Raw genomic sequence first — 138,792 nt, 5'->3', positions numbered from 1 at the left:
TGAGTCCCCCGCAACTGTTAGCCAAGCAGTAACTTGTGAAGCACTTCTGTCAATTAGTTCCATTCCTTCATCACCGTTATTTCCCCCCCTCAAAGAGACTCAACTCCAAGGGTTCTCTTTCTCAGAAATATTTTCACGTGGTCTTACATCACCTTGGTAATTTTAGCTCGGACTGCCACACACGCAAAGCATTGTAACTGTGGATGTTTTCTGTCATGTCTACTTTTAAATACATTTTCTTGGAATTTACCAAAAAAGTAAATAAATAAGTGAACTAAATGAACAAGCAAGTAGTCACAAATTTTATAATATGTACAATTTAGCATTAAAATGCTGCAAGAAAAAAACTTATCTGGACAAAACTACAAATATTGTTCTTTGACTTCGAGTAAAATGCTTCTAAGCACAGATAATGTCCGTTTGATTCCAAAAACATTTTTCCCCACTCCCATTACAATATTAACTTCATAGCCTTCTGGGGGTATCCCCCCCCCAAAAAAAAAAAAATCTAATGAAAATATGTAGAAATAATCTTGACATCATGACGACTTTTTCAAGCATTTTGCATATGCGATGAACTTGTGAGTAAATGTTGCGGAGGTTGAGACTTTTCAACAGAGACCCATGTTATTCATTTTGGTCAACATGACATAAGTATGAATATGTAGGAAAAAGCAGATAAATGTTCACAGTCACGTGCACGGCTGCACCGACGCATTCGACACATGTTCAGAAAAACGAGAAACAGCTTTTTTTTTGTTTTTGTTTTTGTTGTTTTGATGTGCACAATGTTTTGAAGACCCGAATGAGCAGTTTTGATAATTTCAATTCTGTTCTGAGAAGAAAAGCTGCAATATTAAAATAAAACTCATAAAAATCACACCATAAAACAAAACATGTGGAATAATGATATTCTACTCTAATTACTGAGCAATCGGAATTGTGTTTGTGATTGAGCAGCACAGGCAGAAATGTTCTACATGCACTTCACTTGCTTAGTTTTAATATTGTTGCCATGGTGAGGATTAGCCATAAATTTAGTCTTCTGCTTCCTGTTGAGGGGGAGGAATAGATGGAGTAGGTGTCGTGGTAGCGGAGAGCAGAGATTACATCTTTATTTAATCCAGAACCTTTCAAGTATTATGTGACACATCTGTTGTGCTACCAGATGTGTATCTGTGGCTGAGCACTTATGCAGTAATCACTGAGAACAGGTATTTGCAGAGTGGATTTAGTGTTATGTCACACTAAAGACGAGGTGAATGGGCTGAAGAGGCATTTTTAATATGAAGTAGATTCTCAGCACTGATCAACCAATGCATTCGTGACTTTGAAAAGGAATTTCAGCATCCCTATTCGAGCAACATAGGACACCTAACATGAGGGAAGAATAAACCATATGTCTGCATGAAAATTTGCAAGGAACCTATTTCAGATTTTATATTTTAGAACTTTGTTGACAGCAACATTTGCAAATTCATAATTGGTTCCCGTTTCTTTGGTTTCGTTAACTGGACGTAAAATATTTGTGCGTCTGAAAAATCTAGATGGGGATTTTTTATTTTTATTTTTGTATGCATGAAGGATTCATAATTGTGTCGTGAATTTGTTAAAAACGCCTGCAAGTAAAAATGTCAGTCAGTGTTAGAAAAACCAGCTTTCAAAGCCTTCTTGTTAATTTACCTGTTTTTTTTTCTTCACTTGCATCAAAGGATTTTCTTTGATTCTTAAAATCTGCTCCGCATTGTTGAAAATGGACACGTCAATTTCTTCATAACATTGTTCTCTAGCATATTCTGAAATTCTTAAGGTTATAATAAACATTTTATTTGAAAAACAATATATTTTCTGTGATGCAACCAATTTTTCTTTAAATAAATCTACGGTTGACTGGCTTGTGTTTTGGGAGTTCGGTGTAGATAGCAGATCAGAAATGACTGCTTCACTAACATTTTCTGAACTGGCTTTGACTGCAGGAATGGTTTGTTAAATGCATTAAGCATTAACGATCATACTTCCCGTGTTAGGCAAATCTCAGCATAGAACTACAAGTTTTCACTAGTGGGTTTATTCAAATGATCTGATGCTCCTCATAGTGCTTAAAAATAGAACTAGCGGTGCAACATGAAAACAAGGCCATCTTAAAGGAGGCATCATTTGTTTTTGTCTGATGTTGCCAGCAGCGCGAGAGAATATTTGTAGTGCTACTGAAGAATAATTTAATATAAACAAAGAACATAAGCATATACACATATGTAGGTCTCAAAGCTTTAGATTACAGAATTAAAAACTCATCAGCAAACAAAGGGGAATGCTGGACAGGAACAAATGTCAGAGGAGCCTATCGGGCTGTGAACACTCCAGCGTTGATGAGTCATGATTTATAAAAAAACGCTGCTTCCAATCTGCAGTAAACAAGCCTGTTATGAAATACCGGATATATTGAGTGGAACAATGCCTGCAAATTTTTCTGTAATGATTTCAGTCAAATTCTTAAATTTCATCCCCATTTGCTCCCTGGCTAAACTTTCGTTATTGAGTATCTCTGTCGCGGTTGAAACCTTGCAAAAGGCGTCAAGTCCTCTGAAGGTGAAGTGAGGCCACAGCTTGCTGAGGTCCAGGGTGCTTGAAAGTGACACATCCAGCACAGAGGGAGGGGGAAACACTTTACGTCAACTCACACATATTGCAGCTATGGAAAAACAACAATTAAGCAGTGAGTGTGGGGGGACTGCTGAAAGAGATAAAGCAGGCTCTTCAGATGAAGTAGAATAAGCTGACCCAGTGCTTCCAGGGCTTGCAGGATTCTCTCTGTTCTTTGTGATAAACACACAACAAGCTGTTTCACAGGCGCTTCTGATATTTCCTTCATTTATCATGGTGTTGTTGAGGCCTAGAACAAATGTTGCCTGAACATCGACGTTCAAGCTTTGGAAATAAAAGAAGCGTCAGAATGCAGTTTTGAAAACGCTGCACTTTCTATTCTGTGTTTCTTAAGAGATGTGTTTTATTTTACCAAGTCAGTCATGGGTCGTGTAGGTCATGAAATGTTTAGCGCATATCAGTGTGAAATATTGTGTTTTTTTTTCCCCAGACAGGAATGTATGTTAAATGCTTCCAGATGCTACATATCCCTGCTTCGTTTCTGCAATATGAAGTGCATTTGTAATGCCCTGAGGGCGGATTGTTTTCTTGCCCTATTGTGCTTCTTTTTGATGTAACATGCATGTTAAGCTGCATAGATTTACTTTTATTAGTTGGCGTAGTTTACTATAATACATTTACACGACCAAAATCAAGAAACATGTCAAAAAAAAAAAGAAAAAAGTGAAGGAAAATAGCAAGATCAAAACATGAGAGAAAGAAGCTGAGAAACCAAAGTCCAAACTTAGTAATCAGTGCACAATACAATGTCTGCAGTTAATAAGACAAAGCTTTACAATTATATTAAAATATTTAACATGTTTCAGATTACTGTCACGCCCATCACACACCTTCATTGTATTCATTCAGTATGTCAGCTCTGACATTTTTCCTCGACAACTGTCATCAGCATTGTCTATATTATATTAAAAGCTCATGCAGAGGTCTGTTTCACCAGTAAGCACACATATCAATCCATCATATTGTTGTCATGAAATAATTTTTTGTTGTTTTTTGTTGTTTTTTGTTTTTTTTTGTAATAATCCATTTTCAGTTTTTACTTTTGGACAATGTTAGGCTTTCATATGGTGCAGTAGCAAATATCCATCCATATATTAATACACAATGTATAGCATAAGTATTTTTACTTATTTTATTTAAGTAAAAATACTTATATAAGCTTTAAACTTTAAACAAAATAATGTAAAGACTAATAAGCCCCCCGCCCCCATCCTCCCCCTGTTTTCTGACCTCCAGCTCATAGTGTGGGAATGGGACATGATGGAGGATAAAGGGCCCCGTGTAGCCGACTACTTTGTGGTTGCTGGCCTCACTGATTCATTCAAGCCCCTGGAGGAGGACCTGCACTTTGATGATGCCGGCACCAAGTCTGTTAAACCCAAAGCCCCTATTACCGACGTTGCTGTGGTGATACGGTCCCTCGGCGAAGAGGTGCCCCCGGGCTTCACCTGTGTGGAGAGCACCCCCTCAGGCCTCTCAGCAGAGCTCAATGGAGCCAGCCTTCGGGGCCCGCAGATCTTCTTGTGCTACAAGAGAGGCAGAGATAAGCCTCCGCTGACAGATCTTGGGTAAGGAGCGATCCTCGCTCGCTGACTCTTCACTCTCTCAGCACCTCTATTCGCTTCTCTTCCTTGGGACGTATTAATCTGCCTTAAAACACTGCTTAAATATTCGCACACTTCGTTGTGTTTCAGTGTTCTGTATGAGTGGAAAGAGAAGCTGAAGCCTGGATGCCACATCGTTCAGACCACGCCCTCGGGGCGCCCCGCCAACATCAGCAGCTCGTCCTCCCAGCGCATCTACATCACGTACCGGCGCGCGCCGAAGAGCCAGCCTCACACCTCCCTGGCTGTCACCGACATCTGCGTCATTGTGCCTGGCAAGGGAGAGACGCCTCCTCACACCTTCTGCAAGGTGGACAAGAACCTCAACAGCAGCATGGTGAGACGGAACCGCAAATTATCCGGATATACGGAGCCTTGCAAAAGTATTTCTCTCCAACTTGCTCACGTTTTGTCGTGTTACAACCATAAGCTTCATTGTGGTTTATCTGGATTACATGGCAACAATCCCCTGTCAAAATAAAATTCAATCTGAAAATGTGCCCTGCATTTCTATTCACCCCCTTTGAGTCAATAATCTCTGGATCCAAGTGTTGCTGCAGTTGCTGCTTTAGGTCTTTTGACCTCTGTCCCTTTGCATATTTTTCTCTTCACTGCTGGAAAACATTAGGTCAGGATGTTGAATGTCCGTTGACATCAACTGTCAAGTTATTCTACAGATTCTCACTTTCAGTGTTAGTTGGACTAGACCAGGGGTCACCAACTCCAGTCCTCCAGGGTCCATCCTGCAACTTTTAGATTCACCTCTGCTCCAAAATGTCTGAATTCCCTCACCAGCATTCATTCCTCTCTGCAATAGGGTGGAAACGAGCAGTTTATTTGATCCAGGTGTGTTTGAGCAGAGACGCATCTAAAAGTTACAGGATGGTAGCCCTCGAGGACTGGAGTTGGTGACCCCTGGACTAGACCATTCTAATACACCTGGGACAAATCCTTACATTAGACTTTATTAGGAGTCTGAAATGCACAGCAAAAACGATCTCCTTTTTTTTTTTTTGTAAACTATTACTTGCCTTATTGTTAACAGTTGTGTGCTGTGGTCAAACATCACAGTTTGTGGTTATAATGTGACAAAACGTGTAAAATGTTTGCACGGCACTGCACGTCAAGTTTCTCCTCCGGGAGTATAGAACTATTGCAGCTTTTCATTTATCTGTGATGTTTTTGTTTTTACTCATCAGTGGGGATCTTCGGTCTACCTTTGCTATAAGAAGTCTCTTGCTAAAGCTAACACAATCGCATACAAAGCAGGTAAAGAGAGACGTTTATATGTTCCTGTGTGTCAGTAATGAATGGTAAAAACACAGCAGCTTTAAACCCACTTTGTCTCTCCGTGTTGTGCTCAGGTTTGTTGTGCAGGTATCCTGAAGAGGACTATGAGTCTTTCCCGCTGCCTGAGTCGGTCCCGATGTTCTGCCTGCCCATGGGGGCGATGATTGAGTGTTGGCCAGCTCACACCAAACACTCACTGCCCGTTTTCTCCACATTCGTACTGACGGGTGCTTCTGGAGAGAAGGTATAACCACCAACCTGCCAAGGTCTTGTAAAAAAAAAACCGTGTCAGGTTTTTCTGCTGAAGTTGTGTGGGCTCTCAGACAATCACAGACTTTCACACCAGTATTGTTAAGGAAACCACTTTTCTCTTTAGCTTAAGTTTAATTTACATCAACACTAGTTAGGGAGTTCCCATGCAGTTTGTGTCCGTTTTTTTCACGCACTCAGCCTTAATTGCCTCGTTAAAGTTAGCTTCTCCATATCTATTTCCCTGTCTGCCCTTTTCACTGCGTCAGGTTCTCTAATGCATTTGCTTGCTCAAGAGCCACAGCAGTATTTCCAAGAATGGCAGACAATATTAATCAATTTTCTGGGTCTGACTGGAATCAAAAGTGTTCTAAGAGCTGTTTTAGGAATACTAAAAGGCTGTTAGCTTTTGTAAGCAATGCAGCGTAAAAGATTTTTGTGTAGCCCGTCTTTTGAATAATGAATGTCTTCTGCAGCAGTGTGGCTGGTGCGCAAGTCTGAATGCCTGAGTGCTCATTTATTTTTGCCTGCAACGTCTTGTCTGCAGGGTAATGTCACGACGCCTCGTGCACACACTGATTTGTTCATTTACTTAGGGTAGAAATCTTTAACGTAGCGAGGATGATAATACATCATGCTGAATATTTCTATAATGAAACTGTAAAAAGAACTGGGAATTATTGAATTTTTTTTTTTTTTCAATGGTCCACTGACTTCATTCATTAGCCATTTTTATGAGTGTGCATACTTTAAGCAGGTCATTTTGCTCACATTGTGATTGCTTGTGTTGTGTGCAGGTGTACGGAGCAGCTATCCAGTTCTATGAGCCTTACCCAGAAGAGAACCTTTCGGAGCGTCAGCGCTCACAACTCGGCCTGCCGAGCTGTCATCTCAGACCTGACAGCAGCAGAAATGTTTACAACAACAAGAGCATCTGCTTACTCTCACACTGGCCCTTCTTCCAGTCCTTCAAGAGCTTTCTCACCTTCCTCTACAGATATTCCATCTCTGGACCACATGCACTGCCAATTGAAAAGTTAGCGGATACAATTAGCTTTTTTTTTTTTAACTTGTGTTTTTGATTTTCTTTTCTTTTTTTTTATAACCAAGATAATTTACTGTTATTCAGTTTAGCAACTTTATTATGTTTTACTCTGTCTCTCACAGGCACATATCTCACTTCATGAAAAATGTTCCATTTCCCTCCATCCAAAGACCAAGAATCCTTGTCCAGGTGCAGTAAGAACATAATTTTTTTATGTTATTTATCAATCCTGCATGTTCTTTATTCATTCTAAATCTTAAGAAGCTTGTTATCTTGTGCAAACTCATTAGTCATTTAACTTGTTTTTCCTTCATAGTTGTCGCCACACGACAGCCTGATTCTGAGCCAACCAGTGTCCTCTCCACTGCCTCTTAGGTAGAGAATTAAAAATTAATTACAATACCATGTAATGACAACATACCAGGTACTTCTTTTGTCTCAATAAATAAATCTTTTTATGTTTTTTTTTTGTTGTTTTTTTCCTGCAGTGGCGGGAGTCTCTCCACACTTCTGCTGAATCTGGGGCCTAAAAATGCAGCCACTCTTCTCGTGCTGGCCGTCACTGAGCACAAGATCCTGGTTCATTCCTTACGTCCAGCTGTTCTCACCAGCGTCACTGAGGCTCTTGTGTCTGTAAGCATTTGGTTCTTTGTATCCTAATTTTTTAATGTTAAAGACACAAAAGCGAATGATTGTTAATGTGAATGAGTGTAGTCATAAAAAAGTTGAGATGGAGCCGGTGTATCTTTGAAGAATCAATATACATTTAGTCACTGTGACCAAAAATTGGTCCTCTAAAAATTTTCCTCTAAAATTTATGTGTATGTATGAGATGAAAATAACTGCAGAAGAATAAATTATTATGCAGATTAACTCTTGTTTTATGCATTAGATGTTTTTACAGCTCTGCTAAGAAATTTACATCTAATCGAGTTGTTGATTTTTCATTAATGCATTTGAACTGGGTTTTTTTTCTATGGAGGGGAAATACTACTATAAACAGCTGTAATTATAAAAGAAAAAAAAAATGTGTGCACAATATTAAATTTATTGTGAATGTTTTTGAATCCACATTGGTCAGCAAGCTTTTACCACAAATCAGGCTGGATATTTAGTCGCTTTTGCGAACTTTTGACTGGAACTGCATGTGTGATTTTTACAGACCTGTTTGCTCTCTTGTCAGATGATCTTTCCTTTCCACTGGCCTTGCCCCTACATCCCTCTGTGTCCGCTGGCCCTGGCAGATGTTCTCAGCGCTCCCTGCCCTTTTATCGTGGGTTTGGATTCCCGATACTTTGACCTTTATGTGCCTCCCGCTGATATCAGCTGTGTTGATTTGGACACCAACACCATCTCCCAGTAAGTGACCTCTGACTGCAGACAGCATGTCATAGATCAACTTTAATCTCCCCTGCCAAAGCTCATTCATCCTTGCTTAATGCGATTCTGAAAGTTATCCACAAGGTTATCAGAGTCTGTCAGTAGGAGCCTCTCTTACATAATGAGTGCGGCTGGAATGTGAAGCATTTTACTCGACAGAGCACACATGCCTCCCACATCAGCTCGCACACTTTAAGATGTCAGTTCTAATGTCGGTGAACCTGTTCTATCTTTCCCCCAATATTTCTCCACTGTCCTCCTCCCCCCTGCAATGAAAACCATCTGGTGTGCTTTCAGAAAAGACGAAAAGAAGGCTCTGACATGGAAAATCTTGCCCAGGAGAGCCTGTAAACATCTCCTGAACAGCCTGAATAAGCTCTATCAGCAGCTCACAGAGGGTGAGTCCAGTCCTCCAGTCCAACGCTGTGTCATTTTCCAAAGTGGTTTCATGCATAATTTAGATCTCCACATGAGTCTGTTGAGTCAGCTTGGATGGTTGAGTTTACAGGAAGCTGAGCTCACTATGACATGAAAACAACTTGTGATCTTCATCCCAGAACATCTTGCTAATGGTGTGGTATTAGTTGCCTTTTCGCCACACTGAGTGGCTACTTATGCTGTTTTTCATTTATACTATAAGTCAGAATTAGGGTCTCTGCATGACATCAACCTGTAACTGTGTTCCACTTAAATGCTCAGAAACCAGTGGGATTTCTGAGCGATTTGACCAGGCTAACTGTCATTAGCAACACAAGCTAATAGTAATGTTTTTTTCTGTGCTCTTTTGCACTTTTAAATGTTGCACCTTCATCCTAGCTTAGTGTGTGCTAAAATTGTAATTGACATGTGCAAATAGAAGGTTTTTACTGCATCTACCACTACATTATGTAGGCATGGAAGCCATCATTTTAAAGCCTTGCTTTGTGGAAATGATTAAAATAAATAACAAGATTTACCCAGGGTGTGTAAGAAGCTCGTTAGTTTGTATCAAGTGATCATGAGACGTAATATTTTAGCCTCATGCACAGTTTTGGGTTGGAATTCAGCAGTAAAACTACTTTCTTCACCAAGCTGCACTAACTGTGCCTCTGCTTTGTTGATAATAGCGTCATTTGGGCATGTGGATCTCTCCACCACTTTGATTCACATTGAACTCTTCCAAACTATTGACTGGATGTCTGCAAAAACCCTGCAGAAACTGAAGGTTCTGAACTCTTTGGTGGCTTAAAACGTGTAATCTGCGGTGCCTTTCATCCACATGCGACACAATATCGCAAAAGTGCTAACCCTGAAATTACACTGAATGTGTATTTTTGTTATTGTGATGTTTTGGGATGTTACTTTACTATCAGAGGCTTTGTAGTTTGCTGGTGTAATGCCATCCAATCTTTATTTAAGACTTACACCGTTTTCAGAAAGTCATGCTTAAGCATTGACTAGATTTTAAATCATTTTCTGCTCGGCTCTTTCTTTAAGGGTGCCAGTTAAACCGTGACGATGTGCAGATGAACCACACCATGACTGACAGGGAGCTTTACGGCGGAAAGAGCCTCCACACTCTTGAGCTGGAGATCCAAGAAGCTTTCCTCCGCTTCATGGCAGCCATCCTTCGAGGCTACCGCTCCTACCTGCAGCCCATCACCCAAGCTCCCTCCGAGAAAACCACGGATGTCACCTCCCTGTTTGACCTCCAAGGTACATTTCAGTCTCGCCTTTTATTAAAGTAGTGAAAAAAATGATCCAGCATGGTTCAACAAAAGATTACAAAAGATAGGAATGTTTTAGCAATTTTAATAGGTGCTGTGTCCGAGCAGAAATCACATTTGCAGCCATTCTAATTAAGTAATAATCAGTCTCGTCTTAGCAGCTGTGGCTTTCTTGCCCCCAAGATTTATTGCTGTACAAGTTGGGTTCTAATAACTGCAGTTCTTGCATAAACATTTCCCTTAAATGGATGCAGGCTATCTAACTTGAGCTTCAGTGGAAATTAGGCCTGGATGATAAGTCGGAGAAGCAGCATGATTAATAGCCCAATGTCCACGCACATCTTTCTGCTCTTATGCAATCAGAGCCAATGAACAGCCTGTTTCAAACCAGTCTGTTAATTTCCTAAGATATTGGTTTAGAACATCGCGACCTCTTTGTTTCAGATTTAAAGGTCTGATATTTACATTCGCGATGCCGCTTTTAGGTTTATCATGAAATAATGTGTTTACTTGCACAGGCTTCCTGAAGAGCAGAGACCGCTCCCATCAGAGGTTTTATTCCCTCATGACGAAGACTCAGATGTTCAGTCGCTTCATTGAAGAGTGCTCCTTTGTCAGTGATAAAGATGCCAGCCTGGCTTTCTTTGATGAGTGTGTTGATAAGGTGAGGGGTCTCAGCTAATCCTCGCTATCTTTTTCTCAAAACTGAGATTTTTTTTTTTACTGCTTTTGCAGCCCTAATTTTGATATTATCTGGAATCTTGGTGAAACAAATTGTTAAAATCTGAATGGCAGAGGTCTGTTTGAGTGTGCACTTACACCCACTGTCAGTGGAAGAAACCGTATTAAATAAAACATTTTTGTGGGTTTTTCATATTTCTATTCTCTTTCCTGATTCTGTTTTCTTTAAAGCTTGGAAAATGTAACACTTTCCTCCACAATTTGTGACTGTGTTTTTCTGCTTTTTACTCCTATTTTACTCTTTGTGTGTTCCCTGCTGCTCATTCACTACCTTTTTTCTCCTCTTTTTTGTCATTGTGCTTCCTGTCTGGTAGTTATTCACCTCTGGTAGCAAGGTAAGCCAAATGAACTCGTGCTGTGTTGTGTGAGTAAATGTTTTGTCACTCTTTAGGCTCTATCTAAGACATCCTGTGTCATGCTTAAATCTTCATTTTTTGTTTTTTTCTTTCCCTTTTTAACAAAAAAATCCTGTGGGACGATAGCGAATTGTTGTCATTATTTGCCGATTTGACAGTTTATATGAATAAAGACTGTCAAAAGGCTTTGTTGCACATCCGAAAAAAAAAAAGACAAAACATCCTGAACCCTTTTATAAGAAAAAAAAACATCCTCTTTATGCATGCAAAATTGTGCAATCAGGATGTCACATTCAAATCCAGCAAGAACATGTTAGAGATGTTGATGTTCATTTCTCCCAGTTATTATTGAGAAGTGGAAGCATTGATTCATTCATAGTTGCTGCTGACACTGACAACAAATGCATGATTGAGTAAGAGCTTTTGGGTGTGAGAGGAAGGACACCAGTTCGAGAAGCGCAGAGGAGCAGAATCGAAGCGAAGACAAATAGGTCAGTCAGAGTCGGTCGACTGAATCATCCTCTCAGCTGAGCGGAATAAACCCTCTAGTTCGTTTCTACTGGGGGGACTGTTTAGCTCCTGTTATAATATTGATGTTTTGTGTGCAGAATAGCTGTGAGAAACATATGAGGCAAATAGTTTTAGATCATCATAGCAAGCATTTTCAGTGTACTTGAATGCCTTTTTTTTTTACTCTTTTGAGTCTGAAAATGATGAGCATGTTTGCTGCTTCGGGCTGGAGCTTTTCTCTGACACGCCAGCCGAGTTGCTTTGTGTAGCTCTCTCCAAACAGCAGATCAGTCAAGTTTTATGTGAAGCTAATGTGGCTACTTAGTATCCAGTAGTGTTGCCAAAGTATCTCAGTCAAAAGGTTTAATGTCTCTGGGGCAACACGGCATCAATTTCGCTCAGGTCCCTGCAGCCTACTTTCATTTAGTCTTGGAGGATTTATGGGCTCAAGCCGCTGCCTTTGGCAGTGCCTCTCTTCAGATCCAGCGCCATAATTCTAATGCAGATGGAGTCATCAGTGACATCTGCTCGTTCTTATGGACCCCCATATGTGGCCGGATCTGAGGGCTCGTACTATATCACTTATTTTTGAGGCAGCATGCATAAATGTAATGGGTGGAATTTGAATTAATGGTAACTAAAGATGAAGAATGATGACAAGTATGTACTTCTCTTGTAAACCAGATGGATAGCGAGCGGCCAGAGGACACCAGGCTGATCGAGCTGGATGAATCCCACCGCAGTGAGCACACGGTTTATATCAACCCTCCAGAACTTCCTCCTCTGCCTCAAGGAGAAGAACATCCTCTGTGCTACAGGTATAATTCACTTCTTTACTTTACTTAATTTTACTTGAACAGATGGCAAAAGAAGAAAGACAAAGCTTAGAATTTGGTGACTTCTGCTGAGTCCTGTGGTCGTTTTGAACTGCAACACATTGGCATTGGAGTCCATATCATATTGCACCAGACTTTACTGCCAGCATTCCTTTTATTGCTGTCTGCTGCAGATGATTTCATTATTTCTGTGTCCCTGCAGCTACTCCGGGTTCCCGGTGCTGAGATCTGATCTTTTGGAGACCATGGAGGGACCAAATTCTAACTCCACAGGCATCGCTCCACGCCACAGCACCCCAGCCAGTCCCACGGCCATCTTTAGACGTTCAAAACAGGTCACACATAGAAACAGAGAAGTCTGCTTTCTATTTTTTAAACCCAGAAATGTTAAAGAGGAGTGACTGCCATGGCATTTGGGTGATAAAGAACCACAAATTTCTCATTTTGCAGGAGATCAAATCCGCTCAGAAGATGGCCAAAACGCATTCATCTATGCCTCAGATGTGGTCAAAGTGTTTGCTTCGGCACTGCTACGGCTTGTGGTTCATTTGCCTGCCAGGGTTTGTGGGAAACTGTCACTCCAAGGTGCGAGCATTGCGGACCGCTTACGATGTCTTAAGAAAGATGCAAGACAAGAAGCTGCAGGCTCCGGATGAGGTCTGAAAATACTTCATACAAAACAACTGATGCATTTTTGTGACAAGGTATGTTTTTAGCAAAACTCTTTTTCCTTTTGTGTTTCAGGTGTGTTACCGTGTGCTGCTGCAGTTGTGCGGTCAGTACAGCCAGCCAGTGTTGGCCGTCAGAGTGCTGTTTGAGATGAAGAAGGCAGGAGTTCAGCCCAATGCTATAACTTACGGATACTACAACAAGGTGTGTGCTGTCGCTGTGAGCACCATCCGAGCAACAAAGTCATTTGACAATAAATGTGGCTGTTTGGCAATGGTTCTAGACTTTTATGGTGTTGTATTGTTTTCCAAGGCGGTGTTGGAGAGCACCTGGCCCTCCACCACCAGAGGAGGATATTTCTTGTGGGGGAAGCTGAGGAACGTGATACTCGGCGTGCTTCAGTTCAAGCAAGCGGGAAAAAAGCAGCAGACTCCACACAAAGACCCCCAGCTTTCAGGTGGGAACTTTGAACAAACTGATTTAGCAACCTATTTTTAACACGACTTTAAGCAAGTCAGAAAAATGAACAGCCCTAATCCCCTAAATAGTGTCAGACAGTAGCCAAATGACCATTTTTAATTGTGCATATTTTAATTGTGCACAGCTAACCATGTACGGACAAAAGTTACAGGTTATTCTCCTGCTTTTTACCTTTTCGCTTTGCATGATGTCGTAACACTCAATGACTTGAGTTTGAACGCAGCGAGCGAAGCAGGTTTCATGACAGAGGAGAAAGCAGCACCAGTCTAAATATTCTCTCTTTCACTGTGAATTTTAGCATAAAGAATAATAAAAAAAAGAATTATTTGGGGGGAAAAACAGATTAATTAGTTATGCAAACGGATGTATCTAAATACAGTTTTGCAAGTTATGCACAAAATATAGGAAGTGATTTTAAACAAAAAGGAATTTTGATCGTGGAACTTGTCGGGGCTGCAGCTGCCAAAATAATGACTGCACATCTGCCAAACTCCTCTGAAGTTTATGTATTTAAATGTAATGCTTGTACATGTAATGCATCTGAAATCAAAGTCAGCTTCTTAGTCTGTCCACACAGAGTTAGCCAACAAAGCAGAATTTGATTCCGCTAATGGTGTTATGATGGGAATCCATGTCGATACTTGGGGCCGTATTTGCAAATCCCAAGTTATTTATATGACACTCTGTAATGTGTACCCCAAATTCAGTTCAAATAGAAATGTGACATAAACTAATTGTTGTTACTAACAATAATACAGATGCATTAAGATCTTATGTATTTTTTTGGCCTGAGTTGCTGTTGCTCCGCTTGTTTTCCAGCTCTCTCAACATTTATCCCCAGCCACAGCCTCCATCGGCACATAATGTTCCCCATCTGCCTTCCCTTAATGACACTGTAATGTACTTATAATTAAACAGCGTAAAAGGTTTTTCTTTCGAGCTCTGTCAGTACACGGGTTTCTCATGCTGACATGTTCTCTAATTCCCCAAACCATAGACCACCTTATTACTGTAATGAATGTTGTGTGGGGGCACTAATGAAAACACCACACGTTACTCTGAAAACGGTGTCGTCGCTGCTGTGGATGTCATGTTGATGTTGCTTTGACTCTGTTAGCATAATGGACTCATTTTTATGCTAATCTACGATATTCAAAATATTCCTCGTCAAATTTACAGTCAGAGAAACGCAAAACATCGACTCACGTTTCAGTACGTCATTCTTTTGAGCTAAATCCAGACCATACAGAGATCTGCTTGGTCTCATTCAGGCATGAGGAGATTTGTGTGGCTTTCGGCTGATAATAGTTTTTCCTCGGTTCAGTGATTGTTCATTCATGGCTCTTATGTGAGCAGGGCTATTGGTTATCTGTCATGTTTTTAAGCGTCTCGCTCCCCTTCCTCCCTGTCGTTTCCTTTGTAGATGGCAGTGATCTCGACACAGTCAGCCATGGCAGCTTAGACAGCACTAATGACTCTGCGGAACGCACCTCCATCGATACTGACTTCACAAAAATGGACTCCAGTGATGATGGATTGAGTACAGGTAAGGCGACGCAGCGCCACTCCGCCTTACTGTTTCCCACTCAATCTGAAATGCTTCTCTCTCAAACCCTCTGAGATCTGGATGTGATTCGTTTGTCACCTTAAAAGTGGATCAGTCATTTGATCTGGAAACCTTTGACCTGCTCAGATCACAGTATGCATAGATAACGCGTCGTTATGTTTGTGATAAATTGCGCCATTATATTCCAAGCAAGGTGCTTTCTGTTGATTATTTGATTTTCAGAAAAAATACAATGCCACAAACATTGTTTTATTATTACTCATATGGTGAAATTTTCCAATTTAAATTCCTATAGCATCTACAGTGATGGATGAAAATGTAAATTTACTACAAGAGCTATCCATCTTGGCATTTTTCTATATTTTCACATTTTACTCCAGTATGACTTGCCTCTTCAATGTTTACATCAAACTAAGCTATTAAAAAGTAAAAAAAAAAAAAAAGTCTGTAAACTTTTTATTCTACATGCTGACCTTGCAAGCATGATTCAAGTTTTAGAAAGATTTTTATTCCTTTTCTGCCTTTCTTGCTTTTCTATTCTGGGAATGCTTGCTGTAAGCTCGGGGCAATGTCAGAGCTCTCGTTTGAAGAAAACTTCTGTGATCAGATGCCTCTTGAAAAGTTTCCTTAAAAACTGGCGTGATAATTTCAACGTGCTGAGCTCTTTCTGAAGGAGGAAAAGTAAAATGAAAGGAAAAATGTAAGGCATTTTAATAACACTGTCGGGATTAAAGCATATTCTTCTCTCCAGGTGGGCAGTCTGATCAAGGTTACGATTCCTTGTCAAAGGAGGAGGAGAGGCTGTGCAACAGAGAAAGCGATAACTCGGCACCGGTGGAGGAAAAAGGGCTGAGGCAGCCCAGTGAGTATTGGAGAGCTTTATTCCTCGGGTCTTTCCCTCTTTGTGAGCAGTTCTGCAGAAATGAGTCACAGTAAACAGGAAAATGAGTATTCTGTCTTTAAAAGCTGGGGAACAAACTCACAGTGTGGGTGTAATGTTCTCTCATCCACTCATTTGCTCTTATATTTGGGTGTTTTTTTTCTTCTTTCTTTTAGAGGATATGCTCACTGTTACGTAAGCCGGCGCTTTGTGTAAGAGTTAGTCTCTGTCGCAGTATTGGCTGTCCTCATTAAAAGGCCAGAATTTTTTATCAGAGGCACTTTTAATTTGCCATAGAAAACAAGATGACTATTCTAAGACCAAACAAATGTACAACACTGGGATTTTTTCTCCCCCCCACTCACTAAAATAACCATAATTAGAAAAGAGAAAATAGATGAAAGCAATTCTGAAAACATTATTAAATGTCTTGGAGAACAGAATACATGAATTAAAATTTGAACTAGAGCAAATGGCTGCTAGAGGGTTCTCATCTATTGCATGCTTATGGTAGACAGAAATATACGTAAATATTGGGTAACCTTTTATGGGGTTATGTAGTCTGTGCAAAGTTATGTCAATAAGGTGCCTAAATGTATTTTAAATTTTGATTTAAGCAGATAATATTAAAATTACTATTGTAATTACTTTACGGGATGGCTTCTGTTTTTATTGATGTGCATTGAAAAGGCTCTATAAATAAAGACTAACGGGAAATTAAAGAAAAACTAAAAGGAAATATTTTTTTTTTTGTTCTGCAAGGAATGTTTTGAGCACTTCTCAGAAAAATGATGGTTATATTTAGAACAATGTCATTATGTCAGTCTGGACTGTTAAATACCACAGGATTATGACAACCAGCATATACAGAGATTTAACCAGTGCCGCACAAGCCAGCTCTTGTGCTTGATTGCACACAGGAGGTGATGGTTTTCTGAGTCAACAGAAATCGCTGTTATTATAGATATTTTGCATTTTAAGCCATGGCATGATTAAATGTTACCAAAACATTAGGACCTACATTTAAGGAAAGAAAACATGGTACATTGACACAAGTAATTAAAATTAATCTATAAACCTAAAATCACAAAGAGCTGTACAATGTTAAATTGTACAAAGAATAAAATGGGCATAAGAAGCACAATAAGCACAAATCATCACATAAAAGTTTGGGAAATTAAAGCATTTTCAAGTGGGTTTTAAAATGGGAACAGTTATACAAATTCTTCTGCATATGCCAGAGAAAATGTTTTTGCCTGTGCACTTGTCCACAATTTTGCCCTGGATACAATAATACAATGTTATGCTCTGCAGCATAATAAACTGATATGGGTGTGAGAAAAACACAACCTCATCTGGCACTTCTAAAATGTGATTATTAAACAGTCCAACACTCAATAGTTGATGAACAAGACATATTTTGGTATGTTTTTTTTAATTCATATGTCAAATATACTCCTTCTCTCTTTCCTTAGAAAGTTACAAATGAACAAAAGGCATTGAAATGTGTCTTAAAAGATGTCTAAATGTCATTTCAAACATACTTAAATATCTGACTTCTGATTGACCTAAATGTTTTGGCTCGTGTGTTTTTATCCCAGACTGCAGCACCAGGGTTGCTTCCAGCCCTAATGAGACTCTGCTTTCCCCGGCGCTGCCAAAGACAGAGAGACCCAAATCTTTGGACTTGTCTGGTGGACAGGGATTAGTGATGCTCACTGTCCCCCTAGTTGGATCTACCAAGCAGCAGCATCTTACTGCTGACAGACTGCATGGTGTGGAAGAAGAGGATACAGAGACTGACAAGCAAAAATCAGTCGGGGGGAGACAGAGAGATGGAGAAACAGGGTATGATCCCATGTCACAAATGGGGTCCGCAGGAGCAGGACAGCAGGGTGACCTGGGTAAGGGTAGCCCAACTCCTGCCGAAGAGACTGAAATGTTCATAAATAACAGCAGCAGCCCATTGAACAGCCGCTCACCCAGTATGGAGCTGCAGAGTTCCTCTAGTCCACTGTTTCGCTCCAGCTCGTCAGCTCACACATCCCCGCAGTCCTCCACGCTCACCCGCTCCAACACGCACCTCTCACTCCCCTTGAAATCCAAGGAGAGGTTGAAGCCTTCGCCATCTCTTCCGATGGGCATGTGTAACAAAGACAGGGAGAGACCTTCGTCCTTGGCTTTGCCTTCCTCGCCCAGTCCCTCCACCTCGTCGTTCTCCATGGACTCACTGCTGACTCCGACGCTGGATATCTTCAAGAGCAGTGTCATATCCGCAGGAAAGGGTGTGGCGGAGAAGGCCAGTCGCCTCTACTCCCGTTTGTCATCGCAGACATCATTGACGCAGGTAAGACGGGAGTTTTAATCAGACATGTCTGAGATGAAGTCAGTTGACCCAAGCTGACTGGGTTGTGTTCTGTATTTTCTGGCAGGATGGGAACAGTGATCGTATGAGTGTTTCTTCTCTGACCTCGGCCGAGGTAGAATGCTCCTCGCTGCTGGATGGCGACGCCTGCCTGGATCCTCATGGCTTCACTTCACCTCAGCATGGGAGCATGTCCCGGGTCAGGAGGAGCCCTGCCGCAGCTCACCAAACCAACCTGAGCAGCCCCAGCAGCCCCACAAGAGTGTTCAGACATAACTCCTTCTCTGGTTGGTTGAACAGTGTCTCATCATTCTGTACAGGCAGCAGTGTTGCAGTGAATATCTTCGGCTATGTTCACACATCAATTCTAATTTTATTCTAAAATCTAATCCTTCATGTTCGTTCATACTGCAAATTAAATGCAACCACAATTAAATTTCTGTGTAAGCAATTTACGACCCCAAAACAATCCGCATGCGTAGAAGAAGAACTTTGACGTCACACAGCAATGCATCGTTTACAGAAGTATTAATGGATGCCACTGATTATGGATCGCTTTGTTGTCTGTTCAACAAAGGGAGCCAACAGTATTGTCACATTAAAGAAGCTAACAAAAAGGAAGCATAACTAATAGCAACAACTTTTTGTGAAGCATTTACTGCAACTTCTGCAGAGAAATCTGTTTGGATGTGTGGTCAGAGCCAGGTGTGGTGGGATTGTGATTTGGTTCAGTGACACAAACTGCTTTCATAAGTTCATAATTATAATTTTTAGGCTTTTTTTTTTTTTTACATTTGTATTTACCACGTCTGACTTTTTCTGGTACAGAATTATAACGCGTGTCTCACATCAATGACATAAAAGTCACATAAAATACGACATGGCTGCTCTCACTGCAAACACTTTGAAAACAATCAGATATGTATCTGTTTTAGCATCATGTATAGAAGTGGCACAAGTTGGATCTTTTGGGGGTCAAAAGATCAGAATTCGGCCATTTAGTCTGGCATGAAAAAGTCTGATACGGCTTGCATGCGGATAAAATAAAAAGCGGCTTCAGGTCGCATTTGCCTACTATGTACACGTAGCCTTAGATATGATGAAAATACATTCTGCAGCCTTGTTCTTTTGTTTGAAAAAAATTAAAAAAACAATCTGAATCTAAGCTGGGAGAACGACTCAATGTTGGAAAGATTTGGGTGCTGTTCTGTGGAAAACTAGGCCAGCAGGCATGAGGGTGGATTCAGTGCGGAGGCTTTTGTGCAGCTAGCTGCAGGTGCCTATGCTGGACACGTGTTTATACATTCACATGAGCACACCCAACTGAGACAGAGATTTACTAAACCTGACCCCAAAAGACAAAACATTGAGCGATTCTGGACTTTAATGGAAAAGCTGATGCCTCAGTAAATGTAGCACGTTTGTCCGCCTCAAATGTGAACTATCTCATTTCAAGCTGCTCAAATACTGGGAGAAGTAGCTTCTCCCAGTATTTAGATTAAAGGAATAACCGAGCAGATTTAGGAGTGCATGGTGGGACCTTAAAGCAAGGTTTGCCTTCTACTAATAACTGTCTTATTCTTCTTTGTGTTCAGGTGGGTTAGCTCTTCACTCTAAAGGCCCACGCACTCCAGATTCTTCTCCTGATGTCAGCCGCTTCCAGCCCAGTCCTAATTACACCATAGAGGTAAGATATTTACAGGCCATAAACTGTTTCCATGAGGTTGCTCAGGCTGTTTCATTGGCAATTTTGCCTTCTCCTTATGCTAACTCTCCTAGGTGATGATGTCAAGCTGCTCACTTTGTAAAACATGTGACTGTCTGGTGTACGATGAAGAGATCATGGCCGGTTGGACAGCAGATGACTCAAACCTCAACAGCACCTGTCCTTTCTGTGGAACTGCCTTCCTGCCTTTCCTCAATGTGGAAATCAAAGACCTGAGACCACAGAATAGGTAATGTATTGCTATTGTGGTATTATTTTTGTGAGAAGCTCATTATTTTTTCACAGACACATGAGATCTAAATAGCTATTTAACCTCATGACCTCTTTAAATAGATCCATTCTGTCTCCCCCCCCAGGCCATCTAAGTGGAGTAATCCTGTTAAAGAGGAGGACACGTCTGCACCGCTCAGCCCCGAAGCCAAATTGTCTGAGGCAGCTCAGCCATCTGCGGCTCCTGCTCTGGAGCAGGAGAGCAGCTGGAGTGTTCGCAGTGACGGCCCAATCTTGGCACAAGCATCATCTCCTGATCCGGTGACAGTGCCGTACCTGAGCCCCCTGGTTCTGTGGAAGGAGCTGGAGAGCCTGCTGGTGAACGAGGGAGACCAGGCCATCTCCTCCCCGAGCGTCGTTGACCAACATCCCATCGTTTTCTGGAACCTTGTATGGTACTTCAGAAGATTGGAGCTGCCCAGTAACCTGCCTGCTCTTATCCTGGCTTCCCAACATTGTAGCCATGGTGACCAGGTAGTTATCAGTAGTACATGTACATCTGTAGGCAACGCTTATATTTTTAACTTAATATCACTATAACGTGTATAGGAGGGGGCGGAGATTATGAAAAGAATAGTTTCTCTTTGTTGAATTCAACTGTGGTGTTTGGCGCCTCCTAGTGTTAAGTAGAGGGAAAATAACTACTATGAAGCACCAGCTCTGGAACAACCATTTCACATCCATGTTAAGATAATTGCTATTGCTTTATTTTTCTATACATTTAAATTTTTGTAATGAATTAGGTAGCTCTCACACATAATTTAACTTAATTATTATTTTCTGATTTATATCAATCTATAATAAATGCTCTGTTAAAAAGTTAGTTGATGGTAAACTATAGAAAATTCCTATACATAATTGACTTCCAAAGATGGTACGAAACACACCCCTTTTAAAAAAAATTGCCCCATGGTTGATTTAAAATCTCCTGTGGTATAAAATCTGGGTTGGAAAGGACTAAAACAGCAAATGTGCAAAATGATGAAGTGTTAAATAACCATCGCTCTCAAGCAAGCATACAGACTTTGCAATATTAAAATTACCCCCAAAAGACCCAACACCAAAAAGGAGTAAGCTCACATATTTTATTCCCTCCAGATTCCCCAGTCTGCTTCATCTGAGGACAGCAAGCAGGTGCTGGTGAGGATTATGTGGGACAACCTGAAGCTGCACAAAGATAAAGTTCAACCCTGCTATGTCCTGTGGAACACACACTGTAAGTTGATTCTGCATTTTCTTTAATACACTGTGGTAAAATGTAGAGGTCTATATTTTCACCAAAGTGTTCTTGCTGTTAAGAGGGCGCATTTACTTTAAAAAGTTAGTCTATGGTAAACCTGGAGCATCGTACATAATTTATCTCAGGATTCGTCGTGGCTCTGCTGTCTTGGTCGACTTTGAGCGTCGGAGATGAATGATCCTTTGATCAGGCTGACGTTGACTTTGCTCTGTTTTTACAGGTGCCAACTCTTTGATTCGCTCTGGGTTGTGCGAAGAAGGGCAGCTCTTCACTGTGGAGCTGCTGCAGGGCTTTGTGAGGAGCATCAAGAAGAGCGACGTCTATCAGCCCATGAGCCAGATCATCCAGCTGCTGGGGCCCGAGTTGGGTTTCAAGAGACAGAGGTGGGAATGAAAGATGTCTGTGCTGTTCTAAACTGCCTGGGGAAGATGATATGGATGGAAAGTCTAAAGTGTTTTTTTTCTCTCCCTCTCTCTATCTCTTCTACCCTAAAAGGAGCCTCTACAGAGATTTACTGTTTCTAACTCTTGTGGCTTTGGGGAAGAACAACATTAATATCAGTAAGTTCACTCCTTTTATCCTTGCTAGCAGCAGAAAAAAAAAAATAAAATTGCTTGATAAACAGCGACAGGCTGAGATCTGCAGTTCCCCAGAAAACTATTCACGGCACCCTAAGTTTTCACATTTATCCCATTAAAACTACTAACTTCAATGAATTTACTGGATTCTTTTTTTTTTTGTGAGACACCCCAAAGAAGTAATGCATAACCATAAAGTGTAACAAAAATTGATTCATAACTTTACCTCTTTTTTTTTTTTCAAATACAAATTAGAAATGTGTGGTGCACATTTGTTCTCATCCTCTCTTTGAGTCAGTACTTTGTGCAACTGTCTATTACTTAAATGACAGTTGCACGTGTTTTGGGGTTTCTCCATCTCTCAATCTGGAGACTGTATTTTACCAGGCTATTATGTCAGTCACTTAATATCCCAATAAAATACATTGAAATATATGATTGTAACAATATTACAGGAAATTGCAAGGCACTGTGTATACCTTTATAAAGTCATCTTGAGCTATTGAATGGTCAGATTAAACTATTGTGTTCTCTCTGTGCAGATGCCTTTGATCGGGAGTACAGGTTGGCCTATGATCGCCTCTCCCCCAACCAAGTTAAACTGACACACAACTGTGACAGGCCTCCGGGCGCTGGGGTCATGGAGTGCCGGAGGACGTTTGGAGAGCCCAGTTTGTGAACGTCATATTTTTTTTAAAAATGTGTATATAAACTTCAACCACAGTCACTGCTGCTGTCATGTTGGACTGCTCTTCACACTCAGGACCAGCTCACCTGACTTGGGCATGGAGCTTTTAGTAAGCACAATGGTAAAAAAAATAAAATCAAATAAAAAATTCCCCCTTAATGCAAAGCAACTGCCATGAGTTTCTTGTACTGTTAGAGCTGAGAGGTATGAAGGCCTTGTGTTTATATATATATTGGAGAAAAATGACCATATTTTGAATATCCCTGCAGTAACATGTTTGTACAGTTGTAATACAGTCTATTTTATGACTCTGTGTTTGTTGAAGCTGTGAATAAGTGGGCAAATGTGGGCATACGATCACATTATTAAAAGGTTCTCAGTGGTCCCGGTGACCTTGTTTAGACTGTTGTTGCTGTTAGATGTTTGTGATTTTACAAAGCACTTTGACAGGATGAGCTGCACGTCCTCTGTTAGATAACTCAGTGGCCCTGCAACCAAAGCTACAAAGTCACGCTTCATTTAGCATTTGCAGGAGTTGCTGTACTGTACTGACATTTGAGTTGGATTCATTCAATAAAGCTGAATCTACTTGTTCTAACATGAACTCTGTAAAACTATAGCATGTTCATTTACCTGGATACATTAAACCGTGTGGTAATAACAACACTGGTTTGGAAGCAATGAGGTAAAAACGAATTAACACATATCTCCTGCCTTGAATCATTCATCCTTTTTTAACAATGAGCTTAAAGAGACCCAGTAGGGAATATTATTTATATTATTTACAGGTTCCCAAGCTTTTTTTAAAGAGGTAATTAAAAAAAATATGTATAATATTCAGCCATAAAAGGATATCTAAAACAGTGTAATCAAATTTTATTACATTTTTTTTTTTTTGCTTTAATAAAGCTTTTTTTGTTTGTTTGTTTGTTTTTTACAAATAATAATTGTCATAGGTCCTGTAAATGTACAGAATGTTTGTATTTTGTAAGTTTTGTTTTTGGTGTAGGTTTTGAATACTTGTTCAACTGTGCACTGTTTGTTGTGACTAACAGGTCAAAAAGAGATTTGAACCCACTACTACTTTGAATAGCTGCCAGAGTTTATTTGCACTGCAATCATCACCCAAAAGTTACACGATTAAGCTCTGACCTGCCCAAATTAAATCTCACTTTAAAATTGAGTGTGAAACTTCAGCATCTTAATACATCTTAGCAACAAAACAACAACAACAACAACTGAGATTCCATTTATATTGAGCTTCACAATCACTTCTGATGATATAATGCTGGATAAGTCAAGGTTGTGTGCTTGGCTCAAACACCAACCTCAAAACATGTAAATCTGCATTATCACCACCTGATAAGTGTCTGAAAACCACTGATGACCAAAATGTAATGTTATGTCTTATGTGATGTTTACACTAACTGTCGACTTTAACAATGTTTCTGAAGTGTTATTTATTGTTTGTAACACAGATACTAATTTGTATGATTTTTACATAAAAGAAGAAAACAAATTTCTTCCCTGAGCGGATCAATACTTTGCCTTCATTTATGAATAAACACATTTACCAAGTGGATTTCAGGCTTTGTCATTCCTCAAACTAAGCTGATTACCTTAAAAAAAAAAGCTGGAATTTACTCCAACACAGTTATGGAAATAATGTTGCAAGATTTACATTTAAGACACATTCACACTATCAAAGCTGCCCTGTCCACACTGTGTGCACATTTTAGATTCATACTTTCACATTGCAAACGTATTAAAATGTGTTTGGGGTCATAGTTACAACATGCTTCACACTAACTGTCAACCCTGATGAGTAAAAATGTATTAAAAGCCTTATAATATAAATAGTCTGTTATTTTTACATAATCTCACAATAATGCACTATTTAATGTTATTTATTGTTAAACTATAACGGTTGTTTTTTTGGGTTTTTTTTTACAAAATTACCAGCCCTTTGAATGTTGGTTGCAAATAAATCAATCGTCTCATCTGATCAAAAATCTGATTTCTCGTTACTGCAGTAGCTTTATTGATATGATTACATTCATGTAATGGATAGATGACAGATAACATTTAGTTTGCTTGTTGCTTTGTGTGATTAACTGATGTTTTATGAAACCTTCATGTTTCATGAGTTTTATATTTTATTGCAAAGCACTTTGAAATAAAAGTTGCATAAATCTGTTAAAAAATACTTAATAGAGTTTTTTTACTTTGTGATTTTTCTTCGCTTCAACACACAAAATTCCCTCATCCACTCGGATGAGGGAATCATCCGAGTGGATGATTCCCACTGGGACTCGCCCCGGATTTGAACAGCAACTGAGGGGGATGCAAACAGCAAAATAACTGTAACAACTTTATTAAAAAGCAGATCATTAACTTGCAATGTAAATACAATCATGTGTTTATTACACCACATAATCCAAACATGTTAAAACATGGGCTCCAGACTGTGTGCCATTTATAAAACCTGGATGTTTCTGTGCCTTTGCAATGTTATCATCTAAAGAGCTCTCTATGCAATTTAGAAAAACAAGGTCAAAGATAGATAACATCTAATGGATTTTAAAGTCCTCAAAGAAAATACAAATTCATTTTGAGTAAACTAATTTAAAGCTCTGATTAAACTTGAAGTTTCACCAAAGGAAAGTTCTGTTTGAACCTTGAGAACCTTGAGATGAAATTACAGGTTTTGTACTTTTAAACATACTCCAAGCCCAAGTCAAAAACTATGGACATGGAAGAAATTATAAAAACTTCAGTAAACAGATATATTTCACTCTGAACACAGTTGCATAGGTACTTTTACAACTAAAGATTGTGCGGTGCTACTATTGGTGTTAAGAGTATATCAAATTTACTTGCAATTATTGTTTCAAATGGTCCAACAAAAAAGGTTTTCATGAGAATTACTTTTTTTTAAAAAGCGATATTAAGTTCCACCTCCATGGGAAAGTGTCTACTGTGGAAAAAAGGCTTGTGTTTGCAGTCTCAGATGGAAACAGGGCAGACAATGACGCGATCCTCCAGCATGACGCTGAGCACCAGGAAGATAAAGTAGAGGAGAAACATAGTGAAGCCCAGCACCTTGTTCATTTTCCATTTACAGGCTGCGATGGAGATGATGACGAAGAGGAGCATGAGGAAGAGCAGCACGATGGCACAGAAAAGGCCGTTGCTGCTGACAGCGACCGGAGCCAAACCGTGGATGAAAGAGTACAGGAGCCATGGGATGGGCAGGCTGGCAGAGACAAATGAAAGATGCAGGAATCACTTGTGGGGGCAATCAGTTGATTATTTTCTAATACTGGCAGGTCAAACTGTGAGAACTCACCCCATTGTGATGTCAAAGATGTTACTGCCCACAGAGCTGGACACCGCCATGTCTCCCAGGCCCTTGCGAGCCACAATCACGCTGGTGATGAGGTCAGGGATGGAGGTCCCTGCCGCCAGGATAGTCAGGCCCATAATTTCCTCTGAGATGCCGATGGTCTCTCCCACCTCACAACAACAACAACAACAAAAAATCAGAGAAAGAAATAACATGTGGAAAATTTAATTAGGGATTCAAAATAAATTGGACGTTGATTTCTCGCTTCTTGTATTGAAGGACTGCATGAACTGACCTGATGAGCCCACCATACCATGAGGTAGGAGAAGATAGCAATCCACATAATGGAGCCCAGGAAGGTGAGCACAAAAAATTTCCTGGATTTCTGTTGAGTAAAGTCAAAGTATAAAGGCAGACCTGTAGAGGAATTCAGAATATCACAGCGGCACCTTGAAACGTCTCCTAAATGTCTCCAACCTGGTTCCGAACATCAGGAACTGTGAGCCACAGAGGGAAGACTATGGGCAGCAGGAAGAGGTAGGTGACTTGTTTGCGTGGTGTGTCAGGCCACTGTAAAGACAGTGGGTCGTCTTCTTTTTCCTCCTCCTCCTCATATTCATCTTCATCCTCATCTTCATCCTCATCTTCACTGGACTCCTCAGTCTCTTCATTGCTGTCGTCTTCGTCGCTGTCGGAATCGTCTGAACCTTCCGAGTCACCTTGTTCTGCCGGAACGTCGTCCTTCAGAAGGAAGAAAGGAGATGGAGTCCAAATATAACACGAGGAAAGATTTTTTTTTATTTTTTTTTAGTCAAAATAAAACCTGATATAAATAGTGAAATCCCTGTGCTTTGATTCTTACATAGACTGGTATCAAAGACTGACTTCTGGGCTTTTTGAAAGTCAGCAGGTCATGGGTAGCGAGTACCTTCTTTGCTTCTGGCTCTTCCTTCTTTTCTGCATCTTTGGCTGGGGTGGCCTCTGGCTCTTTGGACTCCTCAGTTTTTCCACTTTTGCCTGTGGAGGAAATCATAAACATTTTAGTCAGAAATTTGTCTGAGGTGGTTTTGGACCAAAAACGGTCATATGGAGTATTAAAGTATGTAAACAAGTACACATTTTAAAAAAAATTTTTGCATCAGTGTGAGCCACAAAGTACTTTAGAAAACTTTACTCTGAGAGCCAATGAGGGCTTCTTTTGACAAGAAATATTGGGAGCATTTAGTAGCTTTAAAATATCTGTATCATACTCCTACATTTCATTAATACGACCTCTGATCTACTATTCTGTTCAAATATCAGTGCTTGATCATCAGATCCTTCCTGTTACCTTCACTTTTCTCTCGGGACTTGGAAACTGACTTCCGTCTGGCCACACTGTTCAAGGTCTCAGCCTTTTCCTTAAACTTTCCTTCAAAATAAACGCAAATAATCACGTTGAATGCATTAATAAGTCAGAAAGTGTGAAATGTTAAATATTTACTGCTTTTGAAAACACAGATTCAATATTGTGTGAGTCCACAAAAGAGCCAAAGCAGGCAGCAACAATGATAAAAACACAGCAGCTAAGCTACCTTAATAAACATGTAAAATTCAAAGACAGCAATAGTTTTTCAAAAAAGAAAAAAGAAATCACAGAATAACTCTTGTAAAATTTTAAGCATAGAAAGAGAAATTATTTCACTACCAGTTTTGGCACTAGAATAATGTTTTTTCTTTTTTATGACACAACCTGGATCCACAACTGGATCCTTCTGCATACTGAGGGAGTATTTATCTGCTTAGTATCAATCTGGACTTAGAGATGACTGCATACGGGACACCTAGCTAATCCATTTTACACTGGGCAGAACATACCACACAGGAAGTCTGTGTAAAAGTTATTATCATGCAGTTATCCATCACAAAAGGCGTCAGAGGCATAAATGTGGTACTTACCATCTCCCAGAGGGTCTAACGTGTGAATCATGAGCTGAAAAATGGTGTTTCTCATGGTGCTGTTGTGTAAAGAAGCAGAACTCCCCCCTCGCTGAAGGGATGGCTTCAACTAGGGAAAAAGATGGCAGAGGTCACGGCAGCTTCTCGCAACACAGACACGACACGTCACTGCAAGTCATTTCCAAGTGGAGGTCAGGGTGTTTTTGCTCAATATGTTCATTATGATGAATCAGTATCTACAGTGAGGCTTGTTAGTGAGCAGGAACACAAACAGAAAAACTCAAAATATGCATGAAAACAGTAACAATCAGCACTGTGGTATCAGGGAGTTAGAAGTTTATCACTTCCTGGAGTTGGTTGATTAATTTTCTTATTTATTTATTTTTTACCTTTAACCGATTCTTGTCCTCTGGAGCAGGAGGGGCATTATCTTCTCCTTCCCCATTTGTCTGTGTGCAAGAATGTGTGTTTCAGTGATAATCATTCAAATGTATATTATTTTGCTATAATTTATGAAAGTTTCAACACTCTTGAGGTCTTACCAGTAAAAATGTACTGCATTATTAAACATGCATATCTTCATGCCTTGGACTACCTTAGCATTGTAAGTGAACCTGTCCTCACTTCAAAATGTACACTCACTGTACACTCTAGTGTTGTTATGCATGACTTCAAATATAAGTCAATAATTGCATCATTACTATGCCTAGCTTAAGCAGCACAACAAAAGATTTCCATTATAAGTAAGCAAAACAAATTTAAGTTTGTTATGGTCTCAATCTCTCAAACCAATGATAAGGAAATGAATGTTGATGCAACAATTTGTGCAGCTCTGCAGAACAAAAAAAAGATTTGTTTGATGTAGCAGATCAGCTTTGGTTTGCACAGGCCAATCTAACACTAGTTTCATTTCACATTTTCTTCAACCTTAATGAATCAATGAAATGTCACACGTGACAACAGATGCTGCTTCCTTCACATAAATGCTACTTTGCGTAACACTGACAAAAGAATATAACGCAGGCATACTGTGTGTATCAAAGGTCAAAAGAGCTACTATTGCAAAACGAATTAATAAGTTGTCAAATGTAATTTTATATATGTGATCATTTAAATAAATCTGAATAAATTTGTCTATATTTTTGGGATGTGTCATGGCAATGTTTTAAACACAAAATGTGAAGTAAAACTTGAATGCTTTAAATGTTAAAATATATATATCATTATTTCAATATTTATTAGTTGATTTCAACTTTATTTTACAAAAGTCCCTAATGAAATAATTCAAACTGTCATTATTGTCAAATACACAGATTCTGACATTTGATTGGTTAACATGCACACCAGATCACCTGCTGGCCAGTCACCTTCCTTATATCAGTGCTGGCCATGTCTAACTTTGACAGCTAGAGCTAAAACATAAAAATCAATTCAACAGACGGTGTAAAACAGCTCTAAAAAATAATTAAATGACAAGTAATACATATGTTTTAATATATAATAAATTAAACATTTTCTAATGGTGATTTCCACATTTAATCTCTTTATTATTATTTTATTGATTCTTGAAACATAATTATTTATTAAACATGTGTATTTTTATTTACAAAATTCTTTAAACTGTTAAACATATAAATGTTCATTCATTTAATAAACTGAGTACAAAGAAAAAAAAAAGAAAGAGTAGCTATTTTCACTCCTGATTCTCCTGGAACATTGTTTTAGTTGTCCAGCACCAAATGAAAATAATTTTAACTATAAAAGCCTTAACAGAGATTTATCAAGCTAAATAGGTAATCCAGGACATTAAGCATAAAGATGTTTTATTACATAGCTGCTTACCTTTTCAGGTTCTTCCACAGCAATAACCTTCACAATGCTCTTGTGTTTGTGGAGCTGGGTCTTGAACTCTCGCTCCAGTTGCACATTGAACTTCATAAAGACAACATAGAGACTGTAACAGGCCACCAGCATCATGCTCTCCCACCACATAATGACATTGTCCAAGAAGAAGATGATCAGTAAGATGAGGTCAAGTATGTAGAATGAAACATCTCTGAAAAGCGGCCACCAGGTCAGATGGAGAATCTCCCGAGAAAACAAAGCACACATCCCAATCACGAACAAAATGTTAAAAACTGCCGAGCCGACTATTGTGCCAATGCCCACGTTGCTGTGGGCGATGAAGACTCCTATAAGAGAGGTGAAGAGCTCAGGTGCAGAGCCTCCGGCCGCCATAAAGGTGGCGCCTGCTACATCATCAGAGATGGCCAGTTTGTCTGTGATAACTCCCAGTGCGGGCACAAAGAACTCGTCGCAGACAATCGCAAGAGAAACAAACATGTACATCATTCCCACAATGTGAAGAAGCACCCATCCTCGTCTGCGATCTTCGATGGAAAAGATATCTTCAGGGTATTCGCCTTTGACATGAGGAGCTTCACCAGGTGGAGCTGGGGAGACGGTTGTAACTGGTGGAGCTGGAACTGGGGTGGGTGTCACCAGAGGTGGTTCTGGGGCCACATAGATGCAATGCACCAAAGTCCGGTTTGTGGTTGGCAACAGTGTGGATTCAGTGGACGAGGCTTCTTTGAAATCACTAGTTATATCCGTGTGTGTGTTTGTATTTAAATCCTTATCAGTATGAGGATTCACATGTGTTGGTGTTGTTTGATCTGTGGGCTCTGAGTCGGGCGCAGTAGTGAGAGGTTCCTCTAGCTGGCCAGGTTCTGCTGTGGCATCCTCAACGCCCTCTGTTGACCCTTCTCCGAAATCCTCTCCAATCTGAGCCACTGGCATTGGTGCCTGCAGCCTGGCACTAATGGTGAGCTGGTAGAGGGTACAGAGAAAAACTCCGGAGAGAAGAAACAGAACCCGGCTCAGCTGGAGCCGTTTCCTTCTATGACAATGCATCATCCTCCAAAGCAGCGCTCTGGGTGGCTAGGTTGAATTAAGCAGCATAAATAAGCTTCGGTAGAGTCCAGCTCTGTCCCCAACAGACCATGGGGTAAAAGTAGAGTGATTCATGTCACATCATTGAGTTTGTGGAAAATTCAACCTATTGTAGATGGAAGAATACGCCAAAATTAGTCACAAGTCCAGCTCAATTTAAACATTCAGAAAAGCACTCATAAAAAATTGCAAGACATTTAGACAAAATGATGAAATTTATAAAGACTGGACAAGATTTTTGATGATAAAATTCAACTAACCTGTAAGGTAGGTTAGGTCATTATCTTTCTATGTTAATTAGAAAAGATAATGAAATAAAGGGGTAAAAAAAAACAAAGAAAGAAAAAAAACAAGTAATGATACAGACTTACCTTAAAATTAACGTGCAGTCAATGGCACAAAATCCCAATGCAGCTTTTCCAGGTTAAATGTACTTGCACGAACAAAAACTATTGCCCAACGACTAAAGGCTTATGTAGGGCACAGAACGAGTCTTCACAATGGATCAACATAATACCTAACACCTGAAGTCTTCTAAGAGGATTAGCTGCATTGTCTCACTCTCACTTTGCAAATGTAACCTCAGCAGTGATCCGTACGATGTAAAGTAAAAGTAAGCAAGGTGTCATAGTGCATAGATGTAGGACTGAAAATGAAGGAATTTACATTTTGAAACTCTTCCTCTATCATTTCTGAAATGTTTTCACCTGGGTGACTTTTCTTGAGAAACAGGATGTTCACATTCAACACTCCAATAGGTTCTTGTGTACGACCTGACATAAGTCAACCTCTGTGCCGTGAGTGTATGTCTGAGGACATCCTTTAGAGGAGGCTTGTGTAGGTTGTTAGCTAATTTATAATGACATACTTGACAAAAACATGAGTGAATTAAAATTAAAGTTTTCGTCACAACTTCTCTAGAAACATCCGTAAAAATCTAAGTTATGTTGCTTAGACTTGTTTGTGCAAGTATTTGTGCTTTGAATCTTGCAAAGAAAAATCAGAAAAATGAAAAGCAGATGTATACAAAACCTTAAATCCCTAAAGAGAAAACAGGTCACACGGCATTTTTATGGATATACTTTTTATATAATTTAATAAAAAGACAATGAATAACATACAAGTAAAAAGTGTTATGCTACCTTTATATATCAAGAAATTGTATATTAAAGACACAGAAACAAGACAGTAATTTTAATAAAGTACATTATGTCTTCTAGAGCTTAGCTTACCTGCTCTTTTAAATCTAAAAGTTTTTAAATCTAACTTTATGTGAACAAAACCACCGGATTTCAGCACATTGTTTTTTATTAAACAAAAAAATAGTGAAAAAGTACACACCAAAAACTATTTTATATTCTTATAAAGTATTTGCTTTAATATAGATTTCCTTTGTTTTTGCATTTTTAGTCACAATATAACGTTTCACATCATGATGTAAATTAGAAGATCTGACTGAGACAACTAGAGTGCAAGCGAAATGATTTTCCCTTTTACTAAGGGAAAAAGCTATCAAAGCTCGGCCTATGTAAAACAAAAAAGTAATCACTGCCTTTAGTTGAGTCATGAATTAACTGTTATTGATCCTATTTTTCGGTTGTTTAATTTTACAGTTTTACATGGAGGCCTGTAGAATCAACAAAGCACTTTAACAAAAACATGTCTGACAACAAAAAATAAGTTCTCCAAAAACAACACATCCATGTCTTGATCTAAAGAAAGAAAAGACTGGTTTGGACTGATGAGACAAAGGTAGATAGCATAAGTGAACTTAGGCTGTATACATAAGGCACAATGGTGCACTAGCAAGTCCACCTCTGAATGGTATGGAATGTTTTGAAGGTTTTGGAGTAGTCTAGTGAAAGTTTGAACCTAAATTGGATTGAGATGCAGCGGCATGACCATAACGAGGCTAATCGTGATCAATGCTTCTGTAATACTGCTGAATTAAAGCAACCATTTAAAGAAGAGTGGACCAAAATTTCTCATCAGCAATGAAAGACTCTCTGCCAGTTCCTGCAAACAACTGATGGCAGTTGCCTTCAATTAGGAAAAGTGACAATTACTTTTTCACTAGGGGCCAAGTTTGTTGTTAAAACGGCACCTATGTTATTATTTAACAGCTAAAATATATATTTATATTCATGAAATGTATTCAGCTGGTATATTGATAATAATTTGATTATCACGCTAACTCTTTTAAACTTCTTTCCTTAAACCCTGATAGATGTCAGGATGGATCCGTTTTATAGAGAAGAATCCAAGAAAATACATAAACATATTTAGAGTTTTTTTTTTTTTTTACACAGGGCATATAATGATTTGAAACACCATCAATATGCTAATGACAATAAAAATAAGGTAGAGAAGGACCAAGGTGAGGCCAAGCAGTTTCTTCATCCTCCACTTAAAAGATATAATGGAGATGACAGCAGCAAGGAGGATGACGAAGAGGAGGATACTGACACAGAAGAGGCCTTCAGTCGAGATAGCTACAGGGGAGAAACCATGGATGGCTGAGTAGAGGAACCATTCCACTGGAAGACTTTTGGATGAAATAACACAGAAATAACAGTGAGACCAACAAATCTTTGAACACCTGTTCTCTCATCTTATCTGAGCAATGACAATTCAGTCTATTTACTCACAATAGAGTCATAGTAAGGATGTTACTGCCCAAATTACCGGACACAACCATGTCTCCAAGGCCTTTACGAGCCACTATTAGGCTAGTTATAAAATCAGAGCTGGACATCAGTGCTCCCACGAATGTCATAGGACCCATCACACCAAACGTCTCATCCACCTTTAAAATACAAAAATACTGTTTAGTAGGATTAAGTCCAAAATCCAGGATGAAAACACACATACAGCCTAAGGAATTCAGTGCAAAATTAGACTCTTATTTAAGAACAACAGTGCTGTTTTTTTAGGAACACTGCACCTGATGAGCCCACCACCTCTCAAGGTAGGAGAAGATCCCAATCCACACAATGGAAACGAGGTAGGTCAGCACAAAGAATTTTCTGGCTTTCTGTGAATCAAACACCAAAATAAAATCATAGGTCAAGTAGTAAAAAACAATTACTCTGAAAGATCCAAAACATTAATCTGACCTTACCTGATTATGAACACTGGGAAGTGTGAGCCACAGAGGAAGGATGATTGGCAACAGGATAATGTAGGCGGCTCGTTCCTGCCATTTGTCAGGCCATCGTAAAGACAGAGATGTAGCTCCTTGTAGCAATTTGCTCTCAACAAACTTCTTCTCATTGCATCCGCCATTGTTTTCATTGCCACATTCCTCATCACAGTCTCCAGGGCCTTGTGCATCATTCTCACCTTCAGGTGTACACACCTGGGGGGGGGATTGTTTTAAATGTGACAAACAAAAGATAAATGGAGCACTTTAAACATCAGAGAAAGAAAAAGGATTAAAAAGTAACTTCCACAAAAAAGTTGTACTGAGATAAAAGAGAGCCACGATGCATTTAAGAATGTTTACATCAGGATATTTGTCCCTGATGGGCAATCCAAATAAATTATTAATAGGCATTTATTGATACCACGCCGCAGTGAGATGCTTCATGAAAGTAGAGGCTGTGTGCTATATGTTTCATCAACATTACACCTTCAAAATTAGCTTTGTGATTATGTCCCACTTAACTCACACACCAATGACTTGCCTGATGCTACAATCTCTCCTGCGTTTTTCTCAAAAGTGACATGCATTTGTCTCAACATACCACTCTAACATGGCTTTAAAAAGGTTACAACAAACTACAAAAAATTATTATTTGTAATAAGCACCATGATACAAGTATGGGACTGCTGTTCTGTTCTGTTCAGTTCAGTCTATGTTAATATTTGTCTGTCACTATAAAATAAACCTAATAAAAAAATGTGTCTCAATATCTGCTGGCGATATCTAGTACGAATACTTGTACAGTACTTGATTCGCACATCCTCGACATCTATCCAGGTTTTCATCGCCAGAGATGGTAAAATATGTGCATTTGAAATATCATGACAAAAACGTGACTTTTTTTCACTGATACACAATTATACACAATTGTATAATACACAACTATTATACACAATTAATTATAAAGTCAACACAGTCAATGTGTTGACTGTAAAAGTCAGTCACTAAACTTATCTTAATTATGTCTAATGTAGTGCTCTTTTCAGCAAATTAATTTTGGACTAACACAAATTATTTTTTTCTTCAGAGATCATTAACCCTTAGTTCCACAGGAAAAAAAAACAATCTATTTTAAATACTTTGCAAGGATTCAGATACAGCATTGGGGCAGTAAACGTTAAGTTGAGGTTTACATAAAATTCAGCACTCAAACTTGAACTCAAAAACCTAAAAATTGTGCATAGCGAAACAAAATTCTAAAAACACATTTTACTGTAATTCTGCAGTGAAATATTAAATATAGTCATATATACCATAAGTGCTTTACCTCTATCGGGAGCACTTTTTTGCATTTCTTCACAAATGAAGCTTTCATCACCCCTTTGATTTTCTGGAGTTGGGTCTTCATTATTTGTTCCACATTCTCATCATATATCAAAAAGGCGATGTAGAGTACAAAAACGGTTACCAGAATCACACTTTCACACCATGCGACAACACTATCCGACAAGAAAATGATCAGTTGAATGAAGCCAAGCATGTAGAATGATAAGTCTCTGAAAAATGACCAGCAACGTAGAGGGAGAACCTTTGCAGAAAACATGGCACATGTTCCAATCACAAACAACATTTTGAAAGCTGTAGTGCCAATAGTTGGGTTAATGTTCACAGTTAAATTGTCGTGATAGTAGAGGACTTTGATTAGCTTGGTAATGAACCATGGGACGGCTATTCCTGCAGCCATGAACGAGGCTCCAACAACATCATTTGAGATGGCCAGCTTTTCCATGATGACCCCCAGCGAAGGAACAAAGAATTGATTACACACAATTAAAAGTGCCACAAAAACATAGATCATCCCAAAAACATGCAGGGCCACCCATCCATGTCTCCGATCCTCAAGAGAAAAAAGATCACTAAAGTATATCGTGTTTATCCGTCGGACACGGGAGTTTGGATCAGATATGGATGTCTCCGGTGAAGGATGGTGATCATCTATTGGATCCAAAAATGAAGATTTATGTTCAGGTCCTTCTTTATATGGAGTTGAATATGTAGAATGTTGAACAGGAAATTCCTCCGTTGCGTGATCTGTAGTCTTTTCAAAATCGTCTACAATGTGAGGCAAAGTAAAAGTGGGTTCAGCACCAACGATCCAATTGTGAAGGGTACCAAGGAAGACAACAGCAAAAACAATCAGCTGCGGAGACCTACATCTTGTAGTCTCCATCTTGTGATTCACTTGCTTAGCTCAAAAAAAAAAAAAATAAAAAATAAAAAATGTCTTTAATAAAACCCCAAACCCCGGAGTTAAAAGATCCACAGTTCCTGCTGTCTTATTTGGGTATCGGTCTTTATGTGTTAGGGGCAAACCTGTTTGTAAAGAAAAAAAAGTCTCAATTCAATTAACAGTTTGGTAGCAAGTCAAGATGAAACTTAGTTTTTCTGCAAGCATTTAAAGTCAATAAAACAGTTTAAATCCCTCAAGCTTTTTCCCTTTAAAGGAAAATAGAGAACTCTGAAAAGTGTACTATTTATGTCGATTCATTGAAATCATGATGGTGGTTAAAGTCAGTCCAGCTTCTGCCCTTATGCGATTAAATAACATATGATCCTAAAATTACAGAGCAACGGTTCCCAATGTTAACAGGTGATATAAATTACAGTTTAAATGCACAACATTAATTATGATTACATTAAAGAACATATATAAAACATGGCAAAACTACAAATAAAACTAAAAACCTGTTTAATCAAATTTGTCTAAAATATACTAAAATATATTGCAAAGAAAATACGCTGACCCTAAGTCATGCTACAGTTACAGACGGCAACAGAAAAAGAGGACGGGCTGTTCTGGTGCTATGGTGACAAACTGTCAAGAGCAGCATAAAATATCAGGTGAAAATATCCATTTGGCTAAATAAAATGAGTTTGAAGAATAAGTAAACCAATTTGGACAAACTTCACGTCTATAGAAATGTTACATATAGGGATAATAATAATAACGAGACTTAAAATCCCAATATTCGAAAAGAAAGTGTGCACAGACTTACGTTTTTCCTCTATTCTTCAGATTACAAAATCAAGGATGACATTCAAGCAAGTTTTCAGATAATACAAACAAGGAAAAAAGCAACTTTAGGAGATGTCGCAGATAAAATAGTCTTTTACTAAATCGGCGCCATCTGCAGGACAAACAGTGAAACGTTTTTGAACAGTTCCAAATGTCGGTTCTTACCAACTTCACTAAACAGTCGCTGCCGAGTTGGTTGCCGAGTGGGTGCTGGCAGTTACGTTCCTTCGTACCTTTGCAAAATTTGTTGTCACACTAAAAAAGAACAAGATTCACTAACAGGAAGTCGATAAGATTTTTTTTCGGGGTTTTATCGGGCGTGGCGTTTTCGTGTATTTCGTGAGAGTGGTCCCAGAAGGGACAAACTTGGATCAGAACCAAATACAATACAAACAAGTTTTAAAGAGAAATAAAGTTCGCAAATATTACACAAATCTAAAAAAAAAAATAAAAGGTCGGATTTCAGCATTTTTGTGACAATTTATTTCCATGGGGCATCAAACACACCAAACTACCAAGAGTGGATATAAAATAGGAGTTAGAAAAGACAAAATTAGATTTTTTTCCCCCATTTTATATCTCAGATGTCTGTAGATATTAGTTCAGCTCTAAATATGTGCTTCATATTCAATCGTTGTAATTTCCGCAAAATTTTAGATTACATAGGAACTATATATTTACAAGTTGTTTGTCGGACGGAATTGTTGGTGCACTTATAATGCAACACAAGCTAAATAACAAGAACGACTAGAGTGTTAGTTGTTTTTATTTTTCATACATGATTTTTCCGCTGCGTTTTTACTCATGGATATATATCCTTTTATATTTGATGAATAATGTAGGGAATGTTTCTTTCTTTTAGTTGCTACATTGCAGAAGGCTAACAAACTAGCTTCCGTTAGCCTGTACTAACCTGTATAATTAAGTTTCAAACGCCATTAATGACGTTTTTTTTTTTTCTTTTTTTCTAATTGAAGCTTGGTAGTTTTCAGTGATTTTTGCTGTAAAGCCGTAAATCGGACGGTTGGAAGCAGTTTTAAATCTACTGTTTTATTGTGGATATCGGATCGGCGGTGAACAGCAATGCCCACAGTGGTTTTAATGGATGTGTCACTGTCCATGACACGACCAGTGTCCCTGGATGGCATCGAGGAGTTCCAGAGGAAGAACCTGGCTGTCCACGGACTCAACATGCTGTTTGAACACATGGCTTCCAACTATCGCTTGGAGTTCACCGCACTGATGGCCTTCTCCTCCCTCTGGGAGCTGCTGGTGCCTTTCACTAGGGATTACAATGCGTTACAGGTAACATCAGTTTATGCCTGTAAAGTCAAAACACAATATATCTTCAGTATTAAAATTGGTTGTCTATGTTTTTGTTTGCAGGAGGCACTTAGTAACTTGGAAGACTATGACAAAACATGTCTTGAGCTGGCTCTACAAGGAGTCAGTAGCGTTGTTCAGCAGGAGTGGGGCAATGGCTGTCCCTGTCAGGTATTCAGCAATTCTCTTAGTTTATTAGGTTGGTAGTTGTGTTCACACGGGAGGTTTTCTATGTCATTAATTTGGACATATTCGGTGCAAAGTAAAACTTTTGTTCAGTAAATTTGATCTGTCCAATAGGAAACATTTTCTGATTTTTTTTAATTGAAAAATGATGTTATTGGGGAAAATAATTTACCCATGTGATTGAAAGAAGACATCATTAGTCTTCTTTTGTTGGTTACTACGTGTGAAACTTTGATTCCAAGTTGCATCGTTGCAGTTGTGTGTACCTCCCACACACCCAAGAACCGCTAAAAAAAGAGAAACCCAAACAGCCCTTAAAGCTTAATTAGTCATTTTCAAAGTAACTGCTATTTCTTCCACTTTCAAATATCTGTGATCCCTTTACCTTTTCATGAAATTGCATTTCAAGTTTTTCAAACTAATCTTACTTCCAGTAACTATTACACTTGCACACTCTGTAATTTCATTATGTTCATAATAATTTTTCAGGTTGTGGGTTTGAAGCAGCCCTTTTAATTTTACTCTTTCACTTTGTTTTCCTGCTATTTCAGTAATACCTCATCCTTAGTTGCTCACGGTTATGCATTTCCTTCTTTTGTCCTGTAGGTGGTGCTGGTTACAGACGGATCTCTTGGGATTGGAAAGGGTTCCCTACGCCACTCTCTTCAAACCCTGAAACATCGTGGTGATGACAAAAAGTTTCCACTCCCTTACCCTTTCCCCACCAAAATGTTCATCCTGTGTATAGCCAATGCAGAGGAGGTACGGCAGTCCACATTTCTGTTGGCATTCTACCTTGATTTCAAATCAGTTACTCAGTCTAATTCTGTGGAGATAAATGGCCAAATGCAATAGAGCTGCAAGAATCATGTTGTAATTTAAGTCTAATTTCCCATAATCTATTACTGTTCTTTCTCCTTGCAAATAATTTTATTAATTTTAGAATTTTATACATAATTGTGTCAACCTGTTCGTTATACAACATGTTTGCAACTCAAGATTAACTTGTGTCATATTTAAGTATTCCATTTGATAGTTCCAATAATGAGCACTTGTTTTGTGCTATTTAAGTTGCAAATGACTGACGCCATGGAAAACCTGGAGGAGCTCCTTCGTCTCAGTGGAGGGGATGGACAGATCTTCACTGTGGATGGACCACTTTGCATGAAGAGTGTACAAGCAATGTTTGGGTAAGGTTGAGCTGATTATCAGAGTTGTTAATTTGTTCAGTTGTTTATTACTATTCTGAATGACGCATATTTTTTTGCCCTGTCATTTCCATTCCTCCAGCATGTTGATTGACCGGGCGTACTCCCCCTTCCACGCGGTCCTGCATTGCGGGAATCTGTCTTCAGATGTTCAGGTGTTCCCCCGTCCCGAGCCGGTGGTGGTGGACGAGGAGGTGGAGCCTATTCCCAAAGCTGTCAGCACAGGTACTTGTCAGGGATTGAAAATCATTTAAACTTTTTTTTTATTATTATTATGAAATAAATTCACATATTCACATGGGTTATGTATGTTTGTTTTTGTTTCAGATTTGGAAATTGTGGGCTTCATTGAAATTGCTGACATCTCCAGCCCCCCTGTAATATCCAGACACTTGGTTCTTCCCATTGCTGTTAACAAAGGTTTGTTTTTGTTTTGCTGAGAGTGATTTGTGGAGCAGCATAGCATCAACAATAAAAAAAAGTTGAATTCTTGATTTGTGTGTGTTGTAACAAATATTTGCACCTAATTTCAGAAGTGGATGAAGTTGGCACAGGAGCCACTGATGAACTTGAAGAGGAACCTTCAGCGAGCCAAATGGCTGGGAAAAGCCCAAATTTTTGTGTTCTTTTACATGGAAGTCTAAAGGTTGAGGGGATGGTGGCTCTGGTCCAACTAGGGTGAGCAATAACAGAGCTGATATACATGGGATGTCCTACATTCCATGACAGCAAGTTAATTTTTGTGAATGATCTCTAAATTCAGTAAATGTCCTGCTTTGATCCCAGGCCGGAGTGGTTTGGCATGTTGTACTCCCAAGCAGACAGCAAGAAGAAGTCAAACCTGATGATGTCTTTGTTTGAGCCTGGTTCCGATCCTCTACCTTGGCTAGGCAAGATCTCGCATCTGGGACCAGTTTCAGGTAACATCTTACTTCAAATACATCTGTTTGCTGTATAATATTTAGGGTTCTTGTGTCCTAAAGCTGTTTTTGAATTCTTGTGCAAATTTGAGTAAGCATACAACTCCCCCATGCTTGTATGGGTCACTGTTGTTGTGCAGATCAAAGGTCTTTTATTTGTGTACATCAGTTAATGATTACTCGGTGTTCTATTTCGATCACAATGATATGGATTGACCGACTTTCCTCTGATGCACAGCCATCTTTATTGTGTTACAGAGGCTGCTGAAAATCCGTACGGAGAGGATGACAGTAAAAGTCCGTTCCCTGTGCAGCCACAGGTCAAGCGAAGCTATGCTCAGAATGTCACTGTGTGGATAAAAGCCAGCGGACTGCAGGTACAGTAAAAACACGGCTAAAACAATCTGTTCACTGCTCACAACATCTGACAAATAGTGCATTATGGATTATAACCTAAAAGTCCAACAAAGTGGAAGCACCTAAACTAAAACTACAGTAGTTCTTTGTTAAAAACGATCCTCATGGGTAGTGAGGTGTAAAGTTCAAGATTTAATTATTTAAGAATTTTTTGAAAAGTCATGTTTTGTATATGTTAAATAGTTGTCAGTTTTTTAACAAGTTTTTCTTTGTCTTCGTACAGACTGATGTTCAGAAGATCTTGAGGAACGCAAGGAAATTACCTGATAAAACTCAGACCTTCTATAAGGTAGGTTTAGCACGAATGATTTAGAAAAACATGTAGAAACTTTTTTTTTTTTTCTAAATACAAGTAAAACATCCGATTTCTGTTTTTTAATTCCACCAGGAGCTAAATCGTCTGCGGAAAGCTGCCTTGGCTTTTGGTTTTTGGGAGCTCCTGAAGGGCGTGGCTGAGCTGCTGGAGAGGGAGTGCACTATGCTGCCCGACTCGGCCCATCCAGATGCTGCTTTCCAGCTCTCTCATGCCGCACACCAACTCAAACTAGCCAGTTCTGGTGATTCCCAGTATGCAGCTTTTGATCACAACATTGTCCCCATGCACACAGACTTCTCAAGCTGAGTCACAATGTACAAGCTGTGACTCGGCTTGTACTGAGCCAGAGTGAACTGCAGCCATACAAACTGGGCTTGTACAAAATGTCTGTTGGGAAACTGAAAGTGTTGTACATATTTTGATTTTTTTTTTTTTTTACATGTTTCTTTATAGAATGTATTTCCCAAATTGACCACTAATTAAATTACTCATCTTTCTAAAATGTTTATTCAGTGTCATAAGTTATCAAAATGACAATTCAAGGACATTTAGAATAATAAAAGGAAAGGATAATAAAATTCATGGTGGATCATTCAGTTGAACTGAAAGGTCACTACTTTTTCACAGATCTTTGAGAAAGAAAAGAAAATAAACAATGCATTTAGAGGATACCATTCCTTTTTCACTTAAAAAGCAATGATTGTACATCAGGTGAAGATAGTGAGGTCATATTTTCAGAACCTGATAGTGAGAAATAAGGTAATCGAGCAATCATAAACACCATTGAGAAAAAAAAACAAAAAAACACATCCAACATGATCTTGACAGCGGCTCAATAATCTAGAATGTTAGGTTTATGAGAACTTAATTACTAGTGAATGTGACTGCAATTTTATCATTGCACAATATGTAGAATGGTAAAAAGTAGAGGAAGTCTTAAAAGAGCAAAAGGGGTGAAAGAAAAGGAATTCACTTTAAAAAAAAATGTTCTGAACTAAAGCAGGGTCGGCTTTGAAAATGTGTGCAGGCAGTAGCGGCTTTGGAGGGTTACTGTTAGTGCTGAGAATTACTGTGCCTTCCTCTTTTTGGTCCGGAAGCGCCTTTTCCTCTGCTTGTAAAGGTGCCGAAAGTTGATAAAAAGCCCTGCGGAGCAGAAAAAAAACAAACAAAAAAAAACAGTCAGAACTACAAGAAACGCATTTGATACAGAACAGACCGCTTTTCTTCCCGTTTGTTGACTTTACCCAGAAACATGAGAACCAGATAGACATGCAAGACGTAAGAGAAGTTGATGGAAGTTCCAATGGCTTTTGGCAGAGGAATGCTGTAGAGCTTGGTTTGGTCAAATATGGGGATGGACTGTACCACTGCAACAGCTATATGGGATAAAAACGTCAGATATATATCAATTATGTTGATGTAAAAGAAATAATGTACTCGCACATGAACTAACTCACCTTCAGCTAAAACACCTAATGGATACAGCGGTATCCAGACACTGTAGCGCAACCAAGTGAGAGTTTTCCACTCTGTGTTAAAGCAGCCAAGGATGTAAAACGGATACCTGAAAGTAGAATGTAATGTTTGCTTGTAGGCTAACATTTGCATTTATTACAATACATCTTTGTAACCGTAGCTTAAATAGCCTGCGGATGATGATTATGAAAAATGAAAATATTCTGCATGCTTGGTAACAAAAATCAAAATATTACCTTTGCTTCTCTATATTTGGATCAATGTGGCATTAATAACAGGTGTATCTTAATAAATTAGAATATAATCAAATTATATTCTGTTAAATATGTCTGCACTATGTAGCCAAAAGTATTTACTTGTCAGCTTCACAAACAAATGAATGTGAAGCTGTAATCCCTATAGTTTAACTTGCCAACAGTAGCAGTTTCAGATCTTCTTGGAAGGCTTTTGACAAAATAAGTGTTTGTGGCAATTTTTGACCATTCTGCCAGAACAGTATTCATGCCAGAACAGTATTCACGTCCACCGTTCATGTCCCACTGATGTTGGACATGAACGTTCATGAGCTGCGAGCCCCAATCATAAACATTTTAAAAGTCTTAAAATATCTGTGTGTAAATAAGAATAAATATCCAAGCTTTAATTTTTACAGTGGAAATAAATAAACTTTTTAATAAATTTTCAACTTAATGAGACACACCTATACTTACCTAAAAATCTCAATGGCGCTCCACAGATAGAAAACAAAGAACACAACAGGTCGGTGGTGCATTTCTTCCAGACTACCAAAAATGATGAAGAGGACAAAATTCCTTCCAACTACCTACCAAAAAACAAAAAACAAAATGGTTTTTACACATTTCTACTCCATTTGTAATAACTGGCTTATAAAACTCACAAAGGACTGTGCTGTACCTGTATGAGAGTGGGAATAACACCAGTTCGAACCACACCGAAAGCAGCATTCAACACCTCAACTGATGCCAAGGTCTGGCAGAAGAACATCACATCTGATATGGTGTGAAACGTGTCATAGAGTGAATCTGAAATTAGTTTCAGAGGTTAAAGTTATTGATTAAAAAGGGCAAAAGAAAAAAAAACATGCAGAAAGAAAACTACGCTCCACTACTATTTCTGACCTTGCCCAAAGATGAAGAGGCGTACAGTCATGTTGACAAAGATCCATGAAAATCCAAGAAACTGGACGAGGTTGTAAACAAGCAAAAAGCTTGTTTTGAGGCTAAAAAACCCTGAAACATTAAATTATTAGACATTTTATCCATGTCGCCAAAAGGTAGGCAAAGGTAATATTTCAAGAAACGAGCTGAAAATCTCCAGATACAATAGTCATTGACCAGAATTCATAATTACCTTCTTCTGTATGCCTCACAGTCTTCAGTCTGTTCTTTTTATCCTCCTTAACAAAATTAGGAGAAATAAGAAGAATTATTGAAGAGGAATAAATACTTCAATTTTTGAAAAAGAAATTCCAACACACAATGTTGGCAAAAGAAACATTTTGTCATGTTGAAAACACCTGTAGAAATTAACATAGACTGCGTAAACAAAAACAGACTGGGTGATAGTAAAACAAAAGAAATCAAATCTTATATCACCTTTTCCTGGATCTCCATCTCAGCGTCTGACTCGTCCAGCCAGCGGTCAAAGTCTGGCACCAGGAAAACCGGTTTACGCTCCAGCACAGTCAGCCTTTCCCACCAGCCTCGCTGCTGTTTCCGCACTGTGATGTTTACCTGCCGCTGTGTGGACTTGTGGCTCACCTGAAAGCACAAATTACTGACAAATTATGTCACAAAAAAAAAAAAAAAAAAAAAAAAGACAGAAAGAAAGAAAGAAAAAGCGAAATAGAAAAACTGAACTTGAAAAAAACTGCATACCTCTGTTTTTACTGGTAAAAGAAACTCTAAGCTGAACTCATAATTGTGCTGTCCTTTAGCACCACGCCCCAGAGCTGCAGAAGCATCCCAAAGAAAGTTACGAATTGTGTGCTTTTTCAAAAGAAAAACGCTTTAAACATGCTGAAAAATCTTTAAAAAAAATGTATACTAAGGATACAAAGAAACAATTCTCACCTTGAAATTTAAGGACATTCTCATGCACTAGAACATCAATATTCTGCAGAAACAGACAGATAGTGAGCACTTCCTCTTACGGAATAAGAATATAAGTAACATTCTCTTCCTGTTTGCACAATAATGCAAAGTTAAAAAAAAAGAAAAAATTATAAAAAAGTGAATGACTTCAACGCAAAATAAACCTACCTTTTATAGTCCAAAACCAATACTGAGATTTAACTATGTTGTTATTCATAATGTTTGTTAGCAACTTCTGAAGAACCAGGGTTGTTTAACACCTTAATATTCTCCGCCCCGGACGCGCTCTATTTCAAGTCTATGTCATTAATAAACGGCAATAAAAGATGGAGTCTTTAGAAATGTTTTTAGTAAATCCAAAAGGGAAAATGTACCGGAGACTGCGGTAAACTGCTGTGAAGTTTAGGATGGTCATTGTGGACAACACCCTGATAAAGAAAAATCCGCCCCCGCGTTTCATAAGGCCCAGAGGCTTTTTTTCAGGGTTTATTACTCCGAGAACCACCCACACATTTTCTTAAAGCCCTGGCGGTCATCTCATTTCACAGAGTTATTAACGTGTTTGTGAGGAAGTAACAGAGAGCCTTGTATGTCCGATCACATAAGATAATCTGTATTTATATACCAGCATGCAAACCAACAGCCACCTTAATTTGCATTCATATATTTACGTCGGCGGTATTAAATAAAACTCAAAGAGCGCTGCCAACAAGACAGCAGGTGGGTTGAACTCACCTGGGCGTCTGTCAGTTCTACACGCAGGTAAATTTCCTCGTGACGTTGAGCCCAGTAAACAAGAGGTGTCAGCGTCATGTCAAAGTTCAGAAAATGCTTGTTTTAAACTGAATAACACTGAAGGAAATGAATGAAGTCCCTTTGCAGCATGCTAGCTTCCTCTGAGGTCTTCGCCAGAATATTCTGCTAATGCGCGGTCACAATTTGTCGCGTCAGAGACGTACTCGTGCACGTTCGCTTGGTCTCCTCCTGTGATTGGATGGAGAAGTGTATTTACGGAAGTGGTACAGGTCCTCTGCAGCTAACCAATCTCATTTTGGTGATTTTTCGGCTAATATGCAGTCAGACGATCTCGTCTCGTCTCTGAAGACTGATTTGTCGAAATCTTGCGGAACGGTTCGTGTTCTTGTGGGTGTAACAGGAAGCGTCGCAGCTTTGAAACTTCCAGTTTTGGTTTCCGAGCTTCTTCAACTCTCCGGGGTGAGCCGATTTGTTCGTATTAAAGCTTGGTTTACATTAAACACATCAAGCACACGTTTTTGTTAATCAAACTGCACGACCTTACCTTTGCCGCGAGGTGGAGACATTAGGCAGTAACAATTCAAGTGCATCACTGTTACATGTAATAAGATAAAAGTATAATATAAACCGTACATCATCTAAACCGTAATACTTTTGTGCATTATATAGATTAAATAAACTCAGTAATATAGTTCAAGCATTAATTTTGATGACGATTATCACTTGCAGCTAGTGGAACCCCAAAATTTAATTTCGAAGGAAGTTGAAATATTAGTACAATACAAAAATAAAATCCATAAATGTCAGCCTACTGAAAATCATATCCATGAACTCTACAGTACATGCTCTCATTATGTGGCTGCAGTGGTTTTGCATGAATTACTGCATCAAAGTAAATAATAATCATTACAATTAAAATGTTTAAAGTTTATCACATTATCATAGTGCATAAAGTATGATTTTCAATTTGAAGTTTGTGGATGATATTCCAGTTTACTGAGCCTGAAATAATATAGACTGGTGAGAGTTTACAATCATTTCCCCCCACAGGATATATCTGTCTCTCTTGTATATTTTCCTCAGGTGGATGTAAGAGTGATCACTACAGAGCATGCCAAACACTTCTACAATCCTTCAGATGTTTCAGTAAAGATCTATACTGACAAGGATGAGTGGGAGGTAATGATAAGTGGGAAGCATTAGAACATGTTATGGGTGAGATCAATTCTAGGCTATTGTTTTTAATAAACGCATGGAGTGAGATTCTTATGGTATAAGTGTGAGTCAAAATGCCATGATTTCACTGTGTCATGATATGTAAGCGGAATTGTTACGCCAAAATCGTATAACCTTATCTGTATAATCTTATCTGTTTTAAGTAGAGCAGCAGCTATATTGCTACTGCTTCTATTTCTTTTACAATAGCTTAACACATTTCACTTTTGAAGTAAAGTAAAAGGGTAATAAAAATGTTTGCTGTATAAGCTGTCAGACAAAGCCATAGTCAAAGCTATGGCTTTGACTATGGCTTTGTCTGAATATTTCTGGATATTCAGACACAAACATCTGGTTAGAGACCAGCAAGTAATTTTGGCCTTCTGGAGAAGAGGTTAAAAAATAAGAATAGCCAGACATTCTGTCTCTTGTTCAGCTGTGGACAGACAGATCTGACCCTGTGCTGCACATTGAGCTGAGGCGCTGGGCAGACCTGCTGATCATTGCCCCTCTCGATGCCAACACTCTTGGAAAGATTGCTAGTGGCATCTGTGACAACTTATTGGTAAGAATGTAAAATTATGTTCTTTCTGTTATATTCTGTTATGTTCTCTGTGGAAAATCTAATTGCCAACAACATCCTGTCATAAAGTTTCTCTTAAACAATTTTGTTTGACTGGAATCTCTTTGTTTCAGACATGTGTGGTAAGAGCCTGGGATACCAGTCGACCTCTCCTCTTCTGTCCTGCTATGAACACAGCTATGTGGATGCATCCTATTACGGCCCAGCAGGTATCCAGGCTAAAAGAGTTTGGATATGTGGAAATCCCCTGCATATCTAAAAAACTAGTTTGTGGGGATGAAGGTAGGTTTTTTATGCTTTTTTTGTTTTTGTAAAAGGTAAAAAATTGTCTGCGACTTACTAGATTAGAAAAAAAAAATAATAATAAAAGTTGTTGTTGAGCTAAAAGTCAAAAGTAGTTGGACATGGGACAGTAAAAGATAAAGAACAAAAAGCCACTGCAAACCTGCAACAAGTTGCAGAAAAAAGTTATCTTTAAACGGGTCTTGGTCGGTAAAAGTGATCCGTCTTCTCTCGGTGTAAAATCTGTCATATATGTTGATCTTGGATTTCTTCTTGAATGCATTTTGAAATATGTTGTTGAACTTTTCCTCTCACTTTGGTTAATTCCCAGTTAAATGTGGGATCAGGTACTTTCTGACTCGAGTTGAGTTTTCTTGACGTCAGGTAAATGGACCTTAACCTTTGTGGTTATGCAAAATGGCTGTAGCTTAAGAGACATCAAGCTGTCTTGAGAGATACCCGTTTATTTCTTTCAGCAGTCCCAGTTTTATCCACACAATATAGCATTCACAGCCTAGTCATCGCTTTTCTTTGCTTATCTTTGCTGACTCTCAGGGCTGAAGTGAATAGCATCGCATTGAATTTCATAATATTTTACCAGCTTATTACCACATTAATCATCCCTTTTCACCACGTTTCCTGAGAACACACGATTTGATCTGTTCCGATACCTTAACTTACATCTAGTCATCATTACATAAACAGCAGGGAAATGAATCATCGTCTTTTAGTACTGTTAACCCAGCAGTGGCTTGCACATTCTTGTCGGTGAAAGTATTTGTGCAAAGGATCATGGCAGCTTAGAAGAGTGAAATTAGGATGACTCAGATCTGAAGTATATTCCGTTGTGACAAATTTAGTTGTGATTTCGGACTATGTTAAACGTTCCCCAATATACCTACAGATTTTGCCACTTGGTCAGGTAAAGAGAAAGATGGGGGTCATAGTGAAACATGGCCTAAAAAATTTGATGAAAAGGTGGGAGGGTTTTTCTGCTTCATATCAAGGTTATTGGTATTCAGGCAATAAAAAAAGGAAAAAAAAGGTTTTGAAAAAAACAGCTTTTTTATTTTTTTTATTTTTACTGCTTTCTGAACCTTTATTACAGATAAAGCCCAGAAAATGATCAGAACACAGTGAAATGATAAACAGGAACTTTGTCTTCTTCAAAACAAAGTTGCAAAAATAACTGCATTTGGTCCATTTCAGGCACCGTATGATTGTCGCTTCTTTTAAAACACATACTGAAAAGTAAAAAAAAAATTGTTAGAGGCACACGGTGTTGAAATAAAAGCTTAAATTCTATATGATATTCTCCATGTTTTGATTAAAAAAATAAAATAAAAATAAAAAAAAAAACACTTCCTGAATAGGTGGCCCCACTGACGGAAAAAAATGTCACCGCAGAGTGAAAGACTGCTTGAACAAAAGGAAATGGTAAATGCCACCAGTGTGGGAGGCCATATCAACCTGCTGAGTGCGTTCAGGAGGTTTATGTCCTCAGATAGTTCCTGATGCAATGCGTTAGGTTACCTAATAGAGGCGCCTTTAATTTGACACAGGCCTGACGTGACCCAGTGCGGTTCCAAAGTGCTCGTCTGATTTAACTGTGACTAAGGTATCTTTGCCGCTAAATATACCTCTTTATCAAAATAGCTAAAATGTCAGATTCATGCACCGTTTAGTTTGATTCAACTTGTTTTCTGATGCCTTCATTTTTCGGGCCTTTCTTCACAGTAATGTGTTTGGTGCGCAAACTGTCTGGTATCTGTCATTGATCGCTTGTAAACTAGGCCTTGAAGCGGTCAGGCCACCGATACGTCTGTTTAAAGACTGCCTGGATGACACAGCAAAAGCAGTTGTTGGTGAACAACTGCTAATCATTAAGATACTGAAGAGGCAGAAGTAAATAAAAAAAGACTTACTGTGCAACGGTCATTAGAAACTGCTGGAAAAAAGTAGGCTTTTATTATCACTAATCATTGGACCACAGTCCTGTCTGCTTTATCAGATATTCTATATGGTATGTATAGATTACAAAGTACAATGTGTTACACTTTCTGTGCTTCACTCCATTCATCCATTTCTAATGTTGCTAAAGATTGCTTTGATTAATTACAGTTTGTATAGCTTTGGTAAATTTGTATCATAATGTTCCTTGTGATACGAGGAACATTGTATCCATTGTAAATAGCACTCCAAAAAATCGGAATGCTATTTATTTGAACTCCAAAAAAATAAAAAAGGTACATAATTGATCTAACCAGTAGAGGCATAGCTTCTTGGGGTGCCATTCGTTTTCCTTCTTGGTCATTTCATAGTTCTCTAGTTTTGATAGTTTGTTACAAATTCTGCTGCAGGACAGTTTGCCTCAAAATCACGTTTTGTGTTATTTTGGGTTGATTGTGGGTTATAATCTATCATGTTTCATACGTATCAACTGACTCAAAACAAGATCAGAGCCAAAAATAAATAGAAAAAAAAAAAATCATCCACAATATAATGTCAGAAGATTATCCTGAACAGTGTCTCTTGATTATCTAACATCGCTTGCACAACAAAGATGACATTTGTGTCAAAACATGGGAAGCCATTTTGAAATACATCGGACTGAACATTTTCGCAATCCTTGAAGAGCTTTGTACGATAATATTATCAATGTGTATAATCTAGAGCTGTTCAGTACTGACACTAAGTACTACCTCCTGTTGCTAACACCTGACTGGGACTCCTGAGCCCATAAATGTTTTTTTTTTTTGTTGTTTTTTTTGTTTGTGTTCTATATAACTTTTGAAAAGTTAAATAAATATATCTCAAAATAAGTAAATACAACAATTTAATAAAATTGTATAATTAAATCAAATCAAATATAATTTTGTGTTTTCATGATTATCTCTACAATTCATACAGACTTAATTACAATAATAAAAACTAACTCATAAGAAATGAAAGTAAAAGGGGTCAACAACACATGGCTAACTCCTACAAATAAATGTAATAACTTTAGGTTTGTTTGAGTGACTCATTTTTCAGATGTTCTTTTCTACATCTGAATAATGTAGAGAGCAGTTTTCCTGAATACGTACCAGGATTCGCAAGAATGTGTGTGTATCTTGATCATGGAGCTTGTGCCTAAAGGCTTGTTCTACACTTGAATATGTACTATACAAAGTCAGATTGATGATTTTTCTTTTCCTCATTGATGCAATCAATTACTTTTTCTTCTTTTGGTGTAGGTAAAGGCGCCATGGCTGAGGTATCGACTATCGTCAGTGCTGTCAGGCAGTATCTTCCAAAACCAGACGAGTCACAGAAAACATGAAGATTTCTTACACAAAACAACTGGTCGATACGAACTAATACTAATATACTAATACTTTAACTCTTTATAATCTGTCCCACATAGTTTCTTTATTGTTTGTTCGCTGGTGAAGAGAATGTTCTTGAGTCGTGTAACTTGTTAGAGCTGTTTTTCTGGTGAGAGCAGAAATCTAACCAGAAAATTACTTCTATGCTTATTTGCAACCAGTGTCAGTCAACCACAGTAAAAACTCAAAAAGAGAATGTGTGTATTTGAACTGCTCACTGTCACCTGGATTTAATGGAACCATATTACAGAGAGATAATTTCCATGCAGGGATCTTCTGACATCTCTACTCATCTTTTTTTTATTATTATTTTTGTTTCAGAAGTAAAATAATTTCAATAAAAAGCCATTGAATCAAACTTTTAAACATGTTCATTTGTTATGTTATTGTTGCTTCGCTGCAGAATTTCTAGCTAAATGCATTGATTTCTATTGTTTCAGTTTTTTTCAATTTTTTATGCAAATAAACTTTTATTAAAAAGCCACAGGGCAATCATCACTTCGTCAAACGTGGTTTTAAATCTGTAAAATCGGTCCTCACAGAGAGTCAAACTGAAAACTGTTGTGTGGATGTGATGGAACGCAACCATTTCTCATTGGGAAAGATTAAATATTACACTTTGTCTAAAGACTATGCTTGTTTAAATGGAATCCACCTTCATGATTTTAGTATAAATCCAGCTGTTCTATAAAGGATGATGAAGTTTGTTAAAGAACATGAGTGAACAAACTGCATCATGAAGACCAAGGACATGAAGAAAGCTGCGGAGAAGTTTAAAGCAGAGTTTGATTCTAAAATCTTGAGCTTTGCACATCTTACAGAGCTCTGCTCAGTCTGTCATGCAAAAGTAGAAAGCGCATGGCACAACGGCAAACTTAGCGAGACAATGCAGAGCAAGGAGCTCATTAGTCAGGGAAGCACCCAAGAGGCCTATGACAACTTTGAAGGCATCGCAGAAATTCACAGCAAAGGTAGGAAAATCCGCTGCCAGGACATCCATTACTCTTGCACTTCATAAATCTAGCCTTTAAGGAAAGATATTTAAAGAAAGCCACCAAATGTATTGCTTACATTTTCAGTTAAGCCCTGTTTGGGTCACCAGGAACATGTGGCGACCCAAACATTGTCAAATAAGGTCAAAATGTGTCATGAAAATCACATTATCAGCATGGTGAAACAGTGCTGAGGTGCCCTCAGCACAGGGAAGATGGATGGAGCAAAATACAAACCTGGAAGAAAACTTGAGAGTTCCAGAGGTTCACCGTACAGCAGGACAACAACCCTTAAGATGCAACCAAAGCTACAGTGGAATGGATCAAAGATATATATGTTATAATAGTTCAGTCCAATTCCAGACCAAAATCAAATTTAAGCGTCAGTGGAAAAAGACTTTGAATTGATACCAATGGTTTCAGTCTTTAGATGTCCATGTCACGCTTTTCAAATTTTAATGTTCATAAATTACTAGAATATCTTACAGGTTTCTAAAAGTGCACCAACAGATTTTAATTACTCTATGTTTCTAAGATCAACAGTGGAAGAAAATCAAAGATCATGTCAGTGGTGGACTTGTTCACTGTTATGAAAATCCTCCATCTCCCAGCAAACTGAGATGTACCAGTCTGGAGTTTGTCCAGAGGATTTAGTGGATAGAGGTGAACTGAGTCAGACAATGGCTTGCTTACATCCGTGTGGAGGAACAGTAACAATAACTGTCATTCTAGTAATCAACCAGAAAGACCCTCTTGCTGGAATGGGTAGTAACAAAGTCTATATGTCCACTTTTCACCAACATTACTAAATGCCATACAAGAGTGCCTTACAAGATCAGATTTAAATTATTTTAGCCACCAACTCCACACTGCTTGACCTCTTGTCTGAAACAAATGTCTTCTTAATCTCACGTGAGACAATGCTGCTTTTGCTTCGTGTTGTTTTTCTCCAGACAGTTTTTTTTTATCTTTGTTTATTAATCTTCTCGCCAAGTTGAGTGGGACTGGAGGGAATTTGCAAGGCAAATAACCAGGGGGCATTGTTACTGTTGAGCTTGTCAAGGTTGTTGCACATGGACCCATGTGAGTGGCTCCCTAAATGAGAAGCATCCTTCCCTGAGCCGTAACCTGTCCTGCTGCGATTGGCTGCTGCGCGGCTTTGTAATGAGGCCAGAAGAAAACGTGACGTCCATGACATACTAACGAGGGGAGGGTTTGAATTTACAGCCAGCAGGTGCACTATGTGAAAGAAATGAGTGTTGTCACAAGCGAAAACTTCAAACGGGTTCCTTTCAGAGCAGAATATTTTATCTGCGTGCAAACTTATTACAGGATGTCTCCCAAGTAAATGTTTACTCACCCTCTTCTATTTGTACAAAAATAAAATAATTTACCTTAGAAACATACATAATGCATTTGTTTAAAACTTAAACGAACATAGAGCAATACACTATGAACTTCCAGGAGTATTAGAAACTTAAAGTTAAGTTTTATCTACCATGTTTGCTTTTTTAAAACTAAAAATTATTTTAGTTTTAGAGATTTAGTTTAGTTAGTTTAGAGATTTGAAAGAAACAATTGTTTCTTTATAAAGAAAATTGCCATACATTAATACAAACAAGTATTTTGCTGCTTACAGTTTTGTTGTTTTTGTTGCATTTAAAAGTTTTCAATCATCAAACAAATTTTAAATTCAGACAACAATAACCCAAATAAATATAAAAAGTACTTCCAATGATGATTTTATTTAGTGAGCTGAGATCGCTATCCAAACCAACCTGGTCCCATGTGCAAAGTAATTGCACCTTTAACCTCATAACTTGTTTCCAGTGCAATAGGAAATAAACAATTTTGAGTTTCAAGTTCACACAAATGAATTCCAAAACTTTTTGTCTTTTTTTAAATTGCTATGAACAAAATGGATCTGACTTGTTTTGTGCTTTTGAGTCATTAGTGGTGAGTGTTATCATTCAGAGATGGAGCCCTTCAGCATTTAGTATGTGTCTTGTGGAAACTGAAACTTCTGTGGCTGCTGCAGGCCTTTTGCAGTAACTTGAGGTGTTTTCGCCCGCCTGGCTCCTCAGGAATTTGGTGTCAGTCTTTAATGGTTTCCTCCCTTTTCTGTCCCGTCTAGTTGGCCACTGCAAATTTATTTTTCAGCCCGAGATTAATGCTTCCAACTGTAATTCTAGAAACCTTTGGTGACTTTGCTATCTTTTTATATTATTATTGTCTTTGATTCTGTAAGGTAGGGATCTCTTTTCTGAAATGTTTTGGACAGTTCTCTGCTCACACTATGCAGCTAATAAAGCTCTTAATAGGTAGCATTAGGTGTGCCTGGAAACAAATGTCTGCTCCTATAATGAGATTGAACACTTTTTAAGATGGATTAGACACTCAAAGCAGGCGAATTCAACAGTTTCATAAAATACTTAAATAATACAACTTAAACAGTTTTTGTTTAATTTGTTTATTGAATAATTAAGTGTTGACCTAATAAACATGATTCTTCTAAAATGAAGAACTAAAGAGGTAACCATAGGATTTTACTTCTGATAGGTGAAGTGAGGTCAACAGTGATAAATGAAAACTACAGTCATTTATCACTGCTAAATAAAACCGTTAGCTAAGGCAGAATCCTGATTTTTTTTTTTTTTTTTGAAGGTGAGATGGTGTCCAATTTCAGACATGCTGGGGTTTTATAGTTTCTCCATGTGCTTTACGGAATGTCTTCTGTATTTACAGCAGGTTGTTCTAACCAACTTTTTTTCTTTTTTTTCTTTTACAACTGACACAAACACCAAAGGTCAACAATGAAGAATCCCAGTGATTGCAGTTGGTTTAGACATGTTTATGACTGTGAAAACCCTCATCCTCCTCTAACAAAGTGCATGAACCTGTCTGGAGTTTGTCTAGAGAAGACAGACAAAACATCGACTCATGAAACGAAACCGCACCATATAAAGCTTAGACTCTGTATATTGCCACCAAATCTGAAATGAAGCAAAAATGTCGCTGTTAAATAAATACATTTTCTTTATTTACTCAAGAGCTTAGTGGTTATTTGTGTTCTATACAGTTGCAACCTCATAGCGTTAGCTTGTGCTGCAAACAAAGCTGTCTCTCAATACATTTTGATGGCAGCAACCATTCCTCTGTTTTATCTCTTTAATCTTAACACACAGTTGCTTAATGCCACCACATGTTTATTTTAGCTGACTTAAAAATTGGCATTTGTTTTTTTTTTTTTTCTTCAAGAGGGTAGGCTTGAAGGAATTTTATTAGTTGTGTATTAATATGGGACAAGTTTTATAGATTTCTAAATGACGTGGTGAAAACTTGGGTTTCTTTTTTTGAACTGTAGAAGTATAAAATGAATGCAAGAATGCAAGAACTTAGTTTAAATACATCCAATGCAGTCCAGTCAGAGTCAGTTAAGTTCAATTCATCTAGTCCAGGCTTAATTATAACCCAACACAGTAAGATTCAGCTGATCGATTAATGCCAGTTAATAAAAACTAAACCAGCAGCACTTTCTATAAAAAACAAAATCAGAGACGCAAAGTGCAGAAAGTCAAATTAAGTGAGATTTAAAAGCTAAAGACCAAAAAGGATTAACCACACTAATTAACTGCATTAATGCATGTAAACTATCATTTAATTTTAAAAAAGACAACAAAGTGAAATATATATATTTTTCCATATAGTAAAAATACTTTTAACAATATTATTTTATTACAGGAGCTGCCTTGATGCCTGAGATTTTTTATTTTATTTTATTTTATTGCTCCTGAACCAGGCATACTCAGCTGATTAAAGTTTGACTTCCTAATCTGACATGGAGGGACCTGTCCAAGCAGGATGCATTGCAAGTTACAAGTAGGTCTCAAGTCTTTTCACCCAAGCCTCAAGGCATCCTTAAAGTTAAAATCTTGTACTTTTGAGTCTTAGAGAAGTAATTTGACCAAACATGAAACGTAATCTGTGCAATGACATCTTTGAGATTCAGATTACTTTAAAAGGTGTTTTGGTTTAGCTTCAAAAGTGTCTGAAAACCTGTGCTGATGTTGCTTTTTCAGTAAATATTAACCAAAACAAACAAAACAGCCATTAAATTTATTATGTTCTTTATATGTTCTTTATAGCAAACTCATTCATAATAAAACAAATATGTATGGCCTTCGATAAAAATAAATATATATTTTCATGTTAACCAAATGCAACAGTACAAACTTTTTACAATGTTGTTTTAGTGACATTAGGTAATGAAATAGCAGCTCGAATTATTTATATAAAAATTCATTTTATAAGTTATGATGTGAAGTTGCTATTTGCCATCATGGATGCAAATAAGCACAGAGACTGGTCACACAAACCTTGTAACCTCATGAATAAATTAACGAGCAAACAAAATTCTTGGTTGTTAAGATAGCAATAAGCATGAGTCATCATTTCTTGTGTCAGTTTGAATGTCAAAAAGAAACCTCTCCACTTTAGTTCTCACCGAACAGGTTTTTCTAACTGAAATATATTTATGGTTTAACCTGTGCCAGCAAATAAAAATATGTTATTTTAATTCTGGGGATTATGAGTATCTACGAGCCAAAGATGGCGTACACCCTGGACAAGTCATGTGAATACTTTCATAAATAAAATGGATTTTAGCATAACAGTCTTATTAACGTAACCTGACTGCTTTTCTTTTGTGACCTACTTCCTGTTTGGCTTAGGATATTAAGTCTTCTCAAATCAAAGGCTTCAAATTCAAGTCAAATCATAAGTAATTGGTGTGACAGTCAAGTTCCTTAATGAAATCATCAAGTGGAGTCTAAAGTCACAACATTTGTGATGAGTCTGATTCAATTCTAAGTCCCATGACTTGAGTCCACACCTCTGTTATCTATTGCTGCTCTCATAGACGGACCTATCTCTTGATGACGCTAGACTTGCTTGTGTCTCCACACTGGCTCTGCTGTGTTTTACAGGTGAGGCGGAAAGGGTTAGTTTACAAACCCTTTCTTTTAATTTACATGCAGTTCATCTCTCTTTTTATCCTGTTAACAGACTGATGTTAGTTTCATCTGTTAAAGGACTCAAGTTTCAGTGTTGTTTACCCGCTAGCCTAGGTTTACTCACGCCACGCTTTGCATCTTGAGGTGAACACTGATACATATAAAGGCTTCTCCAAATTGTACAGGAAGGCTTTTTTTTTACATAAGTGGGATTGCTTTTCTGCTAAAATGATTTTATTCCCTGAACAGTTTTTCCCCCCCAATTAAACAGTTTTTCTCTTTATATAGGTTAGCTACAGCTACTAAATGCAAATAATAAAAAATAAATAGTTTGAATCAATTCCTCAGTAAACAAAGCCTCCACCGAGACTGAGACTTTTTTTCCAATTCATAGTTATGCTAGTTCCTGTTGGCCTGTTACATTAAATTCCAATATTAACCTAACTGTTGCTATGTGACAAAACATGAAAAAGTGAGAAGTAAACTTTTGCAAGGCACTGAGAATGTACAGTCATGTCACAAAACACTTTTAATCCTTTACACTTTTTATCCTTTACAGAGAGACAGTTATCCCCGTAAAGGGTAATTATACCCTTTACAATTATATTCCCTAAGTGAATTAATTCCTTTTAGATAAACATTAATAATGACATTCTTGTGATCTCACGCACCTTGAGTCATCATTTACATGCACTTGCGAAACAAGTTCTTAATTCCCCAGAAGTGAATCTTTTCTCTTCAGTTGCACCATTTTTGTTTTGTTGTGTTTGTTCCACTGCTGCTCAGATAGTCATATTTTATCTCAGTTTATCTTACTTCTCACCAAATCCAGGGGCGCTGGAGGAAATTTGCTTTGCAAATAAGCTGCGGTGGGTGGGGGGTGTTCATTGTTACTGTTGAGCTGTTGAGGTTGCGGCACATGGAGCTGTGTGAGTGGCTCCCTAAATGAAAAGCATTCCTCCCTGAGCCATAACCTGTCCTGCAGCTATTGGTTGCTGCAAGATTCAGTTAATGAGGCCAGAAAAACATGACATCAACCGTATATTCAGAGGAGGGGAGTGTCAGAGCGGCCTTGGCAGAGTCGCGGGAGTTGGAAGCCAGCAGGTGCGTTGAAAAGAAATGAACAAAATGTTCCTACAACTTGGGATGAATCACAAAAATTTCACGGGGAGTGCATTCAGAGGTGATGTGAAAGAACTCAAGGTCAACGTTTGAAAGACAAATCAGTTTTTCACTGCAGCTATCGCATCTTATCAGTGGATGTCTTGAAAATGCATTTCAAATATCTATAGGATTTATCCTACGGCCACACCAGCTTATCACACCACTTGACAAATATAGTCCTGCTCTAATGATTTTTTTCCTCGCTATCAGTATTTTACAATGCACAAAGTGACAGCATTAAATTCACATATTTAGAAAACGCTGCTCCATTGCCTTGCAAAAGCATCTATTTATTTTTACGGTTTTAAAATTATCTTTTTTGCACCCTTAGCATTGTAACGTGTACAGAAATAAAATCAGAAACAGGGGAGATATTGCTTTGTAAGGATTTAAAATCTGCAAAGTAGACAGAGAATAGCTTTCTGGGTGCATCCCATATAAGACAAGCACCATTCCTGAAACTCGTTCTGCCACTTCAGTATTTGGAAATCGAACATACTGGACTCTCTAAGCTAGTTGACTCCTCCTTAGGATGAGTTTGTTTTGTTGAAAGATTAGGTAAATGACTCAGACATGCCTTTGAAAAGGTTTAAAGTGGTGGTGGAATGGCAGTCATTTTTTTTTCCTTTATCATGAATAAAGAGTGTGTGCAAAAATAGTAAAGAGATAACATAAAAAAACTTGGTGCACCATATCTGAAACTTATTTTGGAAAAGTTAATATCTGAAATTCAGACATGCTTTAATCTTGAAGCTAAACTAGTGATTTTAGAGAAAGAAGACATTTGGACCTCAAAGGGCTCGTTAAGAAAGAGATAGGCTATTTAACTGCGACATTTTAGAAAAACTAAAAAAAGAATGGATAATAAATCTTTAAACTCACTAAAGTATGTACACTTCTTAAATTTACAACAACAGAACATATTATTTATGGTTAACAAATTTCCACATTTCAATATTTTAAAATGAAAACACAAAACTTTTTATTTTTATTTTCCTGTTATCACAAAATCATATTTTCACTGCAAGTAAATGTTCAAATCATCTACAAGCAGCAGGAAATTTGGATTTTTATCACTTAAGGCCATTTCCTACTGAGAAACTACGATAAAAGCTGCATTATCAGTCGAGCAGAATGACTATGTTGGTAAGTCAAGTGTCAGTGTGCATGCACAGGAACACGTGCAGCCTGTGAGACTGATGCAACTCAAACAGTCTCCAGGCTCATCATGCTGTTAGTGGCCTCTGGGAATCTAAAGGAGGATTTCATCAGAAACTGCATCCTGAGAGATCACCTGCTCTGTTCCATGTGTCAACACAGCTCACTTTAAAGGCTTTGGAGAGACTGAAAAAGGTAAACACATCCTGGATTCAGTCAGGAGAAAGTAGAAATAGTTGTGGTTTATCAGCACTTTTTCTGTTTTCAATAGGATATGTGACAATATAGGCACATAAAAAATACTGCTAATGCAAAGTTACTGTTTTTGGTTCAAATATAAAAACATAAATACGCAAACCCTGTAGCTACATTGTAAGGAAAATGAGCAGCAATATGGAGCTTCTGGATTCGGTTTGCTTTTCTCCACCAGAATATGATTAATGTTCACAAGAAGAAAAAAACAAAACCAAAAACTGGGACAGGAACACTTTTTAACCTGTTACAAACAACTCAAATATGTTTTTTAATAAAATCTACATAGGTCAAACTTTGACAAACAAACAAAAATCTAAATCTCTGATATTTCACATATTCACTTTTTCAGAACAAATTTCAGATATGGTGCCTACTTAAATCCAAATCTCTGATCTCTTGATCAAGTTGCACCATATGCCTGACGACTGTAAGCGCTTTTTTATTTTATTTTATTTTTTTACATTGTATGTTTGAAGATTTGTCCCTGGATACCTTGTGTTGGTAAGCCTTAGGCTCTAATGCCATGGTAACTGGAAATAGGGGAGATGGGAAAGAGCTCGGCAGGGGAAACAAAACCCCTGGCACATCAGACAACCCCCCATCTTCTACCTGTAGAGCCACTGGGACCGATGCAAGTCACCCACTTGTCTAGACTAAACTGTGACAGCCCCTGTGGGACACATAAATTAGACTCTGGCTCACAGGTGAAAAAGGGAAAGACATGATGCAAGAGCGACAGTAAATTGACTCATTTAAAGGTTAAATCAAGTGAGCAGTGGAATAATTCAGCCTCTTTTTTTTAAACATCTCATCAGTCGTTTCATATAGAACCAAACACGACAAGAAAACAAATTTTAGCTTCTTTGACCTGAATGAGGAGACAAAGTTGCTTCTTTAGATTGTTGGACACACCGATGAGAAATGAAAAGTGGGTGATGACATGTGACAGCAGGTAAAACCCTGTTTGTTTGCAGTAATGGCACACTTGATTTTAACTTTGGTCAGCTAAAGTCAACCATTAACTATGTTGAGATGAGCTCAACAAATGGGAAAGCACAACTTTCTTTCAAAAGGGTTTAGACTTTCACAGTATGTTTTAATTTTAAATTTTAGCATAGGTGAACAGACATTTGTTAATCTTGGTTCTGCTGCGAAATAAACTCACACTTTCGGGTTTGGTGCATGGATGTTTTTTTAGCAGGAGTTTTGAAACTGAGAGTAACTCTGATGTTAAGCATAGCTGCACTTTTAGGTTTATAAATGTCATCAGGTTTTTAGGTGCCATGCAGTAATTTCTTTCAGCAACACACCCATACATTTATTTACTGTAATAAACATTATGTTTGGAAAAGACACAGTAAGCTACTTTATCAGATAGTGGTGCAATTAAAAAAACTAAACAAAAAAAAAACAAAAAAAAACTAGTGATTTGTTTAAGAATTCATATTCTTTAAAGTTCATATTCTTTGAAGATGTGCTATAGCCACAACTTCAATATATTTTACTGGAATTTTATGAAGTAGGTCATAAAAGGCATAAAAGGAAAATTGCACATTGTTTTCAAAAACTGTTATACATTTATACAGAGCCACATTTCCCCACAATACCCCTGTTCAAGATCCAGCCTAACAAGTTTGCTTCAGAAATAATTAGCAAAAGTTAGTAAGTAGAATCCCATTGTATCAGACTAAGGACAAAGACAAAGGTTCTGGGGGCCTTGAAGATTAGTTGGAGTACATTTGTGAACAAACACTATCAAGAAGACATAGGGTATGCCAGCCAACAGAGATAAAGTTGAAGAGAGTGGAAAATCACTGTTGGGTTATAAAACAATCATCTGTCCATCCACAGGCTTGGTGCCTGTCTCCAGTGGATACTGGGCGAGACTCTGGACAGGTCACCAGACCACTAAAGTGCAACACAGCCTTGCAAACACACGCCTAAGAACAATTTGGAGAGGGCAATAACAAGAGTCATGTTTTTAAAGTGGAGATAAGCCACATATGCACAGGGAGAACATACAAACTGCATGAGATTTGAACCCAGGACCTTCTTACCACAAGACAAAAATTTAAAGTGAAACTTTATTTTTTATTCACAACACTGATCATCACCTTAAGAGCAAAATCCTTACAGAGAAAACATGCTGTTCAGATACTATTCTTAATCAATCAGCATTGATCCTATTGTTTACAAGAAGAGCCATCATTATCCTGCTATATGATAATGATGGCAGCCTGTTAGAGCTAAAATGAAATGACTTAGATGAAAAAATATTCAAAACTTAGACTGGCTTAGTTCTTATTAATCCAACTGAGTGTCTGTGTCAAGATTTTAAAAATCTGACTGGGACCGAGAAGCTTTGAAAAGAATTAAATTTAAAAAAAAATAGTAACCACAAAAGAGGTGAGGCTGTAACAGGACACACATTTTCATTTTGAAAACCACAAATTACTTTTTCTTACTTTCTTAAACATTGGTTTAACTTTGTTTTGGTTTCTCTCACAAAAATCCAGAATGAGAAACATTGACTTTCTATGTATTTTTTATGGTTTTAAAGTTAGCCTTTTTTGGACCCTTAGCATTATAAAATGTACAGAAATGTTAGCCTAAAATTTTTAGCCTGCAAACAGTAAAATAATAATTTTAATATAATCTTAGGCATCAGTGTCCATTTTTACTCGTACATATCTGAATTTTTACATACTTAAAACTGACGACTGCATCTCTAATAGACGATAAGTTATGGGGAAAAAAAGGTAAAAATGTCACAGCTGGTTCCTTATCTCTCGAATTACTGAACTTTGTCTTCTGTCTGCTTTGCTTAGAGTTTTCAGTATTCCGTGAAGAATTGTATTCCACACAGCAGCATGCAATGTGAGGTCTCTTATCTACAGAGAGCGGCAGGAGCCTCGATTTGATTATAAAGTGCATTTGAAGAACGTCGGGGTCACAGGTTTACGAACCTTTTTTTAGTTTCAGAATTTTGGCGGATGTACACCAAATGTCAGCGGGGGTAAAAGAAAAAAAATAAATAAAAATAAATCGAAGACACTTCCGTCTGGTGACCGCGATTCCCCGAAGGATAACGAAAGTCGGATTTGAGGAAAGAGGGAGGCGTGACACTAATAGAGGAGCGCGATCTGTCAGTGAACAAACATTCAGAAGTCCCAACTTCAGTTTAGGTGCCAGCTGGCCGCCGGGTATTAAGGATATACAGCCAATAAAAGCGAAGGAGTCACCAGCGGGAAAACGTCCCATGTGAGGAAAACAAGCCTTGGTTTGACTCGGGGTATAACTCCGCCTATTGATCAAAGACCATCCTCCACCCTTTTGTCTTTTCTCTACTTTGTTAACTTCACTAAAAGCCTCGTGGATTTGCGGCCAGCTGCGCAAACCTTTTGGCATGCCTCCGTCCTTACTTGGTGGGATTTTAACGCATTGGAGCTGAATAACAACATAAGCTGATTGGAGATTTCGAACCCTATTTTATTACCATTAAATCGACTTTCATGGAGTTTATGGGGAGATTATTTACGAAAGCGAAAAGGTAAGATTATTTGTTTTTGTTGTTTATGTATATTAAACTGTTCAGTCTGGGTGATGGCAAGCTTTTGAAGAGGTAAAACACAATCTCTAATCCAATTCTCTTATAACAATCAAAGCAATGACACACGTCCTGAGCGCTTGAAACGCTGTTTTTTGCCACTGTGTGGTTTCTTCTTTTTTAATTTAACCATGGCTGACGGCGCTCTGAAAGCAGCTTGTATGAAAATAAGCCGCACAATGATCGAAAGCTAAAACTCGTCAATTATTTCCATATTATTTGCGTCCTCCTTCTATCAAATTAAGCCGGGGCAGTTGGGACAGGCAGGGACAACGAGCCTGTGTTTACTCATTCCTCAAAACATGCAAACCACCCGGATACCAGGAGAAGCTGAAAGGCAACTTTTTTTCCCTCTCTCAACTTGAAGTTCCGTTTCAGACTGAGACACTTTTTATTACATGGCGGAAATAATTATTTCTCCTTTCGCGAACAAATGTATGTAGCAGCACAAATAAATAACGACAGTGATGTGAAGTTTTCAGTGCATTCTCGAGGTCTCGCGTGGTTTGTGGCCTGTCAGTGTGGACGGTTTGCTTTCGGAAGTCACACTCCATCACCCTTGCCCTACAGATCATGGGAGTGGGAGGGCGAGAGCGCCCGGGTACGCACGCGCGCACACACACACGCTACTCTTCACGCCTGCACGCGCACCCTTGACAGCGCGCGCCTTCCGTCCGTCGAAAACAGCTCTTCTGCTGCTGCTGTTTCCTCCTCCACTCTCTTTTTTCTCACTGTGAAAGGTGTCAACAGGATGAAGTGATAACATCTGTTAACGTTGCAGGCCAGTGTAAGGCAAGAGGTTGGATGAAACCATGTTGTGTCTAATCCTGTACATCTTCATTTTGGTTGTATAGGCCACGGTTTTTTTTCCGGATGCACATGTGATCACGGGATCTGATAGAGCTACTTCAGCGCATATTTTCAGATATTTTTGGTAGCTTCAGTTTGGCAGCTGGTCATAACACATCAGTGGTGTGTGCTGGGTTGTGACTAAAGAAGGTCTATGACAGTTTTAAAAAACTGCTTGGCCTCCATGTTTATTACTGTTGTGTCAAAAATAAGTCTCTTTCTCGCTCTTTTTTTTAACCACACTTTGAATGTTACTTCTAAGAGACAGAAAAAATAAATCAGCTAAATTAAATCACATGCAACATGCAGTTTTCCAATAATATGTACATCCATCTACTGGTTTCCTCTTATCTAACAACTTCAGGAGGGAAGCCTAGACATCTCTCTGCCCTGGTGACCCTCACAAGCTCACCCTGAGGCATTCCCACCCAGGCTAGGAGGGATGTATAGTCCCTCCAGAGTAATCTGGATCTCATTCCAGTTAAAAAAAAATAAATAAAAAAATTTGCCTCACTTTTAAAATCATGAATTTATTGAGCTTTATAAAGCTCAATAATTTAAAGTTCCGGAAATGGAACTCGCCTTTCCATTTCCGGAAAGGCGAGTTCAATTTCTCAAGAGCCATTCAGTCTTGATTGCTGCCAGACCTATGGCATTAACAACAAATCTGTTAAATTGAATCTCTCTGACAACATGAAAGAAAGTGAAAGATCTCAAAAGGTAACATATCGGGCCCTGACCTAAAGAAATGGAAGAACAGATGAGCGACAAGGTCATTAAAGGTTACAAAGTCATTTTTAAGGGTTTGGGGTGGGAGCCTTACTCCACAAAGGGAGAAAACATGGAACACTGAACATTCCCAGGAATGTTTGACTTACCAAAATGACTTCAAGAGTGCATTGACAACCTCACTCTAGAAGTCAGAAAAACAAAACAAACATCATCTGCAACACTGCAGATCTCACTTACCTCAGCTAAGGCCAGTTTTCACAACTCGACAATAAAGAAAAAGAGGCTGCACAGAAATTGCATCCATGGCAGAGTTGCAAGTAGAAAGCCACAGGTGACCAAAAAGAACACAAACACTCATTGCATTTCCCCAAAAAAACATTTTGATCATCCACAAGATCTTTGGGGGGAAAAAAATCTGAAAAATGTCCATTCCATTACATAAAGTCAACACAGCTTTTCATAACATTGACTTCAAACTGACAGCTCTACATGGTGTTTGGAGTGTGATGGTGTTTGGCTACGTTGCTGCTTCAGGACCTGGACGAACCATGAGTTTTATTGTCTTTCAGGAAATTCTGAAGAAACATATTAGGTCATCAAAATGTGATAAGTTCAAAGCCACTCAAGAATGAAAGATAATTTTCTGAAACACAAACGATCCACCTCTGACTGGCTCAAAAATAAAAATAAATCCATATAGGTTTTGGAATGGCCTAATTAAAGTTCAAATCTGAATCTGATTGAGAGGACCTTAAACTGAGCACTGACTAAAACAACCATTTCTGCTTGAAGAGTAGAAACCTCAGACTGATTGCAGGCCTGCTCCAGGGTTAAAAGGTGAATGAATATATTTCAATGTTTGATTGAATTAAACCATTGCATTGAATGCATAGTAAAGTAAGTAATGTGTAATTCTGATCATTTATATTAAAATATAGTCAACTTTTACTATTATAGAAAAAGCACCTTATAAATGTTACACTTTCTGATTCAATATTTTGCATCAGAATAAAAAAAATAAATTTCTCAGTGGCTAATTGTATTTATGTGTGACCCCAAATAATTGGTTGATATACAAGCATTGCAAATGAACCAGTAACACTGATGTTACTGGTTCAGTAACTGAACCAGTAACATCAGTCCCTTGGCCAATGACATGCCAAGGGACTGCACTTGTAAATGTCTAATTGGCTCAAATTAATGATGAGTGGGTCAAATACAGAAAAACAATTGTGTTTTCTTCCCTCTTCAGTAAATTAATCAAAACTGAGAACCATTGCAGCGTCGTTGCTATCCCTATTAGTCATGATTAAGTGGACAAAAGATATGAATTATTTTTATGAGAAGGAAATCGGCAAAAGATGTGGCCTGCAAATAGACTGACAATTTGTCAAACACCCAGTAAGCCTCATTTAATGTAGTTACGAGAAATGATGTGAACTAACCCTGATTTGACCTGAAGTCTATTCTCTTTAAAGTGATTTGAGAGATCACAATGTTCCCTCCCTCATGGTACTTGCAGCACTTTGTGACTCACAGCTCTTCTGACAGGGCTGAAGAGGAAACAAGAAAGGGGAGAAGAGCTACTTCTGTATTTCTAACTTTCTACACAGAAGTGGACCGTAGGGTGCAGACCCAGTGACAACGCTGAAAATGCAGTGATGTTTTTTTTTTTAAATGCAGTTTCATTTATCTTTTACTTGTGCTGCTGTTTGTTTTTTTTAATGTTGTCAGACCTCATGGCTACCATGGATTTTTGGGGTAATGATTTATGTGGGCTGTAAATGATTTATATTGTAGAATATAAAACAACATGCCACTAAAGTTGGGTAGTTTATAAATCCGTCTAACAAGAGTAATAAAATGTTAATCACTTTATTAACTTTATTTTCTGCTGGCAATTTCCTGCTGCAAATCCTCTCTCAAACACTTGACATGCAAGACATCAAACTAAATGATATGCACTTTCAGCTATTGTTCAGACTAAGGATAATGATTTCAATTTGTTTTTTTTTTTTAAAATGCAGTAAGCAGAAGACTAGTAAAAAAGGATCTGAGTCAGTTCCACCCAGACATTAAAAAAGTGCAGAAAAAAAGGAACTGTTGCATCTCTTGCAAGTTTTGTGGTAACAAAATGCAGAATAGAAACACAAAGTCCTCTTTGCTGTTTTGCTGTCCTATGTTGTAAACACAAGACGAGGCATGCATGCCAGATTTGGGAACACATTCTGCTTTGACGAAATGTTCCCACCTGACAGCGACAAGTGATTCGGGCATCTGAAACAACCAAAACAAGCTGATAACAGATGAAGCGTGTTTTAAAAGTAATTTCAGGCATTCCATTGTGTCGTAGTTCCCACGCTTGAAGTGAAATATCATCCAACCGAATCAACAGGCTGCTTAGGAAATTGCTCCCATTCTCTCTGTTTCTCAGTCACTGCAGTCCTTGCAAAAGTGGTAAATAAATCATCCTCAAGCATTCCTCAGATTGTAACTTTACTGCCACTTGTTGCACAGTGTTTCCACCGTTTCTGTGAATCAGCTGATAAGAGTTAGTGTGACCTGTGTGATAAACCACAAGATTCGTCAAGGTTGCGAAATGCCCTCAAACAGTTTTTATCTAATGACAACTCTGCTATGAGAACAAATTGGCCGCATTTCTTCTAGTTGTCTACACTTCCAAAGTGGGAGAATGTTCAAGATGGCTGTTCTGAATCAGCTGCAAATACAGGTGCACGTCGATACACGTCAAGTTTGAAAGGCTAATTTATTTCAGTAATTCTATTTGAAAAGTGAGATTTATCACACTTGTATGTATTTCAAGTGTACATTTTTTTTTATCAAGTTTTGATGATTATAGCTTGCAGCTAATTAAAACTAAAACTATAGTTTTGCAAAAAATAACAGAATTGCATAAGACCAATAAAACGGAAGTGCTGTCCTACTGACAGAGATGCCCATCTACTGCAGTATATGCATTCAAACCTTGAGATGTGCATTGCATTAACTACTGTTCAATGCAGCAAAGCATGGAGGCAATCAGGCTGTGAGGTGTTGAGGAAGCGCAGGCGGCTTTGACACCAGCTTTCCGATCTTCTGCATAGTTTGGTCTGCTAAACGCAGGGATGCCATTCTCATCAAACAGTGTTCTGGTACTTTTGCACAGTCATGCTGAAAAATTGTTTCTGTATCTTGATAAAGCTTGCTGGCAGAGGGAAGCATGCAGCAGTGTTAAAATTTGCTGGTGGCTTAATAAAGCAATGTGGGCAGACATTCAAATGGCATGGCTCCAAAAGTCATCAATGATTAGAAACTTCACACTGGATTTCAAGCAGCATGGATTCTTTGTCTCTCCACACTACCTCCAGGCTGTGGGAATCTGATTTCCAAAGGAAACATAAAATTGAATTTAATCTGACAAAACACTTTTGACTACTGAGCAATTGTCCGGTCCTTTACCACCCTGGCCAAGGTAAAAGTATGTTGATGCCATCTCTGGTTCAGGCGTGGCTTAAGACAAACCATGTAATTAATGATTTTAGCTCTTGTCCTGGATACATGTGCTTGAGTTGGCTCTTCAAGCTCTGACTCCTCCTACAGACTACACCTTCTGAATCCATCCAAAACTTTTGACAGAGCTTAGCTCCACAAACCTCTCAAAACTACTGTTATCCTTGTTACTTGGGCACTTTTTTTTCTACCACTCAACTTTCCCAATAAATGCTTGAGTAAAGCTTATTGACGTGGCAGAAGACATTGCCTGGCTGCTGGATAACGGTCAGTTTATCAGTTTTACTCATGGATGTGCTGGCCATAACATTACCATAACTTAATATTTCTTTATTTAAATAGTTTTTTTTACTGGGCTTGTAAGATTTTTATGTATCATCATTAAATTTTGGGCTCTAGATGGATAGCTTTTATTAATCCCAAAAGGGAAATCTGATTATCAGCAGTAATGATGATCGATGGAGCCTGATGGCAACAGGCATAAATGACTTCCTGTATCGTTCCTTTGAGCATCTGGGTCTGGTAACGATCCAGCTCCTGGGATTGAAGTGGCAGAGATTTGTTGCATGAACATCAAAATGAACTGAGATAAAACCTTGAAATCCATTTGTGTGTGTTTTTATAAATCTATTCTAAACTTGTTTTTAATGATTGTTCCTATTGAGAATGTTAGTTTTTAATATTGTAATATTTTTGAAGTGCCTGTTTTATTGCTAATATTGAAATCCCACATCATTTTCATATATTTTCTCAGGTTTGGAGTCGTATCAGTTAATCGCAACAACATCGCCAGACAATGAGCCGCGAATCGATGCAGACCCTCTCAGACCCAGTGTTTCGGAGAACGATGCCCTTATTTGACGGAACAGCAGCATCCAGCGGACTCTCAAAACCACAAGCCATGTCTGGTTTCCTGGGTAAACAGACTCTGCAGTACAATGGAGCCTATTTTACTTATGAACCCAGATTAAAGGACAGGGATGGATTCACCCCTCCTTGGAGTCACTCGAAGATATCTCCAATGGATGACAGAAGTCCTGTAAGTAACCTCTCTGGGATGATACAGAACCACATGGCATACAGGAAAGACGGCACTTCTTCAGAGGCAGGTCATCACACCCCAGTTAAGAAGGGTTTTACAGTTTACACTAAAAGTCCTGAGATAAACAATTCAACAACTGCTTCCTCTGGAGTTATTAGAAAACCAAGGCCAGGAGGCGAGAATGCCCCCTCCCCATCGCAAAGCTCTGTTTACCTGGCGATCCCTAAACCAGTTTATGGACTTAGTCCCTGCTGTACTGAGCTGGGCTGTGTGCTAGGACACCGATACGGCATGGAGCACATCTCTCCAAGGATAACAAACACTGTCTACGAACACGAGTGGATGCAAACCAATGGCCACTACCTTGAAAAGCTTCCTATTCAGAGAAAAGACGCACTGCTGCAGCAGAAAGACTTGCAGTTTGAATGCAGTGCAGAACAGCTGAAGAGGGCAACTGTGGAGGCCTACAGTCCGAACAGGGTAAGGAGACTGCCCTCTGTCATTGAGCCAATCTACAGCAGCTACTCCTGCACCCCAACTCGCACACTGTTTAGTTCTTTCAGAGAGCCCAGCAGTCGGCAGCTGCAAACCTCCCCCGCAGGCTACCCCGGCCTGTACGCCCCCCACCCCACATATGAACATATGACCTCAGAGGTTTATCAGGAATGTTCTCCCATGTCCAAATATGGCCAGCTAGCACAGCACCCAGGGCTTTACTACTCCCAGACAAACGGAGAGGCAGAAAACGGGACACAGAGGAAGGAGAGTGGTAGTAAGCAGGGAGAAGATGGCCCTCTCCTTCATAAACACTCAATCCCAAGCCCCCGAGAGCATTATGTAGCTCCTCCGCCACATCACGCTGATATTCCTCTGTCCTGCACTGAAATGTTGCCAAATCATTCCTTTATACCTGGTTATGACTATCCATCTTATACAGTTCCAAGATTTCACTTGAATGCAGGCCAAATCAGAGCCCCTTTAAAAAGGCAAAATCCACTGTCTGCATTTCACCCAAGTCAAATGAATGCTTCCTCATCCAGCCAACACATGGATGTCCCTACAGCCAAAGAGAAACCCAACACCGCTGTGCACATTGACCACCTTCACGGTGCGTCGTCATTCATACGGGTGAACAAAAGCAGTCCTGCCAGATGTTTAATCCCATCTGCTGTCTCGCCATCCAGAATACAAGTTAGCAGGTTTTTCCAGCCGTTCACCAGCCTGCACATAGACCCAGCAGTCCATCCACAACCTGCCAGTAACACTGATAGGATCGTAGACCGTTCCCGTGGTGAAGCTCAAGTAAGACAGTCAAAAAGCCTCCCAGTTTCCCCAGCACCGTGGCTGCCCCCGTCACCCTGTCGCAGCTCGGAAAGAACCCATGCAGCTGTGCCCAATAATGTCAGAAAAATTATCTACTCCCCCACTGTTAAAACAGGAAGCAAGCACAATGGGCCAGTGTCCGACGCAGGAACCAGCGACTATAAAAAGTGCCTAAAGAGGAGTGTTTCTCACTCATCTCACCCAGTCAGAATAAAAGATGAGGATGTGTATGAGGTGGAATGCACCAACAACAAACGACAAAAGGTGGAAACGGAGAAAGCTAAGGCAAGTAATAAAACTGATTCTCCTCCTATGCCAGTTATTGACAATGTGTTCAGCTTGGCCCCTTGCCAGCCGCACCTGCAGGAATCTGGAGATTTGTTTCCAGGAAGAGTAACTCAGAAAATCAGCCAGACTTCTGGGAAGCAGGACAACAAACTCAAACAAAGCACCAAAGAGAAGAGATTGGTTCAAAATGATCAGGAGTCTGTCATCTGCCTGGACTCTAAATGCTCATCAGAAACCTCGGCTGATGAGTCTTCTGCGGAAACTAAAGTGATTAAAGTGGAGAAAGCGGATTCACCAGATGCCGACGCCTCTGCAGAGAGTCAAAAGCATCACAGAGAGTCAAAAGCATCACACAGCAAAGTGGAGATGATGAATGAGTCTGAGGAGACTGAATCGTCTGTCAGTGTGCCTGTGGCGTCAAAAGAGAAATGTGAATCCAATGAACTAGAAAATAAGTCTTTATTTGCAAGTGAAAATACAACTTCAGAAGAGTTGAAACCTGCTGAGTTGATTGTCCCAATAGACCTGGATAATCCGGATGAGACGGCAAAGAAACAGGCAGTTGCATTACAACCACAAGCCAGCGTTTTGCAGCCTCCAGGGAAAGTCAGTTTTAAAAGCATTCCTCCTCATTGTCTTAAACTTTCCACCTACAATATTATCATTCCTGATGGCAAGCACTGCAAGATTGCTCTACCTGCAAAGCAAATTCCACCTGCACAGCCCGTAACTGTTCTCACAGCTAAAGAAGAGCCCCAATCCCCAGTACGCAAGCACTTCTTAGAATTGCATCAGTTTCTCTGCAGCTTGATATCCAAGTCTGTGTCTGCCTCTTCAGAGGAAGACCTCAAAAACTGGCTGTCTCAGCTGGAAATATCTGAACCTTCTTCTCATTTGAGTAATGTCCAGAGAGTGCCCTGCCTCTTGGGCGCAAAGGCGAGAGAGGTGTGGATCAACAAGGAGATCAAAGCAGCCCTCCAGGAGGTCCTAAAGAGGCTGAGGGAGTACACGGCTCAGAAGCGCTGTCCCTTTCCGCACGTGATGCGGACGGGCACGGTGTTTCTCCCCATGCTGGTTGTGAAGGAGCTGCTGTTTCCAACAGTCCAGAGCTGCTTCGTCGACAAGGTGCTGCAGGAGCACAAGGTGGAGCTGCGGCCCACGACGCTCTCTGAAGAAAAGATCCTCATCCAGCTTCATAAGCGAGCTTGTTCCTCCAAGCTCAGGAGGCTGATGTCCCTCAAACACCTGCCGGACATTTACACAGAGATGGTCAACCTGCTGTACTACACGGACGTCTGCAAGCACCTGGGTGAGTACATTCTCCCTGCAGGCCTGTTTAAATGGGTCGTTTATTAAGGACCCACTGCAAATGGATTGCTGTTGTTGAGTCAGAGACTTCCTGCTTTGTTTGGGATGATTTCTCCAGTTCTTCCCTACTAAACCTTGCAACAACTGCTTTGATAAGGATATGCTTCCTAATTACTCATCAGGACATACTGGATACAAAGTATTACAATGATCATGGCTTAGACAGGGAATGAACTGCTGAATGTTTTACACTTAATTTTGAGTCCGTGGCAGAAGTGTTCCCTATTAAGTGGGTGGGTTCGGCAAACCACCGCTCAGCCATAACTTTGGAATCCCAGTTATTGCAAAATAAAAAAATATATTTACTCATGTACTCATGTTACATTAAAAACCTTTCTATTTATTGGGTTTTGATGGGATAGAAAAACACAAAGTAGTGCATAGCTGTAATGTAGAATGAAAGTTATGCATAGTGCTTAATAGAAATCTGAAAACTGGGAGGCACATGTGCTTTTAACTCTTAAATAAAATTCAGTGCAATAAATTGCCTTCAGAAATCTAGAAGTAAATTGACCTGCTTATAATTTAATCTGTCCTCCTTTATGTAAAATAATATTTCTATAAATCCATTTGTTCGGTGGAGGACTCAAAAGTTTTGATGGGGAACATTAAAAACAAACAGCATCATGAAGACAAAGGAACCCAGCAGATAGGCCAGGGATGGAGATAAAACAATACCAACGTTAAACATCGGACATAGTTGTTCTATAAATAATCTGAAAATGAGTGTATCTCAAATACAAGCCTTAAAGGACATTACCATCCATCTAAACAGGCAGACCTGGTGTGGCATTAACAAGAGAAGGAGCTAAGTGGCCCGTGGTTACTCTGGAGGAGATGCAGAGTTCCTCGTGTCTACTTAGTAATTCTACTGATGGGGCAAATATTACTCATGAAGTTAACAAACCTGACCTCTGAAAAAGACTGTGAGAGATTGCTGAGGAATAGCAAAAAAGCCATGAAAGGACTCTGCAGTTTTTCCTCACGTTGTACAGGGGACTGCTAAAATGTGGAAGTACTTCTTTTAAAGGGGAATGAACACTTTTACAGAGCACTCTGACTATAATGAACCATGAACTCCAAAAACCGGATGCTGCAAATAATGTAATGTTTTTAAAAGTAAATTATAAAATAGTATAAGGTTTTTACATTAAAGGTTTTTTTTTGACATATTTGCAGCAACCAGTTTTTTACTTAAAATATTTGTACTTTCCACAAATTTCATTTGAATTTGTGTTTAATCATTTCTTTTTTTCAGTGACTGTAACAACATAATCTCTTCATGACATTTATGAAGTACTGTTCTTGCACCAATTTTAGTTTTTGTTTTTATGGGAATAAAATTATTGCATGGCTACAGAGATGATCGTCATCACCTTTTTTAGTTGTAGCTAACCGCTGCTGCCAATGTGAAACTCTTAAAACAAATTGAGATGTCTTTTTTCCATGATAAATAAAGTAACATGATTTTGATAATCCTGTAAAAAAGCTGAATGTAGGATAAAGGGCAGAAAACAAGAATGATCTTTGGACCTTTTAATATACTGTTAAATAACTCATTAACAAAACACTGAATTCAGCTCAAACGGACTTCTGAAAACCAGTCTGTGGAGATTATAACACAAAATGGCAAATTTAGTAACTTAATCCAGTGACATCAAAGAATTATGCTTCACATACATTTTGTAGAGAATTATTTTACAGGTTTTTAAGGACTTTGGCAACATTCTTTTTGCATGTACTTGAAGAATTTTGTCTTTACAAATAAAGAAAGTAAACTCAGTATTAGCTTGCAGATTTCTGGAAATCCCCTTTAAATGACTTGCGAGCTGCAGTTCTGTTTTGTAGCCATCCCTACCGTCTGTCTCTTTTTTTTTTTAATTCATTATTTTTAATTCATCTAATCAAATTTTCACTGGTGGCCCCTTTTTTTTTGTAAAGAATGAAGCACAATTAAAAACAATTATGCAATATAAAATTCATTTATTTTTTTACAGAATCACCCTCACCTGATGTCCAAAAGAGAGTCCAGGTATATATGTACCTTTCTGTTTTTAATTTCGACCTTAAATTAACCACTCTTTGCTTTTCCATGATTATACAGCAGAAGGTTCTTCTGCTAACTTTCAGCAGCAAATCACAAGAAGTTGCATGATTTTACTTGCAGAGGCCTGGAGGGGGAAGGGTGGCGAGCTTGGCTGATTATAGAAAAATGAAATCATTTGGGAATTTGTTAGCTGACCTCAAAAAAAAAAAAAAAAAAAAAAAAAAAAAGCGAGGGAGGTTGGCGCATGACGTAACCAGAGTAGTCGCAGAGATTAGCTTTTCCTCTCCTTTTCAAATCACTTGATCTTCACGTTTCAGCCACAAACTTTAATGCTCTTTACTGCATTTTTATGTGATAAACACAAAGTAGTGCATCATTATGTTGTTAAAGGAAGAACATTCATGTTGTTGTTTGTTTTTTTTTATACTTAAATTAAAATCTGAGAAGTCATTCTTGGTATATCTCACTAAGTTTGCACATCTGCTTAATAGACCTTTTGCTCATTCTTTTTTTGCAAAAAAGCCCAAATTCAATCAGATTCAACGGCAAGTTTCTGCCAACAGTGATTTTAGAAGATATTGCAACAGAAGCCTAAGATTTTGTCTAGGCATGGACTAACTAGAATTTTCCTCTGCTGTAGCTCTGGGTGTACTAGGTTGTAGTCCTGCTGCAATGTGGACTTCTGCACTGCAGCCTTTCGCAAGTCTCTTTCAAGAATAGTCCCATATTTAGCTCAGTACACCTCACCATCAACTCTGACCAGCAAGAAAAGCATAAGTGCGGCAGGAAGCAGCCACAGCCCTTGTTTCACAGCAGAGGTGGTTTGTTCGGGATCATGTGCTGTTAGTTTTCCACCACACAGCATTTTGCATATAGTCAAAAAAGTTACATTTATGATCTCATCTGAACAGAGCGCCTTCTTTCTCATGTTTGCTATGCCCCCTGCAGCTTGAGACTAAATACAAATGAACCTTCGTATGGCTGTGAGAATGATTTTTCTTGTCTATCATCCATAAAGACCAAACATACTGTTCTAACTTAAGGTAGATGAGTTTACAGATATTCCCCCTCCACACCTGGACTCTTCCAGGTGTGGCGTTACAATGACTCTCTTGGCTGCTTCCCTCATTAATACTCTCCTTGTCCGATTCAGGTGGACAGCTGTGTTTTGGTAGGTTTGGAGTTGTGCCATATTGTTTCCATTTTCAGATGATGGATTGATCAGTGTTCTGTGACATGTTCAACGTCTGCTGGTTTCCTTGAGGATGTTGTTTAGCGAAATCAGAGGGGCTTACATCCAAATTGACGCCACATTTTTCAGATTATTCGGAAAACAAATTTGAAAGCCGTGTGTCATTTCTCATTACGCTTCACAACTATGCACTACTTTGTGTTTGTCTTCCGCACAACACCATGAGGCAATAGGCTTTGTGAGGGTGAGATGGCCTTAAGTAAAATTCACACCTTCGATTCTAAAGATTATACTGCCCCACTTGCCTTAATAGTTCAATTCAGCAACACATGTAGTACTCATCAAGTAGGTCTTTAAGGGGAATTTGAGGTTACAAGACGTGTTTGTTTTTCCTGAACCTGTCCTGAACTTCTGTCCACTGCGACACTTTTCAGTTCACATGGCTTGGAGGCACTTAAGTTCAGTAAATGATCTTTGCTCCTGTCCTGCTCTTGCCCTCACTGTTGTTTTACTCCCTGACTGATTGCATCCCTTATAGCAGCTGAGTTTGTTCCCAGCCTTCACATTCACTCTCACGGCCTTTTTTTTCCCCTCCCTTGTCTGTCTGTCTTGTCTGAATGTTTTGTGGTGGAGGATCACAGGTAGACGTTTCTCCGACTCCCGTTTATCAGCTGACATCAGTTTCCTATTGTTTCTGTGTGCTGACGAGGTTCCTTTGTAACATCACACTGTCTGCCTTTTAAGGAAATCTCACTTGGGAAGCCTGGAAAAAAAAAAGTGCTCATTATATTTGTTTACCTTTGAATCCCTTCTAAAAGTTCTCTTTTCCAAATCGCTGTCCGGTGGTTCTTCACTAAATAAATGCTATAACCTGCTTTAACTCTCTTTCCCTTTTTAGTAAGCAACCTGATTTTTTCCAAACATGTTATAATATCATCAAAATGTTGATTTATTACAGTAATTATATTTAAGAAGTAAAACGTTTACATTCTTTGCACACGCAGTGATGTATTTCAGACCTCTTCTTTTGTTTATTATGGCTTTATAGCTAATAAAAAAAACCCTTTTCTTAGAAAAATAGAATATTATGTAAGGAACAATAAAATCATCTTTAAGGTCAAAACGTTGAGGCCTGCACAATAGAGAGGACTGCCAACTTGACTTATGGTTGACAATGAAAACATAAATAAAAGCCTTACTGTAATGTATGTGATGAATTTCTATAGCACCGAACTTTTGTTGAGAGTGTTGATGTCTGTTAAGTCAGCAGTGTTCTCAATAGTTGTGCTGGCCACACTGCAACATTTCTGTTTTAAAAGAATCATTTTTCTCTCTTTTTTTTTTTTCATGATCTTGTGTAATATTCAAATTTCCAGAGAAATCATATCGTGGGTTTTCATTAGCTGTGAGCCATAATCAACATGAACAAAAACTAAATGTAGTTAGTTAATAGATAAGTTGTTGTGTTGCACTGAAATAAATGAACCCTTTGATGATATTGTGATCTACTGAGATACATCTGCACTGTGTATTCCTGTAGGAGCCAGCAGTTGCTCAAACCAGCTTCTAAATGTAATGATCTTTGTGTTGCAGGACTAAATATGGATCCTTATTATAAAGAGCAAGATGGGGGCCATGAAGTGTCAAACGCCACCACTGCAGCTCCTTGTGACGCTCTTGCCTCCCTGGCCTCTCCATCGGAGTCCCACCAGCAGACATGCGTGAAGGAAGAGGAGAACGAGTCACCTCCTAGCCAGAGCAAAACCAAATGCAGAGTAAAGAGCGAATCGAGGCACACGTTTTTGGTTTCCGATGAGGAAGGGGCAGGCGGTGCAGGGCAGGCAGCGGTCGAAGAGGATCTGAAATCACTCATAACTAAAACTCCTGGATCCCGTCAGACAGAGAATGAAGACTCTGATCATGTGGCTGCAGATCTTACAGCTGCTACACAATCAGCTGACAATTCCTGGACGTGTCCACTAACGCTGGACGAGCTGTCTCCATCTCAGAGCGATGCTGAAACTGAGAGCTCCTCCAGTCTGTTGACCGACAATCGGCCTCCGGGACATTCTGTCCAATCCAAGAACTGTTCTGGCATGATTCTCAAACTGAGGAAGATGCTCAGCGCGGGGATAAACCGAAAAAGGGCTTGCTACGAAGCCGTGTCGCAGGCGTTTGCTGAGCCTTCGTCATCGCAGACTGAAGTTGGAGAGGGTGTAAGTGGAGAGAGCAGCCAGCACAGGATGCCTAACTCACTGCGCAGGTGGAAGGGAAAAGGAAGCTTCCGTCATCCTGGAAGGTCCCTCAGCAGCCCCTCTAAAACTAAACAAAGGTCTCTGCTTAAGATCAAGTACTGTCCCTACTTGTCGGCCTGCCACAGCGCCCAGCACAGGCGGCGGTGGGTTCTGCGCTCGGCCGTCCAGACGGCCCGGAGGGCCATGAGGTTCTACTACCCGGACTTGGTGGGGAAGAGGATCAGGCACTTGTATGAGGAAGACGACAAATCAGAGGTGTGGTACCGAGGAGAGGTGCTGCGTATCCACGAGGCTCACACCAACCCTCTGAAGACGGTGTTCGAGGTGAGGTACGACAGCGAGCCGGAATGGAAGTACTACCTGGAACTGCTCATAGATTACAAGAAGGGCTGGCTTAAAATAGAAGACTAAACATTCCTCAAGTTTTCTTTTTCAGAGCGCAACGACGAAGTAAAAATAATGCTGGACTAGACGAGGGGAAGTCATGCAAACTTCTCCTAAGAATGCTTTTTCTTTGTTGTTTTTCTTTACGGATGACTTTGTACATGACATTTTGTCTTTGACATAATGGCTTTAAGGAGTTTACTCAGAAATTACAAATTGAAGTATATTCCACCATGATGTATATTTTGGTAACTAATCCTTTTTTAAAAACAAAAAAAGGTAATGTTCCTTTTTAAAAAAATGTAAATGATACAGTGCCACGTGTGTGTGTGTATATGTTTACAAGACTTAATTTGCAGTAATTTGTTTTCAGAGTGACTTTTTTTTTGGAGCAAATGAAGCTCAATAGGCATTAAGGTACTTTACATGAAGCTGCTTTTTTTTCTTTTTCTAAATAACTGGGAACCTTACTGAGATTGTTGAATGGAAGGATATCGAACTCAATATTCTGACATTCATCTATGACTGAACCTCAGATACTTTTTACAGTTTTTATAATTTTTTTCTTAAGATTCTTAGAGAGTGAACAGGTTGAACCTTTTTAAAGTCTTTAACAATAAATGTTTTTATACTGAAAGTATGTTGCATTTTCTATTCAATGTCAATTTTACATGCTGCCAAATATTTATCTAATTAACAGATACATAATCTGCTCAGTACATGGATAAAGTCTGGAAATGGGGAATCTATTCCATTTGGCCAGATGCACCTGTACCCTCCTAATACCTGAATCTGGTATGTCTGGTAATAGAAGTGTGAACTTGCAGAAAGGCAGAACTTTGTTGCTGGAAAAAAAAGGCGTTTGTCACCATCCTGTGGAAGTTCATACTGTTGCATGCATTATCTCCTATCACTGGATAACCTGCAGTCAGATCCACCATGTGCTAACCCTGTGCAGGAGCATCTCGAGTTAGAATATTAAAATATTTTGTTTCTTTAATTCAAAAAGTGAAACACAGATTCATACATTACTGGACTGCATCCGCTCAGTACCTGCCTGGCCTTGGCTCCTTTTGTATGAATTACTGCATCAATGCAGTGTGACAAAGAGATCAGTCTGTTAAACCTTCTGCTGCTTTAACAGAAGCTTCCAGCTGTTACTGAGGCATCGGTGTCTAGCGGATCTTGAAACTTTAAATCCAGCTGCAGTCCGCACGTTCTGAATCTTTTCAAGACGCCATTTACTTTGCGTCATCATCCTGAGGCTACTGGTATCCCAGTTGCTTGTGCGACTTTTTATATCACTTTTCTTCTGCTAAGCTTTCCATTAATATAATTAGATCCTTCTCTCTAAGCAGCCAGCTTATTGAGCAGGGATGTTTTGTGACCCTCTGAAGGGTGTCGGTGACAGACTGCTGGACAACTGTCGAGCCAGCAGTCCTCCCTGTTTAGGTCATTGCCTGGCAGTGATATTTTTGTATTAAAAATACATTTATTTTTGAAGTCAGTCTTGTGTAATATTGCTATTACAAAAATCTAACTTTCTGTTAGCTTTAACAATCTCCTAAATAAGCAAAGAATATCTCAGATTGTGTAATGAATCTGAGTTTCACATTTAAGTTGAATTACTGATATTAGTAAACCTATTGATACAATTCTAATTTATTGATATGCAGCTGAAGGCTAGTGGATGCCAAACAAAATGTCCACAATCAACCACCCATGCAAGACGACTGTTTGCAACATTTTGCACTTTAATATTTTTTCTCCAAAAACAAACATCTAATTTCCCCTCACATTTTACACTATTAGGAAATAAAACACCTTTAATAGCATAAAGGAAAGGTATGTAGAAAAGTATTAAAAGTTTTTGGATGTCTTGGTTTAATGCAAGTAGCTGCTTCTGTTACTCCAAAACGTAAAATCTGAAATGGTTAAAAACTTCTAGCAGACAGTGAAAACAGAGTGAGCCCTGGAGAGCGGGTTAGGATAACGATTACAGCTGGAGCTGAACTTAATGCAAGACAACTTTGAGAAAAGCAATTTGTATCCATTCATCTTGTGTCATCTTTGACAAAAACAACTTCTGGATGCTCAGTAACAACAAAAGAAACAATCTGAATGTAAACTCGGTGACATAAAGAGTCGACCTTTATCATTTAGACCAAAACTCCAGTTTAAAATTTCCAAATTGATTCCACACCTATTTGGAAGACAAAGCGCTGCAAAGGTCTGTAGTGTAGAGAAAAGTGCGATGGGTTAGAGGTGCACCAATCAACTGAACAATTCTCTTCAGATCCCTCGACAAGTTCATTTTCCCATTCATTAAATGAATCAAAACTAAGAAGTGCGACCATTTTCTGCCTCTAAAAGCATCAAACAACAAAATGGATTGATACATTTTTAGTTAAACAAAAATTAGAACAGTTGTGATGCATAAATATGGTTAATCTTATATTTCATTTTCAGTTGGATTCATATTACCTCCATCACAGAACAAGCAGTACATTTTTGTCCTCCTTTTCCTGTTGAAGTGCTTATGGGGGAAAAAAAAAAAAAAAAAAGTCTACAGACCTCAAAGAAAGCAAGAAATCGGTATCAGTCATTCAAAAGCCTCATCTGTGCACTTCTCCTGATATCTGGCTTATTACACTGCTTGACACCAGGCCTACTCTAATGACTCACACATCACTCCCATATATCAGATTTCTCATGACATTTATTCAAATAAACAGTACAGTTTATAATTTGCTAGGATAAAATAATAACTTGAAACACATAAGAAGCATTTTGGGAGACAATTGCCCAAAGATCTGAAACTAGGGCAAAGGATGTATTTTAACGATGGCTGACACTTTGGTGTCATCTTTCCAACTTGCATCAGTGCCTGGAACGATCATGTCCCCTCCAGCCAATCTTGTGAAGACTGCCACATTGCAGAGACATGAACGAGCATCTACAAACAGAGAGCTTGACAATCAGGGCAGCTGCCACACAGAACGATGCAAAACCTGGAGGGGCACTGACATTTCACTGCTGAAATCTCAACCCATGTACAAAAACAGAAAAACAACAACAAAACAAAGCAAAGCAAAAGAAAAACACTGACTTACGCAAATGTATACCAGCTTTACTAAACACCCCTGCAACCTTTCGAGATTTGCCCTTAAATTTGCATCTCTTCACAGAACACTGAGGTCCGTCTGTGTAGCTTGGTAGCAAGGTTCCGTCTTACTGCAAGGCAATAGATCTCTTCAAAGCGATCGGGCAACTATCGGCCTGTTGAGAAGTTACCTACAAGGGTGACGTAAATGCCTGGTAGAATTTGAGAGTGATCAAGCCCAGTTAGAACTAAAAAAAAAACTGTCAGTACATTCTACCAACCTCTCTCAGTCCCCCCAAGGTGCAAGCAGACTTAACAGGACTAACTCAAGCCACGTCAGGAACGAAAAAAAAAAAAAAAGGAAAAAAGAGTGAATGTCACTCAGTTTGGCTCTTGCAAATAATTATTAATGTCTCTAAAAAGAATTATGATAGCGCAGCAAAGATAAGCGCAGAGGGGCATAGGGCTGGTACGTTCCTACTTTTTACCAGTAAAATCTTTTCCGCTTTTTTTTTTTCCTTTTACCTTGACTGTACTTTCAGTCATTTATCTGATCACCTAAAAGGTTTCTTGGAGTTTCCTTACAGACTAACCTGATGAGGAACTTTTGTCCAGTGATCTGAGCAGACTGATGACGACAGGATGAATGCCTTATTGCCAATGCTTCCAAAGTCCCACTGTTAATGGGAGGTGTAAACGGACTCAACCTAAATGGCAAAAGTACATCTTTTTCAAGATCGGTAAAGAATAAATATTTCAAAATTATGCAAACACGTGCCACTCTTGCTCTTTAACTTCCATGCATATGGACTATTTACAATTTGAAAAAATACAGACTTGCTGTTTTTTGTTCTTTTTGTGTTTTTTTTTTCTTCTATTTTCTCCCCCCCTTGAAATGTATTTGCCCCCTTTGCAATCAGCCCATCAATATTCAGCCATCCAAACAAGGATTTCACCAAATATTGCAGACATGGCCAGGACAATTAAAGCTGTGTTGAAAACATTTTTTTTTCACACTTATGGAAAAAAAAAGTCAAAAATCAAAGCAGAAAAGATTCACAAAAAAACAAAAAAAAAACAAAAAAAAACAAAACAAAACAAAAAAACCAGAAGAAAAGATAGTTCAGAGGAGGGTTACAATACAGGCCAAAAGGATGTATTTGTTTATGATGGATTTTTCTGCTTCCTGTAGACTCCACTCTGTCGCTAACAATACTGTAGTACACTTTCTCTGTATTACTCTACACTTTCTTTAAATATAATTTATTTTAAGATTTTTTTTTTTTGTTAAAGAAATCCAGGAAAAAGAAAAAAAAAATGATGCAAAAGTGGTTGGTTGCCAGAGGAGAGGCGGCAGAAGGCCCGTGCTGCCCTGTTTAATTGCATCAGCGCTCTAGTTTGTCAAGATACTCAATAGTCCGTTGCATTGGGACGTGTCCTCAATCCTCGATGTACTCCCACAGGTCCTTCTCATAGCCTTCATGTACGTGCTGTAGCAGCACTCTTCGCCTGCTCTCACAGTATCTACAGACAAGGGAGAATTTGATAAAGTCCAGCATAGCACATTTACAGGAAATGAGAGTTCCGGTCAGAGATATACATCCACTCACGGGTACAAATGTCACAATAATTTTAGGCTTTTAATTGCTCATTTGGACAGTTGTTTTCCCTGCAATGACGACGATGTTTCAATAAATAACTTCCAACAAACATTTTAAAAATTATTGAAGCATAAAAGAGGAATACATGCAATCTCATTTGGATGAATTTAACATGGCAAATGGCAGAGCAAACCCAGCCAATCAACAAGGGATAAATCTGGCTTCAAATTAGTTTTTTTCCCCATGCATGGACCACGTTTTTAAGCATAATCCATAAGATGTTGTTAGCTTTAGGTCAGAGTCATTACAGAAGGTGGTCTCACCTTGATTACCCCAAACATACTTCCTATTATTGTGGCTACATAGCTCAGTACTTGTCTTGTCTGACAATAAAACGTTTCCCTAGCAGGAATATTTTTCCATGCAGGAAGTGGAAAACTTCAACCAAGATTAAAGGTGTTGACTTTTCCCTGGTGTCTTGGCCGGAAGCCTCTCAGTCCATACTGATGTTACTCTCTTCTCTTAAAACAGTTACATTGGTGTTTTAGCAGCATCCAGTTTATGATCCTTGCTGGTTCCTGGAATAGTCATGAACTTTCCAAATACTTCCCTTCCGACTGAATGGATAGATTGCATTAGGTGGTTGGTACTTGGACAGACCAGTTGTTGGAACAGGACAATGATCCCAAACATACAACAAAGCTGCCGGAAGGCTTGCATTATGGATTCTGAGTAGCATCAGTGAATCAACTGATTTAAGTACAAATTCTGCTAAGAAAAATGGTTAAAAAAAAATCCACAACGATGCCAGAAATATGTTGACAGTATATATAATTTTGACTGTGAGAATATCCACTATCTTGGGCAGCTAGTTATTTTACAAATCACTTAATACACATGCTCCCCAATACTATTTACTCCATACAATAAAGGTTCAAATGTGTAATTAAAAGACAAAGAGTATGTAAACTTCATACAGGAAAAGTACTTCACTTACCTGTACTTATCTTGTACTTTCTGCTTGATGTCCTGCAACGAATCCTGGGAAATATCCCGCTCTAAGTATCCGGAGAGCACCTCAGTGGCATTTTCCAGATCTGCCTGGTTGTTCTGGGGAACAGAAGTAACGGATGTCATCCTCAGTAATACTTTTTAAAAATGTATATCTAGTTCATACCAATAAAGATGGATTTGGCTCTTGCGTGCTTTGGATTTGTGTGACTTTGCACTTTGGTGGTTGGCAGATTTAGCAATAAGCAACACTTTCAGCCATCTTACCTCAAAAATAATGGACTGGTTGTTCTTCTTGAGGTAGAAGGCAAAGACGTAAGTGAACATGAGTGTTGAGCGGCACTGGCAGAGCACATCTACAGCCTTCTTCAGGAACTGCACTTCAATCCAAGACATGTTGTGCTGCTGCATCTCCTCCATCTTCTGCTTAACCTGAGCATAGAGCTTGTGCTCAAAGCGCAGACTCTGCATGTGGTTCATGTAGCGGTTGCAGTAGAACAGGTATCTCTGCAAGGCTGCCCTGGAGCGCTGCACACACAGTAAGGTGAACCGGCATAAACTCACAAACACACCCAAATGCAGGATACTGATAAGTCTGGATTTACCCAACTGAACAGTGTTCACATTTCAAATTTCCTGAACTCTGTTATTTTTGCTCAATTTCTGACAAACATTATTGCAGTAAAAATGGAACCTACGAAAATCAGAGATAAACAAGCAAAACAGAAAGGAAAAAAAAACATGAAAGAAAGGAAAAAACGAGGAAGGAACAAAGTGGGGGAGGGAGAGAGGGAAAGGAGGAGGCAAAAAAGGCAGATTGACAATTTTTAGACCGTAGGACAAAAACAAAATCTGGAAAATGCAAATGCTTTTCCATACTTATCCTGAACTGAGAAGAACTTAAATGTCATTATTTCCCAAACTGCAAAGAAACTCTGAAAACTGTAAAAGACAAAAACTGTGTGTTGTACCAGCAGCATGAATGTCAGCCTTGGAATCTCTGCAGGTGTTTCATAAAATACATTTTGTTACAAACTATAAAATCCTAATAGTACTTGCTTACCATAATAGTCTGTGAAAATTAAACAATGCAGGAGTAAAACAAAGAATAATTCTGCACCAAAACATGAATTACATCGATACATTTATGTAATAAACCTTTCTAAGTTACCATACGTTTCACATTTTTTGAGTGCAAATGTAGATTTAATTACCTCTTGAGCATCTCTGGCTGCCTTGGCATCGTCTTCATTATAGCGGTTGCAGTTGTACCTGTAAGATCAAACAGGTCAGTGGTGTTTACAGAGCGTTTCAGACAGACCTCTGGACATTTTTATTATCAAGGTTTGAACTCAAAGGCGAGTGTGTGAGAGAAGCCAGAATATTTCAGATTCTGTACACTTTGTACTGAGACTGCCGAATGTGTCTAATGAATGATACGCCGTTACAAAAACCGATGACCAAATATGTACCAGTTGCGGTTTCACATCTTGAAACATTTAAATGTATTCATTTTCTACTGTCTTACTGGGAGTCGCATTTAGTTTATTTGCTTGAAAGCAACATTTTTTTGCATAAAAAGTAACATGGGAAAAAAAAAAAGCCTTTAATTCTCACCAGGCAGAGCCATGAGGTTCCCATGGACCCAGGCAGACCCAACAGAACTCTGCTTTGCAGTTCTGGTTGCGACAGACCATGTGGTTGCAGCCGCCGTCCTTCTCAATTGTCACGTGACATTTTGGACACTCCTGTGGAGTTAAGGTGAACATTGAGTTCTGTTGTTAGACTGAAGAACAGAAAAATCTAATTTTATGCATATCAGGGAGTCTGATGAATTTTATACCTTGGTATTTGCTGCAATCCAGTTGGAAGTCTCACTGTCGTCGTCACATTTCTTAATCCATTTTCTCAGCCACTAAAAAAAACAACAACAGAAAAACATTGAAAAAGGAATAATATTGCTTCCCATAACTGCCAGAATCCTACATATTTTCGTGTTTCCATTCAGCTTACCTTACACTTCACGGGATCATGCCAGTTCTCTCCACAGTTGAAGCTGTAATAACAGCATGCAAATCAACCCAACCTCAAATAACATGCAGAAAACCTGCTTTCTGTGAGAGTTTGCTGATCTTACCAGAACTGACGGCCGCACTTGCATCTCACCGGCTTGGCATCTGGATACTGGACTTTGACAACGTGATGGCAGTCCGGTGCAGGGCACCACTTTAACAGTCGATTGCACTTTAACGAGTAATAAGAAACATGTCTTTTTAATTTTTTCAGTTGTAGATGCACAGATTGTCAATTACATTCTAACTTTTCTCACAGCACTCTACAGAGGATAGATCTTTGCTTAGGTGCGTAGAGCTCTGCGTAAACACAGCCGTGCAGTTATCTAGCACAATGAAGATTTACAAGTTTATTTATCGAAGAGAAAAACAAAACATGTATACAGAATGTAAATGCTGAAGAATTTACATAGAAGTATCATGTGATTGCAATAGGTAACATTTTCCCCAGTCAAGTTTAGGTCTTGACATATTTGTTTGTGCTCATAAGGTGAGAAGGGTTAAATAATTCTACATTTACTTTTAAGCCAACCAAACTCTTAAATATATGTGTTGGCTCACCACTTGTTATTACTTGTTGACCTACATTCTCCTTAAGCAGTGTGCAGCAGAACTGTTTTTACTGCGTGCTAAACTGACATTCATGCAGCTCTACAGATGTGTCATAATTAAAGATCTAGTTGTTTCAGGTCTCTTCTTCTCAGATTCAGAGGTTTTTAACCTGAAAGTCGAACTGCAAAGCTCAGCATAAACGTTTTTCAATTTCCTGTCAAGCAACAAAGCTTACCTCTACAAAACTATTCGTGATTAAATGCTGGTACTTCAACTTTACTTTTGAATCTGTTATGAGGCGCCTGTGGAAACATTGAAAATCAATTATTAACTGTCATTAGAAAACAAAAAAATAAGTTAAATACACACACACACACGTACATATATATATAAATTTGCAAGCAAACATTTTTGTATTTGCTTTCTAAGACCTTAGCGTATAAGTTATACAGTAAATATAATGATCGTTTTCCCCTCTTGCAGAAATGGTTGCACTGTTGATTAATAATTTTACATTTAAAGTGACACAAAAAAGATCTGGACGCTTGGCAGCATTAAAAGATCTGGAGATCCACCAAAATCAACTCATGAATCACTGAAAGACTCGAGATGAGGGGAAAAATATATTTTAAGCTAAAAAAAAAAAAAAAAAAAACATTTTAGAGCTTACAGCAGGCAAAACACAGATAACACACTTCAATGATCCTCACTAAAAAACAAGTTGGATTAAAATACATTGAAGAATATAATATTTGATATGTACAATAATTATGTAAAAACTACCTTGCTGATTTTAAAATTGGGATGAATCAGAGTAACTTTACACTGAGCATCACAAAACTGTTTTTAGTGAAAGACTATCAGCGTCATCTTCTGCCAAATATGATGATCATTACAGACCCAAAATAAAACAAATACAGGCACAAACATACTTACATTACTGTGTTGTCATCAACCAAAATGTCACAACTATGAGCAGGACAAGAAATCGTCTGAGAAGAAAGCATAAAAGGAAAATCATCAGTTGGTTATTGGAAAAAAAATAAAGGTCATTTCAGACATCGAGAGTGACACCAAATGTAACAACAGTGCTGACTTATATTCCAAAAGCAATAAAACAATGATAAGCTTTTAGTAAAATATTTATATATGATGCACCAATAAATCTGTCAGACATAAGAATTGGACAATTTTCTATTGGTTGGCTTTAACTAGTGATTGGTGGATCAAACACAGAAAAAAAAAATCTATTAAATGCAGAACATTTAATAGATTTAATGTTCTGCATTTAATAGATTAATAGGGACTTTTATGGAATAAAAGTCCCTCCACACGGGTTAGGTATATATACTTGGTTCCATTAAATAGGGAAAATCTCGTCAGTCCTTTATTTTCTGTTTGGTTCAGAGCTATTGCCTTCATCAAAGAAGCTGTGCTATATTTTCTTTTCTCTTTTATGCTTTTTAGTCCTTAGAAACAAAAAGCAAAACTGATGAAAATCGGAATCATTGCATCAGCTATAATAAAAATGTAGAAATTATTTAGTAAAAAACTAATGATAAAATTGTTACTGGCAAGAAAAGCCTAATAAGTGCATCTCCACAAATGAATCTTGAAATGTACCTGTCCCATTCCTTCCTCTATGATTTTGGTAGTCAAATAATCTCCCCAGCACTGCATGCAGAACTTGTGTCCACACTCCAGACCGGTAAAGTACTGAAACAAACATCATACAACAGTTTAAACATACAACCCTCATCATCAATATTAACTTTTCAAATAACAGACAATAAAATGACTTGAGAATAATGTGTGTTCATGACTAATACAATAATGTTCAATGCAAATTTTATTTCCAGAATATTTTTTTCCTTAGTAAAACCCAATCTAAATGTATTCTTACCTTGCTAAACGAAAGTACAAAGGAAGGAATATTTGAATATCTTCAAGTGAGGGTGTTGCCCTTCAGTGTTGAGTAATTTTACTTTTTTTAAGAAATAGTACAAAGTTCAGCTAACACCAATTTGGACAATTTGTTCTTATTCATAATAAACCATTAAAAATTACACAAACATTGTAAAGAAGATTTAAATGCAATCCACTGTAAGGAAACGGCTAATAACTGAAGAAATAAACATGCATAAAAACTGGAGTAAAACAGTTTTATTCCATACATAGAGCTGCAACAAGTCAGTGTATGGGAGGAGAGAACACATTGACTCACTTTCTGCTACTGTTTGAGTCAGTCAGCACTTATTGCGGTTTATTTCAGAAGACCAGCCCTTTTCAAAGACTAAGCACATTTTTGACCTGTTGCCAAAGAAAGTCTCAGGAATCTTCCTTGAATGTTTAACATCACTGATGTATTTTTTTTCTTTTTTTTTTTCTAATTTTAAACGAGAGCACATTGCCACACTGACACATTTAATGCAGGGATGATTAGCATCAATTAAAAAAAAAATCTAAACAAAATCTCAACAAGAAAATGTTCTTGAAGGGAGTTACAGTTAAATAAATTCTTGCTTTACTGCCATCCAATCTGATGAAACTGATTAGGATTACTTTACTGTGATTTTCAGCCCTCCTCTTTATATGAGAAACCTCAAATAAGCTTGCCAATTTAACAGAATGTTTCTTTGTGCTCTTCATGGAGTAGCAGTAGAAGTTTGTCAAGCTGATTTAGCAGGTTAATTTGTGAAGCAAGCTGCTTGGGAAGAGACAGCCAATTGGCTGCTTTACAGATGGGCTGCTTGTAGCTCCAAAATTATAATTTTTAAAAACTGTATCAGCTTAAGGTTGAAACTGACAGTCCTTTAGTTTACACAGATGACAACCAGGCATGTCAACGACATAGATGGTTGGTTTAATTTGGTTCTATGTGCTAAGTACTAAAAAGTATGCTGTCCAGGGCACTAAAGAGAAAAGACAACATATTTGATGGTACAAAAATAAATCACTGCGGTCCTTTGATACTCCCCAACACCATCATATCTTATTTCCTTATTTCTCTTATTTTCTTGATGTCATTACATTGAAATAGAAAACAATGTAATGACATCAATCATGGTCTGCTAAACAGCTTAAAAACTTGAAAACCTCATATTAGTAAGAAAGTACCTTTTAGAATCTACAGATGCTTTCAAATCTGGAACAATTAGCAACCTAAGAACCCAAAGAAAAAAAGCAGTAATCATAAAATAAAATGGTTGATCGATAACCTTTAACTTTATGTTTTAAGTTTTTTTGGTATCCAATTCCAGATTTATGTTTTGTAATTTCAAGAGGTGCTTTCAAGCTTTTCTGAAAATCAATTTCTGGATGAAATTTACATATTTTTTCTTCTTGGCTATGCTACTTCTCCCTGTAATACTGAGATGTTGTTACATTATGAAAGAAAAATTTGCCTTAATTCTCTAAAAAAAAAACAAAAAAAAAACTGTAAGGTTAGGGAATAAATTTTTAAATAGGATATTTAACATAATTCCCATCTACAGCTGAAAATCCAGCTCGTCCGGCATAACGCTGATCTAACCATGTAACTCACCGAATTGGGGAAGTTTAGGTAGCAGATCTGACAAGGCATGTCTTGTGCCGATGATCTAGTGTTGATTGGAGGACGGATCCGAGGCTTCTTGCTGGGGTTGATGACATGACACTCAGAGAAAAGCTTGTCGAGGTTTCCATCAAAGTATCTGTAATATTTACGCAAACAAAAGGCAGAGTTAAGAAGCATGTAAACATTCAAGATCCAAGAAGACCTGGCCTGGCTACTGCAATCCTATGCAATTCTGCTCAGTTCTCATGTCCCTTCAGTGTTCTGTCTGGGATTTCTCCCGCTGAGCTTGATTTCTCTGGTTGAATTCCAACCAGGCTAATCATCAAACAGAGGGAGGATTTGTGAGCAATAATATTGATTTTCTGTGCCGTTTCAGGCTGACTGTAGTTTAGCAATAGCAGCAGAAGAAGTGAATGAAGCTGTTCACTCCGTGTTGGCCACTCTTCCAAATACTGAATTAACATTAACAGTCATCTTCTTCAACTTGTCACTTCTCTCTTCACAGTGAGGGATGGTTGTTTACAGCACACGCAATTTCTGGTAAGCTTCATACTGTCAAACTGACACATTAGATACATGACGATCAAACGTCAGCGATTGGGTAGATCTTAAAATTTCAAAAAAGTCCACATCTTTAGCAAGCAATTGTTGTTCAACAGCTGAGGGTCCAGACCTCATGTACAAAGTAAATAGCATAGAGCAAGGGATTGGCCTTTACCAGGCCGAGGATATGCCTCTGTTATTATTATTTTTGGCTAAGTACCAATTAATAGTAGTACTAATAGTACCAATTAAAATTACATCACCAAATGGTCAACATAATCCAGAGTTTCCTACCTTTCCATAAGCTTTTCTTTATCCCAGTTGAAATGGCTGAGGAGAATGCGTGTTATTGTTGCAGGGTTCTAGAAGGGAAAAATGTGAGAAATTAAAATTCCAATTTACATTTAAATTTTGCTATTGTTCAAGGAGGTTATCATACATATTAATTTTGCCAAAGCAAGGTTAAAATGAGAAGTTGTAGAAGAAAAACATTTGCAGTGATGTCATTTCACAATATCAAAGATTAATATTTCTAAAACTGCTTTATCAAATTCCCTGTTTAATACAATCATAGGTTAACAACTTAACTTCCCCTCCAATATGCTTACAAGTTATCCAATGGGTCCACTTTTATAAGGGGACCTGTTGATCTTTATCAAAGTTTGTTTTATTTCTATTCAAACTGCAGTTGCTTTGTCAAACATAGAGAGCAGTTTGTAGGCAAAAATATGCATAGAGAAGCAGCAATGTGACTTAAAAATAAGTCCAAAGGTTGTTTCTTCGACTTTTTAATGTCATCATTTTGCTCAGGAGGGAACAAGGATCGTTATTTTGCCTGGGTTTGTGTCTTATGTAAATCCAGAGACGTATCCTGAGTCTACTGTCTTTATAGTACCAGGTAGGGACAATGGCAACTTTGTTGCAGGTTGAATTCTGTTCATTCAGTAAGCACTCAGTGGCTCTCACATGTCTCTGCCTTTCGAATAACAGCTTCTGAAAACCAAACAAAAAGTCCATTCTGACACAACAGACTAGGATTAATGATCAAGGATGCGTCATGTGAAACCAGTGGGCAATCTAAAACAAAGATAGTCTCATCTCCTCATGAATCAACTACAAACTTCATGTGATCAATACATCGCCAAAAAAGAAAAAGTATTTCATGAAGCACAACATCTGTGGGAAAAACTACTACACTGACTTGAACTGTAAAATGAGTCAGCTCAATTAACTTTTTACTGTTTTTTCCTGTTTCCACATTTTACAATCAGTAAAATTCACAGTTTTGAGAACATTAGTGTATCCACAAGTGTATAAAATTATTAAAATGGCTAACTAAATGTGTGTGTGTTTTTTTGTTTTTTTTTTTAATCTAATTTATCTCAGTATTTGGGAGAGATAAAACCATTACAATTCTGCTTCCGTAATGGACAACTGTTTTACTTGTAATTAATCCTGTGCTACTTTTCAACATGATCACATTCAACCATTTGGATATGGGGTTGACTTGATGCATTATCATGGAGAGAATACTTTGACTTTTTAAACCAACATTAACATGTAAGCTTAGTAAAGTGTCTGAACTGTCTTTACTCACCAAAAAAATGCACTGATTTGGCTAAAACGTCAGGCATAATGACAACTACTAAGTTTATGTTCACACAGCAGCCTGAAGTGATCCAAATAAGATTTTTTTGCCCTTATGCAACCTGAATCTGATATTTCCATGACAGTCCGAACAACACAGGTCAGATTTTTACATATGCCACATAAGCTAGTTGCATAAGTGGTCCTAAATCTGATATGTATTAATCTTTTCAAATGTGACCTGCATCTGTGCGGCCAGGTCGGATTCCTGTATGTAACTGATTCTCGATAAACGTCACTGCTGTGCATCCTAACACAGGCGAGCGGAGAGAAAAACAACAACCATGGCAGACGATAATGAGCATCAAGTTGTTGATGTGCTGGCTCTGGTTGGACAACAACTTTAAAATCATAAAATATGCTCCACCATTACCATTCATGTTTACTTCCGCAAACACTGAGAACATTGTTTCTACGTCCTCTACTGTGCATGCGGGACACTTTTAGGTTTGCTGTTTACTTTAGGAAATCACATACAAGTCATATATATTTGGAAATATGAACTACCATGCAAAAACAAAAAAAACAAACAAAAAAAAAAAACATCAAGTTTCACAAAAAATTGGAATTGAACACTGAGGGCTGCAGTGTGAACGTAGCCTAAAATGCCTGAAGATGAAAGTTTTATTTAAAAAAAGTAAAACAACTCATTTGAAAAATATCTTGCAATTTGACTGCATTGAAAGTTTTTTCTTTATTTTGAAATAGGTTTGTGACTGGCAAGTTACACACTTAGTAAACAAAGAACAAGGAAAAATTGTGTAAAAATAAAACTTGGCTGGAAAGATTGGGCAATATCAGCTTTAACTAAGTACTAGACCTTTGATACTGAAAATCCAAAAGACTTTTGAAAATGACACATATATGGAGATATGTATTCAGTTAATTATGTAGAACAATAGTCACAAAAACACTAGGCTACCACTTATAATTTAAGTGTACATTGTTTTTGAAAAACTTTGTATTCCACCCTATATCCGCCAGGTACTAAAACTTTACTTTTATGAGAGCTTATGACCTTATCATATGACCTTATGATTAAACCAGCATAATTGAGCAAACTCCTGCTGGGGAATATTGTTTATTTGAGTCACATTGCCACATTTGCTTAAAACACCCTATAAAGAATATTATTGGAAATTGCTGTAAAATCTGTCATTTTCAGAAACAGCACTAACGATTCTCATGGTGTCTACGAAATGAGCCATTGATGGTAGAACATATTCCACTGTGGATGGCACTATTTCCTACCCCAAAAGGTTAAATATGAAAACAACCAAAACTGCAAGAATATAGGATAGCAAAGTTATTAAATTACCAGAATCCTAAAGTGAATTAACAGGAAACAGATCTAAGCAGCACAAAGTCAGAATTAAATTATCAAGTGCAACAAAAACAACAACAGGTTCAATCACTGACTTTATCCTGGTTTGATTTTGTATTAAATAACCACAAAAACATCAAATTAAGTTTTTCAGGTATAAGACATCTGAACCCAAATTAACTGGAGCATATCCAAAGATCCTCTTTTTTTGTAAGTGTTTTGAACAAAGTATTTAAGAATGAGATTCAACAATCTCTCAAACAAAAGTTGAGACTTAATCTTCTTAACTATTAACTTTACTATCAACTTAACCATTTATGTAATGGGTGGTCCCTGAAGAACCTTGCAGGATTTTAAATGTAACTCAAAATCTATCTACCTGAGGTATTTTTGTATTTCTTTCCATTAGCTTTTTTATTGTGTAATTCAAAGCAATTACACTGACACACGAAGAACTTCCAACAATGCCAGACTTCAAACAACCTACAAAACTAAATTAGGTATACTTGTATATTATTACTATTCAAAAACACAGAACCACAGTCAGTTTTTTAAAATTGTAACAAGTTCAAAGCAACCGTTTTGTATGGGAAGAATTTATATATTTTCGACTTTCAAGCGTCTTCAAAGTCATATTTCTGAATGATGGTTCATGCTATATCACAGAAAACTAAGTGCTAACTTAATAGGACCATTTTTGGTTTTTTATTCTATGTCTACGAGAGAGGAAATGGAGGCCTCAGTTGGCTCTGTGCTACACCGTACATCTCTGACAAGCTATTACGAATGGAATCAGTTGTTAAGTCAAAAAGCTTATTAAAATTCAGTTCTTAAACAGTATTTCATCATATCGAAGTTCGGACAAAATGCTTGGTCGCTATTCTGTAACTAACATATCTTGTCATTTGCTACATTGCACAATGTCCAACTAGCCTTTGGACAAACGTCAAAATACGTTAACGGTAGTTTAGTAGCACTATATTCATAGAAGTCAAACTTGAACTGATTAGTTAACTTTCAACCGTTCTGTCGTCAAAAGTCACACCTAACGTACACCAAGTCAACAACCAAAGACGTTGAGCTTTTTCAGAATAGTGCTGCTAGCATAGCTAAAGAAGATGGCTAAGTAGCAAGAAAGCTAACATTAGCTTAGCAAAGGTAGCTGCCAACTTCTCAATGGGGATTAGACTACTTCCTGTAACAAAACTTCTGTTTAAATGTATATATTTAGTGACATTTCAACATATCCACATTCATTCTAAATACACACTAGTAACAAAAACTTACCATCGTTAAAAACGAATTTCAACACGTGTTAGTCTTGTGAAACTGTCACCTTCCAGTAAGTTAACTACTCCTACAAGGCTAGCCGATAAGCTAACGTCCGTGGCCTGTAAACGCTTGATAAAATCCTGGACCCCGGTCTTTCCTGACGATGGTATACCAAAATACCTACCTGTATGACCTCGTTGACCTCCCTGATACACTCCACCATATGCTGGAGGATCTGCTCGGCAGTCAAAACCTCGAAACGATAGTCCTCCTCCTCTTCTTCACCAGGACCGTGACCACCTACACCAGTCTCGCCACCCTCGTCTCGCTCCCCGCCGGCCACCACAGGATCGACCAACTCCACCTCACCGATATCCAGGGTGTCGTCCTCGGGCTCCACTTCGCCGCTGTCCTCGCTACATTCGTCTTCGTCGTCGTATTCATAGTTATAGCCCTCGTCTGAGTCCATTCCTAGGGTGTTTACCGGCTTACGACGAGCACACCTTGAGGTCGAAAGCGCCAGATGTAGATTGCGGAACAATACGAAAACCAAAATTATCCGAGCCTGTTTTTCAGCTGCAGCGAAAATAACAACAAAACGTCGCCGCTGCTAAGCCAACAAAGAGAGGCAGCGTCACCAACTGACGACGGCCTTACGTCAGACAAACTAGAAAATAAAATGTGAAAAGAAATTTAATGTCTTTCTTTATCAATGTCGAACCTGGGTTAGCCAAACAGTATAATAAGTAAGTAAAATTTGTTCCCAATGTTGGCAATATCTCACTCGCACACTTAATGTTAAAAAAAAACCAAAAAAAAAAAAAACCTCTACATTTGTGTTTTAAACCTCACGATTGTGTCCCAATAAAATTTTAATGGTAACATTTCAGTAAACCACCCTAATGTGTAATAGGTTTGACTTTTACTTTTGTTCCTATGCCCAAGCTTCAATAAATAAACTGATAAATAAATAACTAATACATTGTGCAGAATGGACTTAATCTTCTCTTATAAATCCTTCTAGCATATCATTACTATTACTTGGCCAAAAATAAATATTTTGTTTATTTATTTATTTGTGTATTTGTTAAATGACCTTCTTAGTTGTGAATAGGCCAATAGTATAATAAAACTCCTGAACTTTTAAGGCTTTGTGTGTTGATGGCCCCCATTTAGACGCCCCTTTGAAAATGTTGGCAAGGCACCCCTGGTAGTAGTAGTACTGCTATTATCATGTATATTAGTAGGCATAGTGGTAAGCTGCCTGTTGTTTACCTCACCTGACTACATGCTCCTATGCACCTGACTAACTCAGTTGGGCTGAAGGTGAAAAGTCGAATATGAAAGTCATGTGCTCAGTAAATCCTGGACACTGCACTCTGATAAAATATATTTTCCTACTACTGATCATAATTCATCTCGGCTTAAACACAGCAGAGAGTGTGTGGCCACTGCCACAAATAGTTATCCCCTCTCCAGAGAGATACCAACTGAAGCCCCAATCTTTCAGTTTTGGATATAGAAGAAACTTGGATACAAAGCACAGCTGTTCTGTTCTGGACGCAGCATTCAAGAGATATTTTTCCATTTTATTTCCAGGATACACTTATGGTGAGTGTACTTAAGAAAATATAAATTTTTAACTTTATTTGCATTTAGAAGCCAACTTGATCACTTTTAGCATAGCTACACAATTATTATTTTTAAATTTTAAAACAACTCACTGTCGGTAAATAACCCTTATGTGTTTTATCATGAACCTAATAGAAGACATTCTGGTGATAACATATTTAAAACGGTGAATTGCTTAGTAGTTTTGTTATGAACGTTTTGTTTGTCGTTGTGCCTTTTAAAGTAGATGAATGGGTTTTGTAGAAACAGCAGCTCAGTCAAAGCCTGTTACCACAAACACATTCAATGACAATGGGCCATGCCTATACAGCTTTACCCTTGTGTTGTCTAACAGTACAATACTTTGGTTGGAACATTTGTACATTTTAGTAAAATGTCATTTATCTATATTTGCACTCATTTTTCACAGGGAACGATACTTTACAACTCAGTGAGAATGAGGTATTCACTCTCACAATTAGTCTTGACCATCATGACTGCCAGGGTTACCCAAACCAAGACTCTTCAGAGAGATGTAAGAATAAACATGCATAAAGAGGTATTAAATTTACAAAATCCAAATGGTAAAAGCTATCACTGAGAATTTTTCCCATTTGTGTTTTAGACAAATTGAGTGTCTTTGCTGGGCAAGCATCTCTAAATGCAGAAACTGTGTGGGGTTCTCTAAGAGGTAATTGCTATCACTGTATTTTTAAAGAATTAGAAAGTACCTTATTAAAATGAACATAATGGCAGTTAACTAATGTTATCAATAACTATTATTGATAACAGTTATCAATAATAGTTGATTCTGTTGGTGAAAAACAACAGAATTTCAGTTTTTTTTCTTACCAAGTCCAGGATCAGAGACTGGATAGGTTATGGGTTTCAACTAGAGTTTTGTTCCAAGTAAAAAAACAAACAGATTAAAGTGACAAATTAGAGCTACTAAAGACTTTTTAAAATGAAACCCCCAACTTGTTTATTGCTGAACAAGTCGTATTGGCATCAAAAGTAACCCATCTTTCTCAGCCCTAGCTTAATATGACTATGTAAGTGACTACATGATGTCTGTATTGGCATTCAAAACAAATTTAACCAACAAACCTAATATTTAGGGTAAAGAAATAACTCAGTACTTTTTTGAATGTGAATGTCCATCTTATATGAATATTTAAATAAGAGTTTTTAATGTGTGTTTTTTTTCTGATCAAGCACAGGTCTAGAAACCTTCAGCCAGTTGGTGTATCAAGATGATTTTGGCTCAGTAAGTCAAAGTTTCTCAAATACTAAAGCTCAAGTTTATAAATGATATCCATCATTAAGCAATGATGACTTAGCTTTTAGTTATTCGTTTTTATGTATTTTTTGTTTTTCAGTATTATGTTAACAAGACTGAGATTGAGGACTACCCACAATTTAACTACAGAGGAATTTTACTGGACACTTCACGCCACTACTTACCAGTGCAGGCCATTTTAAAAACTCTGGTAACAATCATGCGTCATCTTAGCCCGTATTTCTGTTCAATTGATCATCCATGGCCTTTTTGTTTTTCTTTTCTAGGATGCAATGGCCTACAGTAAGTTTAATGTATTTCATTGGCACCTTGTTGATGATCCATCATTCCCTTACCAAAGCCAAAAATTCCCAGACCTTTCCAATAAGGTATGTGATTTGGAACAGCTGTTAAGTTGTATTTAAAGACAATGTATTTTAAGAAAAAAAATGAAATAAGCATTAAACCACACTCAATTATGGATTTCCATAGTGAATATTTATGGCCCCCTGCTTCTTTAAGTCACGAGTGCTGGGAAGTTGCCTCCTCCCTAAAACCAAAAACTTCTGGCTCTGATACAGGGGGCTTTCCATCCAGTGACTCACATCTACACACAGTCAGATGTGAGAAGGGTGATCTCATATGCCAGGATGCGAGGAATAAGAGTCCTTCCGGAGTTTGATTCGCCAGGCCACACAAAATCTTGGGGAAAAGGTACAATTTCAAAGCAAAATAAAGAACATTTAAAACAAACAAGCAGTGAACCAGTCCTCCAGCTCTCATTCGTGAATGTTGTGGTGGTATGTTTTTGTAGCACAAAGCCTTGATAAGTATTGTGTGTTCACACTGACGGTCTCGGTTTTTAAACCTTAAACCACACAAAATACTCTAAAAGTGCTAAAAATAAAATCAAGTCAATATTTAGTATGTGCATTGGTTTGCTCCACCAGCCATTTAATGTGATAACTATTTATTTTATGTATATATGTATGTATATGTATATATATTTACTAAAGGATTTATGTCTCAGGTCAGTCTGAGTTGTTGACTTCATGCTACAGAGGGGGCACTCCTTCAGGGACTTTTGGACCTGTTAATCCAACACTACCCTCCACATATCAGTTCATGGCGTCACTTTTGAAGGAAGTGGCCTCTGTGTTTCCTGACCCCTATATCCACTTAGGAGGAGATGAGGTCGACTTTTCTTGCTGGTAAGTTTGAAAATTGAAAGTAAGTCAATGTGAAGAAGAGAAACACAAACATAATATTCAACTGAAGTAGTTTTCAGCTGTCAAAAAAGCTGCAAGTCATCACTGAGTGTAACAACACGAAAGTAAATACTTCCCACTGCTTTTTTGTAGGAGATCAAATCCTTACATCCGTGCATTCATGCGCAAGATGGGTTTTGGATTGGACTTTTCTAAACTGGAAGCATTCTACATTGAAAAGTAAGGCAATAGAAGAGAGATTTTGGGTTGAAGCCTACATGCAAATCAAATCTATAAAAAAGATTAATATGTCCACTTTTATTAACAGAATTGTGAACATCACATCAGTACTCAGGAAGACATCCATTGTGTGGCAGGATGTTTTTGACTACCATGAACGAGTAAGGATGCGGCAACAGATATATGTACTGTTGATTGAAAATGACACGTTTGTGTCACAGAATGTCTTTAGAAGTTCATAATTTATAATCCAAAATTAGCTAAAAAAAATAAATCCATTATCTGTACCCATGTAATCCTTGCCAGACTGTGGGGGGGCGGAGGGGCTGGTGCTGGTGCTTATCTTTTGCAGTTATTGGGCGAGTTACTGGAAGGCGATAATTTTATTTGACATTCATGCACAGTGTATGTAGAGTTTTGAAAAGTTGAAATCCCCTTTGACTGAAATGGTACCACAATGTTCTGGATATTTGATTGAATTGTAAATGTGATCATATTACAGTGGTCAAAATAAAAGTAAAGAATTCAGTTTCTCAATGACTGTCATACAAACAACAGCGGCTATTATTTTTCAAGGTAAAAGATGAAGGATGCCATACAAGTGTGGATGATGTGGAAGGCAATGTACCACTGAAACTGTGTGCATATATAATGTTGAGTTGTTTTGTGTTGCAGCGCAAGTTTTTGTCAGTGGTGGAGGTATGGAAACAGGGCTGTTACCTTTGTGAAGTACGCAGGGTTGTTAAAGCTGGACTCAGGGTGATTCTGGCCTCTCCGTGGTATCTGGACCAGCCTGGACCCACACACAACTGGGCCCGCTACTATAATGTGTGGCCACTAGCCTTCAAGGGTTAGTGAAAAACAAACAAACAAACAAACAAACAAACAAACAAACAAACAAACAAACAAACAAAAAACAGATGTGCTGTGAGTTGTTCAGGTTGTGAAAATAACCTGATATGTAGTTCTCAATTTCAGACAACCAATTTCTTCACTGACGTTCCATTGATTGTCAAACCACCAGGTGGCAGCAAATCCCAAATTTTATAGAACAAAAAATAGACTTTTGTGAACTCATTTGTCATTATTTATTCAGTCTCAAGAGTAAGAATCTTTTATTTTCATTTTTATTTTTTTATCTGACCAGGTACTGAGAAGCAGAAGAGTTTAGTGATCGGAGGAGAAGTCTGTCTGTGGGGGGAATATGTAGACGCTACCAACCTATCCCCACGTCTCTGGTGTGTAAGACCCAAACATCTCTTCAAAGATAAAATGTTATTGAAAAATGTGCTTGCTTGACAAGAATGTCTTTAATTCTTGTCTTTAATAATCAAAATGAACAGGCCAAGAGCAAGTGCTGCTGCTGAGAGACTTTGGAGCAATGAAAGGCAAACCTCCTGTGTTGAAAGAGCATTTCCACGACTACAAGAGTTTCGATGCAAGCTCCTGAGGTACTTTAGCATGTCCGCCTTTATACCACTTACTGCTGGCCCCTTCAGCAAAGCACTACCATGCTTTTTATAATGTCTGCCTGTTACATTCTCTTGTTTCTGCTTCACTTCCTGTTTAGACGTGGAATCCAAGCTGAACCTCTTTATGTGGGCCACTGCAAACATGAGTATCAAAGTGGTTAAAGGATGATTTTGCATTCAACCTTTTTAATCATTTGTAAAAAGAGAAGATAAAAAAAGAAAGAGATGAAAGAAAATACAAGGAAAATGCGATACTTGACACATTATTTTTTGGGTACCCAATTTTACATAAAAAATGCAAAGGTATTTTTTAGCTTTTTTGAAATTTACTGATGTTATTTCTTGAAATACAATAAAATACAGTGTGCAGATCATGTAAGCTTTTTGTCCCTATTGTGTTCTTTCTAATTAAATTTAATTCCCTCTTCAATTCTATGAAAAATAATGGGACGTCAATTTCCTAGAGAACCTTTTAGCTTATACAAAATGCATCAGTTTTTAAAGTATAAAAGAATTAAGGTAAAAAAAAAAGAGATAAACCAAGTATATTAAATAAGAATTACTTTTAGACCACTAGAATGGAATATTTTAGAGTGCAAAACTAAGATGATGCAATTGAAGTCATAAATAAGATTGTGAGACAGACTTGTGGAATGATACAAACAGAAGTACATGAGGGATCTGGAGAACCTGTATGATTAAAGAAAAATATAAGTACTTTCATCAATTCCAGAATGCACAGACAACAAACCTACACTTTAACAGCTGTGTCATGTGAACTTGCCTTCTTAGGCAGTTGAAGTTCTAAGTATTTGGAATGAAACCATGGTTTAAAATAGCTTCATTAACATAGCTGTTAAGGTAATGAAATGGTTTCTCATGATACCTCCCAGTTGTAGTGCAATAAAAAAAAAGATTAAGAGGGCGGGATCTAAAAGCAAACCTTGTAAATTGCCATTGGGTTACTCATAATATTTGGATGAAGCTGAGTCAATAAACCCATCTAATTTTTGACAAAGAACAACAACACAACAACTCAGTCTTACTAAACTATTTAGTTTTTTTTATTTTTAAAGAGTCACATTATATTTCAAACCTTAAAATCCTGTTGAAATGCTTTTGGGCATAGAGAAACACTATTTGTTTTCTTTGGTTTTTCCTACTTTTTTAACCAGTGAAAATAATATTATGCAAACTTTAACTGACAAATAATTTGACCCCTGAAGAGCTCTTACTATTACATTTCTTGTGACTGGTAAAGTCATAAAATGCCACACACAGAGCATCTCCAACACATGAGTATTGCTTTACTCATCAATAGCCACAATTTCATGTCAGGATCTGACAATGTCTGTGTCCCTGTAAAGACCAGATACATGCTGGCAATTATGAGCATGTATGGATGTGGACTTAAAAGCTGCATGGAGCTTTTAAGTCCACATCCATCATTTTGCTACTACAGCTAAAATGTCTTGGTCTTCTTTTTTATTTCAAAGCAAACTATGCAGTGCATGGCCTATGGTTTTGGTTTTACAGAAACTGTTCATTGATTTAGCCATCAGATGGATTACAGTGAATGACAGCAGATGGCAAGAGACGGCAATCCCTAAAAGCCAGAGTGCTGACACCTCAGTCCTTCTACTTTATCTGTTCTGGAGGAGGGGTGAGGGCAGAGTGAGGTTGTGAATAATGTTCGGCTGGAAGTCAGGAATTGCTGACCACAAACTAGCCAAAGTTTATTTATGACAGAAAAACTATTACCATTCATTTATGCCTTTTCCAAAGTCATACATTAAAATAAAACACTTAAAAAAATACAATAATCAGTTTTGCTTCAGCAACCTTACTCCACCTGCTCCATATGCATAAAGAGAAAGGTAACAACTCGAAAAGTTAAGCTCACTCTTTGACAATAGCTAAAAGGAGATTACATCCAAAAGCTGCTTAGAGTGATGCAGAGGTTTGCAAACTACCATTCAAGGGCATCTTCTCAAGGACGATAAAGTTATGTCTTGCACATAATCTCTTCTAAACTCCATTCATGTGCAGGATTTCACTCTAGGCTCAGAATGCTATAGCTGTGCGCAATGTAAAAACACATTTAAAAACAAGCAGTCAATAAATAATGAGCTATGAATATAAGAATGAAAAAATAACAAGGGAATGAGCAAGGGTTTTTTCCAGTGACGTGCATGGATTCACCTGCAGGGATCTGTTGTGATAAAAGTTTCCACTAAATACGTAATCACTTGGCTCATGGTGGCCTGCTGCTAAAGATGATTGACACGTATCTTCATAAGAGTCACAGGACTCAGGTGTGAAGGAACGTGACCGCTATCCTCAGTAGTTAAACCTCAAAGTAGCCCTTTGCTGATGGTTGCAGCATGTTAGTCCTGCCTACATCTGGACTGTTGAGCTGGTTAGATAAACCAGGGAAATCAGATTCAGGATTATGATAAAAATCCAGTGTAAAACTAAATCAGAAGTTATAAGTTTAAACTGGCCTCATTTGGACCGTTTAAACTTGAACTTAAAAAAAGTGCACTGATGCAATGGCATGTTTTCCCACAACAGTGGCATGTCTTTGATATTAGTATTCTCTAATGCATCTTTTCTCTATCCACGCATGAGCTTAATTGCTAGATTGATTTTGCCTCCATTAAGTCTTTGACTCAAAAGACCTTTTAAAATGTTACATTCTGGATTTTATTTTGATGTTAAAAACCTGTCTTCCTTGCTAAAGAGAAGTAGTTCAGCTTCTCTTTTGGAAGAAGTGTTTTCAGTACTTGTTGAGACATTGGTTCTCCACTGTTGACTACTTTGCAAAGGCCACACCAATCTTTAGCACAGTAAAGATTAAGAGGATGACACATTGGTATTTGCTTACACAGCGACTGGTGTTAATCTTCTTGTCCTCCTCATGAAAGCCCCCAGACGACTCAAGTTCTCACACTCACTCTGGCAGATCTGGCAGTGACCCTGCATTACATCAGACAGTTTGTGTTGGGTGATTTTATTAACAAACAAAAAAAATCATTTTTCTATTCCGTGATTGATTTTGATTAGTCTGTTCTTCCTTTAAAAGATTTAATTTCCATATTCACGTATAGTGGTACAATAAATAATGGAAGACCAGGTGATTAAAGTAGATTGTTTTTCACAGGATGACTCCAGCAACTTCACAAAACAGAGCCTAGATGGAATTCAACAAGGTATGAATTCATTTTTTTTTCTCCATGACATACAAACCAATTAAGTTACCGTATTATTTGCATTATATTGAGATATATATATATATATATATATATATATATATATACAATTTTTTCCATGTCTGACACTAAATCAAACTGAACTTTTCCTAGTTTTGAGTCAGCAGGATTGCCAAAAACTATTTGCTAATGACAGACTTTTATATTAGCTTTCTTAAATTCAGAAGTTTACAAATAGTTCCTTTGATGGAACTGACTATTAAGCTGAAAGACATGGGTAAAAAAATTGGGGTATCCTTCCACAAGGTTGTCACAATTCTCTGTTGAATATATCGGATCATTAGCTCTACAACCACATTACATTACTGTCTTTAAGACGTTTGAAACAGCCTAAGTTATAACATTACACCTTGCGTTACGATTTTGTCCATGATTACAATTACTGGTTGCTGCAAGGCTTCATAACAAACTTAACAAATATATAAATGTAATATTTCTAAAGATTAAGCATTTGTTTAAAAGATTCCCTTTGGCCGTTTATTCTGTGCAGATAAAAGTCCTCTTAAAGCTCTCGGTCAAGCCTTGCTTTGCAAAGTCTGCTCTGATTCAAGCAGCGGCAAACACTATGGCATATATGCCTGCAACGGCTGCAGCGGCTTCTTTAAACGCAGTGTACGAAGAAGACTCATCTACAGGTGAGTGAGGGCTCATGCAATAAATGTTGTATTGCAAGGACAGTAACAAATAAGTCCAATTGAATATGAAGTATTTTCTAAATCAGTTATTTTAAGACTTATGCATGTGTTTTTATTAACCTCACAGGTGTCAGGCTGGGACAGGCAAATGTCCTGTTGACAAAGCTCACAGGAACCAGTGCCAAGCCTGCCGACTAAAGAAGTGTCTCCAAGCTGGAATGAACAAAGATGGTAAGATATTTTGTTTTGAGTTGATTTTAGGTCTTCAGTGACATGTATGTTATTTTAACTTTTGTTGAAACTATACATCTTCCATTTTGTCTTTGGCAGCAGTGCAGAGTGAGCGTCAGCCTCGAAGCACTACGCATGTCAGTCTCGATTCCATAGATGTGGAGGCCAAGAGGGAAGACCTCATTAGCACACAGGAGCTCACCACTTCCGGCCTCTACTCATCTGTTGGATTTAGACCTCTGGTCACATTGCCTGATCCCGGTTCTGCATCTGTACAACCCAGCAGCAACCAAAAAACTCACTGCTTCATGGTCAGCTTGCTGACAGCAGAAACTTGTACTAAACTGGAGCCGGAGGATGGTAAGGTCATTGGAAATATGGACGAATTACTGATACAGTGGGGAGCGATATATAGTATATATGTATGTATTGTATTAATCTCGGCTTCTACAGGATTCTGTTTCTTGCATTTTTTTTTTTTTTTGCTCATAGATGAGGAAAATATTGATGTGAAAACAAACGATGCAGAGAAGGACAACTCTTCATTAGACCGCGCCAGGCTTACATCCATCTCCGGCTCTTCAGAAAGTTTTGACGAAACAGCAGCTCGACTTCTCTTCATGTCTGTGAAGTGGGCAAAGAATTTGCCCGTTTTTGCTCATTTGCCTTTTCGAGACCAGGTGAGGTGGATTGTAGGTCAGGGCACTATGACTCCATGTTCTCCAGTGCCACTCTCCTGCAACCTTTGGATGCTTCCCTGTTCCAACACACTTAAGTCAAGAGGCTGGATTACTTCACTGGCATGTCAGTGAGTTTTGCAAAGGTTTAGTCATTTTCCATTCATTTGATGCAGGTGTGTTGGAATAGAGACGCATTCAAAAGTTACAGTGGTACTTGAGGGATGGAGTTTCAGACCTCTGCTCTAGGTTTTTGGCTTCTGTCTTCTAATATTACACATTTCTGTAAAATCTCAAGGTGATTCTGCTGGAAGAAGCTTGGAGTGAGATGTTCCTTCTGTGTGCCATCCAGATGTCTCTACCTGTGGACAGATGTTTAATTCTGTCTCCAGAACTTTCCCCCACTCGTGAGGTTAAGACCAACCTGGTCTCATCTGAGATGCAGATTCTTGAAGATGTATTCAGTCGCTTCAAGGCTCTGGTTGTCGACCCTACTGAATTTGCCTGTCTTAAAGCAATAGTTTTGTTCAAGCCAGGTAAATAAAACTCCAACTACGTACAAAACCACTGTGTATTCTGTAAATTTGATAATCCGTATCATCTTTGCTTTTTGATTACCCGGCACAGAGACGCGCAACCTCAAAGATGCCAGCCAGGTTGAAAACTTGCAGGACCAGTCCCACTTGCTATTGAGCCAGCACATTCAATTGGTGTACCCTGGCAATGCTTCAAGGTGACAAACTGTATCTTTAAAATATTACAAAGATCTTCAAGCATGTTTGAAAATAAAAAAGGGAGAAAAAATAAAACACTTTTTGCTCTTGCTCAACAAGGTTTGGGAGGCTGTTACTTCTGCTGCCATCTCTCCACTTCTTGAATTCACGTAAGATAGAACAGCTGTTCTTTCACAGGACAATTGGCAACACACCCATGGAGAAGTTACTGTGTGATATGTTCAAGAACTAAACAAGCATAAACTGAAGCTTCCCCAAATGTATCCTTGTTTCATGTTGTGAATATCTTTTTCTCCAATAAAATTTGAAATCATGTGTTTATTTGTCTTATTTGCCTACATGTAGTGTAAATTCTTTGCTCTTTATTAAAACAACAACAACAAAACAAAACAAAACAAAACAAAAACAATAACGGAACATAATAAAATCATAACAAAAAGGACAATCTGGGCCAAATAATGGGTTAACAGAGGAGCTAATCAAGTTAAGTAAGCTAAGTAGTAAGTAATAAGCTAAGTAATTTACAAATTACTTACAAAGTCATTTGTGACTTTGTAATGAAAAGTCACAAATGAACATTAAAGAGTTTTTTGGAGCATACCAGAAACTCCAAAGCAAGTATTTTTAATTTCCTGTAAACATTTTATTTATATGTCAAAAATGTTATTTTTATGGAGGTTCTGAAACGTTCATCTCTTCTTTTTTTTCTTTTAATTTTTTAAAGTGTAAACAATGAAATCTGTGCAGCAAAAGAAGATCCAACTTCTTCCTGGTGTGCAAGCTTCATCTGAGAAACAGAAACATTAGGTGGCAGTGGTGAGCACATTAACAGATGAGTACCACCGTTAACTCCCAGAAGAAGACAGTGGCTAGTTATTCCAAAGTACCAAGCTAATTCTGTTAAAACGAATTGGTTTTCTTCAACCAGGCGGCGTCTAATTGACAGAAACTTTTAAAGTATCATGTTGTGGCTTTAATGGTGAAATAAGCCGTATTTTCCGGGGGGATGTTCGGCAGGTCGTATCAGCTGCTTCCGCAGAGGGATTCAAGCTCCCAGAAGACTCCTGGTTTGTTTGTGAACTCTCACAGCTTTTCACAGCCAGGCTACCATAAAGGACTTTCCTTTGATTATATCCCAAATATCTCTGCGAACGACTTTACTGGTAAGTTTTTAGCTACTGTTAGCTGTTGGATGTTTTTAGGTATGATTAGTGCTATTTTATAGTGTACAGAGTTTCTGAAGATGCTTTTCTTTAAGATGCCTCTCAGGGCTGGGTGTCTTGGATCTGCAACCTGATTGTGATCTTCCTCGTTTACATCTGCACCTTCATAGCCTTCCCAGTAACAGGATGGTTTGTTCTAAAGGTAGAGTGATATTTCCTTTCACCGCGCCTCATCAGTATCTCGACCCATTTGTTAGTTGAAGTTGACCAAGATGGACTCATTCTGCACGCAGACTGTCCCGAACTACCAGAGGGTCGTAGTGTTCCGTCTGGGTCGGGTTTGTCCCCCTAAAGGCCCCGGGGTTGTGCTGGTGCTGCCCCTCATTGATCAGTGGCAGAGAGTGGACCTGAGAACCCGAGCCTTTAACATCCCCCCATGTCAGGTAAACCTAACCAGAAGATATAAATGAGCTGTTTGGATTGGCGTTCAACATGTCAAGGAATATAACTATGACCAAACAAGGTTGTTTTTACTCAATATGTTGAGTAAAAGGAAAATCAAATCCAATATCTACTTTATCTCTGCTTTGTCTTTTAATTTTTATTTATTTTTTTTACACGTCATATCTTTATCAAAGTTCAGCCAATATTTTGTTGGTTTATGTTTTACTTGTTTTTATGGCTAACATAAAATCTGATAAAAAGCCTGTAATAGTCCCTTATTCAGCCAAAAGGTCAAAATATATTCTTATTACTCTAGAGGATTTGTTCATAATCAAAAATAGCACCAGAAAATGTTTTTCCATGAATATAAAGAATATTAGAAACAAAGATAACAACTAATATGGCCTATTTTTCTTGACTTCAAATGTAAAGTGTAACTCTGCCCCATTAGGTGGTTACTCGGGATGGTGGCGTGTTGTTAGTGGGAGCAGACATCCAGTTCAGGATCTGGAACCCAGTCATGTCAGTGGTGTCGGTCCAGGACCTGAATGCCTCCACCAGGATGACTGCGCAGAACGCTTTGACCCACAGCCTGTCCAAGAAGACCATCAGGGAAATTCAAACCGAGAGACTGAAACTAGAGGAATATCTTGGTGTAAGTTCAAACATGAGCCGTTTGTTATACTTCACTGGATGCTTAAATATTTAGTGCCAACATAATATTCATGAGTAAATAAAAATCTTTATTTATAGTTTCACCAACTGTTAAGATACTGATGCTGAAGATGGATCACTGTGTATCTTCTTTAGGTCAGACCACAATGTGTTGCCTTTTTAGCTCTAATAAACTACTTTATGTTGTCAAAGTGGTTCTGTTCAAAGTGACTCCTGTTTGTGCCGGACCCGGTCAGCACAATTCATAATTTATCTGAATGAGGATTACCTGTCCACATACAGCCTGGTTGACGTGACGGAAAAACAAAAGCAGATAAAATTTGTAAGGGGTCAAGTAATTTTTTAAGGCATTTTATGTTACCTAACCTTGTCTCAAAAGTCTCATGTGTTCACTATTTATATAATCTTGTACTTGAGCCTTATGGAATTAGTTAATCCTGTTCTGAAATATGCTTCTATTCTCCACAGATGGACATAAATGAGATGACTCATCCGTGGGGGCTCGAAGTTGATCGGGTGGAACTTACCTTTGGTTCTCTACTCAAAGCCCAAGGAGAAGGCCAAGCTGCACCCCTCACCACACCTGCTTCTCTACCGTCTGCACCTGGACCCGAAGGACTCACTGACTCCATTCAGCAGCTGGCCATGCACTTTCTTAGTCACAGTGGAAGTTCACACCCTCAACAGAGTAAGATTAGGCATTTTTTTTCTTGTGCTGTATGTGTAAATTCTATTAGCTGTTTTAATGTGAACTTCTTCTTTTCAGAGGACAGTCTGACATTAATGAATGAGCTCAGTAGTGAGGCTGAAGTTGCCGTGGTCACGCCAGGTTCTGTTGAGGAGTTGCTCAGTAGAGTCCAGATGCTCCTTTCTGAGACTTTGGTCCAACAGGTTAGGGCTTGTTTCCAGTTTGAGATCAGCACTGCTGATGGACAGCAGCGTCAGTACTACCTGGATTTAACTCAAGGTGAGCAGCTTAGAGCTTAGAACCGAATATGAAACTTAATCTATTTGGGGTTATTGAAAATGGAATATGAATCTTTGATTTAGCCTGGATAAGTTGTGCAGGGGAAGTGCTTAAGTTTACAACATTAGTTGAAAACTCAAAGTTTCTTTATATATATATATATATATATATAAAATATAGTCCATAGATTTGGAAAAAAGAGATGCATGACCAACCTCAGATTAGTGTGTTTATACAAAGTACTTGGGGAAAAAAATATATAAATTTTAATCTGGAAAAGTATGGAACTTTGAAATGGAAAGCTTCCATTAACCATGTCTGTCTAAAAATAAAGCTACCATGCCAAGTTTAACTTGTAGACTTACTTGCTAAACATTACTTTTGAATGTTTAGCATTCAAAAGTAGAAACCTATAAAGCTATAAAATTACCCTAAAGTGAAATGCAAAACCTGCAAAATAATGGGGATTTGATCATAAGCAGGTGGATAGATAAAGTCGGGAAGCAGGGTGTTAACTTTAAAATGCATCATCTCCATCTCAAGTGACTAGCTGTGTTTAGGTCTTGGCTTCATTTGTGGTGCTCTATAACAGCAAATAGTTTTATCCATTTATATAATTCAAAGATGAATAAATTTCAGATTTGCCTGGTTTGATATCTTGAAACAAAATCTAGGATAGAAACTTTTACATGAGAAAAACATAAACAGAAATATGTTATCAGTTCAATTCATTTGGCATATTTTCCAATTCAATCCAATTTCCAATGCAGTACAGTTCAGTTTATTGGGATTTCTATCTAAGTAAAAGCTCTTAAACTTGTATTTTGTGTGTGTGTGTGTGTTGCAGGTAGTGGCGCAGCTGGGTCAGGGTCCTTGTGTCGAGAGCCTGATGTGACTTTGAGCATGAGCGATTGCGACCTCGTGGACATGTTCCAAGGGAGGCTGCGACCGTTCGCCGCGTACACCAGCGGCAAGCTCAAGGTGCAAGGAGACGTCAAGACGGCCATGAAGCTGGAAGAACTCATAAAGCAGCTTAAAAAGTAGCTTCCACTGTAACTTTGTTTTGCTCTTAGATGGATGCTTAAATTGTACATGTAAATTCAATACGTTTTAATATATGTTTTTGATTAAAGTTATTAAAACTAAACTAAAACTGTTTTTTTTTCTTTGCTTCTCGACAAGATACACAAAATAATTTTTTCACTATATAAATTTCTTTTAATTCAACTTAAAAAAAGACCTTTTAACTCATACATTATTTTGACGTTGTTGCTCAGTGTCATCGTTTGACACAGTGTACTGTTGGTGTGTTCTGCTATTTAGTACGGAAGAGCCTTGATCAGTACAAAAAGGAGGGCTGACTTTGTGGACCAGCCTCCTGCAGCCTTGTTTGAGAGGGAGGCAGCAAGTGAGCCAGAGAAGCTGTTGGGAATTGTGAGCGTTTTGTTGCTGAGATGGCCAGGTTAAGTATGTGGCGGAGCCCCGTGGCGCTGCCCCTGTCCTGCATGGAGGAGCCGATTGCCTCGGGCGTTCGCAGCAGCAGCAGCATGCCGGCGATCCGGCAGGCGTACCCGGAGAGCAGCAGCATCGTCCGGCCATTCAGTGAGATTCCTGGACTCTGGAAGAACGGGGTGGTCAACCTGTACAACTTCTGGAAACTGAATGGCTTTAGAAACCTTCACCGTATCATGCTGCAGAACTTCAACACATTTGGACCCATTTACAGGTAAAATATCTATACGTTAGTCTGTTCTTCTGGGGAAAAAAAAAAAAAATATTTCACTGACTTCAGGGGAAATGTTGATTAAAAGTAGTTGAGAGTTTTACTCCACAAGATCACCTAATCCAACAACAAGCGACTGATGCAGTTGGATTTTTTCATTCTTGTTTTTTGTAAAACAGGGAGAAAATAGGTTATTATGAAAGTGTAAATATCATCAAACCAGAGGATGCTGCAATTCTCTTTAAAGCAGAGGGCCACTATCCTAAAAGGCTGAAAGTTGAAGCATGGACGTCATACAGAGACTACAGGAACCGCAAATATGGGGTTCTCCTGAAGTAAGAGCTTTTGCTGTAATATCTGCAAGGTCAGGCGTTGTTTGTCGAAACGCTCTGAGCTTTTAATTCAGCATATGTTCATTCGATAGGAACGGTGAAGACTGGAGAAACAACCGGGTGATTCTTAACAAGGAGGTGATTTCCATGAAGATGCTGGAAAACTTTGTGCCACTGCTGGACGACGTGGGCCAGGATTTTGTGGCCAGAGTTCACAAAAAAATTCAACGAAGTGGCCAGAACAAATGGACCACAGACTTGTCTCAAGAACTTTTCAAATACGCTCTAGAGTGTAAGCCCGTTTTCACTTCAACTTGTTTTTCCACAAACGCTTTATCTAATTTTTATTCTGTCCTTCGCAGCGGTGAGCTCAGTGCTCTACGGGGAGCGGCTGGGCCTGATGCTGGATTACATTGACCCTGAAGCTCAGCGCTTTATAGACTGCATCACACTCATGTTCAAGACCACTTCCCCCATGCTGTACATTCCTCCTGCTCTGCTGAGGCAGGTCGGAGCAAAGGTGTGGCGGGACCACGTACAGGCGTGGGATGGAATATTTAATCAAGGTGATATCATATCATCAATAGTGTTTTCAATTGCAAAGTTTATTTTACATTGTAGTTCTTTTTTTCTTTATAATTCTATATCTGATTTTGGTGTATCAGCTGACCGCTGCATCCAGAACATCTATAGGCAGCTGCGTCAGGAAACAGAAACGTCCAAGGAATACCCAGGAGTGTTGGGCAGCTTGCTTCTGTTGGACAAGCTGTCCATTGAAGACATCAAGGCCAGTGTGACTGAACTAATGGCTGGAGGAGTGGACACTGTAAGACAAAAAAAAAAAGATGGACACAGTGTCTTTCTTGCTTCAGTAAGAAAGACAATTTAGCAATTTTTTTTTTTTTTAATTCCTTAGACTTCCATAACGCTCCTATGGACGCTGTATGAATTAGCCAGACACCCAAACCTCCAGGAGGAGCTGAGGGCAGAGGTTGCTGCGGCTCGGACTGCAAGCCAGGGGGACATGCTGGACATGCTGAAGAGGATTCCTTTGGTGAAAGGCGCTCTTAAAGAAACACTCAGGTAAAAACAAAAAACAAAAACAGTTTTGACAGGTCTGAATATTAAAATTGTTTCAACCTTTTTTTTCTGTGGATCATTGGGTAGAGTGGTTGTCTTACAATTGCTAAGGTAGGTTAAATTCCAGCTTTGTCCAGTCATATGTTGATGAGCTCTTGGGTAAGTCAACTAACCCCAAGTTGTCTACTGATGTGTGTATCAGTGCATAAATGTGTTTGTCAATGTGAATGAGTCAATGTGTCTCTAGCATAAAGCTCTCTGAGTGGACCATATGACTGGAAAAGCACAATATAGGTTCAGTTCATTTTCCATTTGTTTTATTTCTTCCACTAAGTACTTTAACTATTATTATTTTGCTAAAAAAAAAAAAAAAAAATTTCCATCACCCTATCTAATTTTTTTTAGTTTTTTTTTGCAATACCTACTTTTCAGGTTGCACCCAGTTGCAGTAAGCCTGCAAAGATACATAGCTGAAGACATAATTATTCAAAATTATCACATCCCAGCTGGGGTAAGGAGCACTTATACATTCATACGTTTTGAGCATTTTTGTTGCAACAGTTTTGTTTTGTCAGTGCATCTTTGTGTTTTAGACCTTGGTCCAGTTAGGGCTTTATGCGATGGGCAGAGACCCCAAGGTGTTCTTCCGTCCGGAGCAGTACCTTCCGTCTCGCTGGCTGAGGACCGAGACGCAATACTTCAGAAGCCTGGGCTTCGGTTTCGGTCCCCGTCAGTGTCTGGGACGCAGGATAGCCGAGACGGAGATGCAGATCTTTCTTATCCATGTGAGCCATGCAGAAAAGTAAAAAGAGCAGTTTTACCTCATTATGCAGAACAGGTTGTATTCACTGCTTTGTGTTTTTGTTCTCTTTTGCAGATGCTTGAAAACTTCCGAATTGAGAAGCAGCGCAATGTGGAAGTGCAGAGTACGTTTGAGCTCATTCTGTTGCCAGATAAGCCTATAATATTAACTCTGAAACCTCTGCAAGTCAGTCAGTAAAGCATTTAGGAAATTTCTGGTGCATGTGAAGCTGTTCTCTTTTAAGTAGCCCCTTTTATTGGCTTCCAAAAGGATTGCACTTTTAAACATCTTAAATTCCTTATGAAAAAGCTAAAAATTTTACCTCAGAGGTTCAGTAGTCATATTTGCTGTGCACAGCTTAGTAAATACTTTGATTTAACAGTGGCTTGCTGGTCTGTGTGACCAAAAACTGGATTCCATCTCATTACTGTAATATATTTATGTATATTTGTTCAAACCGATAAGGAATAAATAGCAAAACTGATGCACTGTTTAATTTTTGCTATGAAACACTTTTGCTTTTCCAGGTATTTACTGATACTAGAATAAATTACTAGTTACAGGAGATTTATTTGCATACTTGAGATGGGTACATTCTTTCACTTTGAAGAATGTGCTAGTTTCTCATAGTTGGCCTGCATTTCTTTCCCAACTTTATAATTCTGCACTGCCTGAAGCTCAGTAAATATATTTATATAGAGAGGCAGACAATAAACTTAACAAAACAACAAAAATATCTGAACACAACTGTAATTTAAGGGCATCTTATTCAAAGCCTTACTTAAAGACAAAAGATAAAAAAATAAAAACTAAGCCTCATTGCTGCTTTCTTCATCCTCCAAACTGCATATTGTGGCATCATATCTGTATACATTATTATCACAACATTTCAATTAAAAGCTTATTTTTACATAAAGAAGCTTTCTCTAATTTGTTATCATAAAGGGACTGTCTGCTGATCTTTTTACCTTCTCCGGTTCATATTCCCTATGGCTTTCCCAGAATGACTGTTATTGGTGATGCTACAGTTGTTCCTGCAATAATTCACTTACAATAGGAGACAAATGTAATGCAGAGTGGTTACTGTATCCACTTGGAATCCCTCAATCTGCAGCTCAAAGACAGAGGAGTTTTTGTTTTTGTTTTTATTGATTACATTTAAACCAAAAACAGAAAGTTTTTCCACCAATGTATTCCTCATATTTTAATCACTCTTTGCATTTAGAGGTATTGAAATGTCAGCTCTCTGAACAATCAAAGGTTACATCAGCTCGAGTTAAAATTGACTGGATTCCTTTGGAGATGGGACTTAAATGCAGTCGGTTGGTTTTAACGTCAGTAAAGAGACCTTCGGGAGCATCTTTTCAGTGAAGGCCACAGACTGGCCTTCAGGAGATAAGAGTTGTTATGTCCAATGAGTTTATCAGGGTCCATGGCCTAAAAGAGCCGCCTGATCGCAAAACAGCACTGTCTGCTTGAGAACAGCCAGACATTCACAAGGATTTTCAGTCAGCAAGATGCTTTCATCTGTTAACTTTCCACTAGTTTGTATCGTTTTGATTCACCAGAGACTAGAGTCATGATAAAAACTGGTTGTTGTTTTTTTTGTTTTTTTTGCCTAGGGCATCATCAGCTGTGTCTTCATTATTTTGTCTGTTCTTTTAAATGTTGCAGATATTTAATTTGTCCCAAGTCACAGAGTTGCTATGAATTTCCGATATCTTTATTGTGTGCATTCATCAGTGGGTAGCAATTATCACTATCGTAGTTGTTTTGACATGACAAAAACATGAACACTGCAGTGATTTTAAGATTTTTGTTTCAGTTCGAATTATTTTAAGCAAAAACAATTCCAGATAGATTTCAGACATTGAGTATGATCAATTCTGCCAACAATATTATCAATGTAAACAATAATAAACAATGCTACATATTATATCAACTGACATAACATGAGCAAAGTAATATGTACCAAAAATAGAAAACAACAGAAGACATAATTGTAACTGAGAACATTATAATATACTGAACATACATAGATACAAATACATAAACTCTGTGTACTGTTTTTTCCTACAAACCTTTTTTGTGCCTAATCAAATCCAGTAAACAATGCAAACCAAATTCCAGTATTTGTGCCAGTCTAACGCTTTGCTAGACTGCAAAGCGTCTAGCTGGACTAGACTGCAAAGACCTGGCTGGATGTAACACTGCATATTCACCACTAGATGTCTCTCAACCCCATCTTATGTTGGACCATTAAGGAAATTCAACTTCTTGAGGTTGTTTTATGCACATTGTCATAAAGCTCATCTCCAACTGGTTTTGAGATCATATGATTTTGTGAATATGACAATAATTATATTGAAATGGCCATCACTGTCACCACATTCCAACACAGAGGGGAATACAGTACGGTATTTGAATACTTTAGGCCGTGATGGATGTGTACACTGTAGCTTTTTGGCTGTGCCATGACAATAATGAGGTCCGAGTGGAAAAGCTGTGTTTAAGCTGAGATTCATACAACCTTAAAATGGTCATTCGTGATAATGCACGACACACATACCCTTACCATAGATCCCCTATTGAGAGCTGATCTCTAGGACCAGAAGATAAAACGTTGCAGATGCTTGTCCTCTATATAAACAACAGTCTCAGTAACTCAGTATTTAAATCAGCAACTGCATTTATTGATGCTATCGCTAGCCCAGACATTATTACTCCTGAAGAGAAGAACATCTGCAAACTGATTCTGAACTTTTGTTATGGTTGCTTCAGCCAGAGAGTAAGTTGTGCTTGCAAAAGGCAATTCTACATGAAAGACCATTTGGTAAGGATTAAGACAATACTTGTTCTAAATTGTCATATCACCAAAAGATATAAAAAAAAACAGTTTGGTGTAGGGAAGAACTTTAAGCTTGACCTCTGGGGTGTGAATACTTTCTGTTTGACAAAGGAAAATGTTATATTTGATCTAGGTACAAACTGTCTGATCGTTGTCTTTCGTGGAAAGAAGAAGTGGACCAGCCATCTGCAGAGGGGGTTTTTCCTCTCTCAATAGGTTGCTGACATGTGTGAAACTGTATCTGTAAGAAGCTTGCTCTGGTTTTTTGGTTTTTGCTCTCTGCCCTGGTGAGAGACTTTTTGAATAAATACAAGACAAAATGCATTTTGTTGTTCCTAATTGCTTCAGCAGTCTGATTTTAAATAAGATCATTAATATCCTGAACACCGGCAAACATATATTAAAACTCCCAGCTGCACATATCTTTTCTTCACTTCGTGTCATTTAGCTCCATCATCTTTGTTTAAGATAAAAGAAATGATTAGAGACTAGTGAGTGCTGCTTTAAAAAATTTGCTGTTTTACCACTCTTTACAACCCATAGTTACGCCGTCAGGCTGTATCAAGCCGATCATTGTTCCCTGCTCTATCACATGTTCCCCTATCTTGCTGAAAAATGTCAGAATGAATTGATGCTAAGAACAGAGTCCACCTCTGTTTGAGTGGCGTGACAATGAGGAGATTCCAATCTGAAATGGTGTTGTTGTGACTCCCATGGGACACAGGGATGAAATTGAGCATCTAATTGAAAGGGCAGCGACAGGGTGACAATCATGACTATAGATGAGAACGTGTCTCTGCTGGGGGGCTCCCACGGGCAAAATGGGGAGGACAGCTGGAAAGTCCTTTTATGTCTTACAAATAAGAATTGGAATCTCATTGCATGTCAGTGGGAACTCGAGATTCCCTGTCAGCTGAGTGTTGTAAAGACATTCAAGCGCCCTCTCTGTCGTGCATGCAGTCAATTGTGCAAAACAATCTGCACAGAAGAAGATCGTGTTCTATGCCGTGTCATTATTGCAATATTTGAGAAGTGTACTTTCACTGAAATGATACTCTTGTTAAAGTGTGAGCTACTCTCCATGAATACATGAGAAAATGCCATTATCTGCATAAACACCTCCAATTTAAGAATCAGACTCATCAGTTCGCAGAGCGCAATCAGTCGAAGAAACGTTAATCTATTCCACAACCTGCTTTCTATACACGCCTCCCTTAGTATCATCAGCATCATCCACCTCCTCTCGTAACTGCTCACTAACTCAGCCTGACAGCGGGAATTGCCTCACTGATTGACTGAACAGATAAGATATCGATCATCTCGTTTCATCTTGCTTTAAATAATCGTGATCACTTTTTGAAAAAGGTCACTCAACGCAACAAATGGAGAGGACGCATGAATGTGTTTTCGATAGTTATTCTGTCAAAATGTTATAGTAATATAGCAGAAGCAGTTCACTGTGCCGCATTTCCCTGGATGTGTGTGGTTCCTGTGGGGTTTGTTGTTCCATTAGCTGGTGCCTGCTGCTCCTGCTGGGCTGTGCTGGGAAGGAAGGACTTTCTTCTGTTGAGGTGTGACCAGTTATTAAGTGGGAACCATGCCAAAGAGATTATTACATTCTGCCAAATGTTAAAAGCAATTAGTATTGGTAATTATAATTTACATAGTTTTAAACTTCCTTAAAAAGCAGAATTTTCTAATCACCAAAGTGTTTAAATGATTATTTTTTAATGCCAGTACAAATATTTAAAAAAAATAAATAAATCTTTCAGATGTATATTTGAAACCAAAACGTTTTCACATTTTGGTTTCAAGGAGCCACGTTTTCATATATTATTTTAAGCTAATCTTGACGAGTTCCTCGGCAGGATTTCATATCTTTTCTTATTCTTCATCAAACTATAGCTGCTTTTCACTTTCTGATCATTTTATACAATACAAAGTTTTTTTTTTATTTGTTGTTTTGCTTAGACAACCAGAATTGGAACAGTTGGTAGTACTATTTCCTTCCAGTAAGACAGTTTTAAGTTTCAAATCCTTGATGTCTTTCTGCATGCAGTCAGTTGTGCAAAACAATCTGTACCGAATTGTTCTATACAGAGTACTCTCTGTGTATTCTAGCTTCCTCTCACAGTTAAAAAAAAAGAACTTAATTTATTACACTGAGGAAAATTAGGTATCAGTGTGTGTGAGAGTACTTGTTTAGCTATCCTAAATATTCTGGCATATTTCCAAACCTACATGGGTAAATATAGGATTAAGCCTCGTAATTAGGGAGTCTATCTGGATTAGGCTGCATTTACAAAAATCAGCAGAAGTAAATATAAAGTCCTAATATGGGTAGAAATACAAACTTGTGTGTTTGTGTGTGTGTGTGTGCGTGCATGCGTGTGAATTGTTATTAGTAATGTTCATCTCTGGATCCAACGTGAGTCACTACTAAGTAGTCATAGGAAATGGGCTAAGGTAGGTAGTTTTAAAGCAGAAAAACAAAGAAAAACAAATGCTGAAAATTGACAGTAATCACATTCTGTTATTGTTAGTTAGACAATGACTTGTGAGTGTTGTGTGGGTTTTACATTAAGACATCAGATCAGATACACTGTAGCCATAATCTCTATGTGGTGAGAGGCAGGACAGCTCTAACTCTGTCTTTTGAATTTTAATGTGTTTACATCACTGCCTACTTCATTTCAAGAGAGCCACTCAAAAACACATGAGTAAAGTATAAGTCATCAGGGATCTTTACAGCAAAGGTAGTAACTCTACAAATGTAATTATTTAAATGTAAAGATAGACTTTAAACATTCTCCTGGTGGCCTTCATTTCTCATTATTGATAATACATACTAATTATTTGTAATTAAATATATTTTAGACAAAATAGAAAAAAAAAAAAGTTTGGTTACTTAAAACTTCCTAAACTTAATTTCAGCTTTCTGGTCAGCATAAAAAAAACAACAACAAAAACTATCATGTAAAATTTAAACTTTACAGTTTGTGAATTCTTGCACAAGCAGATGTAGGTGAAACTATCAGTCACTTTGGACCAATACCTGGCTGAAACGCATCATCTTTGAAGCAGACTACCAGTGACACATGATCTGAATTAGAATTGAAGATAATAGTGGAGACAGGAAGGAAGTGATCTATCAGCAGAAACCTATGCTTTCTACGAAACTACGAAGGTGTGTAAATCTCATCCTCTTTAGGTTTTCAAATCCTGCTGAATGTTTTAAGAAATGTAAAGAAACGGCTGTGAAGCAGTGTACTTAAATACAAAATAATGGTGACATCTCCGACTTAAAGAGGCTGCATGTGCTGCAGATTCCCAGATAAAACTGTACTCATTTTCTTTTTACTCTAAATGACTGTTTAATTCATGATAAATAATTCACTGGATGCTTTCAGCTATGTGTTCTACTAGAAGACATAATCTCCTCTAATCCAACAAGGGGAAACGTGTCAGTATAAACACTTTCAGCACTCCTAATATCACATTATCATGCATGAGACTGCTCAACAAATTCACGCAATCTTGGGTGCAAAATAATTCATATTCATATGTTGTGTTTGGCTGCTCACGCTCATGTTCGGAAAGCTTCTGACCTTTTGCACATAAGGTCTCTGGAGATTTGGCTAGAGATTCAGTCGTGGAGATGGGGCTTGGATGAGTGAGCCACAGGAGGAGAGTGAGGAGTTTGGGGGTCTCAGAGGTACAATGTGACTCTTCTGTCCTATCATCAGGATTCAGCTCACAACCTACAAAATATAGCAAATGGGCTCTTCATTGGAGGAACTGCTCTGAGCCTGCTGCTCCACGTCGCTTAATTTACCCTGCCAGAGGAAGACAGTTCCCAGGAGATTTCTCCACCTCCACCTTTCCCGGACACCTCCTTTTAGTTTTTCCCGTCAGTCCTTCGTCTGACCCACACTTTGCTCTTTTTTTTTTTTTTTTTTAGCCTCACTTACTTCTCAAACCTGCCATGTGTCCAGCAGTGTCCCATGCCACCAGCTGCACATGACAAGCCAAGCAGAAATAATGTAGCTGTGCTAATGGACACAGAGGAAAAAGGTGTAAAGGACCTGAAATTGGCAGCAACAGAAAAGAAAAAAACTGAGATTCTCTAGTTTACCTGGTTGAACTGTGACATTCAGCACATACGTTTGGCATAATGAGCTTCTTTCCTACAAGAGTGCCCCTGCAGTTTTCTTGACAAAAAATTGTTGTACAAGCTGGGCTTTAAAAAATAAATAAATAAATAAATAAATAAATCAAACTAACCTGTGATATAATGTCTCTTTAAGGGAAATTTTCAGTTTTTAATTTATTTTGCTGTTTGACTATTTAATCAAGATAAAATCAGCTCTTGAGAAAACAAGCTTTGACATTCATACCAATCTTGTTTCATCATCATAAGACAGTGGATCAATTGTTTTTAGTGGGCCCTTCTGTATTTTTCTTTTTGTTTATCGTGATTTCTTGCAGTTTTTTGTATAATTTATCTTTCAAAAGTGTCTACAGTGCTTGCTGAAGAGCTACAGCAAGCACTTCACCTAGTTCAGTAAAATTTTACAACAATGAAACAAACAGAAGTGATTTGATTTGTCATCATATCTCCCCCTTTCTATTGCTGGATTCAAAATAAAATATTCTCTAATGTGGCACACTTTTACGTCTTTTTCAGTTTGTTTATAAAATTTTCATTTTACATACGAAACAATAAAAACCATGCTTCATTGTTTTTCATTTCTATTTATTGTTCCAAAACAATGAACAGAAAAAAATCCTTATTTTGGAAAATTCTCTCATCATTTATAAAGAAGACAAATTAGTAATAACTAGGTTAGATGCAATACAACTGAATCAGCCAACACTCCGTTTAAACTTGCTGTGGCAAATCTGGCAGCCTGAAAATGTAATTTACAAAGCTCACGAGAAAGAATTACATTTGGCCCAGTATGTAATCATATCTGTGCCCTATCAGGAGAATGAAATTACTTCTACAACGAGCTTCTGTATGGGCGTAAGGGTTTTTAAAATTGCAGTATGGACAGAATGAGGGACTGAGGAGGAGAGAGCAGAATGATGGAGGAAGGTGCATGTCAAGGACGGCTCAAGGCTTTGACTCAAGGACACATGGGGCTGACAGCCAATGTTGCTCCCTGTAAGGTTCACAGTGAGAGCAAAGCCAAGGATTAACTATAAATCAACATCTGTCAATTACTGTAAGGCTACTATGAAAGTGCCCTGCACCATAAACAAACAGGCCAAATGCATCTGCAGTTGCCTCTAAGCATAATGATGTGTGCTTGGGGAGGAAATCAGAAACAGGGACATGTTTCTAAATTTGAGCTTAAGAGCTCATAATAAAAGACCAAAGCCATTATTTGCCTTAGAAAAGTAAGTTGAAGGGGTAGGCAAAGTGGTCTGAGGAGATGGGATAATGCACAGAGTTTAATACATTGCAATCCTGGAAGAATGCTGGAAAAAATAAAAATAAAAATAAAAAAAACTGAGAAGACAGGTACACAGTCCAGTTAGATCTGGCTGCATAAACACGCAGCCAGATCTAACTAAGCTGGAATGCTTTAGATAAAAACATAGTCATGACATGTGCTGGATGACTATGTTTTCCACCACATTGTCAGCTGGAATTTGCTGCCCAAATTCCAGCAGGTCACTGGAATTTGGGCAAGCAAATAATTGTTTCCAATACTATAACATTTATAACTATGTGCAACAGATGGTCTCCTTCCAGTCTTTCCTCCTGACAGAATCTGGACCAGGATTTGGTGTCGCTGTCAGAGCATTCAAATCACAGTTCACTTCAAGAATAGACAAAGATTTCCAGTGATAGACATCCAGCTGTCTATCAAGTAATCTGCCCGACCCAAAAAATAAAAACTGTGGAAAATGAAAAACGGTGTGAAAATTTTCAAGAAGAAGTAAATATTGTCACAATGTAGTTTGGCTCAGGTGGTGGAGCAGAGTGGTGGTAGATCTATAGGTTTCCAGCTTGAACTTTGCTCTTTTCAGGCAGTTCTGACTGAACAACAATAACTGTGATTCCTTAATAATGCTAAAAGAAAAAAAATAGATATTTTAAAATGTTATTTTTATTTTAGTTTTTGTTGGGGTTGAGGTGTTGGGACATCTACATACCCAAAGCAAACTTTGTTGTTAAGCAAAACAAAATGTTACCTTTTCAATAAATTCTGCATTCCTTGGGTTTCTTGATTCATAGACATGCAGAGCAGCCCTGTCAAAGACTCTTGGGGGAAAATGAAGCAATCCATTCCAGCCTTTGAGCCATGCCGACTGCAGGCTGGTATCCAGACTGCTGTCAGCAGCAACACAGCAAGTGTCAGTGACTGCTTTTCCCTGCTGGCTCAACGTGACCTTTCCAAAACGCTATACAACCATGGCTTAATGACTAACACGGTGGGTGACATTTATCAAAGCCAGCTTGGTGTTGAATACTTTAGTGAAACATAAAAATGCTATCGTTGCCCGCACACCAAAAGATCCAAACCTGAGTGACAGAGAGTGTGGCATCAATCATTACGACAAACAAACTTTTTAGAAGGTCGTGCAGCTACGAAAGTACACATAGTAGGAAAAATCACAAGAAGAATGTGCTAATTCGTGTGACTTGAGCATCTTTGTTTTAAATTAAAGTCATGCTACATCCTGTCTGTTGCTGTGAAAAGGGCATGAAGATTGAGAGAGCAGCGAGCAAGCCTGTCGTGTGATGCATCATTCACGTTTTGGCAGCTCTGTCACTGAGATCGAATTTAAATGGAGAGACGCCAAGTGATGCAATAATGTCAACAACCAGCCGTACTCCCCTTGCACAGGCTGAGGTCACCGAGTGAACTGTGGTTTGAATGCTTAATCACTGACAGCAAATCCCAGTCCAGATTCTGTCAGGAGGAAATATATTCGGAACGCCTTGACTTAAAAAGCAAGTCGGCTGTATCAGACAGGAAAAAACTGAGTGGAAGTTTTTAAACTTTTGCCAAATTTTAACATCAAACTGTTGTTTTAACTGAGATTTTATGATAGACCAAAAACGTTGCAAATGCTTCTGTGATGTCGAGAAAGAATAGACTGTGTTTCATATAACTTTTATGCAAAACACAGAAAAAGATGTCAATTTATATTTAGCTCCCCTGAGAAATATATTCTCGCAATAATGCATAATCTACTTTATTAGATAACACTGTATGTTGGCTAGTCATATTAAATAATATTAATAAAGAAACTACATTAAAGATATGGTTGCAATGTGAATTACTGACATGAGGCACTTCACATTGTTGCGAATAAAAACAGCATTTAGAGCATGGGTCAGCATCCATACTTTAAAAATTGCCTCAATGTTTGTGTCTGAAAGATAATTTATCATGAGCTGAGGGAATAATGGTATTAGTCAGGGGTCTATTAGAGGGTACAGACTTACATTAGCCTTTTACTGACCAAAGAGTGCAAAGGCAATGGCTAAGAGAAGCTAATTTAAATTTCTAAAATCAGATAAAGTGACATAGTAGAAGCACTGAAACCCCCCCAACCCTTTTTTGTTTTTGTGCAGGCCATTTCTCTGATCCTTAATGACTATGGGCTAGGCTGTATAGAAAGGTTTTTTGAAAGGCAGCGTTGCGTGGATGAGCTCATAATGGAGCGTTAACTGGAACTGAGCTGATGCAGGACAGCCCAGACAATAGCTGAACACGTCTGGAACAGCTTCATTGGGAAAGCAAATCAGCATTCACAGGGGAAAAAAAAAACAAAAAACGTGAGGTTACACATTTTAGCTGAGGTGGGAATATGAGAACAGCTCTAAATCTGCTCCCCACAGCTGTGGTGGGGAGATACAGGAGCTTCAAATAGAGAAGCCCAACCTAACCTGCGACGACAGACCGAGGGGAAATAGCTTCCCACTTTTCTTCTTCTCCCTTATCAGAAGAGTACAGCAGAAGAGTACAGGAGAATGGAACAAACAACGGGGGAATTAGCAAGAAAACAAGACTGGGGAGCATCATGCTTTTACTGTATTTATACTGTGTGCAGAATTTAGCAATTCTAATTCCTGGTAAAATGTTTGAGGTTCATTAAACTGAAGAAGAGGCACAAAATGTTAGAAGAAAACAGATTCTAAATCTGCACTCAGCTGAAAGGTGCTTAAAACATGCATATACTGAACCTTGGCTGCAGTGACCCTCAGTATTCAGGGTCTTTAAAGCACTCAGCTCTTGTACTAAGCCAGACTGAGCCACCCACATTCATGATCTGCCTTCAGCAGTCACCTCAGTCATTCTTTCCTTTCTTTCAGTCAGTCAAGGCCATCATCGCCTTGGATTTCATCCAGAGAATTAAGAAGCTGGATGTTTTCCAGCATCTGCTGTCTCTGCTGATATACATTTGTCCTCTTTTTGTCTGAGTAATGAAGAAAAAACACTGATTCTGCTTTTTTTGCTGCAGACAAAACACAATGATTGAAAGCAAAACAGCACAATGGGAAAGTGTTAGCTCGAGATGAGAGCTGTCACACATTACTGGATTACATCAGTCTCTCTCTATGTATATGCATATATATATATATATATATATTTCTTTTAAGACATTGCTTTACAATTGTGAACTGAAATGGAAATTAAATCAGAGAATGTGAACGTCTGACAAATATACATTACAGTGCTGGAGCAAAGCCACTAGATGTCACTGTGGTCCCATTTGATTTGCTGTTTGCTGATTAACTCCTATTTTTTATGCGTGAGAAGAACTCAGTACATATTGCCTCTGTTATGGGAAATTTTCAGAGCTGAGTCTGAACTGCACAGCTGCAGTGTATGGAAAGTGTTCGCAAAGCTATTACTATTCAGCACCAGTTCGACGCATCCTTCTGTCTGCAACACTCTGAAACAGCAACAGTGCCCGGTGGCTGAGGGGTTGAAAATTACAGTAAGCCGCAGCTCTGCTGAGGCAGGACTGCATAAATTACTCTGTCTCTAAACCCGGGGTCCTGCCTGTGGGGAGTCTCACAGCCCTGCTGATGAAAATACACAAAACACACATGCTTCCTGCTACTATTTGAATAATTTCAGTGGTATTTACGGTCCGTACATCAACATAAAGCCAAACTGAAAAGAGATGTGGAGAAATAATGGTGAAATAAATACATCAAGTTATGTTAATTTAGGGAAAAACCCTTTATGTGGGGAAAAATTAGATTACACTCTTCATCCTTGGGACACAACATTCATGTCCTGAAAGATAAACCTGCTTGCAAATCAGGGTTATGTTTATGCATTCTGATGGGGTAAAGAAGTGATCAAATATTTTTCAGAGCACTCACTGCACAAATCAATACCACATAAGGAAGCCTAGTGAATTTGGAATTTGAACCGAGTGGATATTGATCACCTGCATAGAAAAGACCTTTGAAAGCCAATGTAGATTTTCAATCGATATACAGTTAAAAAGCTGTTTTAACTCCTCCAGCAATAAGGAATGTGCATAATGAAGGTAAATAAGATGATCTGCAATATTAGTAACTTGACTGATCGCAGTGTTTTATCAACCTTGCTGTCCATCATCATTCAGCTACTCCACCAGCACAGAGCATTAAGGCCTTAGCAGCAGGACATGTGGACAGCCGGGATGGGTGTGGCAGAGCTCTTTGAGGAGATGGAGCAATCAGTTTGAGATTGGATAGTAGCTGAAAGACATTCGTGCTGGTTAACACCATTATAGCCAGAGCATTAGCCCTGCAATTACACCTATCAGCATTTCAGTAACCACATAACGAAACAGACGTAACAAACTTAAACATGATGGAGGAAGGACAATCCCATATCAGTTTGCTTTGGTTCTCTTACCCTCATGTGCTCCAGATGAAACACTCATACAGCCTGACTCCACAGCAGACACAGACTCATCCGAGATTGAAAGCATGGCAGTTCCTGTGGCTCATAAACATGAGAGTAGTGCTTGGGTGTGCTCTCCAGACTCCTTTCTAATTTCATTAGCTGTGGATATATGATGCCTGAACTAATCCAGATGTTCCCTGCAATTGCCTTTTTACCCTCTTAGGTATCTTCGACTCATGCTCATTGTAATGTTGGATTCCAGGCAGAGCTTTAAAATAAGAACTGGATGTGAAGAGTAGTAATAGCTTCTTAGAAAAGAACCCATGCACCTGGAAGAATGTAATTTACAATGTGTGAAGCAGAAGGAAAATAATACATGGTTTTCAATAAGAACCTGAAAAACTGCAGGCAGATATGTTCAGGTCCTCTAAGGGAATACTTTGTAGGATTTCATTTTGTAATTGCTACAAACGCTGGTCCAATAATTCTTTGCAGGGTCTCCATTGTTGCAATTACAGCTTCCAGTCTTTAGGAATATGTCTTTATTAGCTTTACACATCTGTAGAATGAAAGGTCTTATCTTATTTTTCTGAAAACAAATATGACAAAGTAAAATAAGTAAATTCTGCTCACTAACTAAATGACTTCTGATATAACTGGTTACATTGAAATGTATGTAGGGGTATCAGAAAATAAAATCCCATAAAAAATATTGATAAGGTTTGGTTTTAGCATGACAAAAGGTCTACACATTTAAACGGTGATTCTTTTTTCCACAGATCTATAAAAATATATTTTAGGTGTACTAGATATATAAAATATATTTATCCTATTGACCGCCTTTATTAGGTGTATTTTGCTGTATTATTATTATTATTATTATTATTATTATTATTATTTATTTTTTTTTTTGCATATCGAAAACAATTGTGAAGTTATCATTTTCGGAACAGTGTATTACACAGTTTAGTTTCTCAATTTTCTTCGCATTCGAAACCCCTTCAGTCACAGGTTTAAAAGTTCACCTCCAACATTATACACATGTTGACATATTGTACATGACATTCATTGAAATCAGCTGAGCTAACTGGAGGAGGCAGCATGCTTCCCAGAGAAGCGATCTCTGCAGACTCTGATCTATTTCTTTCAATTTAAAAGGTTGCCTCGCAAATTGTCCTCCATTTCCTGGCATCTGTAGACCTACTAATGACCTGACTTTTCCTGAAAGCATAACTCTGATTTGTCTCTAAACCGAGGGTGCTGAACTGTGATGGCCATGCTTGATGGAGGAGGGACGCAGCTGCAGGACAAACCCAACGCTAAGGTATGCACAGTCACACAGCTGTCTTTTTCTCTCCTAATGCTTGTTTGGTTTGTGTGTCTGAGGCACCTGTCCTTTGACATGTGAGTAATAGGGTTTTGGATGTTACTCTCAGATCAATCAAGCACACGATTCAACAGGAAAGCAGCTTAGTTTCTAACCAAAACTAAACAACTGATTTATGGTTTCCAAACTCCTGCATCTCATGTTTTTTTTTTTTTTTCGTTTGTTTGTTTTTTATGGTCTCTGGAGTTCAGACAGAGCAGTTGGTGAGATACTGCAGTGATCATCTGACTCTCCATCCAGCAGCAGGCAACCAGTTGCAGCATTGAAACCCCCTGGAGCTGTCCGTGGTGCTGAGGAGAACAAAAGCTTCAAAGCTGAAGCACTCCTCTCGGCTCTTCTCGTAAGGGGAGGGGCCGATCTGGGAAGGTGGGGGGAGGCACCATGTGTACTTGATTCAATTAGGCAGTCTGCGAGGCCTCCCCTGGGATGTGCCGGGAAGGAATGGAGCTGCAGGCCTGTCGAACAAAGACGTTGAGCCCAGCCCTCTGCCCTGCACTGAATCCACCTCATTAGTCAGCTGAGTGAGTGTTGATCATCTCAAACTGCTTCTTTACCAGCATGAGGAGCGGAAACAGATCTCCTGAATCTCCATCTGACTGGAAAGAGGAGACATGATGAAATAAGAACTTTTTTTTTTTTTTTAGATGTGTAGTGTGTCTGCTTTCTTAAAAAGAAAAAAGTTGATATTTTCACCATTTGTGCAGATTCTACAATAAATGCAGCCACTGACATTTTTTTTTCTCCAACAGTTATCAAGATTCAGTTATTACTGAGGAAGAACTGACATTGGGAATTGAGAAAATAAATAAATAAACCAGCCGCAATATCTCACACAGTATGAGCACTTCAATAAAAGCCATATCTCTTGGCAAACATCTGTCATATCCTCTGTCTCACTAATGCTACTGAAGATTCTACATGTTCAAAGTTTCTTCTGTGGCTCTGGAAATGAGCAGAGCATTTAGTTGCTTTTAATGTCAGGCTGATAAATGTATTCCAGCCACATTAGCATTCCTTGTGCGCTTTGTCACCCCTTTGAAACACAACAGATGTGTGTTAGTGAATTTGTAGCCTGTCAGTGTTGCCTGGAATGAAGGGTGGACATTTTAAAGGATAAAAAAAAAAAAATAACAAAACTGTCCGCTTGACCTGATTTAATCTCCGCCATATTGGATCTGTCAACTCCAATCTGTTTGAAGAATATCAAGCACCTTTATAAGTGAATCTGCCTACATAGGTGTAAAAAAACAGGATAAAAATATGGTGCCTTTCAAAAATAGTCACAATCCTTGAACTTTTTCATGTCACAACCATAAATTTTGATGCATTTCATTGGGGTTTATGTAACAGACAAACACAAAGTAGCATCAACATATGAAGTCAAAGGTAAATAAAACCTAGTATTCTAAATATTTTGCAAATTAAGTCTGAAAAGTGGGGCATTCATTGGTTTTTTCTCCCCTTTGTTAAAGCACTTTTCACTGCAATTCTAATTTTTAATTAGATTTAGGTTTAGATGGTCTAACGCATGAATATTATTCAGTGTAAAGTATTCCGACATACAGAAGTCTCTGAAGCACCACCAATCAAGAGTGCTTTTAATCCACCTATTTTCATTTGCACAAGTTACCGCCAGTGAGCCACTGTCATCACAAACAATTATATGCGCCGGTGCGCTCATGTGCACTCACATCCAGCGACACGAGGCCACCAGCTGGCAATCTGACAACCTCACCCGCTGTGATCCAGGACCACTCGGCTGTTTTAGCAATCACCACCATCTTAGGAATCAGAGGTAATTACGTCGCTTCAACACCCACCAGGTTGGCCTGCTTTGCCAAAGCTGTATTGCTCCAATGCAGCAATAACACTTGTCTAAATGAATGCATGACACTTTACTGCACCACTGATGGTAACCATTCATTCTGCTGTCCAACAGGAAAGACAAAAACAGATTCATTTGGCACTTAAAGCCCCACATCCTGGTTAATAATGTATCACCACACCCAAATATGACAACCTCCCACCCCCCAACTTCACTCACTCCCTCATATTACCACCATCATCCAACCTTCCCATTAATTGATCATTTTTAGGTAAAAAAATAAAATAAATACATATTTATATATACTCAATTGGGGAATTTATTTGGTTCGTTTACTTTTTAATCAGAAATCCTATTTTTCCACTTCATGTTCCCCACATTGTGGCCCGGGACCCAGAATTACAGCTCTCCAATAATTATCACTTGTGCGCACAAAGATCCCAGCAACACCTCTCCTCCTCCCTCCTGAGGGAGGACAGACGTTGGGCTTTGCACTCTCCTGTGCCCTATTATATTCATGCAAATGAGAGTGAAGTCAGAGGAAATCAGGGGGCATCCTTTCTCGTTAGAGCTAATTAGTAATGAATGCAGTACATTGTATAGATTATGTATGCACTCCCCTTTAGTGCAGATGTACACTCTGACCTTGAGTGCAAGCTCAAGAGCTTGTGGCTGATTTTCTGCTCAGTCGGTGGAATATCTTTTTGTAAAAATTTGGCTCAGAAATTTAACTCTGAGCGAAACAATACAGAGAGACTTTCTGGTTGCACGGGGATCTATTATAATTAAATGGGTGCAGCTTGCTACTGAATCAGGGCTCATAAAGGAGGCAAACAGCAGGAGGGGTGCAGACCTCAGGCACTCAGGTGGTGAAGCCCATCACATCCGAGATTGTCACTGCGCTCCTGAGAGCTAGTAAATGGGATTTCCTCATCCCCATAAAAGAGGCTGCGTTATGATAACAATTTTGAGAAGGCAATTATTAAAAAGCCATAAAGTGTGTTTAGTGCCCTCTCAAGGCAAGTGGCACACTCGTATTTCTTTAGTAACTGAGCTGAGGCAAGATTGTGGCTCGCTATCTATTTACTTAAGAAAACACATCGAAAAAAGAATGCATAGCAGAATTTCTAATAAATCCACATTTTCTTATCTTAACAATTCAAAAATTGTTCCTATTGCTGTAAATTTAGAAAGCTGAGGAAATCAAAACTAAACAAAAACAAATAACAACGCCTATTAAAATTTAGGAAAATAATGCCAAAATAAAAATAAAAAATGGAAAACCTGAAAACTCTAAGCAATCAGACATGAAAACCAGCTTGTTTTCACGTATGTCAGGAGGTGAGATAAAAGGTGCTGAAGAATCAAAACGCTACAACGACGATAGTAATACTAATACAAATAATCTGTGAAAGTTTCCCAGTTTGTCAGGAAAAACAATAAATAATGCAGCACTAGTTGAGCAGAGAGCTATAGGATGATGTTTTCATTGTACAGTATTTATTTTTTCCTTTACCACATGCTAAGAACAAAATCAATTGGGATTACATAAGCTGTAAACCAGGTCATCATTATTTAAAGGCTCATATTGTAATACTAATATGTTTAATCACTTTCAAGCACAGGGACACTTGACAGGGTTAAAAATGTCAAAGTTGAGCTTTGTGTGAACGCAGGAGCAAGAGAGAAAACAAAATAAGTTTCTAACTTCCTCACTGCTGTAAAACATGGTGGGATTCCTCCTAAACCTAGAAAATGAAATTCATATTTTCATCACCTGTTCAGTCCACCTCGACACCACCTCGTATGATTTATGAGAACAGCACTATGACCGCTTCTATAAATAAACGTTTACATAAATAGTCCTCATTAAACATTTGCTGTACCTCACTTTGTCTTTGTGCGTGTTTAGTTCTCATGTTGCGGCTAATTAACCGAGTCTCCGCGTCTCCTCTCTGACTGCCTCTCTAGGGGGGAGCAGCCGTGGAGATCTGCAGCAAAACCCAGCAGAAACAGACAGACGTTTTCAATGTTCTTCCTGTCAGATTAAAACGTATTCTGAGTTCACATGTCATTTTCCAGGTTAATGAGTGGGTATAAGTGGACGCTATGATCAACAGTTGGCACGGCAAGGCCGAGCCGAGCAGGCGTTGCTGTTGTTGCGCGGCTGGAGTGAGAGCATGCCCAGCACCTGGCTGACGCCCTGAGGGGGGATGGCAGATGGAGCTGACTCCAGGGTGTTCACCCACACACAGAGAAAATGTTTAAGCCTCACTCTCTACAACAGAGAAGGAAGGAGGATGCCTGAAGGTGAGGAAATGAGGCAGTGGCAGAAAGGTTGAGCATAGGTGCTTTGTTGGATGGAGAGAGGCTATAGGGGTCATAATGTGCCCCGGGCAGACAGATGTTTTCAGCTCATTAGGGCTCATCAAGCTGGTCTGCATACTTTACTGGAGAACTGAATTATTTATGTCCATATTTTTCCTGGTACCAGCCTATATAACCTTCTGGCTCTAATTTGTTATGTATGTAAGCATACCAAAATATCAGTGTATTGTTACTTTAAACATTTCCGATCTCCAATGACGTAAAATAAAGTTTCTTAGAAACAATCTGGAACATATTTAGGTATCAAGTTTGTATTATTTTGTCCAACGTTTTTTTTTTTTAAAAGTGCATTAAATTTTTTTTACTTTTTTTGTGATAACAAAATGGGACAAACTTAGATTGATCAAACCTAGACGTTGGAATAACGCTTATTTGTCTTTTATCTACTTCATCTGTTTTAAATACTAAAATATGTTTGTTTTATTTCAGAAGATTTGTACAAAAATGTTGTGACTTACCAGCAAGTCAATTAGAAAAATCCAAGATAAATCTGATTAAAGTTTATTTTTTGTGTTTTTAAAGATGTTTTGTAGGTTATATTTAGTAGATTTTTTTATTTATTTATTTTTTATTATCCATCTCAACACTTCTTCAGAAAGAATGTGGTGAAATGACTCTTTTATCCTTGTCAGTGCATCCAGCTCATGTTGAAAATTGTTGTCATTTTTGGTATATTTGAATGGTTTTTGCAGCAGGAGCTCCGATTGCTGTGAGTGTCATTCACACTCTGCCTGATGACCTCATGTCTTTGGGGACCTTTGAACTCAAAATATCATTGGCTGAGGCTCAACAAAGGTCATCTGGAGCACTGGCTTCTGAGCTCATTATTGATTCCCAATTGTGCATCATTATGGCTGACAATTCCAGTCACACCTGAAATTTTAATCATGAATACGCATCATGTGTAAGAGGAGTACATGTTGAATTGTAAAAAAGGAAATACAGACTACAGTGCTATTAGGGATCTTCTCTAAATCTCTAAATATTTGAAATTCTCTGATAAATGTTTTCTGTCAAAATAACTTCTGCTGACTGAAAATAATATATTTTGAGGTTTTTTATAAGTGAAATAATATTTAAGAGGTTTTTCATTAGATGAAATATCTACTTGGTCAAATATACTATTTAATAATAAACAAATCTGTGAATTAGTGATACAGTCTTACTATCGTGATTACAGAGTGCATGATTTTAACATGGAAGCAAAATCACTCATGAAAAAAAACAAGCACAGAAAGAAGCCCCGTCTAGAGTTTGTAACACATCATGCAGAGAGCACAGCACACATGTGGAGAAGAAAATCTTTGAGGGATGAAACAATTGAAAATGACAGGGTGGGAAGGAACACTTCAGATCATCTTAAACCCATCCTTTATACAGCAAAACATGGTGGTGGCCACATCATGCTGTGGGAGTGCTTTTCTTCAGCAGGAACGGGAGAAACGGCAGTCCTAAAAAAATCTTAGAGGCTGCAAAAGACGTGTAACTGGGGGCAAGACTCTCCTTCTATAAGGATGACTCCTAACACCCCGACAGGCCTGCATCAGAGAGGTTTAGATAAAGTCATTACTGATATGATAGAATGACCCAGTCAAAGTTCAGACCTAGGCCAAATTGAGACTTAGAGTTAATAATGCTGTCCATTCAGTCTCACTGAGTTTGAGCAATTTTCCAAAGATTGAGCAAACGTTTCACTCGCTGAATATGTGAAACTGTTAGAGGGAAACCCTAAAATCTTTGCATCAATAAAAGCAACAAAGGGGCTCAGGTAATTACATTTGTAATTTACATTTTTTACATATTTATTTGTAAAAAATATTTGAAAAATACATGCTTTTTTTTTTCTTCCATGTCATAAAATCCCAATTAAATACATTGGTGTAGGTTGATGTTACATTAAAATTGTGAGAGAAAAAAATGACGAGACTTTAAAGCTAAGCAAGCATAAACAATCAAGGGAAGTGTGGCTATATGGAGAGGGTGAGTATATAAGTGGCCTGATTCCTAGCTGAGCACAGATGGTGAAAGAGCAGGATGTAACAACCTGTACTTTTGCCCACAAGCTTATGCATGCACACACACATACATATTAATCCCATATTCATGAATGCATGTGTAAACAGTCCCTGCATGCATAGACACTAAAACACTGCTGCTGGCAAACAGATTCAAAACCTCATTCTATACCACAAAAGATGCAAAAAATGCCTGGCGATATTTTTTACAAGTTAAAAAAAAATCACGTTAATAACGATGTTATCAACCGTATTTTTGATTTGTTCTGCATTTAAAGAGGTATGTGATATGGCGTGTCTGTGGTTTACAGAGTCATCCAAGGCTAAGCAGAACAATTAGTGCACTGGAACGATCAATATGCCTCATGTGGGGGTTGGATGCAGTTGAAATAGCAAAGAGAGAAAGAGTTGGAAGAATAGTGCATGGTAAAGAAAAAAAAAAAACGAGTGGGCAGTTTGTATTACAGAATGAAAGATCAGTGGGAGAGATTACAACTCATTCAGACTAAATGCAAACTGAGAGCAGGATGTTCCATCTTGGTGGGATTCATATTGATGCTTATAAAGTGCATTAGTTGTGTTTCACTATTAAGGTACTTATTGACCTCGCACAAAAGCAACAGAGACACATCCTTAGTGAATGAGCAAGAAAGACAAACGATGTGGCATAAAGACAGGAGAGACAGATAGGTAGGTAGATAAATGAATGCATGGGCGCAGCAGATCAATCAGCAGAGGAAGAGCAGAAATCCCTCAGGAGACTTGAGGCCTTTTTAGCGCTGTGTGAGGAGAGACGGATGACATGTTTCCCCTTTGAGGTGTCGAGTGCTTGAGGGAGGCTTGTGCAGCGATGGTCAGAGTAGAAAAATGCCTGAAAAAAAGAATGTGTGGGCATGGCGCTCTGTGGCGTAACAGACGGTGAAAGCAAGCAACAAACAGAGCTCTCTGAGAGAGGGGAGGAAGGCATGCCGCTTCTCCAGACTCGGGCTCTCAGCCATGACACTGGGACTGCAGCCATGCCCTGCCCATCCTCTCTCAGAGAAACATGGAGCTTTTGATTTGATCTGGAAGCTTTTGGGAAACATGATCCCGGCTGTCTTTCTGGAGGTATTTCTGGGAGCGGGTGGAGGGGGCTGGGGGCGGGGGACCTGATTGAATTGAGCCAAAAAGAGCATGATGGAGAAAACCTGAAGTCAGCCCTGTGCAGTGAGCTGTGGGAGCTGGAGGAGGGGAAATGAAATGCGGCGTGAAAGCGAAAGAATCAATCATGACACCCTTTAAAAATATGTGACCCAAAAGTACACAAAAATAATGTTTATGAGAGTATTACTGTACTGAATGTCCTTTTTATATTATAGCCTTTTAATGCTTCAAGAACTCCAAAAACAAAAGAAAAAAAAAATATTTTAAACACAATCCATTGTCTGACATTTATGTTAAACCGAGTGATGGAGACAAGTTTTTCTTTTTTTTGTGTGCAAATGCAGAGCTGCTCCTCATTTACCAGGATAATATGAATTTGCAATGGCTGGCCCTGCTCACCAGGGGCATAAATGAAAACATGATCTGGGTGTGCACAGGCATCTCTGCTACAGATTAAGATTCTGACACTCAGCTAGGAAAGCCATTATAGTGAGCAGAATAAATAAAACGTTCAGCTGCACCGTTCGCACCGTTCCACCTTTATTACAAAATTTGTAGTCACAACAGAGACAAAAATGGAAATGCCGCTGTGTGGCCCAGACGGGCCTGACTCATGAATAAAGCTGTCTGGAAACAGTGTTGTGGTTTCACAGCTTCTATTCACAATATCTGGAATCATGTTATATTTATGTGCTAAAAATATCAGAAAAGTTAGATCAATAAAATGTGCATCAATAATTTAGACTCCAGTCAGGAAATCTCCAAATTTTTGAGGCCAGCACCCAAATCAACTAGATTGGGAAATTAAAAATAATAAAAAAAATTAATTAAAAAAACAGTCCTTATTGGCAACTTTATGCCAACAAACATAAGCACTGTCAACAAATTAAGTCATGATACACTGATCATTCATAATGCATGTAATTATTTATTTATGAAAAGAAAGAGTGTGGCTATTTTGTATTTACTTTGTATTATTTATATTCTTTGAAAGGACATATTTCTAATTTTCAGTAACAAAATACAACACAGATTTACCAAATAAAAGGACACAGAAAAAGAGAGGATGCCAACATAAACAAACAGTCCATTCTTCTTTGTGAAATAGCTCAAAGTAAGTCGGTTCGCATGAAGGGCATCTGTGAAAATCAGTTGTAAAGTTCTATACTGAATTTAATTTAGGTTTTGACTTTGACTGGGGCATTTCAACAGATCAACAGGCTTTGATCACGACTATTCTGCTGTTTGTTTAGGGTCATTAATAGGTTTTCTTCAAGGATTGCTGTGTATTTATCTTCACTCATCATCTCATTGCTCCCTTCTGTTTAAATAATGCTGAAATCCTTATCCAACTTTTCCATTTTTCAGTTATCCAATATAGTGTTGCTCTACCACAGGCATCTTTATAAAGTACATTGAAACTTGTGTATTGTGACAAAATAAAAAATAAAAAAAATAATGTAAGAAGTAAGAATACTTTTGCAGAGCCCTGCTACTGAAGCTTTTGATAGAGACTTAAAATGAACAGTTTTATAAGTTATTATATAATTTACTTTTTTACTGTGTTTGGCATGCTACCTGTACACATTGTGTCATGCCATTCATTCAGTAGGCAGTTTTTCAATCTCAGAGTCCTGTGAGGCATCACTGCACCGCGCAATGTTTCCATGCCGGTGTTCTGATGCAACCAAGCCTGCAGAACGCACAAAGAGCGCATCGATTATAATGCTCATGGACGCAGAATAGAAGAGGAGGATGTTCTTTCTGCCTGACCAGTTTGAGTGGTAGTTATTGGAGTAATGTTGGGTGACAGTGGTAAGTGGGCCCACTGTGGAAGGATTTCCACTGGGCTTCACCCAGTTTGGCGAAGGAAGCAGATCGACAGCACACCTCCCCCACTTTATCGCGTCTGCAAGCAAGGAAGATCTCTGCCAATCAGCTACAAAAACCTGAAACTTCTGAATCTTATCAGAATTTATTTTAATACAATAAAAGGATTTGTAAGCGATGGAATCCACAGTCTTTAAAGCCCTTCCTCCACCTAAATGGATATTTGCTACCACCACATATTTTATCTGTAAGAAGAATGAACATTTGGGAGAAATACAAAATATACAAAATACTTATTTGGTAGGCATAACAACCAGGGAGTCTTGAGTTCAGGACATGGATTCAGAGAGGGGAAAAGGGGGTAGAAAATGTGACACTCGGGCACAGCAATATTACCACCACAGAGGGGCAGTAGTCCATTAAACTAATCCAATACTGTAGAATAAGATCCCAGGACCAGCAGCATCCACTGCATTATTTACCAAGCTAGAAATGGGAGACAGACTGAAGGCGCCTTTCTGCTTTCAACAAATGAAATAAAGAAAACTGAAAAGCCCAAGCTTTCACAAACAGTGATCATGAGCCAGGCCTCTCTGGAGGCTTCTTCATTAATACCTCAGCACAAATCAATCTTTATGACCATCATAAAAAAATAAATAAACTGGAGGTCCTTCAGGCCCCCAAAGTCTGATTCCCCCATAAAAAAATAGTATTTCATTCAGCACATCCAGTTGGTTTCAGACTGATTTAACCTGAAATGTATCTCCCTGATTTAACAGACCTTCTTTAGTCCAAGGGACCACATAGAAATTGATGATGTTTTTATTGGTCCAGTAATAAATTAAATATTTAATTAAAATGTCCAGAACTCCATCAGCAGATGAAGCTGAGTGGAAGCCCAAATATTTTTGTTTTAATATCTAACTTATTTATTTGTATTGTATTTATAAGTTGAACACAGACTTATTATAAAGCTTTCAAACATTTAAAGGTTTTACTGCTACTGATAACCAAGGCAAAAACTAATGGTTTACGGCACAATATTACATTAAACCCACAATGTTTTTTTGGCACATTTCATTCGTGTTTGAAATGCATTGATTGACATCTATGTCCCGCTTTTTTTCTGTACCAAAGTGTCCAGTTTAAGCCAGTATTTCCATATTGTGAGGAAAACAGTCTTAGAAACACTGAAACAGATGGAAACAGAGATGAATACTGTCCAATCATTCACTAGAACATCATCCTTTGCATACATGCTTTGACATGCTGCAGTTTAATAAACCTTGATAGACCGTTTATGTGAAGACAAAGAAAGAAAATGGTTCTAAGACTGAATCTTGTAGTACTTTAAGATTATTGTTTCAAGCTGTTTATTCTATTTTTATGTTCTAATTCACTTTATCTGTGATGAAATGTATAATTAATTTTTTTCAAAGAGTTGTAATGAGTGTAAAAAGTTGAAGTTATGTTCAGCTGTTAGTATCTGATGGTTAACAGTTTAAACTAAAGCAATGTCATTAAAAAAGAGAAAAAGTTGATATACACTTGAAATTGGAAGTAACTGAATTTTGCACTTGTTTGAGAGAAACAAATATTGAAAATTTGAATAAAA

The 138,792-nt window shown here is 38.4% G+C and overlaps 12 protein-coding genes and 1 long non-coding RNA gene across 20 annotated transcripts in view; 8 read left to right on the top strand and 5 right to left on the bottom strand.

The window, feature by feature from the left end:
* Window positions 1–24,426, top strand: part of dennd4a (DENN/MADD domain containing 4A) — a 26,342-nt gene extending 1,916 nt beyond the window's left edge. The window contains exons 2-30 of one of the 2 annotated variants that reach the window (XM_007556821.2): window positions 3,901–4,232; window positions 4,359–4,605; window positions 5,468–5,537; window positions 5,633–5,802; window positions 6,605–6,843; window positions 6,975–7,041; window positions 7,169–7,227; window positions 7,341–7,485; window positions 8,036–8,211; window positions 8,530–8,630; window positions 9,709–9,927; window positions 10,457–10,602; window positions 10,994–11,014; window positions 12,230–12,363; window positions 12,584–12,716; window positions 12,832–13,038; window positions 13,126–13,254; window positions 13,363–13,507; window positions 14,954–15,076; window positions 15,849–15,959; window positions 17,579–18,324; window positions 18,410–18,629; window positions 19,938–20,029; window positions 20,122–20,297; window positions 20,425–20,812; window positions 21,437–21,554; window positions 21,799–21,961; window positions 22,074–22,138; window positions 22,699–24,426. In XM_007556821.2, the coding sequence (XP_007556883.1) occupies window positions 3,922–4,232; window positions 4,359–4,605; window positions 5,468–5,537; window positions 5,633–5,802; window positions 6,605–6,843; window positions 6,975–7,041; window positions 7,169–7,227; window positions 7,341–7,485; window positions 8,036–8,211; window positions 8,530–8,630; window positions 9,709–9,927; window positions 10,457–10,602; window positions 10,994–11,014; window positions 12,230–12,363; window positions 12,584–12,716; window positions 12,832–13,038; window positions 13,126–13,254; window positions 13,363–13,507; window positions 14,954–15,076; window positions 15,849–15,959; window positions 17,579–18,324; window positions 18,410–18,629; window positions 19,938–20,029; window positions 20,122–20,297; window positions 20,425–20,812; window positions 21,437–21,554; window positions 21,799–21,961; window positions 22,074–22,138; window positions 22,699–22,835 (5,058 nt within the window). In that variant the 5' untranslated portion in view covers window positions 3,901–3,921 and the 3' untranslated portion in view covers window positions 22,836–24,426. The remainder of the gene's footprint in view (window positions 1–3,900; window positions 4,233–4,358; window positions 4,606–5,467; window positions 5,538–5,632; window positions 5,803–6,604; window positions 6,844–6,974; window positions 7,042–7,168; window positions 7,228–7,340; window positions 7,486–8,035; window positions 8,212–8,529; window positions 8,631–9,708; window positions 9,928–10,456; window positions 10,603–10,993; window positions 11,015–12,229; window positions 12,364–12,583; window positions 12,717–12,831; window positions 13,039–13,125; window positions 13,255–13,362; window positions 13,508–14,953; window positions 15,077–15,848; window positions 15,960–17,578; window positions 18,325–18,409; window positions 18,630–19,937; window positions 20,030–20,121; window positions 20,298–20,424; window positions 20,813–21,436; window positions 21,555–21,798; window positions 21,962–22,073; window positions 22,139–22,698) is intronic. The other variant, XM_007556822.2, reaches the window with a different exon arrangement.
* A 776-nt stretch (window positions 24,427–25,202) lies between these two features.
* Window positions 25,203–31,592, bottom strand: LOC103141263 (sodium/potassium/calcium exchanger 1). The gene is made up of 10 exons (XM_016673744.1): window positions 31,452–31,592; window positions 29,971–31,186; window positions 28,518–28,577; window positions 28,129–28,237; window positions 27,521–27,601; window positions 27,053–27,207; window positions 26,668–26,931; window positions 26,486–26,575; window positions 26,194–26,360; window positions 25,203–26,100 (listed from the first exon to the last, which is right to left on the bottom strand). Exons 2-10 carry the CDS (start codon window positions 31,042–31,044, stop codon window positions 25,851–25,853), a joined length of 2,250 nt encoding a protein of 749 aa, XP_016529230.1. The 5' UTR covers window positions 31,045–31,186; window positions 31,452–31,592; the 3' UTR covers window positions 25,203–25,850.
* Window positions 31,593–33,357: 1,765 nt separating this feature from the next.
* LOC103141262 (sodium/potassium/calcium exchanger 1-like) lies at window positions 33,358–37,652 on the bottom strand. 3 transcript variants are annotated; one of them, XM_016673745.1, is made up of 6 exons: window positions 37,467–37,652; window positions 35,553–36,598; window positions 34,202–34,444; window positions 34,025–34,114; window positions 33,729–33,886; window positions 33,358–33,625 (listed from the first exon to the last, which is right to left on the bottom strand). In XM_016673745.1, the coding sequence occupies exons 2-6, from the start codon at window positions 36,453–36,455 to the stop codon at window positions 33,382–33,384; spliced, it is 1,638 nt and encodes a 545-aa protein (XP_016529231.1). In that variant the 5' UTR covers window positions 36,456–36,598; window positions 37,467–37,652; the 3' UTR covers window positions 33,358–33,381. The 3 variants fall into 3 exon arrangements, with proteins under 3 accessions (XP_016529231.1, XP_007556881.1, XP_016529232.1); XM_007556819.2 differs by having other exon boundaries at window positions 34,202–34,438; XM_016673746.1 differs by lacking the exon at window positions 37,467–37,652 and adding an exon at window positions 37,282–37,460.
* A 335-nt stretch (window positions 37,653–37,987) lies between these two features.
* Window positions 37,988–42,352, top strand: ints14 (integrator complex subunit 14). Its single transcript, XM_007556815.2, has 11 exons — window positions 37,988–38,606; window positions 38,688–38,795; window positions 39,417–39,572; window positions 39,882–40,000; window positions 40,101–40,243; window positions 40,346–40,438; window positions 40,552–40,696; window positions 40,805–40,938; window positions 41,197–41,315; window positions 41,579–41,644; window positions 41,744–42,352. The coding sequence occupies exons 1-11, from the start codon at window positions 38,385–38,387 to the stop codon at window positions 41,975–41,977; spliced, it is 1,539 nt and encodes a 512-aa protein (XP_007556877.1). The 5' UTR covers window positions 37,988–38,384; the 3' UTR covers window positions 41,978–42,352.
* hacd3 (3-hydroxyacyl-CoA dehydratase 3) lies at window positions 42,169–46,181 on the bottom strand. The gene is made up of 11 exons (XM_007556817.2): window positions 45,997–46,181; window positions 45,241–45,283; window positions 45,046–45,119; window positions 44,764–44,928; window positions 44,519–44,564; window positions 44,287–44,397; window positions 44,063–44,190; window positions 43,858–43,970; window positions 43,129–43,235; window positions 42,916–43,047; window positions 42,169–42,814 (listed from the first exon to the last, which is right to left on the bottom strand). Exons 1-11 carry the CDS (start codon window positions 46,072–46,074, stop codon window positions 42,738–42,740), a joined length of 1,074 nt encoding a protein of 357 aa, XP_007556879.1. The 5' UTR covers window positions 46,075–46,181; the 3' UTR covers window positions 42,169–42,737.
* Window positions 46,182–46,250: 69 nt separating this feature from the next.
* Window positions 46,251–52,095, top strand: ppcdc (phosphopantothenoylcysteine decarboxylase). Of its 2 annotated transcripts, XM_007556814.2 has the most exons (5): window positions 46,254–46,476; window positions 47,101–47,196; window positions 47,669–47,797; window positions 47,929–48,097; window positions 51,334–52,095. In XM_007556814.2, exons 1-5 carry the CDS (start codon window positions 46,333–46,335, stop codon window positions 51,417–51,419), a joined length of 624 nt encoding a protein of 207 aa, XP_007556876.1. In that variant the 5' UTR covers window positions 46,254–46,332; the 3' UTR covers window positions 51,420–52,095. The 2 variants fall into 2 exon arrangements, with proteins under 2 accessions (XP_016529254.1, XP_007556876.1); XM_016673768.1 differs by lacking the exon at window positions 47,101–47,196 and having other exon boundaries at window positions 46,251–46,476.
* Window positions 52,096–63,077: 10,982 nt separating this feature from the next.
* On the top strand, window positions 63,078–81,728 carry cunh15orf39 (chromosome unknown C15orf39 homolog). The gene is made up of 3 exons (XM_007556812.2): window positions 63,078–63,596; window positions 69,499–72,706; window positions 77,598–81,728. Exons 2-3 carry the CDS (start codon window positions 69,541–69,543, stop codon window positions 78,668–78,670), a joined length of 4,239 nt encoding a protein of 1,412 aa, XP_007556874.1. The 5' UTR covers window positions 63,078–63,596; window positions 69,499–69,540; the 3' UTR covers window positions 78,671–81,728.
* On the bottom strand, window positions 81,175–95,973 carry arih1 (ariadne ubiquitin-conjugating enzyme E2 binding protein homolog 1 (Drosophila)). Its single transcript, XM_007556813.2, has 14 exons — window positions 95,509–95,973; window positions 91,376–91,443; window positions 90,527–90,674; window positions 88,606–88,698; window positions 87,919–87,974; window positions 87,218–87,284; window positions 86,496–86,602; window positions 86,372–86,414; window positions 86,202–86,273; window positions 85,976–86,106; window positions 85,573–85,630; window positions 84,626–84,886; window positions 84,345–84,457; window positions 81,175–83,270 (listed from the first exon to the last, which is right to left on the bottom strand). The coding sequence occupies exons 1-14, from the start codon at window positions 95,791–95,793 to the stop codon at window positions 83,186–83,188; spliced, it is 1,587 nt and encodes a 528-aa protein (XP_007556875.1). The 5' UTR covers window positions 95,794–95,973; the 3' UTR covers window positions 81,175–83,185.
* Window positions 95,974–96,618: 645 nt separating this feature from the next.
* On the top strand, window positions 96,619–101,489 carry hexa (hexosaminidase A (alpha polypeptide)). Of its 2 annotated transcripts, XM_016673717.1 has the most exons (14): window positions 96,619–96,935; window positions 97,366–97,470; window positions 97,561–97,626; window positions 98,156–98,202; window positions 98,315–98,425; window positions 98,502–98,603; window positions 98,796–98,928; window positions 99,245–99,425; window positions 99,576–99,662; window positions 99,751–99,823; window positions 100,338–100,512; window positions 100,810–100,900; window positions 101,006–101,113; window positions 101,233–101,489. In XM_016673717.1, exons 1-14 carry the CDS (start codon window positions 96,665–96,667, stop codon window positions 101,294–101,296), a joined length of 1,614 nt encoding a protein of 537 aa, XP_016529203.1. In that variant the 5' UTR covers window positions 96,619–96,664; the 3' UTR covers window positions 101,297–101,489. The 2 variants fall into 2 exon arrangements, with proteins under 2 accessions (XP_016529203.1, XP_016529204.1); XM_016673718.1 differs by lacking the exon at window positions 96,619–96,935 and having other exon boundaries at window positions 97,451–97,470; window positions 98,151–98,202.
* Window positions 101,490–104,122: 2,633 nt separating this feature from the next.
* LOC103141255 (photoreceptor-specific nuclear receptor) lies at window positions 104,123–106,998 on the top strand. 2 transcript variants are annotated; one of them, XM_016673720.1, is made up of 8 exons: window positions 104,123–104,346; window positions 104,897–105,041; window positions 105,169–105,272; window positions 105,375–105,632; window positions 105,765–105,952; window positions 106,248–106,485; window positions 106,577–106,682; window positions 106,783–106,998. In XM_016673720.1, the coding sequence occupies exons 1-8, from the start codon at window positions 104,259–104,261 to the stop codon at window positions 106,913–106,915; spliced, it is 1,260 nt and encodes a 419-aa protein (XP_016529206.1). In that variant the 5' UTR covers window positions 104,123–104,258; the 3' UTR covers window positions 106,916–106,998. The 2 variants fall into 2 exon arrangements, with proteins under 2 accessions (XP_016529206.1, XP_007556873.1); XM_007556811.2 differs by having other exon boundaries at window positions 105,372–105,632.
* Window positions 106,999–107,492: 494 nt separating this feature from the next.
* stoml1 (stomatin (EPB72)-like 1) lies at window positions 107,493–111,080 on the top strand. Its single transcript, XM_007556810.2, has 7 exons — window positions 107,493–107,846; window positions 107,942–108,048; window positions 108,140–108,289; window positions 108,742–108,945; window positions 109,434–109,653; window positions 109,732–109,932; window positions 110,780–111,080. The coding sequence occupies exons 1-7, from the start codon at window positions 107,690–107,692 to the stop codon at window positions 110,974–110,976; spliced, it is 1,236 nt and encodes a 411-aa protein (XP_007556872.1). The 5' UTR covers window positions 107,493–107,689; the 3' UTR covers window positions 110,977–111,080.
* Window positions 111,081–111,237: 157 nt separating this feature from the next.
* cyp11a1.2 (cytochrome P450 family 11 subfamily A member 1, tandem duplicate 2) lies at window positions 111,238–114,785 on the top strand. Of its 2 annotated transcripts, XM_007556809.2 has the most exons (9): window positions 111,241–111,658; window positions 111,835–111,990; window positions 112,080–112,279; window positions 112,350–112,553; window positions 112,653–112,813; window positions 112,904–113,070; window positions 113,500–113,578; window positions 113,661–113,852; window positions 113,945–114,785. In XM_007556809.2, the coding sequence occupies exons 1-9, from the start codon at window positions 111,387–111,389 to the stop codon at window positions 114,065–114,067; spliced, it is 1,554 nt and encodes a 517-aa protein (XP_007556871.1). In that variant the 5' UTR covers window positions 111,241–111,386; the 3' UTR covers window positions 114,068–114,785. The 2 variants fall into 2 exon arrangements, with proteins under 2 accessions (XP_016529202.1, XP_007556871.1); XM_016673716.1 differs by lacking the exon at window positions 113,945–114,785 and having other exon boundaries at window positions 111,238–111,658; window positions 113,643–113,747.
* A 701-nt stretch (window positions 114,786–115,486) lies between these two features.
* On the bottom strand, window positions 115,487–117,000 carry LOC107836746 (uncharacterized). Its single transcript, XR_001662693.1, has 2 exons — window positions 116,064–117,000; window positions 115,487–116,018 (listed from the first exon to the last, which is right to left on the bottom strand). It is a non-coding gene; the product is annotated as an uncharacterized LOC107836746 (long non-coding RNA).
* Window positions 117,001–138,792: the final 21,792 nt, after the last annotated feature.

This window comes from Poecilia formosa, unplaced genomic scaffold, assembly GCF_000485575.1.
Source record: "Poecilia formosa unplaced genomic scaffold, Poecilia_formosa-5.1.2 Scaffold81, whole genome shotgun sequence".
In the NCBI taxonomy this organism is placed as follows: domain Eukaryota; kingdom Metazoa; phylum Chordata; class Actinopteri; order Cyprinodontiformes; family Poeciliidae; genus Poecilia; species Poecilia formosa.
Note: the sequence above shows the minus strand (reverse complement) of the source record. Positions and strands in the feature narration are given on the sequence as shown.

What these genes read in the sequence shown, in the direction of transcription:
- cunh15orf39 (XM_007556812.2), top strand. Translation starts at nt 69,541, where the DNA reads ATGAGCCGCGAATCGATGCAGACCCTCTCAGACCCAGTGTTTCGGAGA. An exon ending in GGACGTCTGCAAGCACCTGG is followed by an intron (nt 72,707 to 77,597) that starts GTGAGTACATTC and finishes TTTGTGTTGCAG; the next exon opens with GACTAAATATGGATCCTTAT.
- ppcdc (XM_007556814.2), top strand. Translation starts at nt 46,333, where the DNA reads ATGCAGTCAGACGATCTCGTCTCGTCTCTGAAGACTGATTTGTCGAAA. An exon ending in AGCTTCTTCAACTCTCCGGG is followed by an intron (nt 46,477 to 47,100) that starts GTGAGCCGATTT and finishes TATTTTCCTCAG; the next exon opens with GTGGATGTAAGAGTGATCAC. An exon ending in CTGACAAGGATGAGTGGGAG is followed by an intron (nt 47,197 to 47,668) that starts GTAATGATAAGT and finishes TCTCTTGTTCAG; the next exon opens with CTGTGGACAGACAGATCTGA.
- LOC103141255 (XM_007556811.2), top strand. Translation starts at nt 104,259, where the DNA reads ATGGAAGACCAGGTGATTAAAGTAGATTGTTTTTCACAGGATGACTCC. An exon ending in CCTAGATGGAATTCAACAAG is followed by an intron (nt 104,347 to 104,896) that starts GTATGAATTCAT and finishes TATTCTGTGCAG; the next exon opens with ATAAAAGTCCTCTTAAAGCT. An exon ending in ATTTGCCTTTTCGAGACCAG is followed by an intron (nt 105,953 to 106,247) that starts GTGAGGTGGATT and finishes TAAAATCTCAAG; the next exon opens with GTGATTCTGCTGGAAGAAGC.
- LOC103141263 (XM_016673744.1), bottom strand. Translation starts at nt 31,044, where the DNA reads ATGATGCATTGTCATAGAAGGAAACGGCTCCAGCTGAGCCGGGTTCTG. An exon ending in CTGTGGAAGAACCTGAAAAG is followed by an intron (nt 28,578 to 29,970) that starts GTAAGCAGCTAT and finishes TCTTGCACACAG; the next exon opens with ACAAATGGGGAAGGAGAAGA. An exon ending in GTTAGACCCTCTGGGAGATG is followed by an intron (nt 27,602 to 28,128) that starts GTAAGTACCACA and finishes TTTATTTTGAAG; the next exon opens with GAAAGTTTAAGGAAAAGGCT.
- arih1 (XM_007556813.2), bottom strand. Translation starts at nt 95,793, where the DNA reads ATGGACTCAGACGAGGGCTATAACTATGAATACGACGACGAAGACGAA. An exon ending in GTTGATGACAACACAGTAAT is followed by an intron (nt 87,285 to 87,918) that starts GTAAGTATGTTT and finishes ATGTTTCCACAG; the next exon opens with GCGCCTCATAACAGATTCAA. An exon ending in CAGCCAGAGATGCTCAAGAG is followed by an intron (nt 84,887 to 85,572) that starts GTAATTAAATCT and finishes CTGTGTGTGCAG; the next exon opens with CGCTCCAGGGCAGCCTTGCA.
- ints14 (XM_007556815.2), top strand. Translation starts at nt 38,385, where the DNA reads ATGCCCACAGTGGTTTTAATGGATGTGTCACTGTCCATGACACGACCA. An exon ending in GTGGCTCTGGTCCAACTAGG is followed by an intron (nt 40,697 to 40,804) that starts GTGAGCAATAAC and finishes CTTTGATCCCAG; the next exon opens with GCCGGAGTGGTTTGGCATGT. An exon ending in AAACTCAGACCTTCTATAAG is followed by an intron (nt 41,645 to 41,743) that starts GTAGGTTTAGCA and finishes TAATTCCACCAG; the next exon opens with GAGCTAAATCGTCTGCGGAA.
- hexa (XM_016673717.1), top strand. Translation starts at nt 96,665, where the DNA reads ATGAAAGTCATGTGCTCAGTAAATCCTGGACACTGCACTCTGATAAAA. An exon ending in TGTGTGGGGTTCTCTAAGAG is followed by an intron (nt 97,627 to 98,155) that starts GTAATTGCTATC and finishes GATCAAGCACAG; the next exon opens with GTCTAGAAACCTTCAGCCAG. An exon ending in AGGCCATTTTAAAAACTCTG is followed by an intron (nt 98,426 to 98,501) that starts GTAACAATCATG and finishes TTTCTTTTCTAG; the next exon opens with GATGCAATGGCCTACAGTAA.
- LOC103141262 (XM_016673745.1), bottom strand. Translation starts at nt 36,455, where the DNA reads ATGGAGACTACAAGATGTAGGTCTCCGCAGCTGATTGTTTTTGCTGTT. An exon ending in TTCCCAGTGTTCATAATCAG is followed by an intron (nt 34,115 to 34,201) that starts GTAAGGTCAGAT and finishes TTTGATTCACAG; the next exon opens with AAAGCCAGAAAATTCTTTGT. An exon ending in AGAGGTGGTGGGCTCATCAG is followed by an intron (nt 33,887 to 34,024) that starts GTGCAGTGTTCC and finishes TGTATTTTAAAG; the next exon opens with GTGGATGAGACGTTTGGTGT.
- cyp11a1.2 (XM_007556809.2), top strand. Translation starts at nt 111,387, where the DNA reads ATGGCCAGGTTAAGTATGTGGCGGAGCCCCGTGGCGCTGCCCCTGTCC. An exon ending in TTTCAAATACGCTCTAGAGT is followed by an intron (nt 112,280 to 112,349) that starts GTAAGCCCGTTT and finishes TGTCCTTCGCAG; the next exon opens with CGGTGAGCTCAGTGCTCTAC. An exon ending in GGATGGAATATTTAATCAAG is followed by an intron (nt 112,554 to 112,652) that starts GTGATATCATAT and finishes TTGGTGTATCAG; the next exon opens with CTGACCGCTGCATCCAGAAC.
- hacd3 (XM_007556817.2), bottom strand. Translation starts at nt 46,074, where the DNA reads ATGACGCTGACACCTCTTGTTTACTGGGCTCAACGTCACGAGGAAATT. An exon ending in ATTAGGTGTTTTAGCTGAAG is followed by an intron (nt 43,048 to 43,128) that starts GTGAGTTAGTTC and finishes TATCCCATATAG; the next exon opens with CTGTTGCAGTGGTACAGTCC. An exon ending in TCTGGTTCTCATGTTTCTGG is followed by an intron (nt 42,815 to 42,915) that starts GTAAAGTCAACA and finishes TCTGCTCCGCAG; the next exon opens with GGCTTTTTATCAACTTTCGG.
- stoml1 (XM_007556810.2), top strand. Translation starts at nt 107,690, where the DNA reads ATGTTCGGCAGGTCGTATCAGCTGCTTCCGCAGAGGGATTCAAGCTCC. An exon ending in CAGGATGGTTTGTTCTAAAG is followed by an intron (nt 108,049 to 108,139) that starts GTAGAGTGATAT and finishes TTCTGCACGCAG; the next exon opens with ACTGTCCCGAACTACCAGAG. An exon ending in CTACCTGGATTTAACTCAAG is followed by an intron (nt 109,933 to 110,779) that starts GTGAGCAGCTTA and finishes TGTGTGTTGCAG; the next exon opens with GTAGTGGCGCAGCTGGGTCA.